We start from the raw sequence: 144,179 nt of genomic DNA, 5'->3' as shown, positions 1-144,179 counted from the left end.
GTGGAATGTACTGTGAACAGAGAACATACATTTTTCATATTTACTAAAATGTATTTTTCACAAATTCTTGAAGCGTAATCAGTTACATATAGCACATTCATTCAAACCCGGGCATCCCAAACACATTTTCAACACGATATTCTTTTGGATTTATACTAGCACTTCTCTGATGGCAGTGGTAATTCATGTTTGTAAATGTGAGTAAATCAACAGGATTTAATGAATCTCAAATGTGAGAGGCTCTTTTCTTGGCTGCAGAGCAATATTCCATTTCATATTTTTGCTCAAAATGACATCTGTGCCTGAAATGGTCCAGGGATAGCACTGAGGACCACATGATGGGATTACTTAAATTATATTGACATCACTGCCTCTACTTTATAAATAATAGGTAAATGCTGAAATTCTGTTCTTCTATTCTGAGCCAGCTCAGAAGTAGGACACCCAGAAGGGAAGACTTAGCAAAAAGATTCAGCATCCCCTTGTCATCTTCCCCCTCTTTTTGAGAAGCAGTGTGGGCTAGTGGCAAGAGCATGGGTTTGCGAGTCAGAGGATGTGGGTTCTAATCCCGGCTCTTCCACGTGTCTGCTGTGTGACCTTGGGCAAGTCACTTAACTTCTCTGTGCCTCAGTAACCTCATCTGTAAAGTGGGGATTAAGACTGTGAGCCCCACATGGGACAACCTGATTACCTTGTATCTACCCTAGAGCTCAGAACAGTGTTTGGCACATAGTAAGTGCTTAACAAATTCCATTATTATTATTATGGTATTTATTAAGTGCTTACTATTTGCCAGCCACTGTACTGAGTTCTAGGCTAGACCCAATCTAATCAAGTTGAACAGTAGTCCTTGTCCCACATGGGGCTTGGGGCTCACAGTCTTAATCCCAATTTTACAGAGGAGGTAAGAGATAACTGAGGCATAGAGAAGTGAAGTGACTTGCCCAAGGTCACACAGCTGACAAGTGGCATCCATACATTGTGCTAAGGTCTTTCTTTACATGTACCCAATTCACCGGAGATTTAACTGAATGGATCAGAAAATATATTTCTTCAAAAATTTAATCAGCCTACATTTAATTGATTTCTTTAGGGGGAATGACTTATTTCCATGAGCTAGCATTATGGAATTTTTCCCTAAGTAAACTCCTCTCAACTGAAACTCTCAACAGAATTGCAGAACCTTTCATACTACTTTTGATATTTATCCCTGTTAAGCCCTGTATAATAATTTTCACTGAACTGAAACAGGAATGGTAGAAATATTAGGAATTGAACACTTACTCAACTTCATGTGTTTGAAGTTTCAAACTAAATCTCCAGCTTTTTAGGGTTGAAGTTCATTTGCTTGTGGCAAAATCTGATTTACTGCTTTTAAATAAAAGGAAAGGGTTCAAAAAGACAAAAGGCACTCAAAAGGCTGAATATGAAATAAGCTAAGTGCCAGTGGATTTATTTCTGTATGAGAAATAAGTGAGTCAGAAACATGTGGAGTATATTTTTCTTTAAAGATGCACTGTTTTTGTAATAGTATTAATAATAGTATTTATTGAGCATCAGCTAGATGCAGTGTACTTTATTAAGTGCTTTAAGAAGTACAAAATAAGCATAAGGAGTATATAGTCTAATAGGGGAGACAGGCAAATGAATACTAGAATGGGCAATTAACTAAGCAAGATAATTAGGAAAGGGGCAATTAGATTTGTGGATAATGATATTTAGGGAAACCTTTGGGTATTTAACCAACGTTAAGGGACTCCATTTCATTTGGGCAGAACCATCATTGTTCTTCAGTATTTTCTGGGAACCCAGTAGGTACAGAATATGGTAAAATCCATGAATGCGGCAATCTAGTTTGGGTAATTAGTCCATTGATCCAATAATGAAGGGATTTTTTTTAATTGAATGTAATCTCAAAGTACATTATATTTAATTCCAGGTTCACGTAGTAAAGAAATGTGGAGAAGTGGGGAAGGGAAGACAGCAGGGAGGAGATTTACTTGTGGATGATGAATATCGTTTCTGCAGCCAGTCATTCAAGCTGCAGCACAAGGCGGAAACACAAGGCGCGGGGGAAGAGAGACAAGACAAGGCTACCAAGAAAAGCGAATATAAGATGATCATGCATTTTTTATGGGTTTTTTTAAAAGACCATTTGAAAATGGACAGGAGAAAAGGATAAGTGGCTCTTTGGGGAATGGGACCACAGGCACACAAAACAAACGAAAGTGTGTTCTTTGTTAAGCTGTTGTATTTTGTTGTGTTAAAAAGAACTCTTTCTTACACCAAGAGTAATATCTCTGTATGGACTCTTGAATGGTGGTCAGCAGATCGTAGATGGGCTCTCGATATTCTACATCACCTTGATTCTATTTATTTGCTATTGTTTTAATGAGATGTTCTTCCCCTCGACTCTATTTATTGCCATTGTTCTTGTCTGCCTCTCTCCCCCGATTAGACCGTGAGCCCGTCAAAGGGCAGGGACCGTCTCTATCTGTTACCGATTTGTACATTCCAAGCGCTTAGTACAGTGCTCTGCACATAGTAAGCGCTCAGTAAATACTATTGAATGAATGAATGATATGTGACTAAGAATCTCCTTCCTGTATGTACCATATATACTGTTCAGAGTGAAGAAAAGTTGTTGGGCGATGACCCTTGTTTGCAGGATTGCTGGTGCTGAGAGTGAGGCTCTCGCCTATCTGACCATGATGCTGGACTCTCGTGCCATCTGTATCTCACCCTGTGTTTGGGAAAGCATTGCCCATTGACATAGCACACCAGGCTGCCATGCCACCGTGCCATGCCCCGGGCTACTGTTTTTGTATCTATGTCTGGTGATCTCGGTGCAGTTTTCGTTCAGGAAGAACCGTCTTTTTCCCGATTGGCTCAGTCCAGGTTGGTCAGTCCGGTGTAGTTGTCTCTCATCCACCTCCTGGTTTAGCTCACCATTTGAGATGAGGCTCGCGGTGAATTTGAAGCAGATGTCCTGCCCTCCCTGCTTGCCAGTGTCCAATTTCTATTTCTGTTCCCCATGCAGCGGCCACTTGGATGTCCAGCCAACAGCTGCTTTTGCCCACTTGTCCTGCCTATAGGGCAGCTGGGTCGGGATGAGCAGGGTGTCAGTCCTGGGGAGGTGTTTGCATTCCAGCTCCTCACTTGCTCTTTGATGTTGTGTGGCTCACTGCTGATACTAATGAAAATGCCTTCCTCTGTGTTAGTCTCTTCCCAGGGGGCTCAGGGTGAGGATTGCAGAGAAAAACAATAGGGCTGGGGAAAAAAAAACAGAATGAGGAGGAAGAACAAAAGGCAGGAAAGAGAAATACAGGAGGGAGGAAAAAGAGAAACTAAAAGAGGAGAGACAGAAATAAAACAGGAACTGACTAAGAAGAAAACACAAGAAAAAGGAAGATACCAAGGCACAAGAGTGAAAAAGGGAGGGTAAGACCCAAATAAAAATGAAAAGAAACAAGGAGAAGCAGTTAAGAAACGGGAAGAGACAAAAAATGTGTTTGTATACCCAAGAAAAGATGATGAATTCAGATAGTGTAAATTTTTAAATGCACCAAAAAATGTGTTTGTATACCCAAGAAAAGACACTGAATTCACATAGTATGACTTTTTAAATACACCAAAAAGCCTCTCATTAGTTGGACGTTCTCTTTCCTTCAAGGAACTCAGTCAATCAGTATTATTCCTGCCATTGGTCTTAAGGCACTCATTTAGTTCTCTCCCTTCTATCCTTTCTCTGCTCTCCCTGCACCTCAATTTGCCAGCATCTTTCCTCTTATGGAGCTGTATTCTGGTTTAGCCTGCTGCCAAACCTTCTTGCTCACAGCCTCGCCCTATCTGGAACTCCCTCCCCCTTCACATCAGACCTATTGCTGCTCTCCCCATCTTCAAAGCCTTTCTGAAATCACATCTCTTCTAGTTTATTACACCACCCCCCAAACACTTTATTAAGCCCTTCAGAACTTTTACGTCACCCAAGCACTTGGCTGGAGGCTACTCCATGATACAGCCTAATACATCCTTCAAAAATGTGGATGTATTATATATGACTCTGGTAGAGTATGTTTTCGTTTGGCATATGTAATAGAAATTGGAATCCATTTTGGAGCATCTGGAAAAATAATACAGGTTTCCTTTACGTGTAATATCCTGTATCATTAAACTATTATTCCCCAGTAAGGAAAAATAAATCATAGCATCACTATATTAACTAAATAGGAAGCTGTAATGTGATTGTTTTAGAAAAGACTGCAGAAGTAGAAGCTTTTTCTTCTGGCTGTGGTAAGTTTGTTTTTTTCAAATTTGGGAAAAATCTGTCCAATTTAAACAACAGCCTTCTTATCCTCATAAAGCACCTTGTGATAGGCTAAGTCCCTCTGAACATTTCTGCACACCTTTGAATTTCCCCCTTCATCAGCGACTTCTTCAATCATTTTTAAATGTACAACTACATTTCTGAAAACTGCTGTGGGATTTTTTAATTCCCCAAATGTTAGCTAGTGGTGGAGGAAACATTCTAGCCTTAGCAGCAGCCATAACAACCCTCTCCTCCGAGTGGGGGTTTCTCCGTTTCACCCCAAAGCAGTACAGAATGGTGATGAGGTAGAAGGGCAGAGATTTTAGCTGGATTAAGTGAGACTGCTTTTGTAAAGTCACCATCAGTTGAAGCTCAGCAATCTGAGCCCACAGTATCAGTGAGCGGAGAGAATTAAATTAGAAAGAATCATGATATGAGGAGGAATCAGTATAATTCACGGATAACTCCTGTAGCTGGACATTGGCTTGTGAATGCTCGGTTCAAACTTTTTGTATGAAAATCTAAAAGGGTTTCTTGTTTATTGATAACACTGCAAAATTTATGGACTGTCACTGCTCAAATGAATTTTATTTCTTGAACAGTAAAACTCAAAAGCAAGCTTGGATATGCCCTCTAGAAAAAACAGATGCCTTACCGAGCCTGCCCAGTATATGGCTGAGGGACACCTATCTTGTCTTCTCACCCCTCACCCCTTGCCCCCATACTCCCTCCCCCTTCATATTCAACAGACCACCTCTCCCCCTACCTTCAAGACCTTATTAAAATCACATCTTCCTCAAGAGGCCTTTCCTGACTGAGCCCCCATTTCCCCTACTCCCTCTCCCTTCTGCATCACCTATGAATTTGGATCTGCACCTTTTAAGCACTTGAGAAGCACCCCACATGTCCACAGCGTGGCTCAGTGGAAAGAGCACGGGCTTGGGAGTCAGAGGTGATGGGTTCGAATCCCGGCTCTGCCACTTGTCAGCTGTGTGACTGTGGGCAAGTCACTTAACTTCTCTGTGCCTCACTTCTCTCATCTGTAAAATGGGGATTAACTGTGAGCCCCACGGGGGACAACCTGATTACCCTGTATCTACCCCCAGCGCTTAGAACAGTGCTCTGCACATATTAAGTGGTTAACAAATACCAACATCATTATTATTATTATTATTTTAATGTGTTTCTCACCTTCTAGACTACAAGCTCTTTATGGGCATGGAAGGATTCTGTCAGTTATGTTGTACTCTCTCCCAAAAGCTAAATACACTGCTCTGCCCACAGTATGCGCTCAATACATACCATTAACTAATTGATTATCTACAAGGGAATTCTTTCTTTGTGTCCCTGGGGCATCTCTGCCAGAGCAAACACTCTCCGGACTTGCTTTGTGAGGCATCGCCGAATCGCCAAAACCCTGAAACCCCATGTCTACCAACGCTTTCATATTCAGCTTCAGGGTAACTTAAATATACTTCTTTGACTCGTAGCTTTAAAACGTGCTTTTTGTTATCGCAGCGCGATAATAGCGTAAATATTCCCAAAGTGCTCATATTTGCTAACCAGCGGACCTCGGCGGCAGGATTTGCAGTTGAATTAATGGCATGGTGGGAATGATCCCAGCTGGATGGGCAGGACTGGGTGAGCTATGTTTGGATACTATTGGACTTCAAGCTCTTTCGGATATCTCAGAGCATGATCCCAAGGCAAGACTGTGTCTTGTAGCCACGTGGCTTTCTGCGGAAGGTTTGTGGAGGAGGAGCCTGAACCACCAGACATTTTGAACTCAAAGTGCTGTAGTTCATTTAGCGAGGAGGAGAAGGGGAAAGTTACACCGGAACCATGTGCTTATCTCCCACTGAGATGTACAGGTTTGTGTGCATATGCAAGCAGATTTGCACAGAGAGTTGGGAACGGGTGAACTCAGAAGAGAGTCAGCAAACAGGCACCAAGATAGTCCCAGGTCTGAACTTTTCTTGCTTTGTTGCTTGCTATTTGAATGTCATTCCCAAAAGTTTCCAGAAGGTTGCAGGATGTTCTGGAAATGGGAGGCCTCTGGAAGAGTTTTCCAGCAGCAGAGTTTCCACAGATATTTTCTCATCAATGTCTATTACCTCTGTTCTGTCTCCCATCTTTATGGTTTTAGTCAGGCGATTGATAGCGTTGCCAGTTGAGTAGCTGCATCAGCATGGTTTAGAGGGGGATATCTCTGTCATTCTGTCACAGATTGTGTTGAAATTTGTTTCAGTTTATGAAGTTTCTTCATTACCAAACATTCAGACTAGGACTAACTTAATAATGTTGGTATTTGTTAAGCGCTTACTATGTGCCGAGCACTGTTCTAAGCGCTGGGGTAATAATAATAATAATAATGTTGGTATTTGTTAAGCGCTTACTATGTGCAGAGCACTGTTCTAAGCGCTAGGGTAGACACAGGGGAATCGGGTTGTCCCACGTGGGGCTCACAGTCTTAATCCCCATTTCACAGATGAGGGAACTGAGGCACCGAGAAGTGAAGTGACTGAGGCACAGAGAAGTTAAGTGACTTGCCCACAGTCACACAGCCGACAAGTAGCAGAGCTGGGATTCGAACTCATGAGCCCTGACTCCAAAGCCCGTGCTCTTTCCACTGAGCCACGCTGCTTCTCTACTTCTTAGTACAGTTCTGTGCACACAATTAAATGCTCAATGAGTAGCCTTGATTGAGGACTCACTGCTGCCTTTTGCAAAAATGAGGCCCCCTCAGGCTGAATCTGAATTTTGATTCACTTCCTGGCCTTCTCCCACTGACTCCCTCGCATCCCTAAACCTCCCTCTCTGCCCCTCCATAAGGAAGATAAAGCGTTACAAATGAATGGGAATTTCCTGGCCACACGAATAAGAAAATATGTTTATGTTATTTAGTTCATGCTTCAAAAGAATTGCTGTGTATTTGGAAACAAATACCACAAACAAACATGCAAACCCCATGAATCATTGTTTTGAGGATAGTTCTCAGTAAATAAATGTCCAAAGCAGGAATTGAGAGTGATAGCCTCCATCTCATTTAGTAATAATAATTGTATTAAGGGTTTACTGTGTGCCAAGCACTCTGCTAAGTACTAGATAGAATGCAATCAGATCAAACCCAGACCTTGCCCCACTTGGGGCTCATGGTTTAAAATGAGGGAAGCACAAGGATTTTAATCTACGTTTTCCAGTTGAGAAGACTGAGGCACAGAGACATGAAAGCCAGAATAAGAACCCCATCTCCTGACTCCCAGCCCTGCCCTCTTTGCACCAAGCCGTGCTGCTGCTCACTTTTAATCAACTTCTGACCCAATGAAAATATCAGTAACAAATGTTAACTCTAATTTAGGAACATTACCCTCTAGGCTGTCAGCTCCCTGGGGGCAGGGAATGTATCTGTTTGTTGTTGTATTGTACTCTTCCAAGCACTTAGTACAGAGCTTTGCACACAGTAAGTGCTCAGTAAATACGATTGAATGAACAAATGAATGAATCACTCTCCAGCTGGAGAATGCTATTCACTAGAGTTCAGATCAGTCAAGATATTACCTAAAGCAAATTCTACATTCCTACTTGGCCTGAAAAAGCAGAGGTTAGCAGTGCGTTGTAGGGTAATCTTGGGCCAATTCTATCCTGTAAAATCCACTATTGGGGACCATGCTCCATTGTTTTGTTTTGCTGATCCAAATTGTCAGAAAATTCCCTGGGCCAGAGAGAGAAGAAGTTGTTCACTAAATGCTATAATTGTAGCATTTTATGTACAGATTCCTTAAATCGAGCTGTTTTTTCCAAAGTATGGCAAATTTATTGGAATAGCAGGGGAAAACTAATTGAAAGTTAATCAAGGCTGGAGGTGTAGTCAGTCTCAGAATTGATTTTTCAAGTTGGCCAGTTATCCAGGAAATGAAATGCAAAGTGAAATACAGTCACCAACCGACTATACGCAAGATGTGTGAAGACTGATGTCAATATTAAGTCTCGGACTTAGCATCTTAAAATATTTCCTTTTTAATATAGCTCTTCCAGGTATTACCTTGCATGGACCATATGAATAATTCATAAATTTTACTTTTTAAATATAGTTACATGTTGCTTAGGAATGTTGATCAAAACATAAAACATGTTTGGATCATTTAACTTCAAATTCCAATCTCTGTTTTCTTAATACTTAATACTTGATTTTTTTAAGTGGTCTTTTAACACCGTAACATGTTTATGAAAGCAAGCCATAAATAGTGTTTATTCAATAGTATTTATTGAGCGCTTACTATGTGCAGAGCACTGTACTAAGCGCTTGGGATGAACAAGTCGGCAACAGATAGAGACAGTCCCTGCCGTTTGACGGGCTTACAGTCTAATCGGGGGAGACGGACAGACAAGAACAATGGCACTAAACAGCGTCAAGGGGAAGAACATCTCGTAAAAACCGATGGCAACTAAATAGAATCAAGGCGATGTACAATTCATTAACAAAATAAATAGGGTAACGAAAATATATACAGTTGAGCGGACGAGTACAGTGCTGTGGGGATGGGAAGGGAGAGGTGGAGGAGCAGAGGGAAAAGGGGAAAATGAGGCTTTAGCTGCGGAGAGGTAAAGGGGGGATGGCAGAGGGAGTAGAGGGGGAAGAGGAGCTCAGTCTGGGAACGCCTCTTGGAGGAGGTGATTTTTAAGTAAGGTTTTGAAGAGGGAAAGAGAATCAGTTTGGCGGAGGTGAGGAGGGAGGGCGTTCCGGGACCACGGGAGGATGTGACCCAGGGGTCGACGGCGGGATAGGCGAGACCGAGGGACGGCGAGGAGGTGGGCGGCGGAGGAGCGGAGCGTGCGGGGTGGGCGGTAGAAAGAGAGAAGGGAGGAGAGGTAGGTAGGGGCAAGGTGATGGAGAGCCTTGAAGCCTAGAGTGAGGAGTTTTTGTTTGGAGCGGAGATCGATAGGCAACCACTGGAGTTGTTTAAGAAGGGGAGTGACATGCCCAGATCGTTTCTGCAGGAAGATGAGCCGGGCAGCGGAGTGAAGAATAGACCGGAGCGGGGCGAGAGAGGAGGAAGGGAGGTCAGAGAAAAGGCTGACATAGTAGTCTAGCCGGGATATAACGAGAGCCCGTAATAGTAAGGTAGCCGTTTGGGTGGAGAGGAAAGGGCGGATCTTGGCGATATTGTAGAGGTGAAACCGGCAGGTCTTGGTAACGGATAGGATGTGTGGGGTGAACGAGAGGGACGAGTCAAGGATGACACCGAGATTGCGGGCCCGCGGGACGGGAAGGATGGTCGTGCCATCCACGGTGACGGAGAAGTCTGGGAGCGGACCGGGCTTGGGAGGGAAGATGAGGAGCTCAGTCTTGCTCATGTTGAGTTTTAGGTGGCGGGCAGACATCCAGGTGGAGACGTCCCGGAGGCGGGAGGAGATGCGAGCCTGAAGGGAGGGGGAGAGGACAGGGGCGGAGATGTAGATCCGCGTGTCATCTGCGTAGAGATGGTAGTCAAAGCCGTGAGAGCGGATGAGTTCACCGAGGGAGTGAGTGTAAATGGAGAACAGAAGAGGGCCAAGAACTGACCCTTGAGGAACTCCAACAGTTAAAGGATGGGAGGGGGAGGAGGCTCCAGCATAGGAGACCGAGAATGATCGGCCAGAGAGGTAAGAGGAGAACCGGGAGAGGACAGAGTCCGTGAAGCCAAGGTGAGATAAGGTATGGAGGAGGAGGGGATGGTCGACAGTGTCAAAGGCAGCAGAGAGGTCAAGGAGGATCAGAATGGAGTAGGAGCCATTGGATTTGGCAAGAAGGAGGTCACGGGTGACCTTAGAGAGAGCAGTCTCGGTAGAGCAGAGGGGACGGAAGCCAGATTGGAGGGGGTCTAGGAGAGAATGGGAGTTAAGGAATTCTAGGCATCGATTGTAGACGACTCGTTCTAAGATTTTGGAAAGGAAGGGTAGTAGGGAGATAGGACGATAACTGCAGGGGGAAGTGGGGTCAAGAGCGGGTTTTTTTAGGATGGGGGAGACGTGGGCATGTTTGAAGGCAGAGGGGAAGGAGCCCTTGGAGATTGAGTGGTTAAAAATAGAAGTTAAGGAAGGGAGGAGGGCAGGGGCGATGGTTTAAGAAGGTGAGAGGGAATGGGGTCCGAGGCGCAGGTGGAGGGGGTGGCACTTGCGAGGAGGGAGGAGATCTCCTCTGAGGATACTGCAGGGAAGGATGGGAAAGTAGGGGAGGGGGTTGTTGGGGGGGAGGGGAGAGGCGGAGGAGTGACTTTGGGGAGCTCAGACCTGATCGTGTTGATTTTCGTGAGGAAATAGGTGGCCAGATCATTAGGGGTGAGAGATGGGGGAGGGGGAGGAACAGGGGGCCTAAGGAGAGAGTTAAAGGTCCGGAACAATCGGCGGGGGTGACGGGCATGGGTGTCGATGAGGGAGGAGAAGAAGCTTTGCCTGGCGGAGGAGAGGGCAGAGTTAAGGCAGGAAAGGATAAATTTGAAGTTTATTGTCCAGATGCCTGTAGTAAACACTTGGGATAGAGTTAGTCAACATGATCAATCATTCAGTGCTATTTATTGAGTACTTACCGTGTGCAGAGCCCTGTACTAAGCACTTGGGAGAGTGAAATGCAACAGAGTAGGTAGACATATTCCCGGCCTTCAAGGAGTTTACGATGCAGCAGTCCCATTGTTGTTAGTTTGAGAGTATGTACCCATCTTACAAATAAAACATCCATCCATACAGGACTGGAAATAAATTTGCCCATTTCTCAACATGCTTAAAAGCCTCAAATGACTGCCTGTTTGCCTCCCGAGTCAAACAGAAACTCCTTATCTTGACCAGCAGTCACCTTCTTACATTTCTGCTCTCTTTACTGGCTGCTTCCAGGCTCAAACTCTTTTGAAGTTCTTGCTTTCTGCCTTCTCTAAGGAACACCTTCTTTGTTCTCCCTCCCCCGCCTATGCACCATTTCTAGGGGTGTGTGTATCGTCTCTGATCTCCCCCACACCCTGAGACCCCTCTAGCCTGTTGCATTTAGTTCTTCCCCTCTGAGTCGGGGCCCTTGGCAGAGGCTGGACTCTTTATGTCTGGACAGATTGTGCTCAGGTGCTGAAATAGGAAGTTGGGGTTCCCCCAGCCTCCCGCCCAGACCCCTCCGTCCTCGTGGCCCCGACCTGGGCCACTGCAGCTCTCAGCCTCGAGGAGCTCCCACCCTTCTAGTCACCTTGAATGTTCAGGCTCCCGCCAGTCCCTTGTCACCCACCTCCGTGAGGGTGAGGCCATCCGCTGCCGTAGAAGTGTAGGGGTACTCGAGGCCACCGGGCTCCAGTGGAGGGGTGTACCGGGCAGTAGCGGACATGGGTTTGGTTCCCAGGTCCGGCCCTTAGCCCAGGTATGTTAATCAGACGTGGGAGGCATTGTGTTTTGTAATTATTAATTATGGTGCTTGTTAAGCGCTTACTATGTTCTAAGCGCTGGGGTAGATACACGTTAATCAGGTTAGTCACAGTCCCTGCCCCGCATGGGGCTCACACTCTTAATTCCCCCCCCCCCATTTTATAGATGAGGTAACTGAGGCTCAGAGAAATTAAGGGACTTGCCCAAGGTCACGCAGCAAACAAGTCCAACGGCAGGGACTGTCTCTATCTGTTGCCGACTTGTTCATTCCAAGCGCTTAGTACAGTGCTCTGCACATAGCGCTCAATAAATACTATTGAATGAATGAAAGTGGCAGAGCCGGGCCTTCTGAATCCCAGGCCCATGCTCTATCACCTAAGCCACGCTGCTTCAGTGTCATGGTGCCGGTTTGGCTGCTTCAGTGTCATGGTGCCGGTCTGCAAACCGGAGGACCTGGGTTTGAGTCTGACATATGCTACCACCCTGCTGTGTGACTGTGGGCAATTCACCTGGCTTCTCTGTATCACAGTTTCCTTATCATCTAGGCTGTAAGCTCTTTGAGGGTAGATATCATGTCCTGTCATCTCTATTGTACTATATTCTCCTGAGTCCGGTAGACTCTGCACACAGTGAGCGATTAGTGATTACGATTGGTTGATTGATATCCCGCATGGCCCTGCCACAGTGTCCATGGTGATGGTTTTGATCACTTTATAGAAACATTTCTAAAATGACCCCAGTGTCTTGCCCACTAGCAGCTTACGATCAAATACAGAGACACTTTTGACATGCATTTGAAATACCGTGGAGAGAAAAAGAATTTCTTTTCAATTTTATGTGTTTGACTTGTGTGTCTGTGTATTTTCTTTTAAATTTTCACTTTGCAGTGTTGTTGATTTCTGTGGGTGGGAGCCTGGTGGAAGAGAGGCAATGTACATCTAAGCATTAAGAAAAGAAGGTAAAGGAGTCATTTCTGATGGCTTCAGGAAAAAAAAGAATTTCATATTGAGAGCTGACTTCTGCGTGAACAAATGGCACAGCTGAATTCTCACCACTGAGCACAGTTAAATCAGCCCCCTCAATGTTCTGGCTGCGCAGTTCTCTGAGAACAAAGTATTGATTTGGAAGTGAGAACAGTTGCAGAAAGTTTTCCATTAGGACTAAATGAAAATATATGCCTGTAACATTTTATATGAGGGGTTGGAGGGATTCCTCTCTTCCTTAAATATAGGTGCAGTGGATCTACCTAGGAATAAAATGCTCATATATTCCTTAAAGCTCTCAAGGCAGGAGAGTGAATCCATCAGTCACTGATATTTATTGAGTGTTAGTGTACCGTATTAAGCTCTTGGGAGAATACATAGAGTAAGAAGGTATGATCCCTGTCCTCAAGAAGCTGGCATCCTAGCTGGGGACAGAAAAATGGACAGGTAGGGGAAGCAACCAAGTAGAAAGATATCTGCAGGGTGAGTATCTAAGTACCTTTCAGTCCCTCTAGACTGGAAGCTTGTTGTGGGCAGGGAAAGTGTCTATCACCTCTGTTATAGTCTACTCTCCCAAGCACCTGGTAGAGTGCTCCGCACAGAGTAAGTGGTCAATAAATGAGTATGGGGTAGAGATTAAAGGGCACAGGCAGCACAGTTGGGAGGGAAAATAAAATGGAGAGATGAGAGATTAGTTGTGCGAGGAATCAAGTGAAGTTAGGGAGCCTGTCTTCTCGAGTCATTCCATTCCTCTAGGCTCTGGTGTGGTGAGACACTGCCACGAGTCATCATAAACATCATCAGTGGCATTTATAGAGTAGCGACTGCGTGCAAAGCACCGTAAAAGCGTTAGGGAGGGTACAGAAGAAGCAGACTTGGCAAGATACCTGCCCTCTAGGGACTTAAATCTGAATGGAGAAGAAGCAGCTTAGTGGAAAGAGCACACAGCTGTAAATCAAGGTCATAGTCACGGCTATCCCATTTACCTGTTTGAAGACCAGCAACAGGCAAGTCACTTAACTCTTCTGCGCCTCAATTTCTTCATCTGTAAAATGGGGATTACATAACTGTTCTCTCCTTACCTTAGTCTGTAAACTCCACATGGGAGCGAGACTGTGTCTGGTCTGATTTTCTAATACCTCCCCTGGCATGTGGCACATGGCAAGAAATCAACACATGTTATACTTATTATTGTTGTTATTACTCTGCATATTTAAATCATTCATAAATAATGGTAGAAGGGGAAAATCAAGGATAAAACAGAGTAGCATGGATTTCAATTGGCGGTATTGACTGAGTGCTACTATATACAGAGCAGTGAACTAAGCGCTTAGGAAAGAACGATTCAAATGAGTTGGTAGAAACAGTCCCTGCCCACAAGGAGTTTAGAGTTTGAAATTCATCTGGATGAGATCACTGAATAAATAATTGATTATACAATTTAATGTACATATTCAGAAGAGCTGAGTATTGTTGTAATTAACAGCTAGGGGAGGCTGTTGGATTGGATGGAGTCGGAAGATCATGGTTTCTAATCCTGGCTCTGCCACTTTTATGCTGTATGGCCTTGGGCAAGTCATTTCACTTTTCTGTGCCTCAGTTTCCTCATTTGTGTCCAGCCCACTTTGCCTGTATCCACCCCAGTGCTTAGTTCAGTCACTGGCACAAGGTAAGAGCTTAACAAATACCACAACATTATTATTATGACATGGCTCGCGGTCTTGGAATTAAACTTGGAGAAGCAGCGTGGCTCAGTGGAAAGAGCACGGGCTTTGGAGTCAGGGCTCATGAGTTCGAATCCCAGCTCTGCCACCTGTCGGCTGTGTGACTGTGGGCAAGTCACTTAACTTCTCTGTGCCTCAGTTCCCTCATCTGTAAAATGGGGATTAAGACTGTGAGCCCCACGTGGGACAACCTGATTCCCCTATGTCTACCCCAGCGCTTAGAACAGTGCTCGGCACATAGTAAGCGCTTAACAAATACCAACATTATTATTATTATTATTAAACTCGACTTGTCCACTTTAAAAGCCACCTCATTTCGTCTTCTATATCGACCTCGCGGAAGGAAAAGAGAAACTACACAAAAAGGTCTTCTTTCTTGGTGATTGAGAGTATTCACAAGATGGGTGTATTTCTCTCTGTAATTTAGTTTAGTATCTGTTCCCCCTACTAGACTGTAAACCCCTTGGTGGCAGGGATCTTGTTTATTCAATTTATTGTACTCTCCCAAGAGCTTTGTTCAGCTGGTGTTCAAATACCATTGAACACCATGGCCGTTTTCAAGATCGAGGCCATTTCTGTTTTGGAAAAGAGGCCCTGCCCCCTCGCTGGTCAGTGGGTAAATATTCACGGAGATGGGTCCGGATATGATGGAGAGTGTCATCGGGTGATGGATCTACAGTTGCGGCTTCCTTCTTTGCCCAGCTAGCTTTGTAATGGTTCCAGGGAGAAGAAGTGTGGTCTGGTGGAAAGAACACAGACTTAGGAGTCAGGTGACCTGGGTTCTAATTCTGGCTCTGCCACTTGCCCGCTGTATGACTGCGGGCGAGTCACTCACCTTCTCTGTGCCTCGGCTTCCTCATCTGTAAAATGGGGATTCAGCACCTGCTTTCTCTCCCTCTTAGAGTGTGAGCTTCACTTGGTACAGGGACTGTGTCGGGCCTGATTTTCGTGTGTCTATACCAGGGGTTAGTACAGTATTTACGCTATGGTAAGCTCATATCAAATGCAGAAGTTATTGTTGTTATTTTTATTATTTACCATTATTATTATTCCAGTGGTTCCCTCAAATATGAAGCCTCTTTTACCCCTGCCCTAGGGTTAGCATACAAGGCTGCAGGGCCGGGACAAAATCTGCCTAAATATGTTTAATGTGTAACAATTTTTTTGCAGTTATTTTTACATTTGATTTATTTTCCTAATTTTCCAGCCTGGCTTGGTTTCTTTTTGCCAAGGTTTCAAGTTTGTCTTTATTTTATTTTTAGCTATGGAATGATCCTCCGGATTGTAAGCTCCTTGAGGTCAGAGTTTGTGTTTACGTTGTACTGTCTCAGGGGCTTGGTAGAGTGCTCTGCACACAGTAGGTACTCATTGAAGCCATTGATTTTATAATGATGCAGCTTAAATTGATCAGGGTTTCTGATTCACAAGCATTTACTTACATCTTGAATTTTATCTTTCTCCCTGGCATGCTGTTCTATTTTTGAGCATCAAGCAGTAGAAGTCATAGTCACTAATTGGCTGCTAATGATATTTTCTTAAAAGAGTGCACATATCTCTATTACTTATGAGAGGAGGATAATTACATCTCCTCCTGGTTTTATTAATTTCTCATTTAAAGAGCCCAGATTCTTGGCTTCTGAAGAAATTTTTTGTAATACATACGATGCTCTGTGTATCTCTCTTGCTGAGACTGAATATTTTCTTGCAACATATATATCACCATTTTTCTACTCTGACTAAAACCTACACGGTCCCCCAGAGAGTTTAGAATCTAGAAGGAGAAAAAGACACTAAAATAAATTACAGATAGGAGGAAGTAATGGAGTATATGTACTTAGGTGCTCAGGGTGGCACAAGAGGGCTGAGGTGGCAGGTGGGTGACATGATTTGGGGAGATTAGAAAAATAATGTGGGGTATTTATGTGTTTACTATGTGCCAAGTCCTTCTCCTCTAAGGGGCTCTTGGTCTTGTGGGAAAGGAGAACAGATATCGAATCCCCATTTTACAGATGAGGAAACTGAGACCCATAGAAGTTAAGTGACTTGCCCAAGGTCACACTGCAGGCAAGTGGCAGAGTCTGGGCTAGAACCTTGTTCTGTTGGCTTACGGGCCCTACCTTTTTATCCTAGGCCATGCTGCTTCTCCTGGGTAGGTAGCCAGGTTGTTCTTGGGCAACTGAATGTCTATTTTGATGGCAGTAGGAACAAGCCCTCACGACCCCAGAGTCATCCCAGGGGGGTTTGGGAAGTAGACCACTAGCACCAGTAGATCCTCTAAGGGAGGTTCCCCAAGATTGGGAAGGGGCAGCTCCCCCACCTGCACAGGGAGAGCAATGAGGGTCCTGAGCCAGGACTCTTCATAGTCAGCATGTAGTTCAGCAATTTGCACCCAGAGGGAGGCATTTAATAAATATTACTATTACTGCTACTTAATTCAACCTTGGGTGAACCCCACCCTAGGTATTATCATCCCCGGTAATAGGAGATGCAGCAGGGGAGGATAGTGGCCACTTTTATGATCCGCTCCCCCTGGCATTCACCAGACAGAAAGGGTGTCTCTACTTCCCGAAGGCCCAGTTACATCTTCTGTTGCTCCTCTCTGTGGGGACTCTCTTGTTGTTTTACCACTAATAGGCGCATTTCCCTTTTCCTGTTTGGGACGTTTTCTCATCGCACAATGACACAGCACAAAAGCATGTCTAATAATAAAAATATGAATGGAAAGAATCCTGAAAACCTCGGCTACCCAAGATAGTCCAAGGCCCATTTCAGTAACTAATCCTTTCGGTCACTCTTGCTCTTCTTCAATGGAAGTGTTTCTATGTCCCCAGAGCACCACATCACTCTTTTGTCCACTGACCACTGTCAGGAAAAATATACTCTGAATTGCATAATATAGTATATTTAATCCTGCCTTGCAAATAAATTAAAAACTGTCAGGCCTCTAAAGTCCTCACTGGCTCTGCTTAATCTTAGCAATATTCCCTCCGAATCCCATTATTCACCCCTGCCTAGTTCTATGTCCCTAAACATTTTTCTGAAGTCAACTCCACTCAGCGTTTTTTTTTCTCATTTTTCTTTTCCACAGTATTTGTTATGCGTTTATTATGTGCCAGGCACTACACGAAGCACTGGGTAGATACAAGTTAATTAGGTTAGACACAGTCCTTGTCCCACATGGGGCTCACAGTCTTAATTTCCATTTTACAGATGAGGTAACTGAAGCCCAGAAAGATTAAGTGACATGCCCAAAGTCATATAGCAGACAAGTGGCGGAACCAAGATTAGAACCAGGTCCTCTTACTCCCAGACTCGGGCTTTTTCCATTAGGCCACACTGCTTCTCAGAGTTCACTCCTCATTATAATTCCCATATACAAAAAGAAATTGGAGGCAGAGATTATATTAAGTTTTTTCAGCCATGTTGCTAGAGGTTTATTTTGATCCTGTCCCTATTAAGTCTCATTCATGTCAATGTAAAACTCAATTCTTTTCTATTCAACTCAGGGAGTAGTAATAGCATATATTAAGTGCTTGAGAAGCAGCGTGGCTCACTGGAAAGAGCACGGGCTTTGGAGTCAGAGGTCATGGGTTCGAACCCCGGCTCTGCCACTTGCCAGCTGTGTGACTTTGGGCAAGTCACTTAACTTCTTGGTGCCTCAGTTCCCTCATCTGTAAAATGGGGATGAAGACTGTGAGCCCCACGTGGGACAACCTGATTCCCCTGTGTCTACCCCAGCGCTTAGAACAGTGCTCGGCACATAGTAAGCGCTTAACAAATACCAACATTATTATTATTATTATTATTGTGAGCAGAGTACTCTACTAAGTGGTGGGAAAGGGTACACGGGTGGGAGTGAGCCACGGACTCTGTTCTTCTAGGAGCTCGCCATCTATGAATGCATCATACAGGCATAAAGCCGCTGATATTGTGCTTTAATATCAGTAAATATCACCTGGACACCTAAGGGATTTACTCTGTTTCTAGAGGCACACCCAAACTTGGATGCTGATTGAGATTTCAGGAAACTGGAAAGGTTTGATTGCCAGGCCAAAACTCTTTTGGGAAATGGCTAGATCTTCCAGGAGCACAGATGGAATTCCCACTGGGACCACTCATTTTTTCATTTTTCCAAGGGAAGACAATCGGTAAACCTTGGGACTACATCGGGGATCTTTAAATTGGATTAAATGTATCCAAGTAGTGCAGGGACTGGGGTCTGACCTGATGGTTTTGGAGCAATTCCACCACTTAGCCCAGTGCTTGTCGGAAAGCAGGTGCTTAATAATGCTACAGCTAAATTAATGCCACCATTCTGAAGTGTTTAGTGAAAAATCTGAAGTCACAGATCCAGGTGATCATCAGAGAGCAGAGTTCAGCTTCCTAGTGTAAGAGATGTTTGGGGAGAAAACACAAAATGAAACGCAAGCAACAATAAAACCCCAAAACACACACAGATCATAGGACTCCTCAAAACCAATCTTAAGACAACCAAACTTCCTTAACGAAGAAGCTGGAACAGAAATAGAAACTCAGACTTGCTTGGCTTCCTGGTCCAATTTTCACACCATGTGACTCCAGATTATTTCTTGCCCAAGAATTCCCTTATGTCTCCTGCTACATCTCAAGAAGTGGAGAGAGGTTATAAAAGATAAGGTAAAAGGAAGTGGGGTGGGGGAGAAGTGAAACAAGAAGTTTTATATAAAAATATATATAGCTATTTAATACACCAAGCATCACAAAATCCAATTACATGGTGATTTAATCAGATGTACTGTCCCCTAACTCCCAAGGCATTTAGCTCTTCCATGCTCCCATTGTGATTATTGTTGTTTCACAAGGGATATGATAAAGAATCATGTTGTTATTTGTAGCAGAAACTAAAAACACCCTGACACTTCTGACTCTAGAATGCTATTTTTAGAATTCTGAAAATCCTTTGGGGTAACAAAGATAGAGATTTCCATCAACATTTTGAACAGGAAGAGCTGGAGAGGGAAGTGTGTGAGGAGGAGACAGAGGCAGAGAGACCAGGAGAGTGTTGATGCGGAAGAGGAGGGCACAGCCTTTTATCTCCCCATAACCCTACTTTGAGGTCTTTACAATTATTGGGACTGAGCCAGTGATGTCTTTTTTTAAGATTTTGGGACTCCAGTGAAAGGCACGTTAATGATTAATGCATCATGTCTCCATAATGAAAACTATCCTGCTGTGATTAAAAAGGAAAGACCAATCTTTATTCAAGCTGACAACTCTTAATAGGCAGAAGAATGTAGCCATTCTTTGGAACTTATTTTCCTTGAACCTTAATACTTTTCTGTTTTTTTGTAAATTGAAACTATTTCAGCACTGCAGTAATGTAGAAATAACTTTACATATTTTCCCAAATTTTAGGCCTTAAAAACACCTAATCATATCTTTGGTCAAGTATTAAAATAAGAAATGTTATCTGGGCAACATGAAAAATAATATCTTTTCTTCCTTTCCCCTCTCTCTCTTCGTAATTCTGGGCATTAGTTGTATAAATTTCCTGTTCATAATGGATATTCTTCAGTTTTGTTTTTAATTCGGCTCTGTTGTGGGCAAAAATATTCCAGCAGTGAGACGAGAAGCAGATATTTGTTTTGTTTGTGGAAGAGGTTGGGGTTGAAAAATATCCATCTGTTGGATGTAAAATAAGCTTGTAGAAAAGGCTATGGGAAAGGCCTTTGACTAGTTGACTCCTCTCTGAGTTTTGTCGGTTCCATCTTTTTTTCCTGCTCTGTTGTCTGTGCAAAGTTCCTTCTTTTTGCCCTTCTGAGTCCCTCAGTTTCCTTTCTTCGCTGTGGCTCTTAGCCCCTTTCTCTGCCATCCACATTCCCTGTCTCCTCCTCTTCTTCAATCTTCTCCGGCCTTTTGAGCTCGACCCTAAGCCTTCCCAGCCCTCCCAGTTCCCTTTTTCAGCTGCTCTGTGTCCCTCTCTCTGCTCTGAATGCTGGCTTCAGGCCAGACAGCTCAGTTATTCTTCTTCCTCTCTTTACGGCTCTCCTCCTCCCCGCTTCTCTGTTGCCAGCAGATTGTGGCAGAGGGTCCCATATTTTACATAGCAGCCCAACCCAGTCCCTTGGATGTTGGGAAGTAGAGGGAGGGTGAACCAGAGGAAAGGAAGAAAAAGAGATGGGTATCCAAGTGTCCTAAATGTTTTATGGGAAGCTCTTGGTGAGTATGCAGGTTGGGAGAGAAAGTACTTAGTGTATTCCCAGCCTCTTCCAGCTTCTGGGAGGGCTATAGGTCTCTGTGGCTCCACGGAGCCTGTGTGTTTTCCTGGATACACAGGGCTGAAAAAAAATGGGTGTTGTGGCCAGGACTGGTGACCGTCCTGAAGCCAGGGAATCTTACTCTTCAGGAGAATCAGACAGGGCCCAGGGCCCCCCAGGCCAGACATGGATAGAATCAAAGTGGGGCACACTGACAACTCGATATTAGCAGGAATTATCTGGGGTCCCTGCTGAGGTTACTGCTGGCAGGGATATTGTTTGCAGCAGAGTGGTCTCCTGCTGGCTGGAAAGAATCTAGGTGAGCTCTTCTAGACTGAATTGGAGAATCAAGACGAATGGGGATGAAATACACCCCGGGGCTGCAGGGGTTTCTTCTGCAACATTCCCTCTAACCACACACTAAATTTTGTCTTCACAAAAAGAATTTTCATTTTCTTAAATCAGTCTTCTGTTTGTTCTTAAGGGGAAAAAAAACTTCTGCAGTTTTCTGCACAAATATACTCACAGAAAGTTGCCGCCGCTCTGCTCTCTGAATCAGGTCAAGTTTTCGACCAGTTCATGACGACAGTGGTGTTTGTGAAGCAGTATCTGTACGCCAAGTACTGGATTAAGCACTGGGGTCGATACAGTGCATTCCAATCGGACACAGTCTCACTCCATCATGAGGCCCACAGTTGGAGGGGAAGGGATAGCAGTTATTTAATCCCCATTTTACATATGAGGGAACTGTGGCCCAGGGAAGTTAAGTGACTTACCCGTGGTCACACAGCTGTCAAGTAGCAGAGCCACTCCACCTTGTCTCATAGGCACACAGCATGGGTTCAGAAATGTATCTCCATTTGGCCTGGGCCAGACAGAGAGAGATTTAATTCTTTAATTTCACTACTTTGTGCAGCTACTGGGTGTCACCCAGTGACTCCTCAACACATTCTGTCCCAGGGAACATTTTTAATGAGAAAGCGTGGTCTGCTCATTTGGACGTGTAGTTTATCTTTGGGATTATAAGGGGACTTCTCCCATGAAATGAAATGCCGGCCCGATTTTTGAAGCAATAAAGATCTATTTTCAGTCGCGGATAATGCTCTGAGATCCCATTTCTCCTTTTCCCATTTTAAATCAAGATATAAACAGATGTCCTTGTTGTTTGGTTTGTTGGTTGTAGCTTTTGCAACATTTGGAGTGGAGATAGGCCCAGGTCAATGTATTACCTGAAAGGATCCATGTCATATAATTCTCAACCTGTTATCCCTTTCAGTTCATCTCCATCACAGAGTCTGCTTGAGTGTTATGCTGAAAGACTCAAATGAAACACAGTTGTCATCCAAAATGCTGGTCTAATGAAAATCAATCAAGATGGAAAGCTAATTAACCTTTTGATAGTACCAGGGAAAAGAGGAGATAGAACTTTATTAATGAGTATTGTTAACGTTTGTGGCTAATTTATTTAAAACTGCACTTCTCCCACCAACAAAGGGCTTGATACATTTCTGTTCCCCTCCAGACCTATATGCAGTTCCTTTACACTGTTTGTTAGTGACCCTCATCTAATTTCATTCCCCAGCAGACAAGAACAGAGCAGCTGGTCTTGTTTCCAGCTTCCTGGCTCTCCTCGCAGCATCCTCTTCCTTCCTGCTCCTGCAGGACGCTGTCTTTCCTCTTAGACCAAATTTCCTGAACAATAAACTAGGTGGAGATCCCAGGAATATCACATACTGTACCACTACTAAAAGTTCAATTGTACTGAAAGAGCTGTTTTTATTTGGGGGCTGGGTGGGAGGGCCTACATCATGTAACTTTAGTCATGAAATCAGAGGTCAAAAATGCATTTTCAGAACTAAAGCCAATCTGTAACCTCACGTAATTTACTGTAAACAGCTTTCAGTTTAATCATAGCAAGAAGAGAAGCAGTGTGGCTCAGTGGAAAGAGCCCGGGCTTGGGAGTCGGCGGTCATGAGTTTGAATCCCGGCTCTGCCACTGGTCAGCTGTGTGACTTTGGGCAAGTCACTTAATTTCTCTGTGCCTCAGTTACCTGATCTGTAAAATGGGGGTTAACTGTGAGTCTCCCGTGGGACAACCCGATTACCCTGTATCTACCCCAGCGCTTAGAACAGTGCTCTGCACATAGTAAGCGCTTAACAAATACCAACATTATTAACGTTATTAAATGACTGCTGAAGTTGGTCTTACCTTTTCACTACAGGTATTTATATCCCATGCTGTAACATTTTAATTTTTATTCATATTGTTACAGAACTGTATTTTCTTATCCTATTAGACAGCAAGCTTTTTGTCTTAGTGGGAGTCAGAAACACACACTACAGGAAAAAACAAAGGGTCTGACCTGGGAAACAAAGTATTTGTTCTCTCTTGTTTGTTCTCTTATTTGTTCTCTTCTTCTTCTTCTTCTTCTTCTTCTTCTTCTTCTTCTTCTTCTTCTTCTTCTTCTTCTTCTTCTTCTTCTTCTTCTTCTTCTTCTTCTTCTTCTTCTTCTTCTTTCCTCTTCTTTCCTCTTCTCCCTGAGAAGAAAATATGCAAGTTGGACCAAGGGAACCAACTTTGTGGTGAGAGTCTTAGCTGTGGAGATAATGGCCACAGGCACCCCGTATTCCGGGCCATTCTTGGGTGGGGAGTGTGGGCGTGAAGGGGGGAGAATCTAGGCTGTCTTGAGCTGGGGTGTTTGCCGACTCAGAACACTCAACCACCTAAACGGGCAGGGATTGTCTCTATCTGTTGTGGAATTGTACATTCCAAGCGCTTAGTCCAGAGCTCTGCACATGGTAAGCGCTCAATAAATACTATTGAACGAATGAATAAATTGGATTGTGGAGTTCCACACTGCTACCCTCGCTCCACTCCCATACAGCTTAAAATTGTGCTTGCCAATCTGTGAGAGAAGCTGACTGCCGCTCTTGAAACCATACATCTCACTACTTTAAGAACCCTTCATTTCCCCCTTCACATCCTCCTTCGCATCTGCCAGACCACTGCTCTCCCCATCTTCAAGGCCCTGCTGAAACTACATTTCCTTCAGGAGGTTCATCTCTCATTTCCCCTTCTGACTCTCCCCCTCCCCACCCCCACTGGCACTTCAGCACTTCCACATCGCTTAAGCACTGGGTACTTACACCCCTTCCTGTAGCAGTAGCGGTGCATATCTTTATATTCCCTCTCCTTCCCCAGCTTGTAATTTATTTTGGTTTCTGTCTCCCCCATTAGTTCGTAAGGTCCCCGAGGGCAGGACCTTGTCTCCTAACTTTATTGACTCTCCCGAGAGTTTAGTGCAGTGTTTTACCCATAAGAAGCAATGTGGCTTAGTGGGAAGAGCACGAGCTTGGGAGTCAGAGAATGTGGGTTCTAATCCCGTCTCCGATCCTTGTCTGCTGTGTGAGCTTGGTCAAGCCTCTTAGCTTCTCTGGGCCTCAGTTACCTCATCTGTAAAATGGGTATTAAAACTGTGAGCCCCACGTTGGACGACCTGATTACCCTGTATCTACCCAAGCGCTTAGAACGGTGTTTGGCACCTAGTGAGTGCTTAAAAAATACCATAATTATAATTGTTAATTAGTGCTCAGTAAATGCTATTCATCGATCGATGGTTTCACATTTAGTGGATCCGGTGTTTCTTCTCCTTTAACCGAGTGAATAAACATTCAGAAATCAGTCAGTATTTCCCCTCAGAGTCTCTATAGACCAGTCAGCCACTATTTGAAAGCCTTATGCACTGTCCACAGTTCTTAACTTTTAATAGTGAAAATGCCAGTCATATTCCATATCTCAACAGGAGGATTTTCCTCAGTGACTGTATTACATGAATAGTACCTTGGCTCCAGAGTTGTTTATTTACAGCTAAGTGTCGGGACAATTCTTTCTTCTTCAAATGCCAAGTCACGTCCTCCCCATAGCGACTCCGTGGACACCCTCTGCAGAACGTCCCATCTTCTGTCATAAAGTCGTTCTGGTCCATGTATCCATAGTGTATTGTGAAAATTAGAGTAATAAAATAAATACATTGCTCCAGTCAATGTAAGGAATTCAAACCAGTTTTAAAATACATTTTCATATAATTTGGAATCATGTGCCTATTGAGGAAAGGCATACTTGAAATAATATGGGAAAGAATATGCCTGTAATCTTTATTCATTTGTGTGATATGGTTACACAGTAACATCAGGGTCACTGCACTCATGCACCCTCTAACTGTACATTTGCAGACGTTAAATCTCAAAGCACAGGGTGTAATTGCATGTGTGCGGTCATGGAAGTGCACAAACATTAAATTAATCATAGTAGCAAGGGGTCATTATTACCATTAACTTTTTTTAAAAGGAAAATACATTTTTGTGCACCACCTCCCAACTATTCATGGGAAGGGAACACCGGTTTTACCAACTAGTGTAATTGAGGAATCATTTCAGATTTCTAAATCATCATGAGCAGCAAACATTTCTTTTGTGCCCTGTAAGTACACACCACTGTAGGAGCGACTTGGATTCAGAGATTCATCAAAGAAAGGACACGTTTCCTGCTGGAGTTTGTAGTCTAAAGTGGACACACTGACTAGACTCACAAACGCAGCGGCAAAACAGACACAAATGGGACACATCCGACAGCACTTAAGGTGTTGCCTGTCTTTTAAAAATGAAATTTATTTTCCAGGATGAATTTATGTAGAGCGGGATTACTGGGAGGTCAGGATATGGCAGAATTGGGGGGATTGGAAACAAAAAAGAGGAAAGAGGGATCAGAGATTTGGACAGGAGACCCACTCGGACTTTGAAAAATTTGGAGGAAGTGTGTGTCCCTATAGATCGGATGCAAGGTGGCTGGCAGGGCGACAGCTGCCTGCTGACTCTGACCCAGGATGACTGCGGGCTTGTAAATGAAAGAGAAGATGGGTCGGGACCACGGAACACTCTCCTTTTCCTTTTCTCGTCATTCTACGACACTGGAAAGCCAGATGCTTCTGACCCAGGGGTTTTTCAACTGATTTAGTTGTCCTCTGCAGAATATGAGCTTTCGTTTTTAAATAAGGCATCGGCTTTTTCCTTTAGACAAAGAGCCAAATCCTGGGGAGGTAAACAGGTTCTCTGAACCTCAGTTAACCCCGCCGGAAAGAACCCACTCTCCATTCAAGCCGGAGAATGTTGAACGCAGCCTTCTGGGCAGCCTTCTGCCTGTCTCACCAGCTTGGGGCTGCCCACACAGCACCAGCCCCTCTGGTGGGAGTGAAAACTAGAGCAACCAATCACATTCAAAACTTAATTCCCATTTTTCCTTGCCAGCCCCTGATGTTGTCTGGAGCTGGTTTAATTTTGGTGAGCACTGTGGGATGTCTTCTTTCTTCCTAGGGAAAAGGTTGATCCCAGATGCATCTTAGACCATTTCAGTGCCGGATTATCAGGACTTCGTAGCAGGAAGAGCAGATCTCTAACTTCCGGAGAAAGCAGTGTCTGGCCTTAAAATGAATCCCGTGTTTCTTCCTTTTCCTTGACTTGAGTTGGGCTCTTTCATAGGAGCAGATCCCAGACTTTCTCTTTGGCCTAGAAGAATATTTGAGCTCTTTCAAATCCTTCTTCCTGCCCTCGTTTTCTTTATTTCTCCCTCACTAGCTTTGCTCATCCTATTTATCTGAGTTCTAATCCCGGCTCTGCCACTTGCCTGCTGTGTGACCTTAGTGAAATTACTTAACTTGTTGCTGCCTCAGTTTCCTCATCTGTAAAATGGGGAGTTGATACCTGTTCTACATTCTTCTTAGACTGGAATGCCCATGTGGGACGGTGACTGTGTCTGATCTGATTGTCGTGAATCTATCCCAGTACTAAGAAGAGTGGAGTTTTTGGTTTATTTTTTTCTGGTATTTGTTAAACTCTTACTACGTGCCGGGCACTGTACTAAGCACTGGGGTAGATACTAGCTTATGAGGTTGGACCCAGTCCCTATCTCACGTGGTGCTTACAGTCTTAATCCCCATCGAACAGATGAGGTAACTGAAGGTCAGAGAACTTTAAGTGACTTGTCCAAGGTCACACAGCAGACAAGTGGCAGAGCCAGGATTAGGACCCAGGTCCTTCTGAAATGATTCCTCAATTACACTAGTTGCTAAAACCAGTGCTCCCTTCCCATGAGTAGTTGGCAATTGGTGCACAAAAATGTGTTTCTCTTATTTCAGAACGATATGTTTTTGTTCATGCACAAGGTTTTGGGGGCAGTTCAGGCATCTCGAAGAGCCAGGTTAAGCATTGCTTTTCAGAACGGTGTTAATTTCCCCTGTATAATGTGGGTTTTTCCTCTCCCTGGCTTTTGGAAAAGGAGTATGGAAGGAGTGTGGGAGAGGGAGAAGAAAAGGAAAGAAAACAGCATGTCTGTACTACAGGGTTCAGTTGTTACATTCTATGCTTACTTTCCATTCCTGATCTTAAGCATTTGTTCAGGAAATCTCAGTATGGTGATTAAACAAAATCTTGCTCTAAGGAAAACAAAATTTTTTAAATGTCACTTGACTACTTTCCAGTGTTCCCATTTTTAAAAGATTCAGGTTTTGACATTTATTCTTTGCTCCTAGTATGGTTCATGTAACATTGCAGACTATAACTCAAAAATATGGGTGCAGGCCTTTGGCTATATTTGGGAAAAAAAACCCACTTTAAATTGAAGGTTTAGGTGACCATAGTACCATTATTTTCTTTAATGTCGTTGGCATAAGAATTGAAGATTGAATAGTTTTCTCTCCTGGTTTGTTTGGTGGTGTCATTCTCGAATTATTAGGCAAATATTCAATCAGTCAACCAAACAATAGTAATTATTGCCCCCTCTAGACTGTAAACTCCTTTGTGGGAAGGAACATGTCTACCAACTCTGCTAAATGATACTCTTCCAAGCAGTTAGTATGGTGCTTTGCATACAGTAAGCACTCAAAAAATATAGTTGATTGTTTGATTGAGCACTTACTGCGGGGAGAACATTGTACCGAGGTGCTCGGGAGAGTGCATTACAATAGAATTGGCAGGCATGATCCCTGCCCATAAGTATTTACAAACTAGAGAGATATTAATCTGATAGATTTATATTCTGATAATATAATTTAAGCTATTTAAAATTTAGTAATTCAAAGTAAGGACCACTTCACATTAAATAATGAACCATCACAGCATTTGCAATATATTGCAATTGGCCTTATGCTTTCACCAAACACTCTTCTGAAATCTATTTGCATAAGTGCTCTTGAAAAAATATTTAGGTGAAATGAAATATTGAGTGGGAGTTGGCGGACAAAGAAGTCCATTCTCACTGTGAAGGATGTGATGTCTTTAATATTTCGGGAAGAAGAAAATGTGTTTTCCCTGATTAAAGTGAGGAAGTCAGCTTTGTTTTTTATTATTCTACTTCTTATTTGTGGGAAACCTCTGCCAAAACTCACCACAAGCCCACCTATTAAAGTATTTAAATGAAATCAAATTTCTAGTGTACTATCAGGGATGGTGCTCTGATTAATCCAGAGGCTTTGAGATCTTTCTTTTTGTTAGAGGTTCTCTCCTTGCTCTAACTTTAGAACTTGGTTGGAATTTCCTGGCATTTTGAGTTTTGCTAAGAGGTAACTTCTGTTCAGCCATGCTTTTGCCTCTGACATTTAAGGCAAGAGCAGAGTTGATTTGATTATTTCCCTTATCATTTTGGGAAAAGCGACTCTCTATTTCTAGTTGGCTCAGTGGGAAATGGTGCACTAGTTCTGAGCCTCTGTCAGATGTAATCACACTCCAGGACTGCTGTGCTTTTGTGCCAGTTACAGATTTAATTCTCCAGAGCCCTGCCCGGTGTTTTTGCAGTCAGGTTATAGGTCACGGGCGTTATTTACAATTTCAGATTCTTTTTTTAGCTGAGGGATGGTTCCAAGGTTTTCCATAATTTTGCTCTATGGGGAAAGCCTGTTAATTTTTACTGAAAAAGCTACGAAAAAATTACTATAGCTTCACTGATCAATCTTGAGTCCCCTCAGCTTCTGGATCGAAGCCCTGTGGTTCCCTTGTCGCTGCTTCTTTCTTTCCATCTGTGTTGTTACTGTGGAATGGTGATGGGTAGAGCGCCCCATTTTGTATGGCTGAGCACAAGTTGAGGGGTGGGGTAGTTCTGTGGAGTAAAAGTAGGTTGGGGACAAAGCCCACAGGGTAGGATAGAGAACAGGGGAGAAGTGGGGAAAAGGAGGTGAAGAGAGAGGACTGAAAAGATGAGGAGGACCAAGAGGAAGAAAAGAGGAGATGTGAAGTGAGGGGAAATGAAGAAAGGAGGCAAGGGGGAGCAATACAGTCAGGGAGAGGAGGGAAATTTACCTGCTCTTCCCCCATAGCTGCTGGTGCCTCTGCTGCCGCCCTCAACTGCCCAGTCCTGAGCATTTGCAAAGCCCAGGGGCCTGTGCGACAACCGCCCAGGCTTGGTAGGAAGAAGTGACACTTGGCATATACGGCCAGGCAAAGAATGAGCATTTGTCATCCATCTCTACCTCGATAATCTTACACCTGAAAGCACTTGCTATAACCTCCTGTCAAATTGTACAATTATGCAAGGACCTGACTTCTAATAATAATAAATAATGATGGTATTTGTGTTGACTATGGGCTAAGCACTCTACTCAACACTGGGGTAGAAACAAAATAACCAGGTTGGACACAGTCCCCTCGTTGGGCTTCCAGTCCAAATAGGAGAGACAACAGGTTTTGAATTCCCAATTTACATGTGCAGAAACTGAGGCACAGCAAAGTGAAGTGACTTGCCCTAGGTCACACAGCAGGCAGATGGCAGAGCTGGGGTTAGAATTTAGGTCATCTGACTCCCAGGCCCATGCTCTTTCCACTAGACCAAACGGCTACCCTGCCGTATGCCCGCATGTGAATCTACATTTGCACCAGAAAGTCTACATTCAGTGGCGTGCATGCTTTTGAGAAACAGCGTGGTCTAGTGGATAGAGCCCGGGCTTGGGAGTTAGAAGGACTTGGGTTCTAATCCCTGCTCTGCCACTGTCAGACAAGTGCTGTGTGACCATGGGCAAGACACTTAACTTCTCTGTCCCTCAGTTACCTCATCTATAAAATGGGGATTAAAACCGTGAGTCCCATGTGGGACAGGGACTGTGTCCAACCTGATTAACTAGTATCTACTCCAGCGCTTAGAACTGTACTTGACACATAGTAAGTGCTTAACAAATACCATCATTCTTTTTGAGTTTTTCGGTGCTTCAAAGCCGTGGATAGGATTGACTAAGACTTTTTCTCAGGTGCATTGCTTTATCACATGGACCATCTCGCTCAACTCTGAAAACTCTACCCTCCCACAACTGTGCAGAGTAGGGAAAGGAGCCTCCTTTGAATTGAAGCATTCTCACTTTGTAGGCTAGAATTTCTAAATATTTTGCTCTGGGGCTCTTAGCCGGAGTGTCGCTAGGTGCTTTCCATTATTATAATTATTGTAATTTAGTACTTTAGGTGCTCATTTGGATTTCATTGACAATATAAACACAGCTCTTGGTGCCATTGTATTCTGTGTTGATCATTTGCTATCCTCAGTTGCCTTTGTATCGGATAGCATGGGCTTGTGTGCCTAACTAAAGGTTAGACCTGTGAAGGTAGCAGCTTTCAAATTCCAAACTAAAAGTGGATCTCTGTGCCTCAAAAATTAGGCAGTCATCCTCGGTGGAAGTAGGGAGGGGATAGGACTGCTTTCCTTCACTATTTCTAATCTCCCTGCGATCAGCTTTTAATTCTTTACTGTGTTTCCCCGGTGAATTAAAGTAACAGAAAACAGGATGAGGGGAGAGACTTTCGGAAAGTTTCGATATTTAGTTTATGAACAGCGTTTCTGGACTAACGATGGTATTGAACACTGCCCTAAATCCTGTCAAGAGTTATGCGGAGAGAACGTGACTCTGCCTTGCTTAGAGACTCTTCCAATCCACATGACCTCTGTGCGGCAGGAAAAGATCTCCATTTCCCGTTTCTCGTAATCCTAGAGAAGTGTTTTTAAATCTTTTTGAAACTTCAACAACATTAGGAAGTACTACGGGTCAGCCTGTGCCTCACTCTGTGTAAGCCTCTGGGGCAACAATCCCTGCCTAGGAGCAAAAATAAACTTTGACACTTACCCAGAACCTTTTCCATTTCTCTCTTCTTATTGTTCATACACCAGTATTTCACTCATTCCTCTGGCTTCCCCAATTTTTTTCTTTCTTCCTTCCTTTCTTTCTTCTTTCTTCCTTTCTTTCTTTTTCTTAATTTCTTTCATTTTTTCTTCTCTGTTTTGTTATTGCCAAGCACTTAAAGAAAGGTATTGCATCCAGTGGGGGCTCAATAAATACTATTCCTACTACTGTTAGGAATTGTGTCCATGTCTCTTGACAATCCCTACGAGCACCAAGTCAGGGCTCACTGACTCCCAGATCTCTGCTTCTGGAAGAGAGGGGATTCGATCTAACTGGCACGGATATGCCCTAGGTGAACCAGCTTCAGCCTCATTCAGTACTACAGTGCTTTCCAAATAATTCTGCAGAGGGAGGAAAAAACAAAGGGGTTTTGGGAATAATCTCCACAGGAACTGTTTTCACTTCCTCTGAATCACACAGGTATGATGAGTGCAGTGATTCCGTGACGATCAGCCAAATGAGATCCTTTCGTTCTGATTTTTAACTAGCCTGACCTGTTCTTGACTCTTACCACCGGACAGATAGTGAATGTTGCATTACCTGGTTGACTGAATGTGGTTTTTCTAACTTGAATAATCTTTGTTCCTTATCACTGAGTGGGAAAGGAGTTGGAGAAAAGGAATGTATTGGTTCTCTGTGGATATAGAGTCACCCAAGATAGCAGTTAAACCAATCTTGGCATTCTGCCAAGTGTTTGTCTGCCCCGACTTTTCTTCCTGTTTGAGAGACTGGTCTGGTTTGGGCTTGGGCCCAGTGGTCGGGAAAGGACTGGGGAAGGAAGGAGAACGGAGTCACCTGGAGTTCTACCTCTAGCTGGGAGCTTGTCGGAGCTTGTAGACTGTAAGTTCCATGTAGGCAGGGATCTCATACTCTGGAAGTAGCTGATGCACTGGGTAAAACCAGCTTAATCTAGCTTCAGCAGTTTTTTAGGGATCTCTTTGTTAGATTTTATGAGAGGAACACAAGGATGGTTGGGGTTGCAGCAAGCTGGGCAAAGTTGCCTTTTCCCTGTAGTCCCTCCTGTTGAAATTGTGAGCCCCTTGAGGGTCAGGGAATGTGTTAAACCTGATTATCTTTTGTCTACCCCCACACCTTTGTTCAGGGCTTAGCATATAGTAAGCACTTAACAAATACCACAACTATTATTATTATTGTTGACTAACGGAAATGCCTCACTCCAGTTTGTGTGGAGAAGTTGAACCTGCCTTTCCCAGTATGAGCTGCTGGAGACTCCCTTGTAGTATCACAAACAGGACAGAGACACCTGACTCTCTGCAGGATAAAACTAGCACTTCTGTGCAAAAGCAGGACTTATCGTCTACTCTTCAAGAGACCCACTAAGGTGGGACTATAACCCTGCCTGAAGCCTTGAGAGGAAAGGGACACTAATAGACCAGAATAGAAGAATTAAAACTTCCTCTACGGGGACAGGGCCGATCGGGAACAAACCGTTTTCCATTGTAGAGGCACAAAGAAACCGTTATTCAGCGGAGCCAAACTATGCTCCGCCTCCCTTATAAAGCAAACTCTCCATGCACGCATTCATTTAATTGTATTTATTGAGCGCTTACTGTGTGCACAGCACTGTTCTAAGTGCTTGGTACAGATGAGTGAAGGCATCTTCTAGAGATTCACACCAGGTAGTCACAGGTGTTCTGGGGCCTAGGCTATTGGGAGTTCAGGGCCAATCAGCTAGTTTATGTCTTAGATTATAATTACTAATACATTTTGATGAACTACTTGATTTGTAATAGATGACTTGGGCCCTATCTTACCTTCAAAAATACATCATACCCATGGGTAGTTCCAGAAGATCTGGTGGTTTATAGTTTTTATTATCACTATCATTTTTGCATTTGTTAAGCTACTGCTGTATGCTGAACACTTTACCGAGTGTTGGGTTAAATACAAGACGTCAGATGAAACACAGACCCTGCCCTATATGGGCTTCCACTATAAGTAGTATGGAGAGCAGGTATCGCACCCCCATTTTATAGAGGAGGAAAACGAGGCACAGAGAAGTTAAGTGACTTGCCCAAGGTCACAGAGCAGGGAGGTGGTGGAGCTGGAATTGGGACAAGTGAAAATGTAATTAGAAATCGGGGTGTGTGGGTGTTGAGTTTAGCCTTTCCTCTGACTCTCAGCTCAGGCTCTTTCCATAGGACAGGCTGCTTTCATGATGTTGGATGAGACTCTGCTGTTTTCTGTCTTGCCATCTTTACTCTCAGCTTCGTGAATAAACTCGACCTGTGCAGTTGCTATAGCAGTGTAGATCTAGCTATAGACTGTAGACTCTAGACTATAATAAAAATGATAATGGTATTTTTTGAGTGCTTACTATGTGCCAGGCACTGTACTGGTGAATCGTGTTGGACACAGTCCCTATCTCCCATGGGGCTCACAGTCTTACTACCTATTTTACAGATGAGGTAACTGAGGCAGAGAAAAGTGAAGTGACTTGCCCAAGGTCACACAGCAGGCAAGTGACGAAGGCGAGATTAAACTAGAGTGCTAACTCGTGAGTTGGGATCCTAGCTACCAACTCTACTGTATTATACTCTTCCAAGCACTTAGTATAGTGATCTGCATGTAATAAGGGCTCAGTAAATGCCCTTGATTGATGGAACTATAGATATACGAAGCTAGGGGTTGAGTGTGGGGTGAATAGGAAGTGCTTAAAGGACACAAATCTAAGTGCAAGGATAACACGGAAAGGAGAGGGAGTAGGGGAAATGGGGGTTTAGTGAGGGAAGGCCTCTTGAAGGAGATATGACCTTAATAAGGCTTTGAAGATTGATTGGTGGTCTGTCAGATATGAAGGTTCTTAAGGAGTGAGGGAACAGATTCTGAATTTTTTTTTAGAAAAATAATCTGGGCAGCTGAGTCAAGTATGGACTGAAGTGGGGAGAGAGAGGAGGTAGGGAGATCAGCAAGGAGGCTGATGCAGTAATCCAGGAGGAATATAAGAGATTGGATCGGTGTGAAAACCATGCTGTGATGGTAGAACTGACAGGATTCGGTGACAGAATAAATATGTGGGTTGAATGAGTGAGGTGACCCAATTATAATGCCAAAGTTATGGGCTTGTGAGACAGAGTGGTGCTGTCTACAGGGATGGGAAAGTGAGGGGGAGGACAGGATTTGGGTGAAAGATGAGGAGTTCTGTCTTGGACATGTTAAGAATGAGGTGACAGTGGGACATTGTAGCAGAGATGCCCTGAAGGCAGGAGGAAGCTTGGAACTACAGAGAAGGTGATGAACCAGGACTGGAGAGAGAGATTTGGATAATATCCATGTCGTCTTCTTCAAATGCAAAAATGTGTACATATATGTACAATATACACCTCTATTTCAAGAGAAAGAAAGAATGACTGCACAGTACATGCCGTTCTACAGGTTCTCAAATGACGCTCCTTCTAATGAGAATTTATCAGTGGGGAGCGTGTGTAGCTAAGAAGATGGATGCTTGACAAACGAATCCCTCGCCCACACCGAGTGCATTAGAGATTGCCCCGCTGCACTTTTGAATTGACTCCCCACTGTGTCTAGGGCTATTTTAGTTTCTCCCTCTTGGTGTTGAGATATTCTTGAAGCCTCCATCCTTAGAGAGTCACCCCATTTCTAATTGTGGTCCACCAAGTCATCTGCCTGCTGTTACCATTTCCATTCTGGTTTCCCTGCAGCCACATGAAGATAGGGAGGACTGGGCTTAACCACTGATATGTTAGTTTGGACATCAAGCGAGGGAAATGTGGGCTGTGGTTGACAAGGGGGGAAAGTTGGGTTCTTGTTCCTGGGAAGACCCAAATGAACTGCAGCCCCAGAACTGATGCTGTGCTGCCAGAGGATAAGAGCATCCGCTGGGCTGTTTCCTGGATAGAGAATCAACCAATTTTTACGGTGTCATTGGACAAAGGAATGTGAACATTTCACCCGTATGGAGCTGGCTGTCAGCACGCTGACCGAGGGAGCAATATGTGATGACTCAAGGGTCATAAGTTAGAAAATAAATTACTACTATGTAGTCACTGATAGGTGAACCTAGATTGGTTCTTTTGTAATAATGTCTGAATCGAAGCTTTGATTCTCATCCAAAGATTTCAGATTGCTTTCCTAACAAGGAAGTTAGTGCTGTATCTTACACACAGGGAGTTGAAATATTAGCATCTTAAATTATCTAAAGTAAAGAGAATATAAAAATATCGACCAATATTTTTTTAAACCATGATTGAAGGTTAATATATGATAAAGAGGTATAGTTTGTTTAGTTACAAGACAGTATAATTCCTTGGAAAAAGCCCTTGCCCTGGCCAAGTCCCACTCTGATACTTATTCATTCTGGGGCCTTAGTTCATATCACCACCCTGGGCCTCAGTTTCCCCAGATGTAAAATGAGTATGAGTCCTCCTTGCAAGACTATTCTGAGGAAGAGTGGAGAATTGAATTTGTACCAAGGAGCTATTCAGGGGTAAAAGTGACTCTAGAAAATAAAGACAGTAATATCGAAGGTAATCAGAATCAAAATGGAACAGAAACAACCCTGGATATCCCTCTCATTGGCATGGTACCCGAAGGTGGACCGTTTTTGTTTCCTTATTCAGTATTTTCTTGTCTATCTTTTTGAAGTAAGCCCTTGGATCATTCTGTTCTCATTAGGCCTATACTCAGTCAATCAATCAATGGTATTTATTCACCACTCCCTGTGTGCAGAGCATTGTACTAAGCAGTTGGGAGAGTACAATACGAGAGAGTTGGTAGACATGTTCCCTGCCCACAAAGAGCTTACTGTCCAGAGATTACTCCTCCTCTGAGGCAGGCTGTGCCAGAATACCCAGGCCCCTTCATAATGCAGATCACATTATCAGGGTCCAACCCCTGATTCCTAGAGGAACAGAGGGTGAAGAACCCCTTCTAGCACCAGATCTAGGCTAGTCAGGGGGTCCAGTTCTCTCAGGTTCCCACCACCATCATACAGCCCTCCACTGGAGCTCCATGCCCTATTACCAGAAGCAGGAGGTGGGCAAAAGAGGAGAGAAGCGGACTGGACAACATGTGGAGTTTTGGGAAGGCTCGCAGAGGATTAGGCCACAGACAACTCTGACTGGAGTCGGGAAGAGGCTGAGGACTATTTCCTCCCAGCAAGGATGCAATACTATACTTCTTGTTGCTGCGATTCCAAGTCACTTGTGTGTGTGTTGTAGATTGTGTGCTCCCACAGTGCATGAACACCTATTAAATGCACTTTCAACTGGATTTTCTAAACCCAGGAAACTTGTGGAGCGCCTCCTTTAAGTTCTAGTGGCAGCAAAATATTGTCATCGTGAGTTCTGTTTTTTGGCTATTATTTATAGTTGAGCTACTTGTGGTGAATGTTGGTCAAAGAATAGCAAAATGGGCAAAGGAAAGGAAATTCTTGTTCCCCAACACAAGGGGTCATCGTGTGCGAAGACTCTTTTCACCTCCTCCTTCTTCTCTTCTTTCCCCTAAAGCTACTGTAGCTAATTCCATTTCGGCCTCATTTATAAAACACTATATGATATTTTAGGGTCTCCAAATTCTTCCCAGTAAAACAAAATTCGAGATACATTTCCATGGTACTTCGCATAAATTTGCCTGATAGTTCGTTCCAGTGAACTGTGGATATTGGGGTCGCAGGTCCCTAACTCCAGGATTGCTGGATAAAATCTCATTCATGAGTGAGAGCATTTTAACACAGCAGGGCTTAGACTGTCAGAGCTGCTGAAGGGAGTGGAACCACTCAAGGCCAGAGGGCCAGGCCAGAATCCTGTGTTGGTCCAGGAATAAAGAGACTCTTGGGAGCCCAGGGCCACCAAGGTGTGTGTGGGAGGGGGGGCGAGGGGGCTTTACTCCCAAATCAGTCCAGTCTTCAGAACACCTGATAGCCCTTCAATAGAGTGGCTGCTATCCAAGAATGTAGATTGAAGGGTGTTTCATGTGCATTATTATAAAATGTGTCTACCCTGTTTAGTCATTTGAAATTCTACGCGGGCAGAAATGAGTTTATGGATTTGGATCTGAACCAAGTCCTTCTGCCATTTAGTACCCAGTTCTTGTTTCCCACAAGTGTCATGAAGTTCACTTGTTGTATTTCTTCTTTTCTTTAGTCTCCTTACATTTGCACTATGTAGGGTTTTTTTAAGAGGATGCAGTTAATTTGATAGAGACTTCTCTTCTCCTGCCCCTTCACTTCATATTTGAGAAAAAATCAGTCAATCCTGATCTGTTCCATTCCCATCCCCAGAGTTCCTAAACAGGCTGGTAGGATTATTACTAGGATAGCTAGTCACTTCAGGACTTCTGAGATTATTGTGATTTCTCTGGATTCCTTCATATGGATGATGATATCCCAAGTAACACCCAAAGGGGGGCATAAAGTGTGGATTGTTGATGAGAGGAAAATTTTCCAAAACCTGTCAATATTGTAAGGATGTGGATTGATAATGATAATGATACAAATAATAATACAAATAATAATGATAGTATTTGCTAATTACTACATGCCAGAGCACCATGCAAAGGACGGGAGTTAATACAAGACAATCAGATCAAACACTGTCCCTAGCTCAAATGGGGCTTACGGTCGAAAAGGTAGGATGAGCACATATTTTATCTCCCATTTCACCAGATGAGGGAACTGAGTCCCAGAAAGATTAATTGATATTCCCCAAATTTCCCAAAGCCAGTCATTTGTGGAACTGGGATTAGAACGAGAGTCTCCTGACTCCCAGTCTCATGCTCTCCCCACTAGAGCACACTGCTTCCTCCAAGCCCCACTTCCCGTTAGGAGTTCGATCAGTCAATGATATTTGTTGAGCACTTACTATGTGCCGATCACTGTTCCAAGTGCTTGAGAGAGAACAATATGACAATTGGTAGATATGTTCCCTGCCCCCAATGAGTTTACAGTCCAGAGTAGTGCCAGTCTCTGCCTCTTTGCTTCCCCACCGCACTCCCTGCCACCCTAGAATGCCTTTGCCAAAGAGCCAGACTTGGGCTCATTTAGAAGCAGCATGGCCTAGAAGAGCATGGGCCTGGGAGTCAGAGGACCTGAGTTCTAATTCCAGCTCTGCCAGTTGCCTGCTGTGTGTGTTCTCGATCAAGTCACGTAACATCTCTGTGTCTCAGTTTTCTTATCTGTAATATGGGGATTAAAACCTGTTCTCCCTCCCCTGTAAACTTTGAGCCCCCTGTGCCACAAGGACCTGATTAACTTGTATCTGCTCCGGTTGGTAGTAGAGTGCTTGAAACATAGTAAGTGTTTAACAAATATCACAGTTATTATTATGATTCCAGCTAACTTCCAGCCCAACCCTCACTAGTCTTCCCGTTTCGCCTACCCAGGTTTCCCTACAGGTTCTTCATACCATCTCCACCAGATTGCCACAGGCCTCCACAACTCGCCCTGCCCCTCTCATCTTCCCGGCCCCATGTCTGCCTCCCCTTCTGACTGCCCAGGGCTCCTTGACCCGTTGGCTCTATTCCCTAGCACCAATTGGACAGTCCTGGAAAAGTTCAGGTCTTCATACTTAGAGAAATTTGGAGCCAAGTACTTGTGCTAGCAAAATGATTTTGACCAGAATGACAGGGTTGAACTCAGCAGATATTCTTACAAGTTCATTTCCAAAACAGAAGCTTCATGGATTTTTTTTATGAGAATATAAATTAGAAGCAAATAAAAGGGAAGGGAAAATGAAAACATTTCCTCTTATATGGTCAATACCCTTTCTGAGTAGGGTGCTGAGTGACTGGGCTAATGGTTTTTGGAATTTTCCTTTTAATTATAATCTATTCACTTGGAAATTATTTTAGATAACTGCTCCCGGTACAGTGCTCTGCGTATAATTAAGTGCTCAATATCGAAAGTGTCACAAATCTTATCATGGTTGATATCTGCTTTTTCCAGATATTTAAGTGCTTGATCCTGATCCTTTTTTTGTTTAAAAAAAACAAACCCTTCACAGTGTCCCCCTCACCTAGCAAAATAACCACTCAAATGCATGCAGACTTGTACTGGAATGTTCCTTTTGTATGAAAATCCAAAGGATCTTTAGATCTTGAAAAGATAGGCTCTCACCTCAAAATTCTTTTAGCATTCTGAGTAAGTTTATGTCCTCTTTTAAACACTGATTTCTAGCCCATTTACTTTGTGAAAGGGGAAAATCCTTGACAAAGATGTACTCGTTGCTTCCTGATCCAGAGGAAGTAATGAATAGGCCCAGGCAGATTCCTGACAGAGTGAATTAAGTAATGAATCGTTCCGTAGACCCTGAAAACTCTTTACTTCTGTCTTTTCACTTTGGGGGTGGGTGTTGAGGACTATTAATCACTAGGAATTTTTTGCCATGAATAAACACTTCCTTCTTTCCACGACATTCAAGGTTGACACACGTCTGTCCCTTTATTTGAAGGCGAGCTCTTCTCCACCTTCAGGATTAGATTGTTAAAAAGAAAAATATCGAAAAGGAAAAGAACAAAAATTGGATGCTGGAAAGTGATCACTGGGGACAAGAATGTGGTCATCAGGGAAGGGGCCATGATTTTGTGGGATATAGGTTAGTCTGGGGTGAGAAATGAGGAAAGAAGCAGCTTGGCCTAGTTGACAGAGCATGGATCTGGGAGTCAGAAGGAGCTGGGTTCTAATTCTGGTTCCGCCACGTCTGCTGTGTGACCTTGGGCAAATCACTTAACTCCTCTGTGCCTAACTTACCTTATCTGTAAAATATGGGTTAAGATTGTGAGCCCTTTGTAGGACAGAGACTTTGTCCAACCTGATTAACTTGTATCTACTGTAGCACTTAATACACTGCCTGTTACATATTAAGCGCATAACAAATGCCATAAAAAAGAACATTAGTATCAACATAGGGATTTAGATGGCCCAATTAGAAAAGTATACAGTAAATAGACTGAGATTTCATAAAATGTCCACCAGATTGTAAACTCCTTGAGTACATAGACTTTTTTTTTATTTTTCTTTTTTTTGGTACTCTCCCAAGTGCTCTGCACATTGTGAAAATGGAGAAATGAATCATAGACAAGAAACTGTAGAAAACGGGAGCATTAAAGAGTAGAGTAGTCAAAAGCTAAGACCATAGATGGGTAGAGAATCAGTAAAGCATCCTTAGAGAGGGCAAACCTGGTGTTCCTCTGAGCTCCAAGCCACAGTCTTTGGTTCTGAATGACTTCAGCCTCCAACATTCCAGTATTATTAAAGGTGGGATCACACTCCTTTGTCTCACCTCTCTGGTCTCCAGCTCCTGTGGGAGGTGGGGTTTGTAGGCCTTGAAAGATAAATAACTGGATGGAGATTGTTCAGGGCCTGGTGAGTCCTTGTGGTAGGACTTTGCTTGGCATTTCCTCTCGTGTTGAATTGAATGTTGCCATTTAATGAGCACCTATTTTTTTTGTCACCTCAACCATTTAAAGTGTAACAAGAACTCCAATTTAGTGTTTTCCAATGGAAGGAAAAAATGAAACCTCCTTATCGTCAAACATGAAACCATGTTCTGATAGTTCTCCTGGGGATGGTCAATCCCAATTGAAACTGGAAAGTGCAGAAACAAAAGCAGTACCTATTAAAACTGGCATTTTCCAACCAGGAAAAAGAAACTGCGCATGTTCTCTGAGATTCAAAAGATGATGAAGTCATTCCTTCACTTGCCTATCCTTGTGAACCAGGACCTGATTTCAGGTGTTCCGGTTGCTTTCTCTCCCCCAACCCCCCTAACTCCCAACCTTCAGAATAGGAATTAAAGGAAAGTCTTGTAGGGCCAGAACTGAAAAGCGTTTTCTGGGAATTAGAAAGGTTATGATGTCACAGAGAAAATAGTTCGAGACTCCAGGCCTCAAAAACCTCGAGACTGCTTGGAGGTTCAAGGCCAGAAGTTTGAAAATAAATCCCAAATGGTAAGATAACATGATATGGGAACAGAGAAGCCATATTCTTGCCACCCACGCTTCTGACAGTATAGTGATCCAGAAGAGCTGGCAGACAGTGTGAGGAATAAGTTTCACATTCTTTCCTTACAAGATGAGTTTTACATAGATCTCTGAGACAGGCCATTGTCTAGAAGAAATGACATAAATTACGTGGTAAAATCCACCAACTGCATGTCTGTGGTTTTACTAAGCTGTTAAAAATCAGCTCCTCTTTGCTGCACAGAACTAAGCTAAAGTAAACATTAAAGATAGTGAAGGCAGCTATTTCAAACCTAGCTCTTTTCAAGATAATGAATAGTTGGCCTCTACTTCCTGCCTTTTTTAACATCATCCTCTTCCTCTCTCTGGTTTTTGCACCTTAAGTGTGGTTTTCCCCGTCAGTGATCCTAGAACTGAATTTTGATTATCTTTTTTTCAGGAATTTAAACTGCTTTCTTATTACTTCTTCATTATTGATCATTTAAAGATGCCACCTACTGCACAGGTATTGATTGGGTGGTGTCATGCTTCATTCCTTCAATTGTATTTATTGAGTGCTTACCGTGTGCAGAGCACTGTACTGAGTGCTCGTAAAATACAATTCGGTAACAGAGAGAAACAATCCCTACCCAACAGTGGGCTCACAATCTAGAAGGGGGAGACAGACAACAAAACGAAACAAATAGACAGGCATCAATATCATCAGAGTAGATAAATAGAATCATAGATATGTACACATCATTAACAAAATAGAGTAATAAATATGTACAGATATATAGAAGTGCTGTGGAGAGGGGAAGGGTGTAAAGCAGAGGGAGTAGGGACAATGAGGAGGGGAGTGGGATCAGAGGGAAAGGGAGGGCTCAAACTGGGAAGACCTCCTGGAGGACGTGAGCCCTCGGTAGGGCTTTGAAGAGGGGAAGAGAGTTAGTTTGGCAGATGTGAGGAGGGAGGGCATTCCAGGTCAGCGGTAGGATGTGGGCCAGGGGTCGATGGCCGGACAGGCGAGAACGAGGCACAGTGAGGAGATTAGCGGCTGAGGAGCGGAGTGTTCAGGCTGGCCTGTAGACGGAGAGAAGGGAGGTGAGGTAGGAGAGGGCCAGGTGATGGAGAGCTTTGAAGCCAATAGTGAGGAGTTTTTGCTTCAAGCGAAGGTTGATAGGCAACCACTGGAGATTTTTGAGGAGTGGAGTTGACATGCCCTGAGCCTTTCTGCAGAAAGATAATCCAGGCAGCCGAGTGAAGTATAGACTGAAGCGGGGAGAGACAGGAGGATGGGAGATCAAAAAGGAGGCCGATGCAATAATACAGACGGGATATTATGAGAGATTGTACCAGCAAGGTAGCAGTTTGGATGGAGAGGAAAAAGTGGATCTTGGCGATGTTGTAAAGGTGAGACTGGCAGGTTTTGGTGATGGATTGGTTGTGTGGGGTGAATGAGAGAGTGGAGTCAAGGGTTGACACCAAGGATGTGGGCCTATGAGACTGGAAGGATGCCAGTGCAGTCCACAGGGATGGGAAGGTCAGGGAGAGGACAGGGTTTAGGAGGGAAGATAAGGAGCTAAGTCTTGGACATGTTGAGATTTAGGTGGAGGGTGGACATCCAGGTGGAGATGTCCTGAAGGCAGGAAGAGATACGAACCTGGAGGAAGGGCGAGAGAACAGGGGAGGAGATAAAGATTTGGGTGTCATCTGCTAGACACGATAGTTGAAGCCGTGGGAGAATGCTTTAGTGCATTAGGTAATTTTATGATGTCTAAGCAAGTTTTCTGGTCACAAGATGTGTTACTTTGGGAATTTGTTCTCTCTCGGTTTGTTTTTTCCAAGGGTCTACTGCAATAAATCTAGGTTGTACTTTACTCAGTAGCATCATACTCCTTAGATATACCATGGCAATATACTAAATTTTGAAACAAATTGTGCATATTATGTGTGTCATAAGCGTGCATTTTCTGGAGAGACAAAGGTGCTCAGATGCTAGGACTGTGATCAAGCAAACACCTCTCTGAATTTCAGCAGTCAGTTAATTTACAAAATAAAGTCTGACCCTCTGGCAAACTGCAACGGGCAATACAAATATCGCCAAACACCTTTTGACATGCATTAAAGCACAACCCATGGGCAAGCAAAAACTGGATTAAAGTAGATTAAAAATGACTTCCTCACTTTCAGTTTCCTTTTATTAGTATTTTCTTACAGGGGTCGGTTTGGAGCATAAAAGCAGATTTGGCCCTCGCTGTCTTACTGCAGCATTAAGGAAAAAGAACATTATTTTCCAAGCGATGCATAAGTGGTGGGAGTTCTGCGAGCCTTGACCAGCTAAATGATTAACATATCAACAGGTAGTTTCCCGGAGTGAAAAGATAAGAGCTTGAATTGGCACAGCCGCGTTAGTTTATGATTCAAATGAAGTTTGTCAGAGACATTCAGCGTCTGCCTTGAGCTCTTTGAAGCCGTTGGAGACATGGAGTGAAGGTTACCATTTCAATGAGGTTTTTTGCAACCCGATTTAAAGGGTACAATTCTCCTGGAAATCAAATAGTGAGATCTCAAGCCAAATAACTGGAAATGGCTCAGTGTGGGGAAAAATGAAAGAATGAATAACCAGGTTACTCCAGTCATGTGTGGTCTGGTCCAGGATTGAATTTTGAAGGCTCTTGGGGGATCTCAGACAGAACTGCTGGGTTAAAGATAGAGATCTCCTGCAAATGGTCTGACATCAATCAGTTAATCAGTCGGTATTATTTATAGAGTGCTTACTATTTAAAGAGCACTGTACTAAGCACTGAGGAGAATCCAAAACAACAGAGTTGCTGGATGTGTTCCCTGCCCACAGCGAGCTTACATTCTAGAGTAGGAAACAGACATTAATGTAAATAAATGATTTATAATATATAATGTATATAAGTATATACGTACATAAATGCTATGGAGCTGAGGGTAGGGTGAATTTCCAAGTGTTTAAAGGGTTCAAATTCAAGGGCAAAGGAACACAAAAGGGAAAGGGAGTAGGGAAAATGAGGGTTTCATCAGGGAAGGCCTCTTGGAGGAGATGTGATTTTTAACAAGGCTCTGCAGGTGGGGAGTGATGTAACGTGTCTATGAAGAGGAGAGGAGTACCAGGCCAGAGGAAGGATGTGGCATCCAGATAGATGAGACTGAGGCATAGTGAGTTAATTGGCATTAAAGGAGTGAGTTTGGGGGAATGGATTAAAGGGCAAGGTGATTGAGCACTTAGTGTTTTAAAAACAATGGTAAGGATCTTGTTTGATGAGGAGGTGGATGGGCCACCACTGGAGGTTCTTGAGGAGTGGGGAAATATGGACTGAATGCATTTTTACAAAAATCATCTGAACAGATGAGTCGGGAGAGACAAGAAGCAGGGAGGTCAGCAAGGAGGCTGATGTAGGAATCAAGATGGGATAGGATAAATGCTAGGATCAGTGAAGTAGCAGTTTGGATGGAGAGGAAGTGTGGATTTTAGCAATGTTGTGAAGGTCTACACAGATCTATGCAATGTTGTGAAGGTCTACACAGACACACAGATCTACATCTCTGCCCCGTCCTCTCCCCCTCCCTTCAGGTTCGCATCTCCTCCTGCCTCCGGGACGTCTCCACCTGGATGTCGGCCCGGCCACTGAGCTCCTCATCTTCCCTCCCAAACCCGGTCCTCTCCCAGACTTCCCTATCACCGTGGATGGCACGACCATCCTTCCCGTCTCTCGGGCCCACGATCTCGGTGTCATCCTTGACTCGTCTCTCTCGTTCACCCCACACATCCTATCCGTTACCGAGACCTGCCGGTTTCACCTTTACAATATCGCCAAGATCCTCCCTTTCCCATCCACCCAGACGGCTACCTTACTGCTACGGGCTCTCGTTATATCCCGGCTAGACGGAGAAGCAGCGTGGCTCAGTGGAAAGAGCATGGGCTTTGGAGTCAGGGCTCATGAGTTCGAATCCCAGCTCTGCCACTTGTCGGCTGTGTGACTGTGGGCAAGTCACTTAACTTCTCTGTGCCTCAGTTCCCTCATCTGTAAAATGGGGATTAAGACTGTGAGCCCCACGTGGGACAACCTGATTCCCCTATGTCTACCCCAGTGCTTAGAACAGTGCTCGGCACATAGTAAGCGCTTAACAAATACCAACATTATTATTATTATTATTATTACTGTGTCAGCCTTCTCTCTGATCTCCCTTCCTCCTCTCTCGCCCCGCTCCGGTCTATTCTTCACTCCGCTGCCCGGCTCATCTTCCCGCAGAAACGATCTGGGCGTGTCACTCCCCTTCTTAAACAACTCCAGTGGTTGCTTATCGACCTCCGCTCCAAACAAAAACTCCTCACTCTAGGCTTCGAGGCTCTCCATCACCTTGCCCCTTCCTACCTCTCCTCCCTTCTCTCTCTCTACCGCTCACCCCGCACGCTCCGCTCCTCCGCCGCCCACCTCCTCGCCGTCCCTCGGTCTCGCCCGTCCCGCCGTCGACCCCCGGGCCACGTCCTCCCGCGGTCCCAGAACGCCCTCCCTCCTCACCTCCACCAAACTGATTCTCTTCCCCTCTTCAAAACCCTACTTAAAACTCACCTCCTCCAAGAGGCCTTCCCGGACTCAGCTCCCCTTCTCCCTCTACTCCCTCTACCGCCCCCCCTTCACCTCTCCGCAGCTTAACCCTCTTTTCCCCCCATTTCCCTCTGCTCCTCCCCCTCTACCTTCCCATCCCCTCAGCACTGTACTCATCTGCTCAACTGTATATATTTTCATTACCCTGTTCATTTTGTTAATGAGATGTACATCGCCTCGATTGTATTTAATTGCCATCGGTTTTCACGAGATGTTCTACCCCTCGACTCTATTTATCGCCATTGTTCTCGTCTGTCCGTCTCCCCCAATTAGACCGTGAGCCCGTCAAACGGCAGGGACTGTCTCTATCTGTTGCCGACTTGTTCATTCCAAGCGCTTAGTACAGTGCTCTGCACATAGTAAGCACTCAATAAATACTATTGAATGAACTATTGAATGAAAAGGTGGAACCCACTGAATTTAGTATGTGGGTTGAAGGAGACAGATAAGTCAAGGATAATGGCAATATTATGGGCTTTGCAAGACAGGGAATTGGTGGTGATGTCTACAATGATGGGAAAGTCGGTAGAGGGCTGGGTTTTGGTCGGAAGATGAGTTCTGTTTTGGACATGTTAAGTTTGAGGTTTTGGGTATGTATGTAAGATATGTATATAAATGCTTTATTTGGGGGTTGGGGGTGAGTACATAAATGTTTATAAAGCTGAAGCAGTAATGGGTAATAAGGTGGTAAGATGAGAGATTAGTCAGGGAAGGTTTCCTGGAGGAAATGTAATTTTAGTAGGCTTTGAAAAAGGGAGAGTTGTGGTTTTAGGATAGATTCTCCTAGGGTGGGAAATTGGGACTGTGCCAGCTAATCAGCATATTCCTATTTGAGTTGTTGAAGGCTTGTAGGATGCTCTGTTTTCCTATTGGTTCATTAAAGCACAACTCTGGCTTTGATCAGATGCACTATCTATTGCTCTTAATGCCTCACCTGAATTGTAACTCGATCTAGAGGATTTCCTTTGAAGAGGTAGACCAGAGGTAGTCATAACAGTATTTACCAAACATTCTGTACAGAGCATTGTATTAAGCTCTGGGAGAGAATACACAGTTGGGAAATAGATCCGGTCCCTCTTCCTCTAGGTGTCACAATCTAAGAGTTTAAGTGGGAAGAAGGGATTGGAGACAGACTCATCTGGAGTGAGGAAACTTTAAAATAAAGCACAAACAAATACACAAAATAGGCTCAAGTCTTGGGGAAGCGTGAGGAGTCAAAGAAGGCATAGTTGCAGCTTTTATGCCGGGAACAGGGACCCTTGGAGACTGGGTAAAGGAGCTTATTACCTTGGTGCTTTTCTCCGCAGCGATGGAGCATTCGAAAAGTGCACAGGCAGCTTTTAACCACTGATCAATCAGTCGATCGATGGTATTTGTTGATGCTTACTGCGTGCAGAGCACTGTACTTTGTGCTTGGGAGAGTACAGTCCAACAGAATTGGTAGACATGTTCCCTGCCCAGCGGGCGCTTACCTTCAAAGACATCTCCATGTCTTTTTGGTTCTTCTCATTTGCAAAGTGTGTCTCGGGATGCTACAGTACCAGGGATGTGTTGTCCCTCTCAGGGGGCACTCATGAAACTGGTCCTTTGGGGACCTTAGATCTGCAGAGCTCCTTGGGGCCACTGTTCATGCAGGAAAAGAAGGGCATATTGGCCAATGGGGAGAGCAGCTGGGCAGATCTGGAACATGTGGGAGTCCCTTAGCCAGTAAGAAACACCACTATTTGGGTCCAAAGGGCATGGAAAGAGTGACAACCAGGAAGGGACTCTCTGTTTCCTGCATTCAGGGAAGTTGTTTAGTACAAACCCTCTCTGTGTCTCTGGCAAGTTGTCAGCACTGTTGGTTCCACCCCCCTTGCAGGGGGGAGGGCAGGGAGGGGGTAGTTTTCCTGCTGAATTATTCTCTGGTCCTTGTAAATCCAAGAAGAAAAAAAAATCCCACCTGTCTCTTTGACGCGCTAGCTTCCTCCTGAACTTTATCTCTAGTGCCACATGGAGCGTATAGCGGTGCTGGGTGATGGGCAGATCACAGTATTGCTGCCTCCCCCATGGGAAGCTCCTGTGGAATCAATTCCAGTTTTGGAGTCGGAGACAAAAAGAATGGGGATTCATGGATGAATAGGTATCAGGGAATGGGACCAGGAAGATGAGTTAGGGAAAGAGGAAAGCAAAATCATGTCTTCTGATTGGAACCCAGTACTCCTTCCACCAGTCCTCATTACGTGGCCTTGTATGGACACATATGGAATAGATTTTGTGTGTTGAAAATAGACTGTCTATTCTCAGGGTGCCTAGTCTCAGAGTGACCACAAACTAATGCAATCCTAAAGAAATATGAAGTTTCCCTCCCCAACCTTGGACCCACAGTCAAGCCAGGCAATAGAATAGTTTGGGAAATGAGGTGTTATCTAGATTTGAATTTTGTTTGGAGAATTTCTAATGTTTGACTAACGTCTCCAGGCTAAGACTGGTTCTGTATTTAGAACCAAACAGGAATGCATCCTGGTAGCCACTTTGGCAGTTAATCTATCCTTCTTGAAATCAGTATTTCTTTCCATTTTCTGAGCACCTGGAACCTGAATGTCACAATGTGGATGTTTCAGTGCGAACCTTCCCCGCTACTACAGGGACTCAACCCAGGTCTTCTGATTCCCAGGCAGTGTTCTTTGCACTCGCCACACTGCTTCTTCCTTTAAATGTTTCCCTCAGCAATAGCGGTTCTTCATTAAGACACTGTTGCCCAAAGGCAGAGCTAATTCAGGGAGAGAAGCAGCGTGGCTCAGTGGAAAGAGCCCGGGCTTGGGAGTCAGAAGTCATGGGTTCAAATCCCGGCTCTGCCACTTGTCAGCCGTGTGACTTGGGGCAAGTCACTTAACTTCTCTGTGCCTCAGTTACCCCATCTGTAGAATGGAGATTAAGACTGTGAGCCCCACGTGGGACACCCTGTTCACCTTGTATCCTCCCTAGCCCTTAGAACAGTGCTTTGCACATAGTAAGTGCTTAACAAATACCAACATTATTATTATTCATCTGTTTAATTCTCTGCCAGAACATTGAATAATGATATAGCCCCAGAAACTTCAGCCTGCTCCTCTCCCAATCATCGTCAGCAAACATGTACCCATTGAATGCCCACAGCTGCCACCTTATAAAATTTCAGCAGCTCTCGCTTGTGTGTCAGTCAGTATCTCGGTCTGGTCTGTCTCACCGCCGACCCCTCACCCTCTTCCTGCCTGTGGCTTGGAATGCCCTCCATCTTCAAATCTGACAATTACTTTCCCCCTCTATAAAGCCTCACTGAAGGCACATCTCCAAGAGGCCTTCCCTGACTAAGCTCTCCTTTCCTATTCTTCCACCCCCTTCTGTGTCACCCTCACCTGCTTCCTTTATTCATCCCCCCCTCCCAGCCCCACAGCAGTTATGTACATATGTGTAATTTTTTATTCATATTAATGTCTGCTTCCCCCTCTAGACTCTAAGCTTGTTGTTGGTAGGGAATTTATCTGTTTATTGTTGTTTTGTACTCTCCCAAGTGCTTAGTACAGTGCTCTGCACCCAGTAAGTGCTCAATAAATAGGATTGAATGAATGGATGAATGGTGTGTGTGGTGGATACCAGCAAAAGTGACTGAGTTTGGCCCAAAACTCATGAACCAAACTAATAATGACAATAATAATTGTGGCATTTGTTAAGTGCTTACTATGTGTCAGGCACTGTACTAAACGCTGGGGTGGATACAAGCAAATCGGGTTCGTTACATTCCTTGTCCCATACGGGGCTCACGGTCTTCATCCCCATTTTACAGATGAGGTAACTGAGGCCCAAAGAAGCTAAGTGACTTGTGCACGGCCACCCAGCAGACAAGTGGCAGAGCTGGGATTAGAACCCATGACCTTCTGACTCTCAGAACCGGACTGTATCCACTATGCAATCCTGCTTCCCCAAGGCTGGGCAGTCATTTTGATCCCAACCAGTAAAACAAGTTGATGTTATCTGCGAATAACTCATCCCAGTGACTCCCGGGACACTAATCACAGGCCACAACTGTGGCGTCCCACCAGCATCGGTACTGCTACTCGGGGTGGCTGGGATCGAACCCCTTCTGCTTCTGCCCCTCACTCCATTGTGCTCTCTCCCTTCAATGTCAGCTCCCTCTCGGACCGAAGAGGACCCTGCTGACACTATGTATGTGATGAGGACCAGTAATAATGATATTTGTTAAGCGCTTAAAATGTGCCAAGCACTGAACAGCACTAGACACAAGATAATCAGGTTGGAAACAAGCCCCGTCCCACATGAGGCTCATAGTCTAAGTGGGGGAGAGAGTCGTGAATCCCCATTTTACAAGTGAGGAAACAGAGGCGCCGAGAAGTGAATTGATTTGCCCGAGGTTACACAGCGGGCAAGTGGCGGAACCGGGATTAAAGCCCAGATCACCTGATTGCCAGGCCCATTGCTATTTCCGTGGAGTCACTCTGCTTCCCGCACCCCTGCCTGGGCCTGCCTGCCGTCACTTCCCAGAGCCTTGGGGCTTTAACCATCTGCCAAGGTTGCCCTCAAATGGACTGCCCTCCTCTGAGGCTGTCTCAGATTTCTGGCTTCTTTATAATACTGTAGCTAGAGAGAGAAAAGAAAATTCCCTCGTGACTGGAAATGAAAACTGAAGATATCCCATTCTCTTGTTCATCTGGAGGGAATTCCCTGGATTATGCCAATGGTGCCAAATAGTTATCCTTGGAATTCTCTGGATGAATCTAATTCCCCTAAGGGCTCAGTCCTGCAAGAGTTTTCATATCTTCGCTCACAGAGGCCAATGCAAGTAGGCATAGAATATTCTTACTCTAATAGAATTGATTTCTGATCGCTCTCCGAGGGTACACTAGGAATGCGGAGCCACTGTTGCTCACCTCAGAGGCCCACCCTCGATCTCCTTGTGGATATTTCCATCCCGCCCCATCCTCCGTCTCTCTCCTCATCTCCTGCTGCCCTCCACAGACTGTGTCTTTACAGACTGCAGTGCTGCTCCTGATCGTCTGTCTTCTGCACTCAGAATAGCGAGCTGCAGTTGGATGCCTTGCTGATTTAAACCACGACATAATAGTGTGACCTGTCCAAGTGGTGGATGTTGAAGGTTTGATCGAGTGCTCGGCCGTGCACTCTGACCACTTCTTGGCAAATCACCGGTTCCAGTGCCCTTACCACCCCCACCCCCCCCAGCATCCCACTTGTTCCTCTCTCCTGACCGGTGTTTACTTGGCCCATTCCTTCCTCAGGAAGCGTTAGCAGCAGTAAAAAAAAATAAGAGGAAGGGGAAGTAGAGTGGGGGCTGGTTGATGGGAGGAATGATGGAAAGTCTTGTTTCTGAAAAAGCCCATTGGCTATCCACTCTTTCCTTTGCCTGTTAAATCAGTATTCTAGCAGAGGTCTTCAGTCACTATTTTCTAGGAATCTCAGCAGGCCCCAATCCAATAACCTAAGTGAGAAGAATGGAAAAGAAAGATTTCACAATAATAATAATGTTGGTATTTGTTAAGCACTTACTATGTGCCAAGCACTGTTTTAAGCGCTGGAGTAGATACAAGGTAATCATGTTGTCCCACGTAGGGCTCACAGTCTTCATCCCCATTTTACAGATGAGGTAACTGAGGCACAGAGAAGTGAAGTGACTTGCCCAAGGTCACACAGCCGACAAGCGGCATAGACGGGACTAGAACCCATGACCTCTAACTCTGAAGCCCGGGATCTTTCCACTCTTTCTCGAAGCTCTGCGCCGTCCAGGACAGGAGAGCCCTTTGGGTTTGTTTGAATTTGGTGCCACAGAGGATGTTCAGACACTCTAACCCCAGTCCCAGAAGCAAAGAGTAGATTTTCTTCCGATACGAACTTTGCCAAGGGGTGAGATCTTCAGTTCAAATAATAGATTTAATAAATCCTAGGATATGTTTAATCATTCTTCATCTCAGGAGCCATAGTAATAGAGCATTTTTGGAGCATCAGTTTGGGAAGTACAGCATAAAATGACTTGTTCCCTGCAAACAAGGAAGACAAACATACAAAATTTTCATGACGAAATTGGTCAGTGTAAGTAATTGAGCCCTCAGACATCAACAGTACTGTTTGTATTATTATAGTGCTTTTACAAGTCAGGCTACCTGGGTTCGAATCTCGGTGCTGCCACTACCCTGCCGTTTAACCATTGGACAAGCCACTTAACTACTCGGTGCCTCAGTTTCCTCTTCTGAAAAATGGAGATTAAAATTCTTCCCATCCAAGAGTGTGAGCTTCATGTGTGTCAAGAACTACATCTGATCTAAATGTATTGTATCTACCACAGTGCAGATACCATTGATGACAGTGAGCACTTTAAAAATACTAAAATAATATTATGAAGTACTTCCTAGGTGCCAAAACACTGTGCTAAGCACTGGGATAGATTTCTAAGAAACATCTGACCCCCTCATAAGCCTTTCAGTAATTAGTAGCATTGATGCTTTCTTCTTAAAAACAGGAAGCCACAGTTTGACGAGGATAACAGATTTAACCTTGCTTCCCCCACCCCTCCACATTCTGCTGTTGAATCTTGCATCCTCTTGCAATAATATTTTTAAGCAATTTCAAACTGGCCAAAGTTCCTCCCCTTTGGTTTTATTTTCTATTAGTTTTCCTTTATGGCCATCTGAAGAGGAACATGTTTCATGGAATAATCCCAGTTTAAGCACCCGGGAGAGAGAGAAGGAAAGATAAGCTTATAAGGGCATTTCTTAAACCAGGGAGCCAGATAGTCTCCAAGTAGTCTTTCAGCCTGAAACCTCCGGTTCATGCAGCTCCCACCGAATCCACAGAGATGGAACCAAGGCATTGGATCTACGGCCTTGTGGCTTGAGGTTTCATTTCCTTTTTAAGCAGGAAACGGACTCGACTCTTTGGCTGGCAAGGTATTGCCTAGTAATGGTAGAATCCACCACAGGGAACTGCTTCTTCTGCAGGAAAGGACCACTGGGAAGGAAGTGTGGATCCCTTTGGTAATAGATATTTTCCTGCAATTCTGCCTAACGAACATACATGTGCGTGTGTTTGTGTATATGTGTGTTGTGTTTTTACAAAAGCATATATATTCATATGTTGTCTTTAGATTCATTTTCTCCTCCCCTAGATCCTATCAACCTCTATGACTTATGCGGTAACACCTACTTGGAGCACTTCTGTACATATCTATTTACTATTTAAGCGCATTCTCACCTCATATCCGCTTTTCCTTTCTCTTTTTGGGTCTGCTCCCCTGGTAGACTGTAAGCTCCTGAGAGCAAAAGCTGTACTCTTCCGCGAGCTTAGTAGGTGCTCAGACCTGGAACTCCCTCCCTCTTCATATCTGACAAACACTCTCCCCCACTTCGTAGCCTCTTTGAAGGCACATCTCTTCCAAGAGGCCTTCCCTGACTAAGCCTTCCTTTCCTCTTTCCCCACCCGCTTCTGCGTCACCCTGATTTGCTCCCTTTATTCATCTCCCCTCCGAACCCCAGAGTACTTAGATATGTTTTTGTAATTTATTTATATTAGTATAAGTCCCCCTCTAGACTGCAAGCTTGTTGTGGACAGGGAATATGTCTGTTTATTGTTGTATTGTACTCTCCCAAGCGTTTAGTACAGTGCTCCACCCGAAGTAAGCACTCAGTAAATACAATTGAATGAATGATTGAAGTAGGAATTGTTGATTTACTTTAAGTTCAAAGGTAACGCTGCCAACAGTGAGGTTGAGTCTATGGGTGTGTCACCCAGAGAATGTCTTACACACTGAGCCCATAGAAGTACAGTAGTAAATCCTTTCTGGCCTCTCGCCAGTCAGGATCAGCGTTGCTTAGACACCACTGGCTAAGCTGGGAAAGACGTGGAAGTATAATGTTGCAGTAGTGGTGGGCGTTCGTGTGAGCCATCCACACGTGATGGAAACATTCAACATCTTTGAGTACTTTGGAAGAAGTGAGAGATGAAACCAAAAGGCCTAGTGGAAAGAGTATGTTCAGAGAACCATGATTCTAACCCGGCTCTGCCACTTGCCTAATATGTGAGCTTGGGCAAGTCAGTGAACTTCTCTTGCCAAAGTTCCCTCGTCTATAAAATGGGGATTCAATGCCTGTCCTCCCTCCTGCTTAGGCTAGGAGCTCCATGTGGGACAGAGACTGTGTCCACCCTGTTTATCGTGGATCTGTCCAGGGCTTAGTTTAGCGCTTTGGGCTTTGACACATATCAAGCACTTGTACACCTATATCATTTTTTATCATGATTGTGATATTATCATTATATCATGGTGAATAATAATGATAATAAGAACTCTGTCCTCTTTTTCCACTTCTCAGCTTTTGTACTTATGTGGTCAGGAGGGTGGGTTGGATCTTTTTCTCCCTAGTCTGAACCAATCAATCACTTGAACAATTACTCCAAGAGAGTCAGCTAGACTAAGGGAAGAGGGAATTAATGGGGTGGATTTATTGCCCCGTGCTCCGAGCACAGATGTAATCAGACACCTTCTATTCTTCTCCATTGTTTATTTTCTCATGAGGACATGTCTATTTCTATAGTGAATCATCCAATTTCAAGCTAATGGTGCAACACTGACACGTTAAATCGATGAACTGATTGACAGCTGAAGCACGGAGGGGATCCACTGTCCACAAGACGTGAGAGGCCCGAGCATATGTACCAGTCAGATCTGGTTGTTCTTTCCCTGAGTTTTGGAGTAATGACAAGATGAAGATCTGGGCAAATTCTGGGCTGCCCCAGGAGGCCGATCCAGATCCTTCTCTATTTGTGGAGAGCAGGAAGCAATGAAAGACAGGGTAGGATCTCCATACGATCAGGGTCTGATCAGGCAGAGAAATATCGCTGATATGGACTTTACCTCCTTCAGAGATCACCCTCCATCCAATGGGCACAAAAGGGCTTTGAGATGATTATGAGCCTTGTTTCAGAATGAGCTGCCAACAGACATTTTGTCTAAAGGAAGCCATGTTTGATGTACCAGCCTGCTCCTTTCAGGCATTATACCTCGTGGTCCCAAACAGGCATAGAGGTAGTAAACTTCCCCAAGAGGACCAGTATGTCCTTTGGAAGACTGATAAAGTGAGGTAATAATAGTGATGGTATTTGTTAAGTGCATACTAGGTGCAAAGCACTGTTCTAAGCACTGGGGTAGATACGAGGCAATCAGTTTGTCCCACGTAGGGCGCATAGTCTTAATCCCCGTTTTACAGATGAGGTAACTGAGGCACGGATTAAGTGATTTAATAGTGACGGTATTTGTTACGCGCTTACTATGTGCCAAATACTGTTCTAAGCACTGGCACTGTTCTAAGCGCCGGCACTGGTCTTGCCCAAATAAGATAAGTGGCGGAACCAGGAGCAGAACCCACTATCTCTGAAAATGATTCCAAAATTTAATCCAAACTGATAGCCTATTGAGCAATTTAGGGTCCAAGCATCTTTATGGATGTGAGATGTAGACTTCCCTTGTGCTCCACATTGGAATTCTAGAGTAGTTCTGACCGTTCCGACTTTTTAGGGGAGCGGCGTGCCTCAGTCGAAAGAGCCCGGGCTTGGGAGTCACAGGTCATGGGTTCTAACCCAGGCTCCGCCACTTGTCAGCTGTGTGACTTTGGGCAAGTCACTTAACTTCTCTGTGCCTCAGTTCCCTCATCTGTAAAATGGGGATTAAGACTGTGAGCCCCACATGGGACAACCTGATCACCCTATATCCCCCCCAACATTTAGAACAGTGCTATGCACATAGTAAGCGATTTAACAAATGCCATCATTAATTAACTTTTTGCCAAAGTTAATATCGGGTGGCAAGACAGAATCACAGGCAGTGGGTCCTGAAATGCAGCCAGTCTCCCAAGCATCAAACTGCAGACTTTTTCTGAGTGGGTCTGCTGAAGACAGTAGATGACAGCAGGATATCCAAAGAGCTGCTTTATGATAAGCTCAGGCATGGACTCATAAGCAAGGAGGACTGGAGAAATGTTTAAAAGATGCAGTGCAGCAAAACCACAGGGCAGGGGGTATTCAGCAACGGGAGACAGACCAGCCTCAAGTCGTAGCAACCGGGATTGGGCTGACTCTCTTAGAGCAGAGGCTTGGAGAAGACGGTGACAGCAAGAGGCAGAAATTGACTCATTCATTCATTGAATCGTATTTTTGAGTGCTTACTGTGGGCAGAGCACTGTGCTAAAAGCTTGGAAAGTACATTTCGACAACAGATAGAGACAATCCCTACCCGACGACGGGCTCACGGTCTAGAAGGGGGAGACAGACGACAAAATGAAACATAAGTACACAGGCATCAATGCCATCAAAATAAATAGAATCCTAGATATATAGACATCATTAATAAATATGTGCAAATATACAAGAGTACTGTGGGGAGGGGAAGGGGGTAGAGCAGAAGGAGGGAATAGGGGCAGTGGGGAGGGGAAATGGTGTCAGGCACTGAGGGTATTTAATAATAATTGTATATTTACATTTTCAGCCTTCCTGCCTCTGGTCTAAACAACTAGGAAGTAGCCTGTGTGTTCAGAGAACCAGGAGGGGAACTCAGAAACCCTCCCGACACCACACCCAGTAACTGCAAACTACCCCAAAGATCCTTTATGCATGTGTGTGTGTGTGAGTGTGTATGGCATTTTTGCATTCTCCTCTGTATCCAGTAGCTCTGCAGGCAAAACTGTGATGCTCTGAAGACCTGGAATGGCTAGTAAAACTCACAAGATATTTATATGAGCCCAAGACAACTCAGGTGAAGGTGTCAACATAAGACTTTGTTTTTTATAGTTCATGGATATTTTTCCTAGCTGTGAAGATATTGTGTCAGTTGTGGTTATTGTGAAACCGTCACACCCTATACAAGATTTGCGATAGCCTTATCTCATGCATCATGGGGTGGTTTATAATAGCCACACCTTCGTTATACTGTTTTCTTAATGAATATCCATTCAATCTCTAACCTTATCTCTTGAGAAGTTACCATTTTGTTTCGTGTTCCTCTTATGCACTCAGGCCTCAGTAGTGAGAAGCAGCATGGCGGAGTGGATAGAGCACGGGCCTGAGAGTCAGAAGGTCATGGGTTCTAATCCCGGCTCGACCGCTTGTCTGCCGTATGACCTTGGCCAAGTCACTTCACTTCTCTGTGCCTCAGTTACTTCATCTGTAAAATGGAGATTGAGACTGTGAACCCCACATGGGACAGGGACCGGATCCACCCCGATTTACTCGTATCCATCCTGGCGCCTAGTACAGCCCCTGGCACATAGAAAGCGCTTAACAAATACCAGAATTATTATTATGAGATGAATTGGTGATGGGTGTGGCTTCATTGCCTCTCAGACTACCCCAGTTAACACGCATTTATGAATGCCTCTATCCCAATGATAAAACTTACAATGATGTAAAAGACAGTAGAAGTTCACCCGAGTGTGTTTTAATTGTATAAATCAAACCCATCCCTGTTCCTTACGTTCATAGATGTTATTACTTCCCAAGGGAAGCTCAGGAATAGGTTTCAACGGGCTGTTCACAGTTCACTGGCCTGCAAAGCAATCAGAAACCCACATCATTTTCATTTGAAGATGCAGTTCCAAGGATTGATCCTACAAGAGAAAGGGCACGAAAAGAAAAACGTCTATAACCCCATTAATATTGTGAGTGATGGTATGAATCGAGAGCTCTTTCATTTACTGAGCTTCCAGGAAATAATTAACTAGATGATAGACCTTAGGTTTGAGTCAGTGATCGGTGATTTTTTGAGTGGCAGAAATGGAAGGGTTTCACTGAAGCCAAGTCTCCTCCAGAAAAATGAATCACTTTATATTCAAATAAAGCTGTCTAGTAAACTGTCCCCATTGAGAGATACAACCTCACAGTGCTGAAGGAAACATTTTAAGAGGACGAGAAGGGGGAATACATTAAAGTCTCCCAGAAAGCTTTGTGAAACTTGGGTTTAGAGCAAGAAGCAAGGCAGCTAGTGAGCTTGACCAGAGGACTGCCCGAGGCTTCATGGAAGTTCATGGGTGGGCCGGAAGGAACTAAAGGACACTGGCTAAGTACAAAGTATTAGTCTTTGTCTCCTATTTAGAGCCCTGCTTGAGTACTGTAGTAAAGTGGGAAAGGTCAGAGTTCCTTCAGATTTTTTTAATGGCGTTTAAGTGTTTACTATGTGTCAAGCACCGAGGTAGCTACAAGCTACTCAGGTCAGACACTGTCCTCCTGTCCCACAAGGGGCTCACGGTCTAAGTTGGAGGAAGAACAGATATTGAATTTCCCCATTTTGCAGTTGAGGAAACTGAGGCTCAAGAAGTTGTGACTTGCCCAAGGTCACACAGCAGGCAAATGGAAGAGCCAGGATTAAACCCCAGGTCCTCTGGTTCCCAGGCCTGTGCATTATCCACTAGGCCACACTGCTTCAATTCTGCCTCGACCAGCCCCAGCATTTCACCAAAGCTTCAGGATCTGGGTGAATTTCTTGGGTTAACCACATTTTTTTAGCGGATGCCAGAACCCAAGTCTCCTGGTAGTTTTGAATGCCTTTGTGAGGTCAGTAAATCCAGGATGTGGACACCGAGGTGGTTCTTGCAATAATGCACTGCCCTGGGCTCATCACTCCAAGATTCAGAGTGCATAGTTAGCGATTTAGGTCAGCATCCTTTTTAGAAGGATTTTGGTTAGCATCTTGCCAGAAGTGGAAAGCAGTGAGATCACTCCAGCCTGGGCTTACCGTCAGTGGTCACACATTTTCCGGATTGATCTGCTGCTTGTTTCCCCGATTGATCTACTTGTTTCCTGAATTGATCTGCTTGTCGTGTCTTGCTTTAGGATGGCGTGAGGCACCGTGAGGTTTTAACGATACGGTTTTATGTTTTGCCACAATTAGGTATTTTTAAGGCTGAGTCCTTTTTAATGAGACCTTATTGGGATTGCTCTGGTGAAACACAGTTTTGACCGTTAGCCCATAGCCAGCGTCTCAGAGAATTGCTCATGGGTGTTTTTTGTTGATTCTTGTAGCTGAGACTTCTCACAAAATATATTCACTGAGCAGTGTGGCTTAGTGGAAAGAGCGCAGGCCTGGGAGTCCAAAGACCTTGGTTCTAATCTGCTCTCTGACACTGGGCAAGTCGCTTAACTTCTCTTTGCCTCCGTTACCTCATCTGTAAAATGGGGCTTAAGACTGTAAGCCCCACATGGGACATGGACTGTGTCCAACCTGATTAGCTTGTGTCTATCCCAATGCTTAGTGCAGGGCCTGGCACATAGTAAGTGCTTAATAGCTACCGTTAAAAAAAAAGAGGCTGAAATGTTGTTGTGGGGACGGCTGAGGTTGGGCTAATTTGAGGTGGGAGGGATTCTCCATGCTGCCTGTGGGCAGGGATTGTGTCTACCAACAAATACCGGATTAATTATTAGAATTATTACCACCACCTATTGGAATCTCCCTAAGATCTTAGTATAGAATTCTGCACACAGTAAGCTCTCAATAAATACCACTGATTGGGGCCAGTGGGAGCTGGCAGTTAGAGGTGAGAAAGGTGAGAACCTGGGTTTGGTTGGCTTGGGTGTACATGACTGATCCAAGGTCATTTAGCAGGCCAGTGCTTGAGCTTCCCAATTCCCGGTCCCTGGCTTTTCCTGCTATGCCACTTAGCTTCTCAAAATCGCTCAATAAATACTGTTATTATCATTATTATTAATAACAGTAATAATTCAGAATTCAAAACTATTCAGTGTTCAAAATTTTAATTTAGCAACAGACTAAAGTTTAACAATGTAGAAATAGTAATAGTGGTGGTAATAACATTGTGTCTTTTGTATGTGAGACACTGTACTAAACGCTGGGGCAGAATACCCAGGGGAGAATTAGACGTGTTCCCTGGCTCTCAAGGGGCTCACAATCTAAGAATATAATATGTTGGGGGCAGGAGGCTGCTACTAGGTACTTAAGGAAATATCGGGACAAAGTATTTATGAATGTATGAGTATTTAGAAGATGGCAGGAAGGAAAGGAGAGTGTTTTTCCTCTAGCTTGTTAACAATTTGAGGAAGGCACATGCATCGTGGTGGCAGGGAGTGATTTGAGGCACAAAAGCTGCGTCTCCAAACTTGGTCCAGCACTTCCCCACTGCAGGATACAGTCAGCAAACCTAACTCGGAGCGCTGATTATTAGGTGCCTTGTCCGACTTCACTCTTTCTAGAACTACTGGAGGATGGAAAGAGTTCATTGGCTGGTTGAATCTGGCTTCAACTGTGTTTTGCCCACCCCCAAATTAGACACTTCTAAACTAATCTCCCAGCTGCACCTTGCCCTCAACTCCTTCCTCTGTCCCCTTGCTCACGCTTCTCCTCTGACAGAGTGCGGGTTTCCCCACACTAAAAATTCTGTTAAAATCTCATCTCGTACAGGACACCTCCCCGAATTAATTCCCATCACTCCAAGTTGTTTAGTACAACGCACTGAAGCAAGCAGGCCCTCAGCAAATGCTACAACTATTCCTTAAGTCCTTAATTTGGTTTTGGTTTGCTTACCTTTGCAATTCTTCACCCTTCGTGCCCTGTGCTTTTAAACATCTTGTGCTTTAATTGGTTTCCTATTCCTCAACTTCAATTTTAATAAGGATCAGGATTTGGTAACGTTTGTTCTAATGCAGTTCTACTGATTATAAGTAAGTTGTTTTGGAAAGCCTAATTGATTGAAGGCACAAGCGACACAATAATGCATTTCTCAAAAGGAGGGACACTAACTCAATTCCTTTCAGAGGCTAACCAGATATGGCTAAGAGATATACCAGGCATAGGTTAATTTACATCAACAAGGCAGTGAGCCAACTGCCTCGAGCGAGAGACTTCTTTTTAGATGGAACTTCCAGAGGGCAGGGAGGAAATATAGTGCACAAATAGAGAGAGTCATAGGGAGAGAGATGAGGCAACAGAGGATCAGTCAGACAAGTGGAGAAGCAGAGTGGAAGCCTAATGGGAAGAACACGGAGCTAGACGTCAAGAGGACCTGGGTCCTGACTCTGCCACTTGCCTGCTGTGTGACCTAGGGCAAGTCACTTAACTTCTCTGTGTCTGTTTCCTCCATAAAATGGGAATTTAATGCCTTTTCATTCCGTTCATTCAGTCACATATATCCAGTGCTTAGTGTATGCAAAGCACTGTACTAAGTGCTTGGGAGAGTACAATATAACAATGAACAGACACATTCCCCTGCACTTGACTTCATTATCCTATATCTACCCCACTGCTTAGCACATAGTAAGCACTTAAACTTCAACCAAGGTAGATAGTTTCTTACTTGGGTTATTAGATGAAATAAAGGTTGGGGGCGGCTCTGGCAGAGGGAGCATAATAAAGGTATCTTTTTTTGAGTTAAGGCCATGGGATGGGTGGAGTTTTAAAAAAATTTACTCAGGGCCCCCAAATTTCTCGGGGCAACTTTCAATCCATCAGAATTTGTAAATATGTTCCCTGCCCACAAGGAGCTTCTGATCTAAAGGGGGAGGAAGAAATGAAGTAAATTATGGGTATGTCTGCCGTGTGACCTACGGCAAATCACTTCACTTCTCTGTGCCTCAGTTACCTCATCTGTAAAATGGGGATTAAGCCTATGATCCCAATGTGGGGCAGGGACCGTGTCCAACCTGTTTATCTTCTATGTACCCTATTGCTTAGAACAGTGCTTGGCGCATAGTAAGCGCTTAACAAATATCATAATTATTATTGCTATATCTACATAATTGCTGTGGGCCTAAGAACACTGGATGAATGCCATGTGGTTAAAGGGTGCAAATCCACGTTTGTAAATGATGCGGAAGGGGAAGGGAGTGGTGGGAAACTTTGCTCCCTACCCCTGAAATAAGCTGCTGTATCATTTCTTTCCTCTGAGGGCTGTTTTTGGCACTGGAAGAAGTAAGGAAAGCAAGCTCACTTGGGGCTTTTTAGCCTATACTGAGCACCTCCGGAGTGCGGTGCACTGGATTTAAGGGCTTGGAAAGTACAACAGAAGCTCCAGTCCCATTCTCTGCCCACAAGGACCTTATGCTGTACTGGGGAAGACTGCAGCAAAGTGATGATCTGCATAGGCATTCACCTGACCTAGAGCATTCACCATAGCGATGCCAAAAGGCACTCTTTCCAATCTCCCCCCCATCATCGGGCAGTTGCACCCTCAAACCGAATGAAAAGAGAAATCTTCTGGAGGAAGGCAAAGGTGTCTTCTACGTAGGACCAAGCTACAGTGCGGCAGCCTCGCGAGAGTCACTCAGGCAACATCGGGTCCATCGTATTCCCTCAGGTCTTTACCGCTGTCACTTCAAGGAGCTGGTAGTTTAGTGGGAACGGTTGTGTCTCAGAGGCATTTCTATTCTGTAGAACCAGAGCTCAAAATGCTCTTTTAGCTCAGCTACCTCCTTCTAGACGGCTCCCAAAGCAGCCAATGGCAGTTTCAGGATCCCGTTGTATGACGATTCGGAAATCTGCTACACTTTTTCCTTGGGGGAGCAGAGTGGAGAGAGGCATGAAGAGATGAAGTATGCCAAGTTTAGGCCAAAATCCCAACTCCTGTAGCTTGATTTGGTCAGACCGAGGATTTTGATTGGGCCACGGTAGCCAGAAAAGTTATTTACTCTTATGTTATATGCTGTTTTACAAATAAATGAGTAAGAAACCTTGGAAGAAGGGAAATGACTGTAAATCTTGAATCAGTATGGCATCTCGGATCACAGGTATATATGTTTCTTCAAATATCTTTATGTTGACCTGTAAAGTCTGTCATGGTCCGACAAAGCATTTGCATAATGAGAGTGATGGATGTATATTTCGGGAAGTGATCGAGAACTTTGCAGGCAGAAGCTGAGGTAGAAATTCTATTGTTAAGTTTTACTGATTGGGAAGTAGCAGGGCCTAGTGAAGAGAACACAGGCTTGAGAGGTAGGGGAACCTGGGTTCTAATCCCAGTTCTACCACTTGCTCCCTGATCTTGGGCAAGTCACTGAACTTTTCTGTGCCTCAGTTTCCTCACCTCTGAAGTACCTGTTCTTCCTCCGGTTAGAACTGTGAGTCCCACATGGGATAGGGTCTCCGTCCGATCTGGTTGTGCCGTATCTAATTCCAGCACTTAATACGGTGTTTGGAGCATAGTGCTGAGTAAACATCGTAGTTATAAGAGACCACATATTCTCACCTGTGTACTTTTCCCCAATGCTTATTACAGTGCGCTGGACACAGTTGGTGCTTTAAAACTTTGTCCCACCCCATAATGCCAAGCTGCCTTGGGGTGTTGACGATCACAGCATGTGACTTTGGCATTGTTCAAACAAACATCTCATCAGCAAAGTTGCTTTTTAATAGATACATCTTGTTAGTAACCCGCTAGCAAATTGGGGAATTCAAAAGTAGCATTTCCACGTTGAAATTTACTTCTGGACTAAGGGTGGTGCCGCATTGATTGGAGTTACTCTAAGACTAAGATCACTGGGAAGGCTCAGTGAAGTCATGAGAAATTTCACAGACTTAACTTTGACCTTCTTAGTAGAAAGAAGCTTACTAAAACAAAGCCATTTTAATTAGAACTGTGTCAGGGATTCCACTTTCTAATCAGTAAAACCAATAGAGCCCTGACACTGAAGGCAGCAGTCCTTGTCAGATGCCCTCTGGCAAAATTGGTGAGGAATAACCTTGTCTGCCTGAACCACTGAAGTGTGTTGTGGGTCGGGTCTCCCAGATAATGGCTCTGAGCAGTTCTAAAAGGAAACTTGGCATTGTGGTAGTTTAGAAACTGTTGACATGGCTGGATGGTCACGCTGAATTGAGGGTTATAGACATTACAGAATATACATCAGTGAGCTTCCTTTCAGAGCCTTACGTCATATGACCTAATGTATTCATTACATGTTCCTCTTTCTGTTGCCTGTTTTTCAATTCATTAACATTTTTAATGGAAGAATGGATGGAGGCGTTCAGTGAGAAAGAGGCAGGGTGATGCCTTTGTAGAGTTGAGCTTTATTTGACCTCCATCACTTGCAGCTGAGAAGATGTGACGCAGTCGTGTGATGACAGTTTGCTGACTTGTTTAAAACGAGACTGCGTGTGGCTGCATTTCTGCCAGGTTTCCTTGAGTCCATTATATTGTTTTTTGTCTGTCCGGCCACTGTTCCTGGACTGGGCTGCCCGGAGGGAAGAATTCAGCTCTGGGTTTCAGATGAAAATAGTTGGCTCTGAGTTGTGTTTCCCAGATTGAATTGTTTTCCTCGGGTCCATTCCAGTACTATGATCCTATGCTAGCTTCAACCTTATTTAGGTTGGTGCAAAATCTTGATTTTCTTCAAGCAATAAGCCTGCAGAAAATTGCCCTATCCATTGCCCTGGATATTGTCTGGAAATTCAGACTTCGTAAAGCAGTTCATAATCATTCACATGTCTTTCTTTGTTCTCTGATGGTGTTTGTTAAGTGGTTACTGTGTGCCAGGCACGGTTCTAAGTGCTGGGTAGATAGAAGATAATCAGGTTGGACACAATCCATGTCCCACAGTCTTAATCCCCATTTTACAGATGGGGTAACTGAGGCACAGAGGAGTGAAATTACCTGCCCAAGGTCACACAGCAGACAAGTGGTGGAGCCAGGACTAGAACCCAGGTCCTTCTGACTCCCGGGCCTGTGTTATATCCACTATTTTCTTCCAGGAGACTGCGATTCATCCAGTAGTTCACACCTGCCTGTTTGTCCTCTCTGCCACATGACCTGAACTGGCTGTTTCATTCACTGGCTTGCAATCTGAAGCCGGCCCTGGGCCAGGGAAGAAAAATTCCTCCAACTTTGCCTGGCTTCCTTGTAAACCACATCTTCATTTCACTCACTCTCAATTGTTTATTGAGCGCTTACTGAGGGCAGAGCGTGGTGCTTGGGAGAGAACATTATAACAGAGTTGGTAGATATGTTCCCTGCCCACAAGGAGTTTACAGTCCAGAGGAGGACACAGGCATTAATATAAATAAATAATGGATATATACATAAGTGCTCTGGGGCTGAGGGAGGAGTGACTAAAGGGCGCGAATCCTCGTCGAATAGGAATATTTCATTTCAAGATCTCGGTTCTATAAAGGCACCTCATGCTGTTCTCCTCAATAGTTCAGTCCAGAAAGCTTGTTGAATGAAATGAGAATTAAGAAAAGAGCTATCTGAAAAATCTTTCAAAAGAACAGCTGGATTCACACAACTGCTCAGTGCAAGTTGACAGGATAGTTGATCTAATGTACAAAACAAGGTAACTCTTAGGAGAAGCGATTACAAACCACCTGAATCATGGAGCTTCTCCAAGATGCAGTGTTCCTTCCTTTCAGGGAAGTTGGATTGAAAGTAGGAGAACTTTTTGAAGTGCACTGTCATCGATTAGGAGCTGAGCAGTGAAGACATAGCAAAAAGATCAGTCTTTCTCTGTGCATTAAAAGCTTCTTGTCAGCAAAATGGAACATGCAGGTGAGGAATTAAGTGGAAGCAGAAGGGCCTCTACTAATCCTCTCCAGTGAAGTGCTCATCGGGGAGTACAGACAAACTGAATTTTCAGTCTACGAAGTGCACATACCTAGAACCAATTGATCTTCTCTTTCTCCTCCGTGGGTTGTTTTTCAGCTGCAGGAGATTCAGGCTGGAAATGGATATGGAATATGGACACGGTTTATTCACCTGGATAGCTGACCCAGGGGCTATGTTGGTTGTAGATTATTTAGACTGAAAGCTACTTGAGAGCAGGGATCAGACTGCCTTCTAACTTTATTGTACTCTCCCGAGGACTTGATATAGTGCTCTTCCGCGCAAAGTAAAGGCTCAGTAAATCCTTATTTACTGACTGGCAGCACCTGACATGGGAATATTTGAGCTTTAATGCCTGCCAAACATCTCTATCTGGCTAATGAGGCCTACTGACAGAGGTCACGTGTGTGGAAAATAGACCCTGTGGTTATACCGGCCCTGGACCCAGGACCCTTGGAATTTTCTTGACCCAGTGTTTTAGTGCCATTGTTCTTGTCTGTCCGTCTCCCCCGATTAGACTGTAAGCCCGTCAAACGGCAGGGACTGTCTCTATCTGTTGCCGACTTGTTCATCCCAAGCGCTTAGTACAGTGCTCTGCACATAGTAAGCGCTCAATAAATACTATTGAATGAATATGGAAGGGAAACAAACCCGAAACACCCAAACTGGAGATTAACATCACTCATTAATCCATCAGTGGTATTTATTAAGCATTGATGAGAGGGAGTGTGCCTTAATGACACAAAACTGGAAGCCGGGAGATCCAGCTTCTAGTCCCAGCTCTGCCACTTGTCTTCTGTGTGCCTTTGAGCAAGTCACTAACCTCTCTGGGCCTCAGCTTCCCATCTCGAAAATAAGGATGATTACCTGGGCGAGCTCTCCTTTTTAGATTATGAATCCCTTGTGGGGTAGAAATTGCATCTGATTTTATGATCTACTATCCACCCTAGGGATTAGCACATAGTAAGCATTTAATCAGTATCATTATTAATGTTATTATTAAAACAGCATGCTTTTCCTAGAATTTTTACCAGGTCATATCCATCACATTATTGGAAGATTTGTGTTTACAAGCCCAGCTGCATTATTGAGGAAAATATTTAGATTTCCAGGCCGAGCAGTCATAAATCATTATTCATAATGCACTGCTGCTGAAATTTTTTGTCAACATCTTTCATTTCCAGTTTGCATCAATCTAGAGTCCGAACGCTTACCGATGTGCGTATTGACACTTTGAAAAATGAGCTGTGCTCTTAAACAGCTCTTGTGCTTTGGAGACCAGGCCCTTCTTAAAGGCGAATGTCTTCTTAAAGTCTCACTAGGTCTTGGGTGATCTTTTTGGAGAAGGAGGATGTAACTTTCGGAGAGGTATGTTTGAGCACACGGTGGTGTTTTGCCACATATGGCTATCATAAATAATACAGTTAAGGGGTCCCTAGTGTATTGTAGGATCAAAGCTCCCTGAAATGAGAGAGATACTCTGGAAGACCTTTTATATTCCGTAGGTAGAGGTGTCTTTACTGTCTAGGGTTCATTAAAGGAAGACTCACTTCTAAATGGCAGTGGCAAGATAGAACCATCTGTCAGAGGACACCCAGCAAGTATTCTTGATATGCAACATTTTTGATTTACAGATGGGAAGGCCAGATAAACTTCCCCAAAGCTGCCTGAGCCTGGAAAGGAACCTCCTCTTGGAAAAGCCAGTCAGGATCAGAGTGAACAAAGATAGAATCATGAGCTTTGTCCTGATATCACTCAGTTACGCAATGGTATTGAGCCCTATCTGTGTGCAGAGCACTGTACTAAGCACTTAATAATAATAATTACGGTTTTTGTTAAGTGATTAATATGTGCTAAGCGCCGTATTAAATGCTGGGGTAGATACGAGCAAATCGAGATGGACACAGTCCCCGTCCCACTTGGGGCTCACAGTCTCAATCCCCATTTTGCAGATGAGGTAACTGAGGCACCGAGGAGCAAAGTGACTTCTGTAAGATCACCCAGCGGACGAGTGGCAGAGCCAGGATTAGAACCCATGACCTTCTGACTCCGAGGCCCGTGCTCTATCCGCTTCACCATGCTGCTTCTCAGAGTACAGCATAGTTGGTAGACACAATCCCTGTCCTCAAGGAGCTTACTATCTAGCTGGGGAGGCAGGCACAGAAATAAATACAGGAAGGCAAATCAACAGTGTTAGGATATATACTTCTGTGGGGGTTGGATGAGTATCATACGCATTAGGAATTCAGATTCAAGTGCAGAGGTCGTGCAAAGGGGAAAGAAATGGTCTGGAGATGAGAGTTTAATCAGGGAGGGCTTCCTGGAGGAGATCTGGTTTTAGTAGGGCTATAAAGTTGGGGAGACTGGTGGTCTGTCGAAAATGAAAGGAAAGAGAATTCCTGGCAGGGGGAGGATGTGAGGAAATCAGATTAAATTATTGTAATAATGTAATGCGTAGTACAGAGCTCTGCACACAGCAAGCGCTCAAATACCTTTGCTTGATTGTAATATATTTTGTTTGTAACTCTGAGCTGAAAAGCAGCGCGGGGATTATCCATTCTTGCCTCTAGGTATGTTTGGCCTGCAATAAATGCTTCTGACCTGTCAGACAGATCCACCCCTGAGTCATATCTGGAACATGTGGAGGATGTTGGATCAGTTACTGAAGCCAACACAGTGCTGGGGTAAGGCGGAGGCAGGAGTGAGAAGGGCAGGAGGAAACGATGCCTCTCGTACTCTGAGCCATCTACAGTCGACTCACCAACCGGATCCTCGGCCCTGCCCTGGCGGCAAGCTTTTTCTAAAGCTCCTGATTATGCTTTATTTTGTTCATTTAATTATCACTGCAAATCAAAGTAGCCAGCTATTTTCTTGCTCTGTTATGGATGCTGAATTTATAGCAAGTTGAACTGCCCTTTCCCCAACTTTTAGCCCTCAGGGCTGAACAGGACTACGTAGTACATCTTTCTCAGTCACGGAAAAAGTGACCATTGAGAAATATAGCTAGGACGTTTGCCTTTTCTCCCTAGAACAAACCAATAAAAGTTGATATGCAAATATAGCATTTGCCTACTGAAAAAGGAACTAACTAGGAAATCAGGAACTGTTGTGCTAAGTTTGTCTACCTCAGGTTGACAAACCACTAAACGGCCATCTAAACTGTGGACTGCTGATGGTGTTTGCCAATTCAAACCCAGTTTGGTCCCACGGGACTTGTGAATTATCAGCGGGCCAGAAAGTTTTGACACAAACAGTTTCCTCTCCTGTTGTTATTTTCTGGGCTGCCATTAATTGTGGCCTCCCAATTGTCACAGTACGATACAAGCTCCGGGTCAAGCTCCCTCAAAATAGAGGCCCAAAACCTTTTGGAAAATGGTCTCTGTTTCCAGAGTTAATGGGTCGACCTGGAATTGATATGAATGACCTTGATGAGATGGAGAGGCAGCCTGAGCTCTGGAGGAGATGGGGTCCTTCATCATGATTGGGTCTTTGCTTCAAGGGACCTTAAGTGGTGGCTTTAACCTTCGCTTTCCCCATCTGCTTAATGGACAGGCAGTAGCTCATCACCGGTGCCAGGAAATGTTTAATACTGGACTGCCAAAGCTACAGCATTTGCCTCTGGGCATCACTTCAGCCCTTAGACTGGGAGCCCCAAGTGGGACAGCGACTGTGTCTGCCCTGATTTGTGTCTACCCCAGTGCTTGGTATTGTACCTGGCTTGTAGTAAACTCTTAAGAAATACCACATTGTCATTATTATTATTAGTGCCAGATGTCTCACCAACCTGGCACTTCTGTCTCTGACATACTGACATCATCCAGTGGTTACAGTGTTTTTGGGGCTAGGGATCGGCTCTGGGAATTCACTTAACCTTTGTATTGGAGAACTTTCAGGAACCAAACTAGGCAAACTTGCATCATGATGCTTAGTTGCTTTTTTATGAGCCTCTTTCACCAAATTCCCAGCCTCCCAAAGTGCTTCCTCTGCTTTCATTATTGTGGCACTTTGGGGCCCCAAAGTGGAGATTACATAGTACTAGAAATGAAAGGGAGAAAAATACCCTATACTGATACAAAAATAGCTGTTGTCCCACCTCCTTAGTTTTTTGAGCCCTTTGTAGGACAGGGACTATGGCAATCTGCATTTACCACAGTACTTAGCACAGTGCTCGGCATATAATAAGCTCTAAATAAACAACAGTACTGTCACCATTCTCCTTATGCTGGAATGAGATATCTTAGGAAATCTCTGAAAGAGCAAGCGGCTGTCAAAGGGAGGCTGATGTGTATCTCCTATGCTTTGAAATGACTTATTGGTTAATTTACTTCAAAATAGATTCCTTGCAGCCTTTATCCTATCACAGCCTTCTCTGCTTCTTTGCATCCTTACTCCCCCGCTTGAATTTAAATTCAAACATATGCATGAGGTTTTTTTTTCCCCTTGGGCCTCTTACTCTTTCATTCTCCCTCTACCTTTTTATTTTTATGTTGTTCTGGTCCTGTTTCTTAGAGAATCCATCCTTCACCAAGCTAGTCATGGCCATGGACTCCTATTCATTTCAAAAGAGACCAGGACATGATACAGGACAGCTCCCCTTTGGCTCCATCCTTTGAGCGGAAAACTTTTCTGGAATTGAACCACTGGTGATGACAATGCAACATAAAATGGCTCGAAGTTCAGCACCTTCTGTTCTGCGCGGTCATTGGTGGCATGAATGCCTGAGGAACGGCCCAAGAGGTGCTTGGCATATTTATAAATACTTCTCAAGTCTTCAGCAAGTGCACATGCAAACATTTCTCAAGTGAAGCTAGTGGAAATGTCAGGAGGTTTATGTTTTAACGGGTGGAGACCCCCTGCTTTGAACTCAGCCCCTGACCATCCTCAGAGTCAAAACTGCCCAGTGGAAGCTGGATTTTCCCAACAGAGTCCTGTAATGGGAAAAAACTCAACTTCCACTGGACAGTTTTCAGTTTGAATGGAATTTAACATGCTTTTTGAGTGCTAACACAATATTTTAAAGATATTTTCATCACTAAAAGTAGGTACTAGCTTCAGAGGTTGTCCCAAGACAACTATGCATTGTTTTTATTTTTTGACGTCATAAATTAGGGAGGTAGTGTGGCCTGACGGAGAGGGAACACAAGATGGGAGTCAGGAAAGCCTGCTGTTCTAACCTCAAGCCCACTTCTTGCCTGCTGTGTGACCTTGGGCAAGTCACTTAATTTCTCTGGGCCTCACTTTCTTCATCTAGATGTAGATAAAATGTCAACTCTTCCTCCTTTTGTGACCACCTCCCCCTCCCTCCAATGTGGAGCAAGTAAGTGTTCAATAAATACTCCTGGTTGAGTGACACAATAGAAATAAAAGGTGCGTTCCCTACCCGCGAGGAGTTTACAGTCTAATGAGCAGCAGTGTGGGATTCCTCTAGCCACCGACTCCATAGATCTCTCCAGACCAATGGCCCAGGATATCTTCTGGGCAAGAGTCCTGCCGTGGACTTGGGAAGAAGAGGAAACCCCATGTCACCCTCAAGAGGTCTGTAGTCTGGGACTGAGTTTCTGAGTTCCTCTCCCCCCAAGAGGAACCGTTGCCTAGCAGGAAAGGGATGGTATGAACAGCAATGTTGCTCTGGAGCTGGGGCCAACTCTGACCTGCCCCGTCTCCTCATTCTGGAACCCTGCTTTGCCCTGGCTTGTCAGCCTGGGAACTGAGAGACACTAAACTATTTTTTTATTAATGGCATTTGTTAAGCACTTACTATGTGCCAGGCACTCTCCTAAGCGCTGGAGTAGATACAAGTGGATCAGGTTGGACACAGTCCCTGTCCCACATAGGGCTCACAGTCTTAATCTCCATTTTACAGATAAAGGAACTGAGACACAGAGAAGTTAAGTGACTTGCCCAAGGTCACGCAGCAGACAAGTGGAGAAGTCTGGATTAGAATCCAGCTCCTTCTGGCTCCCAGGCCCGTGCTCTGTCCACTAAGTCATGCTGCTTCTCTAAACTCTGAGGACTTTGGGTTCTCAGCCGTGCCTGGGTTTGGGTGTGAATGGATCATGGGAAGGTGAGTTGGTGTTGGAGGGAGGAAGTTGGTTTTAAATGAAAATAAAGTCTGGCTGAAGTTCATGAACTGCTAGAATTCCCCCCCGCCATTTCTTTGATAAGGCTCCTCCACCAGCTGTGTGGGGATTGGTGCTGTAGACAGATGACCCTGAAGGAGGAGATGGGGATGACCCCCCTCATTTTCAGTTCCAGGTTAATCAGTTTTTGACCTTGAGCCTCCACCCTGCCTCCCCACCCCCCAGCCTCCTCATGGCCAAGGCACTATTCCTCCAGATCCTAAAAATCTCTCCTGGTGCTTCTCCACACATCCACACCCAATTACGGCTGCAATTCAACATTGTTGATTGTCATTTGTGTCTGTCTCCTTGAAGCACGCCATATAATTACATAATCACATTACAGATAATCTTGTTTATTGGATATCCTCTCCACAGTACCGGTTTGCTAATAGCTCCCCTCGAGGATTTGTTTCCTTGGATACCTCATAGACTCAACTCCTAGCAATGTACTGTACAAATATTATGGCGGCCGGAGTTCCAGCCCCGCTGTCCTTTTTTTAAAGATTGTTTTAGAGAGGGAGGGCTGGAGTGCCACTGTGCGCTGGAAGAGTTCTTGAAGCCTCGATTGCTTTTCCTTCGTGGAAGTGCCTGAACATCAGCCAAGCGGCCATTTCAAGAAATAGTTGCAATGGCACACAGATTCATGAAGCAGCCTATAATTTTCTGACACAACACGGCTTTTCCCATCTTGGAAACCTTCTCCCAGGAGGCTTTCTCCCGTTAATGCCTCACCTCCCCCACATATGTATTCCCCATCTGCCATGTCAGCACTTTGGCATCATCTAAGCACTTAAGCGCTCACAACCTCCATATCATTTATGTACATCTTTTATATACTCTCTTTCCAACTGTAATCTACTTCAGTGTCTGCCTCTCCCTGTAAACTCTTTGAGGGCAAGGATCAAGTCTACTATTGCTTTTGTCTCTCCCAAGCACACCTACACCCAGTCGGTGCTCAAAAAATACAATTGATCGAGCAGATCGAATAGTCAGTCCAACCCTGTAATCACCCCTGGCGGTTACGATTATTTCCTGACCATAAGCAACAGTTACAGTGCGTATTGCCTATAGAACAGGGAAAATTCTGGGGACTAATCTTTTATGAGTTAGAGAGGAGAGGAGAACTGTGTTAAATATATCCCATCTGTAATTTCTTTATTTTTCCTTGAGCACATCATGACTCATCTGTTCTGCAATCAAAACATCTGAGAAGAGACTTACTGGGCTATTTCAAAAGCATTCCATTATTTTTCTGAAACCCATCTCTTGAGGCAAAATTCTTTTCTCGGTTAATCGCATGGCATTCCACCCGACTTAATGGGAAATGCCCAGGTGAAATTGAGGGCATAAGAATTGTCTTGCTCCTGGAAGGGGAGCATGTGGGTGTTGACTGTTCTTTGTGGCTTGCAGTTTCCTAATATGTATCTTATCAGTCAAGGGATGGTATGAACTATTTTTACTCTGTCAATTCTTTTCTGCTTTGTTTTGACCTATGGGCTTTGAAATTCTTTGAAATCACTTTGTTTTTATTTGTCTCTAACCATATTGGGAGATGGTGGATTCTGCCTTGTTCCTTTAAGACATCGGCTCCAATTTAACAGCAAGAGAAACTGGCCTGACTGATGTTACCTTTGGGTCCCTGGAACAGATTTTGCAGTTTGCAAATTATGCGTGTTCTTTGCTTTGCACCTTCTCCTTTTTTGCTCCCTGCCTTTTAGCTTTTCTTTAGGCCTTCCCAACACAGGTTGTCAGGACAAAAGAGGGGAGGTGAAACTCACAGGAGTGATTAAAGCAGCATGGGGTAGTAGAAGGAGCATGGGCCTAGGAGTCAGAGGACCTGGGTTCTAATCCCAGCTCTGTCACTTGTCTGCTGTGTGACCTTGGGTAAGTTGCTTGTTGGTGCCTCAGTTTCCTCATCTGTAAAGTAGGGATTAAGACTGTGAGCCTTATGTGGAACAGGGAATTTGTTCAACCTGATTATCTTGTAACTATCCCAGTGCTTAGTACAGTACCTGGCTCATAGAAAATGCTAAACAAATACCACGATTATTATTATTTGGACACTTGTTTGTAGTTCTGGTAAAGGTGTTGGTGGGAGAGGAGGTTGGCGGGAGAAGCTAATGACTGGTATAAGAATTTTGATTCCCTTTGGATTTTATTTACCTGTTTTTCAATTATCCAAGGTAATAATAATAATAATTATGGTGTTTGTTAAGTGCTACGTGCCAGGCACCGGACTGAGCGCTAGGGTGGATACAAGTAAATCAGGTTGGGCGCAGTCCCTCTCCTATGTGGGCCTCACGGTCTCAATCCCCATTTTACAGATGAGATCACTGAGGCACAGAGAAGTAAAGTGACTTGCCCAAGGTCACACAGCAGACTATTCGTGGAGCTGGGATTAGAACCCATGACCTTCTGACTTCCAAGCCCGTGGTCTATCCAATACATCATCCTGCTTCTCTGACCCAAGATATTGGGTAAGAAGGGAAAATGGATATATTTCCCAGAGTTTCCAAGCTTTCTATAGAGTCTCCGTCTCAATATTCAATTGAAAAGATTTGCAGGTGACTCTTGACCCACAAAATAGGTCGGTTTGTGGGGAGAGGTAAAGGCTGTTGACCCATGAAATAGGTCAGTTTGTGGGAAGAGGTGTAGAGCGAACTGGAGCCCTGCTCAAAGTGTCTGGAACGTTGACATCAACATTACCAAGGTGGTAGGTAGTTCCCTCATCCCGCTGACCATTTCTCCAAGTTCACCTGACCGGCTCGTGCCTTCTACTACTTGGCCCATGTTAACCCCCTTTTCTTCCTCTCCCCACTCCCCACAATCGAATCTCTTACCTGAGCTCCCCACCAAGACTGTCCGCTGCTCACCCCTTTGGCCTAAACCTCACCCCTCCCTTCCTTCACAACGTTACCTATAGCCCACCTCCTACATGAAGTCCTCCATGACTGTCATGTGCCCAGATCCATTCCCTAAATCTTCTCCTCCACTTTTCTACTTAAGCCTCAGAACATCTTCAATATAAAATTCATTCATGCATTCAATAGTATTTATTGAGTGCTTACTATGTGCAGAGCACTGTACTAAGTGCGTGGGATATACACTTCGGCAACAGATAGAGACAATCCCTGTCTAATAACGGGCTCACAGTCTAAAGGGGGGAGACAGTCAATATATTGTATAGAATGAGAAAATGAGAATACTTTAATCTTTTACCTACTTAGATGTCCATTTTTCTCCTCCATCCCTGCCTCTTCTGTAAGCTCCTGGAAGGCAGGGACCTGGCCTTATACTTATCAATCAATTGGTATTTATCGAACACTTCCTGTGTGCAGAAATTTGTACTAAGAACTGGGAAGAATTCATTATTGTTGGTAGATGTGATCCTTGCCCTCAAGGAGCTTTCACGTCTCTTTTAATTCTTTCCTCAGTACTAAGAGGGTATTCAATAAATAGTATTGTTATTGATGATGAGGATGGATTTGAAAAGGTATCAGATGTTGGGTTTAATAATTCATTATGATATGGGTTTATATTGGAAAGAATCCAGTTGGTTGGTAAAATCTTTCAGGTTTGGGGCTTCAGTAAATTCTTTCCACCACCAACTCTACTTCAGAACCTGTCCGTATTTATGGTTCAGTGAAAGAATATAACAGAACTGTATATGCCTTTTGGTGTGTACATCCATGGCACCTGAAGATTTTTTCTAAGCAACCAACAGCCCATATACAGTAGCATGAATCTGTTAAATGTCTTTTTAACTCAGATGTGGTACTATCAACGGTGCCCTGTTACACAAAGCATCCTGATGGCAGTCCCATATGTGGCACTAGCCATTAAAAGACACATTGCTTTTGAAACCAATCGGTGAGTCCTTGGTGGTTTATAAAAATGCCAAAACTTGCTTGCTGTAAGTATTTGTAAAATCTATTGTAGCAAAAAGGTCTAAGCTGTTTCTGAATTCTTTCATTTCCATCCACCAGTTATATAACAGGTAGAGATCAGCTTCTATCAGGGTGGGGAGTATACACCTACAAGTGTCTGGCATATTTTCCTGGGTGCTGTTACCGGCAGTACTGTGCAAGACTCATGGCTAATCCAGTGCCCTAGGCTCATCTCGCACTCCTTGGCTCAGGGTTTAAGACGGGTGACTAGGCTCCTGAAAGTGAACCAACATACCCTCCAGGGTTTGGAAGGGAGAAAGGCAACCTCTTGGAAACTTAGCTCTTAAAATTAATATTGACATATTTTTTCAAATCTTTTAACTTTATTAGTTTAGCGTAGAAATCAGTTTTGCTTTCATCTAGCTCATCTACTTCTGATGGGTTTTTTTCCTTTCCCTTTATTTTTGATTGGGATCATTATTTGGTTAGAAATATTGGAGCAATCTACCACCTTTGCGGAATCACAGTACTGCCTTAAGGTTTTATCATTTTTGGATTGATTGACCAGTGAATCAATATTTATTGAAAAGGTTTGACCCTCTACTTGATATCAGTCAACCTACAGTATTTATTGAGTGCAGAGCACTGTTCTAAGCACTTGGGAACTCTCCACCCAGTAAACACTCCATAAATACCATTGATAGACTGATTGATTGAAAAGCATAATAGACATGATCACTGCCCCCAGGGAACTTGTACTGGGGGAGACAAACACAAAATAAATTCAGGGAGGAGGAAGCAACAGAGTACAAACATTTAGTACACTGCTGTGCACACAGTAATTGTTCAGTAAGTACCATGGATTGCTAAGGATATGTTTGTAAGTGTTGTGCATTCTTCTATAGAGGAGTTGGAATTTCTCATTGCCTCCATTTTACAAAATGGAGGAAAGCAGCAGTGGTATCCATTGCAATTTTTTCTGCCCAGCCAGCACCAAGGGGGCCTGGGATGATTGATTGGTCTCTTGTTTCTTCCCTTTCCCTCCTCCCACCCCCCACCTTCATTCTCCAAATCCTTCTGCCTGTCTCAGTACTTTCTAATCCAGGCAGTGCTGTCTGCTGTGGTCACTGGGTTGTAAAAACAAACCTCCTGACATTTACACTCAGATCTAGGGTTTTTATTCATGGTTGGTTTGGGTGTAGGCCCAAAATGTTTTCTTTTTAACGTCGGTTTCAAGAGATCGGGTTATAGTAGTTGGCTTTCCTAGAACTCATTTGTGTATTTATTTCTCAAACCGGGCATTCTTGCCATTCCAGTAATCATTTCCTCTGTGGCTTTGGGTAGCAGAGTTTCAAACTGTTTGGAGGCCGGGTGGATAGTTGGGTGTATTCTCTGAGAAGGGTGTGTGAGACAGATCCAGACAGACAGACAGGTGGAAAGAAATGGAGGACAGTTTTCGACTTCTAAATTAACTGTAATGCAATACATGCGATTGAGAAATATTTGCATCCTCGTAACCTGCAAGGTATCCTATAAAGGTATAGAAATATAAATCACTGACATCAGAAGTGATCTCCTTGGAATGTGTGTGCTTATCTTCTGCCCGTTGGAGGCTTTGTTTTACCTCTGGGAGTGCTAGGAATGAGGACTTCATGGATTTTTGCAGGAATTGTCTCCTGAAAATGCTAAATTTTAGCCCCCCCCCCCCCCCCCCCCCCCCCCGCCACAACTCTGTTCAACGGATAGGCTGGAGAGAAAAGATTAGAGTTTGTTTAATGCTCACCATCGAATAGCATTATGTGGGTTTCTTCTATGGGCCATCTACGTGCACAACCCCTTGAACTTAATCTTAAAAAAAGGGGATTCTGACCATTTTCACTAGTATAACGTATCGATAAGATAAGTGACAGTACAAAAATACACTTAATCATATACCAAACAATCCCAGCTACCAGCCTGGTATCAAAGCTCCCAATGATTTGTGTAATAGAAGTTCTTGTCTCCTTCAATAGAATTTAGTATTTATTAATATTATGGTATTTAAGGTATTTCTTTTGGAACTTACTATATGGGTCAAGCACTGCTGTAAGCCCTGGGGTAGATACCAGTTAATCAGGTTGGGCACAGTCCCTGTCCCACATGGGGCTCACAGTCCAAGTAGGAGGGAGTACAGATATTGAATCTCCGTTTTACAATTGAGGAAACTGAGGCACAGAGCAGTTAAGTGACTTGCCCAACGTAACATAACGTGCGAGAGTTAGTACCCAGGTCCTCTGATTCCCTGGCCTGGGCTTTTCCCACTAGGCCATGCTTTTCCTATATGGAAAAGTCTCAGCTGGGAGCTGAGATCTTAATTCTAAGACTCTAGACTGTCAGCTCCTTGTGGGCAGGGAATGTGTCTACCAACTCTATTGTTCCTTAGTCTGCCCAGAGCTTGCAGAAGCAACGTGGCTTAGTAAAAAGAGCACGGGCTTGGGAGTCAGAGGCTGTGGGTTCTAATCCCGGCTCCACCACTTATCCGCTGTGGGACTTTGAGCAGTCACTTCACTTCTCTGTGCTTCAGTTCCCTCATCTGTAAAATGGGGATTAAGCTTGTGAGCCTCATGTGGGACAACCCGATGACCTTGTATCTACCTCAGCGCTTAGAACAGTGCAGGAACAGTGCTTGGCACGCAGTAAGTGCTTAAGAAGAACCGTCAACATCAAAGTGAGCACTCAATAAATCTGATTGATTAATTGATTCGTTTTTAAAAGTATTTAACACATAATGAGCAATTAATGAATACCATTAAGCAAAATTGGGTCTCCAACACCATCACACTTAAAATGGGAATAAAAAAAATCTCGAGCCCTGTTTTCCCCCCCAGAGGGATTGTTTTGAACATAAAGAAGATATATGTAATAGGCTTCCTTATTTAAAGTGCCTGTATATCACGTGTGAGTCAATTAATTGAATTTATTGAGTGGTTACTGTGTATAGAACACTGCACTAGGTCCTTGGGAGAGTACAGTACAACGGAGTTGGTAGGCACATTCCCTGTCCACATCGAGTTTGCCTTCCAGCACGGTGGACAAACATTAATATAAATAAATTGTGGATATTTATATACGTTTTGTAGGGCTGGGGGAGGGAGGAGTAAAGGGTGCAAGGCCAATCACCGGGGCGGCAGAGAAGGCAGTGGGAGAGAAGGAAATAAGGGTCAGGTTGGGGAAGGCCTAATGAAGGAGAAGTGCCTTCAATAAGGCTTCGAAGGAGGGGAGGGAGAGACTTCTTTCCCAGAGTGTGGTTTAGTGTTCTGCTCACAATGGGCTCTTAATAAAAATCGTTATTACTGCCACTACTGATTCTTCTCACAGGCTTAATCCCCATTTTACAGATGAGGGATCTGAGGTACAGAGAAGTGAAGTGACTTGCCCAAAGTCACACAGCGGATAAGTGGAGGAGCCGGAATTAAAATACATTAGTACTTCCACTACTAATTCTGTTGGCCTGTACTAAGTAAGAGGAAATTACTTGTTTCCAAAGTTTTGGCCCGAGATTATTATCGTTTTTAAATTATACTGGATTTTAATCTGCCAGTGCTTGATTCACTTCCTAGCCTTAGCCCTTTAAAAAGTCCATTTAAAAAGGGATCATATCTCCCCAAAAAGATCCTTTTCTCAGCAGACTCTACCCAAGGTGCCTTTCTACCGACAGAGAAAATACTGGATGAACTAGTGAATGTGCTGTGGAAATTTACTTTCGATTCCAGTGCCTCTGATTTTTTTTTTTTAATTTGAACCTTGTTTTGTTGTCACATACTTTCCTCCTTTGGCTCCGTTTTACAGCTGCTATCTCATGGGGGTTTGTGTTTGTTTATTTTTTGGCCGGGGAGCATAACTTCACAGTCCCTGAGCTCTAGAATCAGCTTTGCTTGGTGAGCGGGCGGGGGAAGGGAGGGAGAGAGAGAGGGTGGTCACTAGAGATGGTGGGCCTTAGTAATTTATGCCAGTATTCTTCTCCCCGGAGACTGATCTTGTCACATAAATGGCATTCACATGCAGGAGTTTCTTGCTATCTAGCAGTACCTCCTGGCTCCCTGCTCCCCTGGGAGTTTGGGAAAACTGCAGCCCAAATCTCCCTGGCTAGTTTGCAAATGTGGGGGTTGATAAATCCCATGAGCTTGCACACCTAACGTTTGTGAAAGCAAGATTGTCACTCCACAAATCAAGTCATTGTTTATTGAACTTAAGTTGATTGTTTGGAAAAGAAAGGGGAAGGCCCAATGAATAACAATCAAGACAAGACATATTAGAATGTGACTAGTCACACAAAAACAATGCTCTCTAAGACAGAAGCGTTGTCTGTAGAAGAGTATCTGGCAGCAGCAAGATGCTCAGAGAAAACTTAGGGGGTTAAAAAAAAGGAACAGCCAAAGGATGTTATTTGAAGAGTTTAGAGGGTAGGGGCCTGAGATTCAGAGGAACTGGGGTCTGATCTAGCCACTGCCACTTGCCTGTTAAGTGACTTGAGCAAGTCAATTAACTTTTCTGTGCCTCAGTTTCCCTATCTGTAAAATGGGGGTTAAGCATTTGTTCTCTCTCTCCCTTATACTGGGGGCCCCATGTTCGAAAGGGACTGTGTCCAAGATGCTTGTGTTGTATCTGCCCCATTGCTTAATACAGTGTTTAGCATATAGTATACGCTTAACAAATTCCACAGTTAATTTCAGGATAATAGATTTTGCTTAATATTTTCAAGAAGGAACGTGTGAACCCTTTAGTAGGATCTGGTAGTTTTTTCGCTCCTGGGAACTGTCTCCTCTATTTGGAAGGAAGGAGAAAAAATGATGGGGTTGAGTGAGTGGGTCTTGAATGAAGAGAAAAAGAAATCTGTGCTCCCGAAATCCAGTGAAATCCTACAAGTGGGGTCGCAGCCTACTGACGTCCCACCCTACAGTGTTTTTAGAATAGGCCCATGCAAATCACAGAATTGCCTCAAGCAATGAATGCAAATTCTGCAGAACAGGAGAAATGCCTGACAACTGCAGGAAAATAAAAGGGGATTTAAGTTTTGTAAAGAAGAAATGAGGGGAATGAGTGAGTCCTAAACAGCCAAATATTGAATTCCATAAGGAAATTGATATGGAAATTACCTTTTGCCAGGAGAAGGAATCTGAGAAGTAATAAGTAATTGAATGCCTAAAATAAATGTTGTAGCAGACAAACCCAGGAAATTTTCGATTCATTATCTTGGCACTGTAGCGTGAGTGAATAACATTACGTCTGCTTGAGAGGTTTTAAAAATAATAACCAAGTCTACAGTTCCTAGCTGTCTATTTTGAGAATACGGGTCCCAGCCTGAGGTCTAACTAATTTGCGCTTTGCTCCAGCACAGAAGCTGGACTTGTGTTACTCACAATCAGGACAATTTTGCTTCTCTGCCGTAAAGGTCTTTCCAGGAAAAGGGAACATGTTAGTGATTCTGGTACAATCCCAGGTTTATTGGATGTCGGACAGCTTGAAATAATATTGGAACAACAATTTCAAAGCTACTATCACTTTCTAGAGGTAATTTTTATCCTGACGTGAGAAGTAACTGACAACTTGCATGAATTCACTCCTCCAGGGTGTCCAGAGATGGAAAGATTATTCTGTTTATGTAGAAACAGAAGGGAATCATGGTAATTGCAGGTTTGGAAAGAATGAAGTTTGCCTGAGATACTGAAAACAAACCTCACCATCAAAGTATTTTCTAAATGCAGTTGTTCCAAACATTCCATTTCCTGCTTTTGTTTTTCTAAAATTTTCATCTAAATCATGGAATGGTCATGCACAAATATCTCCCACAAAGCAGCTCTCTTTAAAAGGGGTTTAGTCTAAGGACTAATATAAGTAATTCATTTTTCAAAAGGTTGTGTTTGTGTGTGTATGTGTGACAGAACATTATTCCTGTATGTGACACAGAATGGGGGTCTCATTATAGAGGAAGTTTATAAATTGTGTAACTTTAAATTTGATCCACTTCAGCTGTTTCTACTAGAATATTTCTCTGCATGATACTCTCCCAAAGGTTCAGTACAGCGCTCTGCACACTGTGCACACTCCATAAATGCAATTGATTGATCGATAGACACAAACTCTAAGTGGCATAAAAATGTATGTATGATTTATTAAGTTTCATACAGCACAGTTCTCATTTCCAGATAGCAGCCTACTCTTTAGCCTTCTATGGTAGTTTGTTCAACATGATTTTCCAGCTCACTGAAAACAAGCAGTGTGATTTTGACCAGTTTAAAAATAGTTTTAACCTCCTATTTCAATCATCTGAGCCTTCAAAGTTACGAATGTTGCACAGGGGATTTGCCTGCACCCTGCAGCTCTGTCAAGGGCTCATTCTGTGTGTAGAATAGCAGGTGCAAAGTGTTTCCATGATCATCTCCCAGAACAGCGCTTGTCACATAGTAAGCGCTTAACAAATGACATCATTATAATTCCTTCTCCTTCCCACGACTCGTTCCTTTTTGTCTTCACAGTTTCTTTGCTCCTGAAACCCAGGCCCTGCTGTGTCCCTGGGATGTCATTTCAATTCGTCAGTCAGTCAGTTGAATGTACTGAGTGCTTATACTCTGTGCAGAGCACTGTAAGCGCATAAAAGAGTGCAGTATATCAGAGTTGAGCGACACGTTCCCTGCCCACAATGAGCTTACAGACTAGAATTCATTTGAAATATGAATTCGTTAAGCACTTTTCTATTAATTCATTCATTTATTCAGTCGGATTTATTGAGCGCTTACTGTGTGCAGAACAGTGTACTAAGCACTTGGGAAAGTACCATACAGCAATAAAGAGAGACAATCTCTGCCCACAGTGAGCTCACAGTCCAGATCGGGTGAGAGGAGACAGGTATCAATACAATATATTGTGTATATATCTATAATTCTATATATATTGACACTATTGATATCTGTCCACTTGTTTTGTTTTGTTGTCTGCTCCCCCTTTCTAGACTGTGAGCCCATTGCTGGGTAGGGATTGTCTCTATTTGTTGCCTAATTGTACTTTCCAAGCGCATAATCCAGTGCTCTGCACGCAGTAATCGCTCAATAAATCTGATCGAATGAATGAATACAAATAAACAAACATAAATATAAATAAATAAAATTACAGATATATACATAAGTATTCTGGGGTGGTGAGAGTATGTGACAGGCGCTGTAATAATAATAATAATAATGAGGGTCAATACAAGATAATCAGGTTGGAAACTGTCGCTACTGAAACAAACAAAAATGTGAGTCCCATGTGAGGCTCACAGACCCCGTTTTATCGATGAGGTAACTGAGGCACGGAGAAGTAAAGTGACTTGCCCAAGGTCACACAGCAGACAAGTGGTGGAGTCGGGATTAGATTCTGCCCCTTCTAAGTCCCAGGCCACTGGGCTGTGCTGCTCAGTTCATCACCAAATTCACATCTGAAATTCAATGGCGAGGTGGAAAACTGGTGAGAATTTTATGTACCGTATGGATAGAGAGGCCATGTTGCCTAATGGGTAGAACATAAGACTGAGAGTCAGGAGATCTGCCTTCTAATGCTACTTTCCTGCTGGGAGACCTTGGGTAACTCTTTAGTGCCTCAATTTCTATATCTGTTAAATGGGGTTAAATACCTCTTTTCCCTTGCACTTAAACTGTGACCCCCATATGGGGCCAGGATTGTGTCTGATCTGATTATCCTCTTTCAACCGCAGCATTTATCTCAGTGCTCAGTGCATAGAAAGCACATAGAAAAACAAATGCCACAATTGTTATTCTAAGAGGCCTTCCGTTTTTCAAATGGGTGGGTGGCATCCTCCAAAAGGTCCTTCTGCCCCATCCATAAATCTGTTAACCCTTCTTGTTTACAATCAGTCTTCAAATAACACATTTGAGAACAATTAGACCCTGCAGCTCTTAGCTACTATACTAACAGAGCAGCAGTATTCACTGCTTAGCAGAATCTCCTGGATTTTCTAACGAAAAACATCTGATCTGATTCCCCAGAGGAGTGGCAGAGGGGCCGAGGAGAGACCTATGCTCCGTGGAGTTTCTCCTGCTTTCCCATCATTAGGTCACTCCCTGGAGACTTAGGAGAGGTCAGCAGAGCCAGGAGCATCACTACAGCTGGTTCTCTCACTGGCTCTTCGGCTTTTCCTCTCCCGTAATTCCCACAGCTCTCCATTCACCTCCCCCACCGCCCTTAACGTGGCTGTTATCCCCTGCACTTCCCCTCCTCAGTCACCTCTGCCATCGGTGGATGTGGCCCTAAGATTATTTACCAGGAAAATGTCTCTGATGTCAAAAATGCAAGCTCCCTGTGGGCAGAGATTGTGACTATCTACTCTATTGTGTTGTACTCTTCCAACTTAGTACGGTGCTCTGCACACAGAAAACGCTCAGTAAACGCCTTCGAGTGACTAGCTTTCAAAACTAAGTAGCTCCATTACTGATCATGTCTAAAATATCTGTGGAAATTTGGTTTATGACTTAATAGATTTCCAAACACCTTTTATTTCTTCTTCACATTGGCACTGCTTTGAGTACAGGGACTCTGTATGCAGCCTTAACGAAAGCATTCTAATTTTGCCATCGCAAATGCTCTGCACTTGGAGAGTTCTATCGGTATACGGGTGATGTATCATAGGGTGAAAAGAATAAGTGTCACAATGAAGTTGAGAATCTGGTAATCTGACATCCTTCTATCTCCTTTCCTGTACTTCCCTGCAAATTAAGGTGTCAGTCAGTCTTATTTATTGAGCATTTACTGTGTTCAGGACACTCTAGTGGTGGTTGGGAGAGTACAGTATAACAGACACATTCCCTGCCCACAGTGAGCTAGTCTAGGGGTGGAGACAGACATTACTATAAAGAAATAAATTACAGATATGTACATAAATGCCATGGGGCTGGAAGGGGTGATGGATAGAAGGAGCAAGTCAGGGCGATGCAGAAGGGAGTGAAAGAAAAGGAAAAGGGGGCTTAGAGACGGCCTCTTGGAGAAGATGAGCTTTCCAAAGGGGTTTGAAGTTGGGGAGAGTGTTTGTCAGATATGAAGAAAGAGGGTGTTGCAGGCCAGAGGAGATGTCTTGAGGTTAGGAGGAAATGCAAAATGAGAGAGAGAGAGAGATGAGAGCTGGAGATGTAGATTTGGGGTTCTTCCGCATAGCGGTTGTAGTTGAAGCTGTGTGAGTGACTGAGTTCTCCAAGGGAGTGGGTATAGATGGAGAATAGATGGGGACCCAGAAATGAACCCGGAGGGACACCCACAGTTAGAGGGGACGGGAGGCAGAGGAGGAGCTTGTGAAAGAAACTGAGAATGAGCAACCAGAGAGAAAGGAGGAGAACCAGGTCCTTCGCCGATAGGGTCAGCGAAGCCGAGGTTGGTTAATGTTTCCAGGAGAAGGAGAAGGGGATGGTCGACATTGTCGAAGGCAGCTGAGAGGTCAAGGAGGATTTAGGATTAGCTGGTCTTGATGAAATTTCAGGATCAGCTAGCGGGTCTGGGTTTTTGTTTTTTTGTTCATTTGCTTTTGTTTTAACCTATAATGCAGATGGAACGATAGTAACTTACTGAAAGATTGCATGGAAGAGAATTTAAAAATTTGCACCATTTCTTGAGACTTAGGTAGGGCTTTGCAATTCTTTATCCCACTGGCTTCTCGGGGTGGTGGCAGCTGTCTTCATTATTCTTTTTCTATGAAGAGCTCATTGGCCTTTGGGTTTGCAGTAAAATTTACTAGCTTATTTTTAGGTGGAGTTCTAGATGACTGTGTGAGCTTTTTGTGGGCTTCTTGGGCTGCAGCTACAGCTTCCAAGGACATAGTTCATTACACTCATGCACATCATTACTTCTCCTACTCGGGGTGTTAGACTGTGGGTTTGAGGGAGAATCCCTGCCTGACTGCAACGCATCCTTTCCTGTTCAGTTACCAAAATTCAAAATGTAATTCATTGAAGTGCAATCCCAGGTTGAATTGAAACTAGTGGACAGGTTTGCCGAGACCCTTGAGAAAGAGAACTTTAAAGAGTCACACATACAATAATGAGTGTGGTGTATTGCATCAACTCTCAACTATCTCATCTTGCACATTTGCTATGCAATCTCCAGGGGTTTATCAATCAATTTATTAACGATAATTTATTGTTATTTATAATTTATTTAACAATAAGCAGATCCATTCCCCGCCTGCTATGAGTTTATGAGCTTACAAGCCTATGTGGAGGAAGAGCTAAGTCTTTTATAAAAATTCAAACTTTAGAAAGATAATAGAGCCACTATTAAAAGCCAATCTGAGAATGTCATAAAGGGGCATCACCCTTTAAAGAAAGTTACAAAATAAAAATCCCACAACTGTCTGTTTTTTCTTTGTGGATAAACACTAAGACTTCGAAACCAGTCACAGACACAGAGAGATAAGAGTGTCTTTAAAACCGAAACTCTTTTTTAATCTTAACTTACCCTGGTGCATTTTTTAAAGACCAGAAGAATGAGGCGTTTTTTTATGCCAAATATGGCCAGACCATGATCAGAACCTTGAATTTGATTGGTTCTGACATTATGCTAAAAGAAGAACGTTGTGGTTTAAGCTTCCTCACGGGAAGTCTTCAGATTAGCAAAATGGCTTTTAGAACTTTCTCTCACCCACTCAGGCAGAGGCCTGGATCTACTCTATTTGATCCCAGCATCAAGGGCAGTGGTGGGGCTATGCATTCTTTTGAGCTTCTCCGGCTGACTGCATTATGCCGTGCAGAGTGGATGACATTTGAGATTACGGAGGTATTCAGTACTGATTTTGTGTCCTATTTCAGTCTTATCCGCCCCAGTGCACCCCGGGGCAGTTATGAACACACGAATGCATGTGCCCCAAAATTTGTGCTAGACTTTAAATGGCTGGGAACACTTTAAAAGGAAAAACTGTGCGTCTGGGCCAGTGACTATTCACGAGGTGGCTTTAGTTGACCTACGGATGAGAGGAAGGTAATTAACAAAAAAAAACCCAACCTAACTTGACTGATTTGAGTTTCTTTGAAATATTGGCAGTATTTTATTTGGCCCATCCTTGTGTAATCTTTCCCTATTGCTGGTCTGTACTTTCACTCTCTAGCCTTCATCAGGTCACAAGTGTCTTACTCAGCAGGGAAATGAGCTCTAAAGATAATGAGCGTAAGCCTGTTTTGTTAGCCTGTAGAACTCTGCTCAGGTGAAGAGATCTCATTCAATACCACATCCATTTGAACCTCGCGTTCAAATGGGCGTTTTATACGTATGAATTTGGCCTCACAATTCCTTGTGGAATTCACCAGCATTAATATCCCTCAAGGGAAATTTGGGGAAGAACAAGGCCGTGCCCCGGGTCAGCGACCAGTAAGAGAAACCTCAGTATTCAATCGTATTCATTGAGCGTTTACTATGTGCAGAGCACTGTACTATACGTTTTATCGGTAGACTCTGATAAAGGCCACTGGGAGGTGATAATGGACAGATCAGAAAATCAGTTTGAAATGTGCCTTCCTTTGCAGCCAATATTTTCACCCACATCACCCTGCAGCCTTCCTGTTTCTTGGGTCTGTCTCATGACACAGATCTTTTTCTATTTAGAGAAGTAGTGGTTGGGGGTCATCTGGAATTTTTTTTGATGAAGTAGTTTCTCTTCACAGGGATCTATATCTGTGTTGATTTCTTTTAGCAAAGTTCCCCAAAAGTCACTGGAATCTCCATTTCCTTCTTCAGTGGCCCTGGAAAGTACCTTTTTCCTTCACCCTCCTCCCCAGTGCTCCCCCTCCATTCTCCTGACCCTTCAGACCTCATTTTGGTTCCCCGACTAAATGAAACAAGAAAACAAAAAACAGGACCTCTAACTCTCTGATCTAATGTTCCCAATTCATCCCCTGAAGAAATTTCAAGAGTGAAATTAGAATTTTCATCAAGCACCTTAAATGTAACTCGTTTCCTGGGCTTGCACAGCCACATGAGCCTAAGGAAGAGGCAGTATTGTCTCATTAAATGAAACAAACAGAAATGAAAATTTCAGCCTCAGATTTGACATCTGCCCCCTCCGTCTCCATCTGCTAAAGGAGCAGAAGGAAGAAACTCGATATCAAGCCCTGAAGTTGAGGGCTCATCGATTCCCCCAAGTGTCCTCCAGCCGGCCACGCGGATTACTTCCTCACCCCTTGTCTCACTTCTCCCTTTTGTGGAGCCCCGTCAGGCAGCAGGGAGTGTACACGTGAATTTCCAGGCCGCCCGAGGAAATGGCTGCCTGCTGGACTCCACCTAAAATGGATGCAGCGGGGCTCACCTGACCCCACTTCTTCAACTTTTCTATCTTTGAGCTGAAGTGGCTCATGTAAGTCATCTAATCTCTGTCTCACTCAGTGAATGGCCCGGGGCAGATCCCTTTTCAGGCAGCAGCTCACCCCCTTGCCTGTCTGCTGGGGGTCTGCCGCTTTCCATCAGAGCCTTGCAGGGGGGGAGCCAGCAGAGGTGGCCGCTCAGGGTTTGGGTTTGGTGGCTGAGACTAGAGAAAGCTCAGTGCCTGGAACCCGAAGAGTTACTGGGGCCAAGGAGGGGCAACAGCCACCATCCTTAGTTCATGACCGAGCTGTCGGTGGCCCGTTTTCCTTCCATCCAATCAGGGGCTATAGAGAAGCCAGGAAAACCCCTGGTGTCAGATTGGGGCCGTTTCAGGACTGCATCAAGTAGAGTGACCCTAATTTGACTGAACGATTTACTTCAACCCCTACTCACAACACATCTCCTGCTTGTTTTCCTGACTTGCCTCTGCTTCCCCCACAAGATTGTCTACTGTTGGAATGCAGGAACATATTTTATCAGTCCTGTCCTCCCAAACCCCTACAACAGTTAGCATGCTCTGCCCTCGGGAGGCATTCAGACGTTTACCTGATGGTGGTGATGAGAGGAACCTCAGCAAAAAAAAAAAGAAGAAGAAAAAAGACAACTTGGGTTTCTCCTTAGGCTTCACCAGCAGCAAATCCTCTGTGTTCTTAAATGGCTTCACTTCAAATGCTAGTGCATTATTAGTACTGCATCAGGGTATGGAAACCTCATTTCTAAACCCCCAGGACAAAACTGTTTCTAAGTCTGTCAAAGTGGAGTGTGTACCCTCTTTACCTCCAGCTGCCTGCAAGGAGCTCGGCGGTGTAGAAAAGAACCTGTGCAATCTCTCTCTCAAACTATTTGAAACAGGAAACCTTTGTGGGTTTCTGCAATGGGGTGACATTCAGTGTTGTTATGGAACAAGAGTCAGGGAGGTTGTGTAGCGGGAACTCCCCTGCAAGACACCGCTCGATGATGAGTGTGGTGCAGAGGGCTGGGCTCTGGAAGCAACTCAGTTCTTGTCGCTCTTAATCCTGCGTTTGTTTCCCAGTCTTCTCCCTCCAAGCCCCACCTCACGTACATATCCGTAATTTATTTATATATACTAATGTCTGTCCCCCCTACAGACTGTAAGCTCATTGTGGGCAGGGAATGTGCCTGTCTGTTCTTGTACTGTACTCTCCCAAGCTCTTAATACAGTGCTCTGCACACGGTAAGCACTCAATAAATACGATCGACTGACTGACAGTTCTCTTGCTTGCCATTTGGGTGGTATTATTCAAAGAGATGAGCCAGTCGATCACTGGAATTGATTAAGCATTAACTGTGTGCAGAGCACTGTACTGACTACTTGAGAGACTCCAACGGGAACATGTCTACCAACTCTGTGGTATCGTTCTCTCCCAAACGCTTAGTACATTGCTCTGCACACAAAGCTCACTAAATACTGTTGATTGATCCCACAGAATTGTTAGATGTGTTCCGTGTCCTCAAGGACCTTACAATCCATTGGGGGAGAGAGATATTAAAATAAATTAGAGCTAAGGGAAATAGCAGAGTATAAGGATATTACAGAAGTGTAGTGGCAGAGATGAGTATCAGAGTGAGGGGGAATGGTACAAGTAGTAGAAGTAATAGGGTCGATTAAGCACTTACTGTGTGCAAAGGAGTGTACTAAGCCCTGGGAGAGAACACATAGGTGGGAATTAGACACGGTTTCCATCTCTTGTGGGGGAATCACGTTCTAAGAATATAGTTGGGGAGAAGGGACTCAAGGTAGACACATCAGGAATGATGAAGCATCAGTTCACAACAGAGACAAATGGACAAAATGAAAATAGTACATGGGCGATGCAGAAGGGAGGGAAAACAGAGTGGGCAGATGAGAGGTTGGGCAGGGAAAGCTTCTTAGAGATATGATTTTAGTGGGAATTTGGAGGTTGGAAGAGTGATGGACCGTCAGATAAGGAAGGGGAGAGAGTTCCAGGCAGCAGAGAATGCGTGAGCATGGAGTGGATGAAAAGCGAGGTGAGATTAAGGCAGAGTAAGGAGATCTGTGTTGCAGGAGCTAACTGTATGTGTCGAGTTGCAGTGGGAGAGGAGCAAGGAGAGACAGGAGGGAGAGCTGATGGAGTGCCTTAAAGGTGACAGCCAGGGTTTTGATGTGGAGGTGGCTGGGCAACCATCGGGGGTTTTTGAGGAGTTGGTAAATGTGCTCCCAATAACTCGGGGTTCACAACAGAACACCGAAATCTGAGCTCTGTGGTTGGGAAGACAAAAGCAGAGGAGAAGATCTCTCTCTACCCCTGGTTCTGGAGACTTTCTTCTGTTTCTGGACTACCTCCTAGAATAAGCAGTTCATTTTAATAATGAACCCAAAGGCTTTCACTTAAGGAGAGGTTGAAACCATCTCTTCTCTCTTGCAGTGAAACAAATCTTCCTCACAAAGTGAGGTTTTCAACTATTCTCTCTATTGCTACTCCAGACTCGATGCAAGCCAATGTCATTTATCATAACCCCACCTGGCCTAAAATGAAACACTAATGGATGATTCTTGCAGGACCTTAATACCATAACTGGTATGCTTATTATTTTTATAACTACTGGTGAAAAACCTAAGGAGTCTGGCTCGGACTTAGATTTTCTAAAGGAGAGAGGCTCTGCATTAGGGGCATGTGCACGTGAGCATTTTGATCATGCACTGTTTTTATCAGATGTTTGAAAACCCCTTTATATCCCACATCATTTCTTGAGTGCGTATAGAGAAAGCTGAGCGTGTCCTCGCGGAAAGAGCACGTGCCTAGGAGTCAGAGGATCTGGCTATAGTTCCGGCTCTGTCATTTGCCTGCTGTGTGATGTGTCCAAGGTCGCTTAACTTCTCTGTGCCTCAGTTCTCTCATCTGTAAAATGGGTATTAAATCCTACTCCCTATTACTTAGACTGTGAGTCCCATGTGAGACAAGAACTGTGTCCAACCTGACTATCTGGTATCTACCCAGTGATTGGCACATAGTAAGCACTTAAATGCCACAGTAATTATTATTATTATTATTATAATTAGTTTACACGAAGTTGGTGCAGATGCTGGGAAACATTTGCGCAAGATTTGAACATCTGAATTGATAATAGTCTTAGAGTTTATTATATTGATCAGAAGATCAAACTAAAAGACTAAAAAATGGAACTTTGCCTTCCTGCTTGCTCAGCAGGCCCATTAAAGATTTCATGGGAGATTCTGAAAGAGCAAAGATTTGCCATAGGGTATTAAATGCATTTTTAAAATTGGTTTCATTTCTACTCTATTGTCTATTTTTATAAGATCTAATGATTACCTTCCACAGCAGCTCTAAAATCCTCCCTTTCCTTTCCATCCAAACTGCTACTACATTAATCCAAGCACTTACCCTAGCCTGCCTTGATTACTCTGTCAGCCACTTTGCTGACCTCCCTGCCTCTTGTCTCTTCCCATTTCAATCCATACTTTACTCTGCTGCTTGGTTCATTTTTCTACAGAAACATTCAGGCCATGTTTCCCCACTCCTCAAGAACCTCCTGTGGTTGCCCATCCACCTCTGCATCAAACAGGAAGAAACTTCTCACCATCGGCTCTAAAGTACTCAGTCACCTTCCGCCCTCCTACCTCACCTCGCAACTCTCCTACAACTCAGCCCACGCACTTGGCTCCTCTAATGCTAACCTTTTCCCTATAACACGGTCTCATCTATCTCACCGCCAACCTCTCACCCACACCCTGCCTCTGGCCTGGAACGCCTTTCCTCTTCATGTTCTACAGAGTAATTACAGTTACTCTCTCCAACTTCAAAGCCGTACTGAAGGCACATCACCTCCAAGAGGCCTTCCCCGATTAAGCCCTCTTTCCCTCTTCTTCCCCTCCCTTCTCTGTGACCCTGATTTGCTCCTTTTTATTCATCCCCCCTCCTAGCCTCACAGCTGGTGAGGGTCAGGGAATGTGTCTGTTATCTTGTACTTTCCAAAACACTTAGTACAGTGGTCTACGCACAGTAAATGCTCAATAAATGTGACTGACTGTGATCATTTGAATGGAATGAAATCCCCAGTTCCAGGATGCCTCTGTCATTGTAACATACAGGTCAACTAGGAAGTGCTGTAAAATATTTATATATATATATATATATTCACAGAATTTTGCACATTCTGTTAGACTGTAAGATCTTGTTAGCCTGAATCATGTCTATACACTGTATTGTATTCTTCCAACCACTTAATACAGTGCTCTGCAGAAGTAAACACTAAATTCATAGTTGTTTCATAGTTGTAATTTTGATTGAGACTCCAAGGGTACAATGCTTTGTACTAAGCACTCACACCTTTTACATGGCATATAATAATGATGATGATGATGATAATTGAGGTATTTGTTAAGCGCTTGTAATTTGCCTTGGTACTAAGTGCTGGGGTAGGTACAAACTGATAGACTTGGACACAATCTCTTTCCTTCATGGACCTCACAGCCAAAGAGGAAGAGAGAACAGGTATTGAACCCCCATTTTACATTTTAACATGTTTTGCTTTTTTCCTAAGAAGCACTAAGTAGTTTGTGAGTTAGAGCCTGCAGCCTTTTCAAAAACTTGACTGTGTTTATGACCTAGTCAGAAGGGGCCGTAAGAATTTAGTTAAACCTGATGAGGGGGACAACCCACGCAGGCACAGAGGAGTCTTTTTGATAGTTGATCTCCTAGGCAAGTTCCAGCGTAAATAACAGTAAACGACTCGGTGTGGAGAGCTATTCTTAGTAGAATCTGTGTCGGCTCATGCTTCATAGTACGCCTTACATTTAATGCTGGCTAAAATGAAACTTTATATTAGGTGAATTTTAGATGCTGTTGATGAATCGTTTTGTAAAAATTTGTTGGAATACTAATACATGAAATGTACTGTCAAAATGTTTGCTACCAGTATGATTTCTTTAGTAACTTAATATCAGGTAGTATGCCTGACCCAGGAAGTGGGCGTGTGGTTTTAACATCCAGCATCAGCCCTTCGACAAACTGACCACGGGTAGTACACTAATTTTTCTACTGGTGCCTCAGAAATATTGTCATTTACTCCAGTGAAGCGTGCAGAACAGTCTGTGGAGCCAGAAGCACTGGTATTGACTAATGCTCACTTGAATATTTCAGGTGAAAAAAAAATCCCACTTCCGTATTCACAAAGCTTCAGCTTCCGCCCACAGCTTCTATGAACGATGTTACCACAGTACCAGTGAAATAGAATGGAAGGTGCTTCGTGCTACATTTCCCTCCATCAAATGATGATCGTTCAGTGCATGGAGATGTACACTTGTTGAGCTCTCTTGGGGGGTCAAGGGTGTCCATGCCTTCTTCCAGAAACCGGTTTTGAATATCTCTGCCTGATTAATTGGCCAGCGGTAGTGCTCTGTGAAGAGAACATGATTGGCCTCTTAACTGATATAACAAAGGAAAATTCCAAGAACTTATGTGAGCAGTCAATGGGCCGTTCTCTAGCCATGGAATTATACCAAGTTAATAAAGTTTCCCTACATTCATTTTGTTCTCCCGGTGAGCACAGTGCTATTTTCTAATCAGAGAGTTACTTATGCAATATGTGTGCAAGATCGTGCAGCTTCACTTTCTGAAAGACTTCCTGTTCATGCAAAAAGTATTTCAGACAGAGTGTCTTAATTCTTGTTTCCTTTGTTCCCTTTTTTGGAAAGGGATGGAGGGAGTGAGATGAGGGAGTCGTTCTCCTCTTTTTGACAAACCCGGTCCGATTTTATTAAGTCCATTGATGTTAGTAGTCTGCTTTGTGTTGCTCCTCCTCCCATTATTTCCACAGATATTTGTGTATATGCCACTTTTAGCCTTCGGGACCCTCCCGAGAGTGAGATTGTCCAGCAGTACACTTGATCAATTTTACGTACAGACTGACCATTGAAAGTCGTACCTTATATTTCTGTTCCCCTTTGTTGTCTGAATTTATAAGGAGCTTTTCTGGTTGAAGACAATAGACAGAAATATTTTGGGATCATTTTGGGTTGTTGCTAATGAGGGAACTATCTACCTTATAGGAAAACTGGTATTATTACTACTATTGTTATTGTGGTATGTATTATTTGTAGATTGCAAGCTCCTTGAGGTCAGCATTTGTTTCTACTGTTTTGTATTCTTCCAGGCATTTAGTACATTGCTCTTTACCAAATAAATATTCAATCAATACCATTGATTGATAATGACAAAGTAAAGGAGGGAGGAAAATAGAATTTCTCTCCAAGGCTGACAAGTTGAAACTTGTTCATTAAGGAGGGGAAAATATCCTTAAAGTGATGGCTCCTAAGTGTACTTCGTTCTCACCTCTTTGGTCTCTGACCCCTTGCATCCTTCCCCCAGCACGAAACTTTCTCCATTCTCAAAATGGTCAAACCATCTCCTTCCCCTTCTTCAAATCTGCCTGAAGCCATCTCCTCCCTCCAGGAGGCCTGTCCTGACTAATCTCCAGCTCTCTGGCCTTGCCATCAGCCAACCTTAACATTCATTTGTTCATTCATTCAATTGTATTTATTGAGCACTTACTTTGTGCAGAGCACTGTACTAAACCCTTGAGAGAGTACAATAATAAACAGAAGCTTTCCCTGCCCACAATGAGCATATGGCACTCATGCCATTTATTCCATATATTTTTTGCCTGCCTTTTTTTTTTTTACCAGTTGTTGCTATGCTCTATCTTCTTCCACTATATGCTTATTATTTCCCCACAGGTTTGTGAGCTCCTCGAGGGCGAAGACTATGTTTTCTATATTCGTTCATTCCTTCATTCAGTTGTATTTATTGAGCGCTTACTGTGTGTCCGAGCTCATTCTAACATTCATGCTCACAAGCATCCAGTGCCTTGCTCGATATCCAGTAGGTGCTTAATAAGCACTGATGATGATGGTTAAAAGTGCTCCAAATTGCCTTTCTCCCCCATGCCCTTTCCTCTTCCCCTCTCTTTCTCTGCTTGTCTTTTTTTTCTTGTTTTCTCTCCCTTCTTCCCCTCTCTTTTTCTCTATTGCCACCTCTCTCTCTCTTTTGGAGCTCATCTGTCAGCATTTGTTTCAGAACATGTCTGCAGGCTGCCAGAATGTTTTGGTTTTAGCTTGGCCATACCACTGTGCCGGTTTTTGGGGGTGCCCCCAAGTTTAAACCCCCAACGTACACTGTGAGAGCAACACAGAAAAGGCCAGAACCTCTCGAGTCACGGGCACAATGGTTTGGCCAAGCAACAAAAATCTCCAGCCTTTGCCAAGTGGCTCTCAGGAGTTCTTCCTTCTGATTGACTGAGGAGTCTGTACTCCACAAGTGCCTGCTCATTGAGTAAATGCAGTAGATTCGCACCCATTCGGGTTGGGGGGGATGAGCACGCTCGAGCCGCGAAACCTCCATCCGCCTCTGAATGGATCGCAGCACTGAGCAGACTTGCACGCCTTCGCAAGCCGAGGCCCAGCAGCTGAAAAATCTCTGGGTGACGTTGGCCATCACCACCCCACAGGCAGGTCATCGAGAGTTACTGTGGTTAAAACCACACTTCTCATCAGGTCTCCCCTTGGCCCCTTAAATGTTCACTCTCTATTCTAATATTTCAGATTGAAACAAAGTCATTGAACATTGTTGGAGATAGGCGTGGCTGAGAAATCAAGTTTCTCCCATCCACTCCTTTTCTTCTAGGGGGCTACCAAGCTGAACTGGAAAAGATGCCGTTGGAGGGTTTGTGCTCCCAACTAATTAATGGTGTCCTGACCCAGGGCATTTCAGCTTAGGACTAAGTGTTTTGGGTTAGCTGCTACCTTATCCAGATAATAATAATACCAAGAATAATTGTTGTGTTTGCTTAGTGCTTGCTTTAGTGGTTAGAAAATAATGGAATAAATAACATTTTATAACTGTACAGTCAGAGCCAAGTAGTGAGGTTTTAATTCATAATGGAAATATCCCACTAGATTCTAAGATGCTTATGGTCAGGGATCAGATCTACCAACTCTGTTTTAGCCTCCCAAATGTTTAGTACAGGGCTCTGAACAGAGTAAATGCCCAATAAATACCATTTATCCTTACAGTGAAAATGAATGGTTATCCAGTTTATTTTTTATGCCATCTGATCACTCAATCAGTGGTATTTATTGAGCACTTAGTACGTACAGAGCACGGTGCTAAGAGCCTGGGATAGTACAACGTAACGGAATTAGCAAAACTTCCTTTTCCAGAAAACTAGCAAATTCATATTTCCTCTGCAGATTGCTTCTAGGAAAGAGAAATAATGTGGTAATGAAGTTTCAGTATATATTTCTAAATCCAATCAAGGTAAACTGGGAAGTAATAATTAACTAAGAGATGAATATGTTACGGCTAAATGCGAACTGCCCTCCACACGCTTTTACATTAACCTAAAATATCGTAGAAGGCTATTGTGGTTTTTGGTGTGCCCTTATTACATTTTCCGAGTTGCTGCACACTGGGATAGTTTGGACATAGTCCATAGCTCACAAGGGGCTCACAGTCTTAATTCTCATTTTTCAGATGAGGTAATGAATGAGGCACAGGGAGAAGTGAAGTGACTTGCCCGAGGTCCCACAGTAGATGAATGTCAGAGCCAGGATTATCCAAAAGCAGAGATAGCAGGATACCCCGAAACACATGCAATGCTGACCTTCCAGATCCAGTTGCAACAGGACTTTTCTGAATCTCACATGCTTTATCCAGTTGTCTTTCTACGTCAGAGAATTTCAGATAAGCAAAACGTCCAAAGAAGTTAATCTTAACGTGGGAATGCACAAGTCCATGTTTATTGGGCTCCGACTTTAAATATCATAAACACAGAATCATCCTTGTACTGCAGGATCAAACAGGAGAAGTAGATCTGGAAGACAGAAGACTTATAAGTCTATCTTGTCTCTCTCCAAGTGCTGTCAAGGCAGTCAAGATGAGCCAGAGCTCTCCACCACCGCTTCCCTCATGAGTCTTTGGATCAGCCTGGGCAGGTGGGTCTTTGGGTCTCTTCTCCTGTTCCATCAGAGCTCTAAGGAGGTGGAAGCCAGGGCACGTTACGGGACCTGTACTTCGCTTGACATTTTCCGGGTATCTTTGGAGTTTACCTGCTAAATGATGTAATTAAATTCTACCAAGTCTATAAGCTCCTTATGGGCCGGGAACGTGTTTTCCAACTCTGTTGTACTGTACTCTCCCCAGCACTTAGTAAAGGGCATTGCACCCAGTAAATGGTCAATAAACATCATTGATTGAGGGATTGCTCCCAGAATAATACTGTGCACCACGTGAGGTCGCAGTCAATACTGATGATTTATTGTATAATTGTATTTCAAGTAACAATAATAATAAGCATAACAATAATTATGGTATTTGTTAAGGGCTTACTGTGTGCCGAGTAATGTATTAAGCCATGGGGTAGATATGGGGTATTCAGGTTGGGCTCAGTTCTGTCCCACATGGAGCTCACAGTCTAAATTAGTTACATCCAAATCAGGATTCTGAGTCTCCTCCCTGCTTTGACAAATGGCTAGGGAGGGAGGTATAGATAAAGCTCAAACTTTAGGAGCAGGAGCAGGTAAACCAGAGGAGACGGGGGAGACTGTGATAGCTGGAGAAAAGGAATTCCTGAGGGTAGGGAGCGGGGAGGCAAACATAATGGTGTGGAATTGGGGGACGGGGCCCACCGTGACATCCATCCCCAGATTGGGTCATGTGAATGGGAGTGCCCGAGCCCCCGCCACTCAAAGGGACATCCTGGTAAGGCAAAATAATACAGTGAACGTGTCTAAATGAGAAGTAGTGTTGCCTAGTGGGTAGAGCCCGGGCCTGAGATTAAGAAGGATTTGAGTTCTAATTCCGGATCGGCCATTCGTCTACTGTGTGACCTTGGGCAAGTCACTTTACTTCGCTGTGCCTCATTACTTCATCTGCAAAATGGGGATTAAGACTGTGAGCCCCCTGTGGGATATGGACTACGTCCAAACTGAGTAATTCGTATCTATCCCAGCGCTTAGTGCCTGGTACATAATAAGCACTTAACAAATGCCATTTAAAAATAAATAAATAAAAAATGTATTAGCCACCCTGCAAGTTAGGAAGAGCTGTACTCAGCTCCGAGGCTTGTTTGGTCGCCCCGTTCCAGAATCCTACCCTGTCTCTAGATGACCCACTCACAACCGTGAGCCTCATGTGGGACAGCCTGATGACCCTGTATCTACCCCAGCACTTAGAACAGTGCTTTGCACATAGTAAGCGCTTAACAAATACCAACATTACTATTATAAGCAAAACCGGGAAAGCACGAGGAGACTTGAAATCTTTCATATTATGCTGATCCATTCATTCAATAGTATTTATTGAGCGCTTACTTTGTGCAAAGCACTGTACTATGCACTTGCATATTCCAAAGTGGGAAAGGGATTGTTTTTCAGGCTTCTGAGCAAAAATGTATATTCATAAATTAGAGGAATTTTGAAGGAAGAGAAGAGAAAGTGTAGCTACTCAGAATTATGTGGTGGTTCCTATGCATAGCTTCTTTTCACAAGGCCAAAAACTACTTTAAACTTGCTCCATTCCCATGTGAAGATCTGGAAGATGGAGTGTGGAGCTGTTGTGAAAGTATTATAAATCACATTCAGTGCTTCCATTTGCATGGCGCCTGTAAGGAAATTAAAAAGCCATTGGAATGTATAATCAATAAAACTGGACACCAAAATTGAGTTTTCATGAAGCCCAGTGATTTGGTATTCCAAATTTCTCTTGAGCTCCATAATGGAAAACACTCATTTTTAAGTGGGTTTTTGTTGTCACCGGCGACACCAAACTCTCAGTGAACCAAAAGCCAAATAGAGCGTAAACAGGGTTGTGGCTGCAAGTAGAGCCTCTAAATCAATAAGAATACATTTCAGATGCTCTCGTTGGGAAATTCCTCTCTGACTTCCTGTGCTGTTGCCTCTGTTTTGGAATGAGCATCATTATGGGCCAGTGCCCCCGCCCTTCCAATGGAGAGAAGAGGCCTCTTGCCCAGCGCCATCAGCGTTTATTTTCCTTCCCAGGTCTCAGCTGCGTCAGCACAGCTCAAGTTAGGGCTCAGGAGATTCCCAGGTTAAAACAACCTGGGGGGCTGGGAAGACCAGGTTATGTGGAAAATGCAAGCAGTCTTATCATGAACAAGTCGCTTTTGGGTTGAATTTGCCTCATCTGAAGGGTACATTTTAAACAAAATATAAACACAGGAGTAACTGGAAAAACTTTCAGGACAGTGAGAAATTTGGTTTTGGAAGATATTTCAGCCCCAATCCCGACTATTCCAATCAGCTTCTCTTTACAGTGTCTTACCCCATTGTTCTGTGGGGCAGCAAATGAGATACAGTATCTGATGGACTGTGTGACATTTTCTGGGGTTCTGTCCAGTGTGTGCCACAGCAGCACAGTGTACCGGGCTCAAGGAGTTACGCATTATCCTAAAATTGGATTGGATTTATTGTGTCTGGAGAGGAGATTCATATATTCTAGGAGCATTTCAGACAGGCCTTTCTGGCCCAGGGAGGGAGGGAAAGACTGGCAAGATAATGCTTTTAAGTTGCATTTCAGTGACCCCCAGGGATTGTCATTTGGAGCAGCAGAATTAGCAGTCTCTGCCTGTCTGGCCCACCTCCTATATCAGACCTAGGAGCCCAGTACCCTGCCTTTGCACTTGCATAATTTATTCCTATCCTTGGCACTCCTGTACATGTGCATATTTTTATTTAGTAGTAGTTGTAATATCAGTAAGTGCTTACTTTCTGCAAAACACCGACCTGAGTACTGTGAAAGAATACATGGGGGGAGAGTGCTTGGCACATAGTAAGCACTTAATACCACAAAGACCACTTGTTCAGCTGTTCCGCCTGTCATTTTTGTGCTTTTTTTATGGTATTTATAAAGTGCTTAAATGTGTCAAGCACTGTTCTAAGCACTGGGTAGATACAAGCTAAACAGGTTGGACACAGTCCATGTCCCCCATGGGGCTTACAGTCCTAATCCCCATTTTAAAGATGAGGTGACTGAGACACGGAGAAGTGACGTGACTTGCCCAAGGTCACACAGCAAACATGTGGTGGGGCCGGGATGAGAACCTAGGTCCTTCCAACTCTCAAGCCTGTGCTCTACTATGTCACACTGCTTCTTGCCTAGGTAAGTTCTTCATTCTTCTTCTACTCCCTGTAATTAATTTTTGCCTCTCCCATTAGAAGGTAAGCTTCTTGAGGGCCAGGAATCTAATAATACTAATAATGGTATTTGTTAAGCACTTACTATGGGCCAAGCACTGTTCTAAGCGCTGGGGTAGATACAAGGTAATTAGGTTATCCCACGTGGGGCTCACAGTCTTCATCCCCATTTGACAGATGAGGTAACTGAGGCATAGAGAAGTTAGGTATCTTGCCCAAAGTCACACAGCAGAGAAGTGGTGGAGCCGGGACCTCTGACTCCCAAGCCCGTACTCTTTCCACTTAAGCCACGCTGCTTCTTTATAGATGTGTCCAGCTACTGGTGCATTCTCCCAAATGCTTAATAAAGTGTCTGCCATTCTGTAGGTACTCAGTAAATACTCTTAGTTGATTGCTTGGATGAGTGAATGACCCTCTCACTCGTTCAGTCAGTGGTATTTATTGAATCTTTACTCTGTGCAGAGCGTTGTACTGAGTGCTTAGGGGAGTACAATACAACAGGGTTGGTGATAATAATAACTGTGGTATTTGTTAAGCACTTACTATGTGTCAGGCACTGTAGTAAGCGCTGGGGTGGATACAAGCAAATCGGGTTGAACGCTGTCCCTGTCCCACGTGGGGTTCACAGTCTCCATCCCCATTTTACAGATGAGGTAACTGAGAAGGGAAGGGACTTGCCCAAGGTCACATAGCAGACAAGTGTTGAAGCCGGTATTAGAACCCATGGCCTTCTGACTCCCAGGCCTGTGCTCTTTCCAGCTGGGAGGCATGTTGCCTGCTGGCAAGGAGCTTACAGGTTATTGGGAGAGACAGATGTTAAATAATGGATATGTATGTAACTGCTGTGGGGGTGAGGGTATATTGAATATCACGTGCTTCCAAGTGGATAGGCAACTCAGAAGGGAGGAGTAAGCACCCTCTGGATTCCCCAGCACTTAGAACACTGCTTGGCACATAATGAGCACTTTAATGCCATTATTATTATTATTATTATTATTATTATTGTAAACTTATTGTGGGCCAGGAATGTGTCTGTTCTGTTGTGTTTTATTCTCCCAAGCACTTAATGCAGTGCCCTCCACAAAGTAAGAGCTCAATAAATATGATTGATTGATTGATTGATTGATTGAGTAGGGGAAATGAGGGCTTAGTTGGGGTGACCTCTGCCCCTCCCCCAGAGTCATTAGTGGTGATTTAAAGGCTTCCCCTCACTGCTGAGGAGAATTGTCCAGCCAAAATAAATATTTTCTCCAATTTTTGCAACTCTAATTCTCCTCTGGGCAATAATCAATAGGCAAATGATCAATTAAATGTCAGGCTGTCCTCATTCCAGCCACTGTAAGATGAATTATTAGCTTCCTAAAAGAGTGAGAGGATTTTAAAAGAATCTTAAAGTAGTGTAAAGAGACCAAAATAGAAATACTTCATCCAAGAGGAAATCACTTGAAAAATTCCATTGTCATTCAATATAGCCATTCCCTGAATAAGTCTACAAACTGATAAGATATGTCATCATAGCACAAACTAGATGTCCTGTAGTGAAACACATTACAAAGTCCAAATGGTCAATAATATACCCGTCTCTCTGTATTTGGACTTGCGTGAAGTCACTCTCTTTATCACCGTAGCGTATGATAAAATTGGCTAAGTATGTTTTTATCTTGAGGTCGAATCAAAAGTCTCCAAGATCATGCAGAGGGAGAAATGAAAGCCTGTCAATTAATAGAGTTTCCGTAGCACGCTACGTCTAGTGGAAGGAGAACGGCTCCCGATTATGTGCAGACCTGGGTTCTAGTCCTAGCTGTACAAGGCGGGGCTACCGGCTGGGGTAGGGCCATCAGTATTGAAGGTTCCTGATTGAAGAACTACTCAGGGAGCCCAGTAAGGTGCCAGGCCCGTCAGGAAACACAAACTGCCTACTAGACTAAGGTGTTAGGACACAGTAAAGCTCTGCCCGGGCTTCACATTTTACTTGTGTAAATGTAAACTAGGGACAGGATTGCATATGGTCCCTTTTGGATGCTGTTAGGACAGTTCCTCAGCCCCACGCAGAAAGTACCCCAGGCACCTAATGCTAAGTACTATTATTAGTATTATCATTATTATTACTACTACCATTACAAGACTCGCTCAGCCCCAGGCACAAGAAACAGCAGGCATCTAACAACCACTTTCTTGTGGCAGCCCCTCCCACTGAGCTTCCTGGAGAAGAACCATGCTTAGCCAGGATCTTTTAGCCCTACAAATATGCAGAAATCTGCAGTAAAGCTCCTGCCTTGTGAGTTTGAAGGTAGATCACCCCCCATGCCCCTGCTCTTCACTGACTCAAACACTCTCTGGCTTTTGAGCAGCTAAAATTGTTTTGATGAAGGCAATTATAGGTGATTAGGATTCATTATCTTCATATGGCAGAATAGGATAATCTCAGCTGCTGCAAAGACAACCCACTGTCCTGCCGGACCTTTAATTAAAAGCAACAGGCCTGAGCTAAAAGCATTTCCCTTTTTTCCTCAGTGCGCCCGCCTCTGATAGCTTTCTAGTGGATAGGAGGGGGTGTTTCTTAGAGAACAGGGCAGAGGAGAAATCACTGTTATTTACAGTCCTGAATCAAGAATCACTTCTGAGTGGGAGAACCTAGTGGTACTAAAAACCGCCCAGGTTTAAGAGGAGAGAAACGGAAAAGATGCACTTTTTCTCCCCAAATCACCAGAGCATGTCTAATTTATCTACGATGGGAGCTTCCTGAAATGACTGAACTGAAAGGTTATTGTGCTTGTATCCCCCAGTCTTTCTGCAACTGTTGACAGGGGACCTGAATGTTTTTCAAAGGTTGAGGAAAGTCTTCATCTTGGTTCCTGGCTGTCAGTATAATAGCAGAGAAAGGGAGGAGTTACAGAGAAATCCACAGTCTGGTTGAAGAATCTTGGTCTGGAGCTGGACATCGATAACTGGGCATGTTTAATGATAATAGTGGCCTTTTATTAAGTACTTACGTGCTAAGCGTTAGGGTAGATAGAAGGTAATGAGATGGGGCTCACATGGAGCTCACAATCTATCTAATCCCCATTTTACGGATGAGGAAACTGTGGCCCGGAGAAGAGAAGTGACTTGCCCAAGTTCACACAGTAGGTGAGTGTTGGAGTTGGCACTCAAACTTAGGTCTCCTGACTTCTAGTTTGGTATTCTTTCCATTAGACCGTGCTGGCAAAATGATTTTCTACAGGGAGGATATTCCTAGTTGTTTGCGATTGCCTCCTAGAGATGGTGCCACGGGACTCTCTCCTGTCTACCAACTCAACTGTATTGAGTTTACCAGGCCGTAGCGCTCCCATCTGAACTGGTCTCCGGTTTCGGAAGCCTAGACTGGAAAGCTCAGCTCATCAGAGAGGACTTTAGAAGAAAGAAGTACAAGGAAAGATGTGTCCTGCAGTGGTCCCTAGGTGAAAGGACATATGATTTTCAAATTGGGAATGTGGGGCCAGTTCTAGGAAAACATAGCCTAGAAAATGTGGTCTTCTAGTACTGCAGAAATGCATATGGTTTTTCTAAGGAGCTTTTATCTCATATGTGATTTGCAGTGGTGTGGATGCATAGAGTCTGGGCCGCGCATTCGTGGCTTTGAATAATGGAAGGAATATAGACTCTAATCTAGTTGTCTCACGTTGCTTGGTGTGTTTGGTTATTTTGTTCATATAAGCAATGCAACATTAAATAAAACTCCAACCAACACTGCAAGTAATGTTCCTTAACTATTCTGATTCTCTTGGTGCTTAACCACCAATGCTAGGGAGCGGTACACAGAGCTGAATCTTAAGATGAAGGGCTTCGAGGAGGTAGGTAATTTGATCAAAACGAGGATTTTGTTCCATCAGCTAAGGATTCCAGACCAGCATTCACAACTGAGCCATTCTACAGAGATCATCTATGTGGGTGGCAAGGGAGAAAATACAGTGTTGGAATTTCTAGCCCTCTCCTAGCTGTGGAAAGATGCTGCTGCTTCACTTCCAACTCTACTATTTGTTGTGCCCTTACAAACTTGATATGGTAGGGTCTGATTGAGTTTTCGTGGATATGTCATTTAATGGAGAGAACATTGACGATTGTGCTTATGTCAATTGCCAATGAAAGTAGAGTTTTCCAGTGGGTTCCCTAATATAATATAAAATGATAATCATAAAACCACCTAATGAATCCCCTTTGGTTGTACAGCCAATTGACTCTGAAAATCCCTGTTCATTTATATCTCAAGTTTAATGAGACACTCCCTTTTGCCCCCCCTCCCCATCCTGCTCTCAAATCCTACATTAAAAAGCTGTGCATTTCTTTGCCTAATAGATGTCCTCAGCATGATTGATAAATGTGCCGTGCAAACTTTCTTCAATGGGAGTCTGTATTTTTCAGAGCAGACAGAGCAAAGAGAACATTTGCATGAGTATAAGGAACAGGCAAAGAAAACCTGTCAACAATAGAGAAGGCCTTTGAAAACATCTTTTATTTAACATTTCAACCCTGGAGTAATCTCCTCATTCATTGCTGCACCTGTGCTGCAAGGGTGTGATTTTTGAAAATCACCACAAGGGCTTTGATAATAATCAGAATAATAATAACTGTATTGTATTCTCCCAAATGCTCAGTGGAGTGCTCGGCACCAAGTAAATATTCAAATACCATTGATTGATTAAATAAATAGGAGCGCTAAAGTCTTAAATTTAACAGGAGAAGTATCTGGGAAGTTCAGCTCCCAAGACGGGACTTCTGGGAGAAGGTACGGGAAAGCCATGTTGAGTCGACAGTAGGGATGTGAAGAGAACAGTAGGACATTGTCTCTTGAAGCAGAGTGGCGTAGTGAAAAGAGCATGGGCCAAGAAGTCCGAGGACCTGGCGTCTTATTCCAGCTCTGCCCCTTGCCTGCTATGTGACCTTGATCAAGTTACTTCTCTGTGCCTCAGTTTCTTCCTCCGTAAAATGGGGATTCAATACTGGTTCTCCCTCCTTCTTAGACTGTGAGCCAGTCTAGGAACGGGGACTGGGTCCTACCTGCTTATCTTGTATCTCCCTCAGTACTTAGCACAGTGCTTGACACCCAGTAGTTAACGAGTATTAGAATATCAAAACTCAGGGCCATGAGGAAAACATGGTTCCATGAGTTTAAAAACATGCCTCTTTCCGGTGAAGAATGTCCTGCATTGTGGTTTGGCTTTGCATCTCTCTTGAAACATGAAAGGTAATACCAGGGGTTGCTGATGCCCCAGGGACATCTCAAGTCTATCTCAGTTCAAAGGGAGATTAGAGCCCTGCTGCCTTGAGCATTTTGGTTTCTCTCCTTCTCACTCCCGTGTGTCACAGCACTCTCTTATTTACAAAGTGTAAAATTAGAGCTGAGCTGGAATTCAGAATTCCCATTAGCTGGCAGATGATCTTAAGCCTAATGTAAATCTTTGTCAGTAAATAAAAACACAATTCCAGCTGCTCTGAGATTCATTTTATTTAAGCTTCTTTTGGCAAATAAAGACACATTCCGGGTACTAGCCATCAATGGGCAACCCTTTCATTTGCTCTTTCAGGCATTCACCATTAATTAATTGGGAATAAGGATTAGTTCAGATTCGGGAGACTTCCACTACGTGATCCAGTTTCCCCTTAGCAGGGGGCACAATTACAAAAGTTCAAGTCTTCCCCACTATAAACCACCGGCACTGAATTCAGTGCCAGTGACTTCTTGAGCACCGCCGGCTCATGAGGGATATTTGCAGGAGAGTTTCTCAGGAAATTTAAGAAGCCATCACGTTTACAACCTACAGGCTCCATAGCAATCCATAGAGTCAGTGTGCGCCAAAGTTCTCTTTAGACCTAACTGCTTTATAGTCTTGGGACTAGGAAAAAGGCATTTGCGAAACCCTGCAGAACCACCACGGCTAACCTTCCCAAGCAAAGTGTGCCTCTCTGACACCGTCAGGAGTCGTCGTCATCATCATCCTTGTATTCTTGGCCTAAAAATATTTCATTGATGACATTTTAAAAACAAGTTGCTTAAGTGTTACCCCTCTTCCGAGGACTCCAGAAACTTAACTTGAAAAACCAAAATGCTTGATTGTCCCTTTTGTTCCCAGCATCTATGTGAAGAAATTTTTCGCCTTGCTTTCTGTGAATACACTCAGTGCATTGTGAGAAAAAATGGTCAGCTTTAAGGATCAAGAGTTCTGACCACATTTATTAATTTCCCCTCTCCTCTGGGGAAGTGGGGCTTGGGTTCCTCCAATTCAGAACAAAATATTACCCCTTCTGACAGGTGAGACAGAAATCACATACCTGGTTTTAAGACTTAAGGTGTTTGTTAAGGCCCAGGAGAGCGGGAAATTGGCATGATGATGTTGATGATGATGATTATTATTATGTATTTGTTAAGCTCTTACTATGAGTCAAGCACTGTTCTGTAGATTCAAGTTAATGAGGTTGGACACAGTCCCTGTCCCTCATAAGGCTCACAATTTAAGAAGGAGAGAGAGCAGGTATTTAATCCCTTTTTTACAGTTGAGGAAACCTAGACACAGAGAAGTCAAGTGACAAGCCCAAGATCACATAGCAAGCAATTGGCAGTGCCAAAATTAAAACCCAGGTCTTCTGACTCCCAGATTATGCTTTATCTACCAGGCCACGCTGCCTCTGCCAAACACCAGGAGATATTGGAGGTTGACCATGATTAGGAAAGCTCTAGAAAGTAGGCGGCAGGGTTCCAGTCCCTAAAAAGCCTTTGGATGGTCCTGAGGAGTAGCAAAGTGTAAAACGGGCAAATAAAGATGAGGAAATTGAGGCCCAGAGTAGGCAAGTGCCATGCCCAAAGTCATTTGACATGTAAGTGGTGGATTCAGGATTAGAACCTAGGTCCTCTGACTTCCAGACCCATCTTCTTTCTACTAAGCGATGTGGCTTCCATTGTCCTCATTGTTGCACTCAGAAAGCTGGTGGAAAGTCTTTCATTGATGACGCCTGGCCTGACTGAAACTCAGCCACCAAGCCAGCTGAGCAGGGCATAGCTGCACTGTATCAAATATCATCGTATCAAGTGTCCTCAATGGGAATAACAGGGTATATGCTGGCTTGTGGTGGTCATGAACTCCAGCTTTTGATTTATCTGAAGTACTGCGAGAATACTCAAGTGGAACTGGATAATCTGATCCACCTGAACCAGTAGGAGAGAGCAGGACTGATCTCCTATCCATTTGCAAGTGTCCAGAGGTCTGAGTCGAATGCTCAGTTCAGCAGCTCAAACCTGTGTCTTTGGACAGAACCTCGTAAGCGTGAAAGCAGTATTTCCTGAAGGTGTGAATAAAGCACCTAGACTTTAGCTGCTCCTGAGCTAAGTGATCAATACAGACCTGTAGTCTGGGATAATCCAGGCCCCAAACTGGCTTCTTTGGTTTGAATTATTCAGTTTGCCTGTCCACATTAATCAGATGAATCTGATAAGTGCCAAAAGTCCTCTTTACTCTGTCTTATGTGTGAACAGGCAGTGAGACAGAACTGTGTTGCAGGATGTGTTTTGAGAACTACAGAATCAAAACACATTCCATACCAGTATGATTCTTTTTGCATGCCAAAAATTAAGATTCACTTTGCATTTTCTGTGAAAGCTTGCATTTGTGATTCTGTGTAATGATAGTTAGTACATAGTAATTTCAATCAATATGCAACATAAGCTTCATCAATTATATATTCTTAAACCACATTTATGTGAATATTTTTGTCACCCCCATCATTCACTCCCATTTTCCTGAAAGGGCTAATACTAACTCCCCCAATCAAAGTTCTATTTAGATGTGGAAGCAGGCCTTAAAGGGGATGCAGGATGGAAGATGATGATAGGAGGCAAAATGATGCTGAGTTCTGTTTGTATGTGCCTGAACACTAACTGCTATTCTATTCAAAAGAAATGCTGGGCCACAAATCCACAATAGAAGAAGCTAGGTTCTGTTGAGGAAAATATATATATATATATATTTTCCTCAATAATATATATATTATACAGATAGATAGATAGATAGATGGATAGATACACATGCACACACACTTGTACTTGAGGAGAACTAGCACTCTTATAGAATATCTTTCCTGGAGGCAAAATTGATATTGCTCAAACTTCTCAGTATGTACTGTCTCCAGAAAAATTGACACCGAAGGATTCCAGTTTTGCAATACATATATATATATATATGTAGCCTGAAACCTCCTCATTTTGTAATGCTTCACAGAGGTATAGATGACCCAAGTAGAGATCTAGGAACTTAATTCTGAAAGGACTCAGAGTTAAACTGTCATTTCTCTAGACTATAAGCTTGTTGTAGACAGGGAACATGTCTACCTACTCTGTTGTTTTATACTCTCCCAAGCCCTCTCAGTACAATGATCCACACACAGTAGCCACTCAGTAAATGCCATTGATTGATTTACTGTTCGTAATCAGACTATGGAATCAGATATTTGATTCAGTTCCCTGGTAGTTGGAAATGCAAAGCAATTCTGACTGTGAAAGGCAAATGCCCAGTCTCTTATTGGCTGAAATTATTCTGCCCTTGGTTATGGAGAGAGTCCACATATAAAAGGGGGAAGGAATGTTTAGGCCCAATCCAACCTATGAAGAATTTAGAGAATATCAATCAAAGCTCCACAATGAATCAGCAGGGAGTTAGGCTCTGAGAAGCTGTGTACTATGGGCTGAAACTAAGGTGTTCTCTAAACCGAAAGGTGGAGAAGAATCATGTGACTGCTTCATTCATGACCAAGATCCTTGGGACTCATCTTTTGCCCCCAACACTACATTCTGATGAGATGCAAACTATTCTAGACTAGTGTTAAAGTGACGGCATACTTTGTAGTTTTAGAAGGAAAGGTTGCATAGCAGTAACCGTTTGTGCATCAGCCTATGAATCAGTGGTTTTTATTGAGCGAGGTTTACTGTGTTTGGAGCACTGCGCTGAACTCTTGGTAGAGTACAATACAATAGAGTTGGTGGACATGTTCCCTGTCCACAAGAGGTTTACAGTCTAGAGAGGGAGACGGACATTAAAATAAAATATAGACATTAGTATAAGTGCTGTGGGGCTGAGGGTGGGGTGAATATCAAGTGCTTAAAGGGTACAAATCTCAGTGCAAGGGCAACACGGAAGGGAGAAGGAGTAGGGAAAATTAGGGTTTTATCTGAGGAGACCTCTTGGAGGAGCTGCTCAGTGGAAAATGCCTGGGCTTGGGAGTCAGAGGTCATGGGTTCCAATCCCGGCTCTGCCGCTTGTCAGCTGTGTGACTGTGGGCAAGTTACTTAACTTCTCTGAGCCTCAGTTACCTCATCTGTAAAATGGGGATTAACTGTCAGCCTCATGTGGAACAACCTGTTTACCCTGTACCTACCCCAGTGCTTAGAACAGTGCTCTGCACATAGTAAGTGCTTAACAAATACCAACATTATTATTATTATTATTATTAATAAGGCTTTGAAAGTGGGGATGGTGGTATGTCAGATATGAAGGAGGAGGGGTTCCAGACCAGAGTAAGGACATGGAGGTCAGCACACTTGTACTTGAGGAGAACCAGTACTCTTTTAGAATATCTTTCCTGGAGGCAAAATTGATATTGCTCAAACCTCTCAGTATGGCAGTCTTCAGAAAAATTGACACCGAAGGATTCCAGTTTTGCAATGGCTTAACTCATTTCTCTATGATTAGTTGCTTGAAATAACAAAGAGCAAATTAGGAAGTATGAATTTAATATTCAGCTTTAATCTTTAGAGCATAGCAAGGCAAGAGAGGGAAAAACAATGGAGAAAGAGTCATGACCCCTCAGACGTAAACGATCAAGCCAGTGAAAGAAGAGTGCTTTCCTAATACTGGCGTTTATCCATTTTTGTCTTTGAAGCACTTGAAATCATTGTTGAAATACATCTTCCAAAACAGGAAACTTTTAATTGTGATTTTCTAACAACCTCGCCCTTTCTTGAGAACGACCAATATGACTGAATATGACTGCTTTGATTCAGATTTGACTGTTACGGGCTGAACTCTAAGATCTCTTCATCTTCCCTTTAAACCCTGAGTGCTTAGACAACAGTTCTCCGAAGCCATCTAACTTCTTTCTAATTCAAGTGGTGTTCCACATATATTGTTGAAATTTGGTCCCCACAACCTCAGCGTGACCGGCTTCGATCTTTGGTTCGAGAAGGGAAGAGGCATGGGAAGAGCTTTGATTTTCTTTGCGTGAGATGGTCCAAATGGAATTTTGAGCTGTGAGCAATAATGAATGACTTTCTAAATCATTAATACTTCCCAAGTCCACTTCATAAAACAGTTTAAAATATCATAATGGATGAGGAAGACTCATGGTGTTTTAATATCTCAGTATTCCCGAAGGGCCATGGAAATAGCATAGCGACATCTGCACGTTTGAAGAACTAAAGCAAATAAAGTTGTTTCCCAAAAGTCCTTGACTGCCCAACAGTATGGAAATGAGCCATTGAAACTTTCAAAAGGTTGGGACTTAATGAAGGTGGAAATATATAATGAAACTTAGCCCCTTCATTCACTGGTATTTATTGATCACCTGATCTGTGTAGAGCACATTACTAGGAGTTTGGGAGCATATTAAAAAGGAGACAGAGTCTCCTCCTGAGGCTCTTAAATCTAATTGGAAGTGTCCAAAGAAAGTTTCACTCTTCCAGGTAGGCCGCAGGGAATCTCCAGAATCTGCAGCCTCTCTGACAACCATCATTCCAAGTCAATACCCAAGCAGGAGCTTTGATTTATGGGGAGGGTAATAGGGGTTTGTGCTGGAGCCTATGATTACCTCCCTGGTTGCTAAAACCCTTGGCCTGATCTTGAGGGAGACGATTCCCTTCTTTTTGTCCTGGTATTGCTTTGTGGACACCCATTCCTACCCCCACCACAAGGAGAAGAGTCTGGTGAAAATTCCCTCTCACCTCTGCACTGGGAAGTCACATTACATTTTCTCATTCTACATTTAAAAAAGGGCAGAAACTTTTGCCAAAAGTCAGTGAGGGGCAGGAAAAACAGGCCAAGACTTTTGAACGTGAGAACATGCCTTTTGACTTCCCTGAAATTGCAGGCCAAAGCCAAACATTACAGAACTCTGCTTAGACAGGCCAGACCAAAATATCTGCATCACCCACAGATGCTTCAGAGAAAGCAGGTCCTAGATGCCATCAGTTTCTCTTGGGCTTGGCTTGTGGCGGTTGCCGTAATAGTAAGAAACGAGCTTCCAATGAAAAGTCTGGCCCAGTGAGCAGGCTTTCTAGCAGTTTTGTGAGTGGACTAGAGATCAGATTCTTTAGCAAAATCATTTGCATGAGGAAGGAAAGTGAAACCCGAGGCTGACAGGACCTTGCAGTTGCTTTGTTTAGCAGAGAGTTGGTGAGAAGTCTCATCTAGGAAGTAGGAGGTCTGATTAGGTATAAGATGTGATCTAACCCTGATCTCAGCAGCAACAAAAGACCCTCTGTGATCCACAACAAAGTCAAGTCAATATTTTTGAAGGGCTCTTTTTTCCCCCTGAGATTGAAGGCATCCAAGTCCACTTCGGAACAATACGGGAAAGAAAGAATTTAGAAAGAACTCTAAATCTGTAAGAAAATGGCATTTCTGTGGACAGGGAATGTGTCTGTTTATTGTTGTATTGTACAGTGCTCTGCACTCTGCAGTCGCTCAACAAATATGATTGACTATTGGCTTTATAAGCAGTAGTTAGCTGTTAGAGCTATTTAGGTATTGTTGCAGTCTAAGACTCCATTCATTCAGTTGTATTTATTGAGCACATACTGTGTGCAGACACTGTATTAAGTGCTTGGGAGAGTACAAAGCAACAATAAACAGGCACATTCCCTGCCCCCACACAATGAGCTTACAGTCTAAAGCAGGAAATGGCCCACAACCATTTTCTGGTGCTGTAACTAGTCCTATTCTAAATAATAATAATAATAATGTTGGTATTTGTTAAGCACTTACTATGTGCAGAGCACTGTTCTAAGCGCTGGGGTAGATACAGGGTAATCAGGTTGTCCCACCTGAAGCTCACCGTTAATCCCCATTTTACAAATGAGGTAACTGAGGCACAGAGAAGTGAAGTGACTTGCCCACAGTCACACAGCTGACAAGTGGCAGAGCCAGGAGTCGAACCCATGACCTCTGACAAATATGGGGATCTCCCAAACATATTTATCAAGGATCATTTTGAATGGTTTTGTATCTAGCTACCAATGAATCAGTCAGTATTTAGTAACTACTGGGTGTAGAGCACTGTGGGAGGTGAGCATAATAGAAGTAGCAGACACATCCCTGCCCTTAGGGAGTTGATAGTGTAGCTGAGGAGACTAATCTTAAATTAAAGATTGGAGGAGGAAGGAAAAGGGGGTATGAATATAAGTGATAGGTTAGGGGTTTTTGAGCAATAGGGTATGTAAGATGGGTGCAGAAGACGTGCCATGAGAGGTTGTGAGAATACCAACATATAGGGAGTGTTGAAGTGGCATTTGGGAAAGATCTGATTTTGGGAGATTAGAAATTAATTGGAGAGGGCCTTCTGGAAAGTTAACCTTTCTGTAGCACATTTCTAATATGATCAGTTCACCCCGGTTAACAGTTGTTCATATCTCTTGTTTCTTACTGTAGAGTTGATACTGTTTTTACATAGCAAACATACCTAGTTCGGTCAATTGCCTGCTGTGTGACTTTAGGTAAATCACTAAACTTCTCGGTTCTTCTGTTTTCTTATCTCTAAAATGGGAAATCCTGTTCTCTCTCTCCCCATTAGACCGTGAGCCCCATGGGGGACAGGGACTGTGTTTGATCTCCTCATTCAGCATTTAATGTATACCACAAATATTATTATAGAATGCAATGGGCTGGATGAGAGAGGAAGAATTCCATTGAATATCCAGTTTGTCTGCATTCTCTCGGAGTCCTAACTTTACCTTTACTGCAGGTTTTCCCAATTCCAACCCAGCCTTTGTAATTGAACTTTTGATACAAACGTAGCTTGAAAGAACAATTGCAAATGTCTTCCTAATTGAACCTCAGGGGACCCTATTTTTTTTTGTTAAATCAAAAATGTATGAAACTCAAATCAATTCAGCTTTACCTAGGAGCCTATACTCATAAAACCCTTTTTAAAAATGAATAGTTTTCTTACTGTGGTATTTGTTAAAATAACTATTTTTAAAATTGACAGCTTTTTGGAGGAAAACAATTGAGTTAGTAATGTTTCTTGAGCACTCAATCTGTCCAAATTGCCATACTAATGATAGCTATGTTTTTTTAAGTATATGTTATGTGCCAAGCACTGTATTAGGCACTGTGATAGATACATGATAAACAGGTCAGACACATTTCCTGTCCCACATTGAGTTCACAGCCTATGTGGGAGAAAGAATGGGTATTTCATCCCCACTTTACAGATGAAGAAACTGAGGTGCAGAGAAGTAAAGGACTTACCCAAGGACACACTGCAGGCCAGGGACAAAACTGGGATTAGAAACCAGAACCTCTGACTCCCAGGCCTGCGGTCTTTCTCCTTGGGACAGCACAAGGGAGGTAGTTGACGCAGCCTAAGATTCAGAAAAGAGACCAAGATAGTGTATAAGTAATAGGAATTGCGATGTGGCTATTTTGGTCAACCATTTTAGGTCTACAAACCCAGTACCCATCATCCTTGAAAACCTCTTTGTTATAGGAAGCACAATTAACTCCACATTGTAGAAAGTGATAGTGTGATTGAAAATGACAATGACATTTAATAATTGTTCATTAAATGCTAAGCACTGGAATGGGTACAAAATAATTGGATTTAGTCCCCGTCCCATGGAGTTAGGAGGGAGGGCAGATATTTCATCTCCATTTTATAGCTAAGGAAGCTGCAGTCACTTAAATGACTTGCTCTAGGTCACCCAACAGGCAAGTGCTTGGTTTATTTCTTCTAGGCTGTAAAGTCCATGTGGGCGGAGAACTCCTCTACCAAATCCGTTATAGTGTATTCTCCCAAGCGTTTAGTAGAATGCTCTGCATACAATGAGCGCTCAATAAATACCATTAATTGAATGATTGCTCAAAACTAAGGGCCTTGGACTAGTCCTGAGAGGCTTCCCGACATCTAGCTTGGTCTAACTCGCCCTTAGACCTCAGCATTACACTTCCTTCTCACTTGGCAGTTTTCCTGGAAGCAGGAACTTTTGAGAACTTAGATTTGTGAGATCCACAAATGGCAATTAAAAAAATCTACTACTTTTGGACTGCCTGACTAATATCTGCAGGTTTTAGCCATATTGTCATTTTTCTAATGTGTAATCTACATATGGGGAGGCCTTGTCTACTGAACCTCCAGTTAGCATGGTTATCGGACTTCGTCAGAGAAGGGAAGTTGCTTTAAAGCTTTACTTAAGCTGTTCAGAACACAGGAAATGTTTATCTTGATAGGAAAAAAGAGGGAGGTACAGAGTTTAAGTGTTGTGTGCTCACATTGAATGCTCTGGTCAGTTTACCAAAAGTAGGTGAGAAATGCATTTTCAAGTCCTTTATTTCCCAAACCCTGTGGTTGCTTGAGAAGAAAAGAGACTTCCTTTCTCTAATGATGCCTTAAAGATATGTTTATTCAAGTATTCCTTTCAGCTAGGCTTCTCACATCCACGAGGCAGTGGAAAGAGATGAATCCTATTCAGATGGATTTAGAATACACAAAATGCAGGCCCTTTTCTTCAATTTTGTAGGGGGAGGGGGTTACGCTTCATTGGCTCAAAGGAAAGAACTGTGCTTGTGTTTAATGTTTGAGAGATTTTGTTTGTTTCATTACAGGTAATTTGGTAAACCGAGTCTCCACGCAATACTCATTTGTCTTTATGTGACATCTCATTGTGGTTTGTGACTCAGAATTGTCCATTATTCTTCTTAAGGAACAATGAGGAGGCTTTGAACACTTTGCTTGATAATTCAAAGCTGTGTGTGTGTCAGAAAGAGAGAGAGAGAGAAAGAAAGAGAGATTAGAGCGTGGCATGCTTCTTGCCTCTGACACAGTGATATTTAGGCATTCTAGTCTTGAGATCCTTGTAGTAACTCTGCACATAGTAAGGAAGTGTACACCAAGGAGATTATGGGAAAGGAGGCAGCTCATGTTCCTCTTTGCCAAGTCTGGTGAATCTCCTAAGGGTAAAAGAAATTACAGAAAAGGAGAGTGGGCCGCTGAATATTTGAAGAGAAGGAACGCAGTTCAATCATCCATGTATCTGAGGGGCTGAGAACATTTAAAGTGTTCCTAGAGGATGGTACGAGGGATGCAAGAAGTGGAGGAAACAAAAAGGAATAAAGAAAAAACTGAGGATTTAAAGTAGGAAGGAAATAATGTTACATGTTGCTTGTGAGATGTTCCAAGCTTTTAATTCTGCGATACCACACGAATCATAGAATCTTTAGGTTGGAAAATATAGTGTGTCTAAATCAGCCTACCCACATCCCCTCTCATTCACTTCTGTCCACACTGTCCCCTGCCGTCATCCACAGTCCCCTCTAGACTGTGAGCTCTTTGCGGGCAGCGAATGTGTCTACCAATCTGATTGTATCGTACTCTCCTAAGCACTTAGTACAGTACTCTGCATGCAATAAACGCTCATTAAATACAGTTGATTGATTGATGAGGAGACCGAGACACAGTTCTCTGTTAAGTGACTTGCCCAAAGTCACACAGCCGGCAAGTGGAGGAGCCTGGATTAGATCCCAGGTCTTCTGACTCCAAATCCTGTCCTCTTTCCACTAGGCTAGACTGTCATGTAATATTTGTTCTTGTTTTGCTTTTGGCTGTAGGGCCTGGTAGAAGCAGTCATTGAGGTTTTCTTTCTGTAACAAAGTATATTCAAACCCACTTGACCCGAGTGTATTGTTTGAGGTTCTGGGGAAGAATCCTATGAGGTAGAGTGGAAATCTCCTTGTTGAATCTTTTAGAAAGCTTGAAGAAAGAGAGCCATTGCTTTAAACACCCTATTAAAATCAGATTTGACTTTGGTACTCCAGAGTGGAAAAGCTTTTCAAGTCTCCGCCTTCTACTCTCTCAGTTTAATCTTCTTTGGTAACTTCAAATGTATTAGCAGTTGAGGGATCCCACTTCCTCTCCACTTTATTTATATTTTAAGTGCTTGTTTGCTAAAGAAGGTAACAAAGGGTCACCTTCCATTGCTTCACTCTATTGTTTCAGGAGTTCATGCAAATTATAAACAAACCCAAGAGGCTTAAAACAAACTATAGGTCACTTGAAAGAATGCTTGGCCTCAGAGGGAGGTTTAGGCTTGGATTTATAGGTGTCAAACTCTGGAACTTTGCTGCCCTGTCTTCCCTGGCGCTCTCTGGGCCTACCTTTTCCATGAGGCAATCAATGGATCCATCACTAGGGAACTGAAGCCCAGAGAAGTGACTTTCCCAAGGTCATAGAACAGACAAGTTAGCGAAGCTGGGAGTAGAATCCATGACCTCCCAACTCCCAGGCCCGTGCTCTGTCAACTACACCGTATTCTCTCCGAGCACTGTCCTAAGTGTTCTGTACACAGTAAGCACTTAACAAATACTATTTCTACTTCTTGGGAGAGTACAGTATGGTGGACTAAGTAGACACAATTGCTGCCTTAAAGGAGTTCACAGTGTAGTGGAAGCCTGTACAGTAGCCCAAGTGGCCACTGGTGGCCCTCTTTGGTCCTGAAGTGTTGTAGCCTGGCTGTCTTGGACCGCCGAATACCATCTCCATGAAGTTCTTTCCAAACTTGACTTGGCTGAACGGAATTTCTTCCTCCCAGCATTCAAACTCTGAGCCTTCTGTTGAGGAATTACAGAAGTCAGTAAATTAAAATGGAAAGACAGGGGTCATTAAGAATTCCAACATCTTCATTTATCCCCCAAACTTCACAGAATAACCTCTCCAACCGTTTTCCAGCATTCCAAAAGCCAGGAGGTTTAGTCTGGAGGAACTGAGGCTCACTGTGCGAATTCAGCAGCAGAGTCCCATAGAGTTGACTGAGAAGGGTTTTTTTGCTTTATGAAAAAGTTCAGCCCTTCAGCTAGATGTTAGGCATCCTAATAGTTTCTCTTTAAATTCAAGATTATGAATCTGTTGTGAACCAGCTCTCTTTCATTTCTCTGTATTTTAGCAAGCTATGCCAGAACAATTTCTAAGCATGGCAGAGTAAACAGTTCCCACACCCTCCTCCTGGGTGACCTTCACACCCAGCTACAGCTACCCCTTCCCCCATCATCCCCTCTGCAAAGACAGGGAGAGTAGCGGCAAATGATTTTTTTTTTCTCCGACGCTTTCGAGCTTGGAAGGCAGCCAAAGTGTTCTCTAAAGGCAGGCAGTGAGGATTCAGTTTAAAATGTAGGTCATCATTTAGTTATGGAAATGTACCCCTTACACTCTAGTAAGTGTACTGTAAGCTTAATGAGAGCAACTTGCAAGAGGAAAAATTTAAGAGCACATTTCTTAGCTGCATTTGTAGCTGGGCCTGAGCAAAAAGCACTTGGAGAGTTTATGCTGACTCTCCAGTTTGAGAGGTACCTCTCCCTCCCTCCCCACAACCAGACAAAGGAATGTTTAGAACCACCAGACGCATAACATTCCTGGGAACATGGTTTACATCTGGACTAAAATAGGACCTTTTCCAACCTAATGGGCCTCGCTGCTTCATTGGATGATGGATTTCTGCAGCTGGCAATCTTGCAAAACAGTTCAGCTCCTCACTGTTCATAGGATGATCAAATCTTAGATCTGCAAGAGATCCAAAGGGTGTCGTGCAACCCCCGCCTACAGGTAGGATCACACGGCGTGCCCAAGAAGAATCCCTCCCATTTTGAACAATTTCCAGGGAGTTGATTTCAGCCTCCCTCAGCCACTCATCCAGCCTTCCCTGTCAGCACACAGCTGTCTAAAAAGGCTGTGGTTGGGGGATTCTTTTCTACTGGTCTGTGTGTCGGAGGAAATGGAGATCAGTAGGGCCCTGTTTTCTGGGAAAGAGCCTTTTCCTACCCGTCAGGACTCTTCCACTAAAGGTATCTCCCACTGGGAATTTTCTATCATTGAATGTCAGTTGAGTGTCTGACCGCATCGGCCACTCCTGGGGTATCCTGGGTAGGATCGTTTGAATTGCTCTGTCCTTTCTTCCTCACTGTCTAATTTTGTCAACCTCTGCTTGGACCTCTCTTCGTCATTCTGCTAAGCTCCATGTAGCGTCAGAGCCCAGGGCTGAACGCTGGAGTCTAATCGGTATCTGGCAGCAGCAGCAGCAGTATTTATTTTAGTCTTCTTCTTTGAGGACAGTATAAATCTAGGCAGGGTGAGGGATGATAGAGAAAGACATGTACCACCCCCCTTGAGAAATTTACAGTTGCCTGGAGAAGCTGAGTAAATGTTTTGGGTTGGGTTTTTTTTTTTTTTTTTGCCAATGCCGGCTAGTTTATTATTACCCTTGACTCCTAGATTGTCTTCTGCCAAACTGGACCAGAGCCGGCCAGCTTCCAGTTTATGTTCCTGCATCGTGCTTTATCTCTCCAGGTGTGCTCCCCCGCATTTGTTTCCATTGAGCTTCACTCTGTTTGCTTCAGAACCTTCTCCCGTTTACCAAGGACACTTTAAATTCTGATCTTATCTTCCAGGAGGCTGGTCATCCTCCAGCCTGGATCCTTTGCAAGCTCTCTACCCTATTAGCCAAGTCTTTGGAGAAAATGCTAAAGAACCCAGGGCCTAAGACTGACCCCTGAACTCAGCAGAGATCAACACACATAAAAAATAGCAGGCCTCAGTCAGTGGGTGGAAATCTTCCCGTTTTACAGTGTACTGATTTTTCCTTGATGATTATGCTGTATATAGCTGAGTGCAAGTGTCTGGGCTACCATTCCAGATTTAGTAAAAGCTTGGTTTGGTGTTTTCTGCACCCTGAAGACTCACCGAGAGGACCAGGACTTATTGTCCTTCAGACCCCATGAGGAGCTTTGAGACTACCAGGTTCCATTGCCTCTCCCCTACCCACACACCCGAGTATCCTAGAAATGAAGCAATAATAATAATAATAATATGGCATCTGTTAAGTGCTTACTATGAGGAAGACACAGTCCCTGTCCCTCACAGGACTCACAGTGTAAATCCTCATTTTACAGATGAGGTAAGTGAAGGCCAGAGAAGTGAAGTGACTTGCCCAGAGTCACACAGCGGACAGATGGCAGAGCCGGGATAAGAACCCATGACCTTCTGACTCCCAGGCCCGGACTCTATCCACTACGCCATGCTGCTTCTGTGGTGATCACCCCACCGCATCAACCCTGCTGCCTTCATTTGCTGGGGCCGTTGCCCTGCTCCCGTAGCCCTTAGTGTCTGAGCTTCATAATGATAATCACAAGAAGGAAAACTGTGGTATTTGCTAGGTGCTTACTAAGTGCCAAAGACTGTGCTAAACCCTGCAATAGAGACGAGATAATTAGGTCGGGCACAGTAAAGTCAATCAATGGAAGGCATTTACTGAGCACATGCTGTGTGCAGAGCATTGTACTAAGCACTTGGGAGATTACAATACATTGGTAGACATTTTATGAGTGAGGAAGCTGAGGTACAAAGAAGTGAAGCGAATTGCCCAAGGTCACACAGCAGGCAAGTGACAGAGCCTGGACTAGAATCCAGGTGCTCTGACACTCGGGCCTGTGCCTCTTCCACTATTCATTCATTCGGTCGTATTTATTGGGTGCTTACTGTGTGCAGAGCACTGTACTAAGCCCTTGAGCGAGCACAATACCACAGTAAACAGACACAGTCACATTCCCTGCCCACAACAAGCTTCCACTAGGCCATGTTGTTTCAGCTAAAGGCTGTGCCATTCTTGCTTACAGTTTGGGACCAACCATCCCCTCACTCTGAGCTGTGGAGATCTGTTTGGATCAGCATTCAACTGGACCAGTCAGGGTTGACTAAACTGCTACCTGTGTGACCTAGGAATCGTTGCAGAGGGAAGGCCAAGACCACTGATCTCATTTGCAACTCCTCATGACTGCTGTCTGTAGGCCCAGCGTGAGCTAGAGGATCCTCCTGATCCCAGCTCCGATTGAAGCGGGTGGTCACTGGGAAAGTGCCCAGTAGGATTAAGACCACATCAAGCCTGCGGATGACTCTCCTGGGATTTGGATCCCTGAAAACCTCGAGAGAGAGTGGCCAAACTTCAACTCTCAAGCCCAAGCTGTTTCCCCATTCCATGAAGACCCCCAACCCTGCGAACACCGGTTAGCCAGCAAGGGTTAAATTGGACCCATGCAGATTCAGGTCAAAATTGATTTTTCCAACCTGGAAATCCATCGCAAGAAAACGTGCCGACTCGGCTGACGTCTGATCCTCGAAACGAGTATGTGCCTTGACGCAACTCTCCACTGGAAATGGCAGCCACCTCCTGGAGTGCGGGTGGAAAACTCGTTAGTTGCCCATTGATCTTAGCGGAAAATGGACATCTTCGACAGCTGCTCGGGCAGTGAGTTCCCATTCCTTTCCAGAGGTCAGCACCACCCGGCCTTGTAAACAGGGCCACGGATGAGAAGGGCATGGAAAGAAAGACAAGTGGAATGAGGTGAAAAGGGAGCAGGATGGGGAAATGAAAGGCAGAGGCTAACCATGCCTTCGCATCGTCACAGTGATAACCACTTCTGGGATGGGATCAACTGTGAAACAGGAAGACTGGCGGTTTTGAGCGTGGTTTGTGTGATCCTTGTGCACAGGACACAATTTATAATTTCCTTTGTCTAACAGCCGTGTCCCATTCAGTGATTCATGCCGGCATCCAGGCCCGGTAATTCACTTCCTAGGGCACTTTTCCTTCTTATATGTTCACACCTTTCAGTCACAAATGTGCTTATTCATCATCATAGGAATAAGAAGTTCCTGTTTAAGGAAAAGTGACCAGAGGTACCGAGTCTCTTCCTTCCCTATGTTGTCTAATTACGTTTTGTGGCTTGTCCAGTGGGAGAGCATGAAAACAGCATCAACAAGAACTGCCAGATGGGAATGAAGGGGAGGGAGGGGGATCTGATTATAGACAAGACTAGTGGTTTGAGCAACGTCATTCGCACTCTTAGCCTGGCCAACCGTGTCCTCGCCGGGACACCGATTGCAACAGTTTGAGGGGAAGCAGATATAGTCCTTTCCCCTCAAGGGCCGCACAATCTAAGGGGAAGGGAGACGAGATAGAACAGTAATAATAATAGTTAAGTATCAAACACTGTGCTGAGTGCTGGGATGAATAAAATATCATCCGATCAGACCCAATCTCTGTGCCACGAAGGGCTCACAGTCTAAGGGGGAGCGTGGACAGGCATCTATTACCCATTTTTACAGATGAGGAAATGGAAGTACAGAGATGTCAAGTGACTTGCCCAAAGTCACACAGCAGGGAAGTGATAGAACCACACTAGAACTAGGGTCTCCTGGTCTCCTGACTGTCCGGACTGCATTCATTAGTATCTATGTAGTGCCTAATATCTGCAGAACACTGTTTGGGGGAGAGTACACTAGAATTAATAGATGAGGCCCCTACTTCAAGGAGTTCACAATCTACTGGTGGCAGGGAGAGCGGGGACAAATACTGAAATAATTTACAGAGCAGAGAAAAGAGAAAAATGTGCGTACATCTGTGTGTGTGTGTGTGTGTGTGTGTGTGTGTAGAAAATAAGTTTCTGCTTAAATATTAGGCTAAGTGGATATATACAGAAGTGCTTTGAGTAGTTGTATTTTGAGGAAGTGGAACTAATATGCATTTAGTTACAATGACTTCATTTGCAACATCCATATCAAGTGTTCCCTTTAGGATGGGGCTGGGGATGGATTTAAATAACCACTGCCTCATTTTTATGTACTGATTTTTCCCAATTCCTTGGCTGAAATTCCAGGCAAGACTTTTCCCATGCCAGTCTTCATTACAATGAAGTAATGAGTGCGTGTTGAGAAAGCAGTCCACTCTTTAAAAAATGTATCTGACACCCGCAGATCTTTTCATCCCTGCGCCTGGAGGAAAAGGTCTATAATGCCAATCCTGGGATGCTCTGAGTTCTGTAATGCTTGTGGGAGAGAGATGGGGCAACTGCTGCCCAGCTCCTGCTACCGGGAGGGTCTAGGAGCATCACAGATCCACTTGGTGAGGGCACAGAGAGAGCAGGTCGGCATATGTGACTGATGATGTCCGATTCAAAGAGCCAAAGTGGCATCAGTCATATCAATTTATGGTATTTATTGAGTGTTTACCGTGTACAGAGCACCGTAGTCAGTACTTGGGAGAGTACAGTACGATAGCGTTGGTAGGTACGATCCCTGCCCACAAGGAGATTACAAAATAAATTTACTTTTTTACAGATAATTACAGATAGGGGAAATGGCAGAGTATAAGGATATGTACAAATGTGTGGTGGGGCTAGGAGTGGGGTGAGTATCCAAGTTGAAGCAGCACGGCCTAGTTGAAAGATCACAGGCCTGGGAGTTAAAGGGTCTGCATTCTATTCCCGGTGCTGCCATTTCCCTCCATTGTGACCTTGGCTAAATCACTTAACTTGTCTGTGTCTCAGTTTCCTCTCAACTGTTAAATGGAAATTTAATACCCGTTCTCCCTCTACTTCGATTGTGAGCCCCATGTGGGACAGGGATGGCGTCTGACCTCATCACCTTGCATCTATCCCACTGCTCAGAACAGTGCTTGGCCGTTTAAAAAAAAGCGCTTAAGGAGTTTGTACCCAAGAGCAGAAGCGATGCAGAATGGAGGGGATATTGGGTGGGGAAATAGGGTGAGAGGTTAATCAGGGAAGGCTTCTTGGTAGAGGTATGATTTTCGTGGGGCTTTGAGGAGCAGGAGAGCAGCAGTCTGCCGGATATGAAACGCTCTGCCAAGTTAACTCTACGGGAATTCAGTGGTTCTCTTCCAAGGGGATGCCGAGCCCATGTGACTGCTGGAAGCCGCACGCCGATTCTCTCCCTGAGCTGAGAAAGGGGAGGCTCTAAGAGGAAGCCGAGCATGAGCCTTTCAGGGTCGTGAGTTCGCACCTCACTTTGAGTGCAAATAATTTCCCTTTCTGTGAACCCCATGAGGGACTGTGTCCAACCTTGTATCTTGTATCTACCCCAGTGCTAAGTACAGTGCTTGGCAACATGGTAAGTGCTTAAAAAACCCCAGTTTTTCTTATTATTAGAAAACAGCTCTTCCCCACCTTCCCTCCCAATCTCATGAGACACATTACTGAGCTCTTTCTGGAGCTGAAGGGACAGTTAAATGCTGATGTCTTGCAGTTAGTCAGGTTGAAGTGTGCCCATTCTTTGCCGGAATTTATCTCCTGCCTTCGGTTTGTTCATTATCCAAGGTTATTCCTCCCCAAAGGTAGACAATAGCCATGTAAGTAAAAGTGCTTAGCCTTATTGTTCAAGAGCTTGTTTTTGCTACCCTCTGCCTCTTTCAGTGGGTACGGGCTTTGTCAAAAAGGCCATTAATCCATGAAGGTAACGTGGAGGAACGAAGAATCCTTGTTCTCAGTAATGAGGAACAGGATTCTTCAGTCCCTAAGCTGTTATGAAACATTGTTGAGAGGTCTCAGCAGGAAGTACAATCAAGGGCTAGTAAATAAAGCCTTTCCTTCCTATTCTACCGCTCTCAGAACTTCCTTATCCTCCAGTTCCAAATCCCCTTCCAGCTGCTGCTGCTATTTATTTACCTTAGGTTTTTGTTAGGGTTTCTTTGCTTTGGGAAGGGGGGATACAGACGTTGTTAATGGGGCAGCTCTCACCTCCCCCTCCACTTGGCATCATGGCTCAGTGGAAAGAGCCTGGGCTTCGGAGTCAGAGGTCATGAGTTCGACTCCCGGCTCTGCCACTTGTCAGCTGTGTGACTGTGGGCAAGTCACTTAACTTCTCTGTGCCTCAGTTACCTCATCTGTAAAATGGGGATTAACTGTGAGCCTCACATGGGACAACCTGATTACCCTGTCTCTACCCCAGTGCTTAGAACGGTGCTCGGCACATAATAAGCGCTTAACAAATACCAACATTATTATTATTATTATTATTAACATGGAGTTTCACGCCATCAGGAAGTAGCACTTTTTTTTCGGTTTTCTGGAAAAGCCACGAAAGTGCCGAGTCAAGGATCAAGTAGATAGTTTTCTTTTGGAACTTCATCATTGGAACCCCTCTATTAGTTAAATCATGTCAAGTCAAATACTTCGTAAAACAAAAAAGAGAGTAGTATTTCTTCAGATTACACTTAATTGCAGAAAATAAAATTGTGTGTTCAGTTACTGATAGTCTTCCAACAACCTGGGATATATCTCCTCCACAGCTTGCTAGGGAAAGTAATAATTTGCTCCTCTTGGTTACTGCAGTTGGATCTCCCATTTTCACTTCTTGCTGTGAGTAATTTGTTTTGGGGTTTTTTTAATGGTATTAAGTGCTTGCAAAGTGCCAGCTATTGTACTAATCGCTAGGGTAGATACGAGATAATCAGATTGGGCTCAGTCCCTGTCCCACATAAGGGATCAAGTCTTAATCTCCATTTTACAGATGAGGTAGCTGAGGCACAGAGAAATTGAGTGATTTTCCCAAAATCACACAACAGACAGGTGTCCTTGCCAGGATTAGAACCCAGGTCCTCTGACTCCCAGGGCCATACTTTTTCCACTACGCCATGCTATTTCTCCCAGCAGAAGTGGGTGGACTTCTATAGAAGTGCTGAGGAAATATTTGTGACATCACAGATCCAGTATTTTTAAGGCTGGTTGCTGGCCACCTTAGTTTTGGCGTATTGACTAAGGAAATATGTAAAGGGCGAAGCTGTTTTCCAGATAATGGAGTTCACATGTTCCCATCCTAAATCCTGTAGGTTACATACTGACTGACCTCGCAGCAAGGGAAATCTTGTACTCTTTGTTAATGATATAATTCTGAGAGGCCGGAGCTTGCTTTTTTCCCATATTGGAATGGCCACGGGATTGTAAACTCCTTGAGGAGGAGGTCCTCTCTTTGTTCTCGGTGCCGATCCCGGGACTCCACACGCAGTAGGTAGTCAAAGATGCTGTTGATGTGAAGAACTGATAGTTGAGGCAGGCAGGCTGTATGACTTTAGCAAAGAGTATGGCAACAGAGCCATCCCTGGTCAAAAAGCCCAGAGAATATAACCCCGCCTTTTCTCCAGAATAAAACAAGCGTTCAGATAGGAGGCACGTTTATTTTTTAATGAGTTGGAGCGTGTCTTGAAATTTTATTGCACTCCTCCAAAGGATTAGGCGTCGTTCGTGTTATTGTCCTGCTCTGCCACTTTCCCACCATATAACCTGGAGCAGGTCCTGTAACTTCTCTGTTCCTCAGTTTCTTCATTTGTGAAATGGGAATTTTAATACCTGTTCTCCCTCCCTCTTATATTGAGTCTTAGGTGGAATAGGGACTGCATTTGAGCTGATAATCTTGTATCTACCCCAGTGATTATCCCACTGTTTGTCACATAGTCAGCACTTAATAAATACCATCCTCATTTTTATTAATTTATGAGCCTGTTGCATCACTATATTATTTACTTTTCCATTTTCTCACCTCCCCTCCCCTCCATCCCTCCATCTGTCAGTACTACCTGTGGAGAAGAATGAAAGAAAGGTGAACAGAAGGACTTTGGAAAAAAATTAATTACAAGGAGGTTGAATGAGGATATCTCTGTAATCCTGGCAGACGGGTGGGGATCGGTGGCAACGTTACAGAAGTGAATCCTGGTTCAATCACTGGGTCTTAAAGCATTAAGAATCAGCTTCAGCGCAATTAACAAAACAAAGCTCTACCCTGTCAGTCCCGAATGGGGAGGCCCTGGACCCCCAACTCACTGCCTCATGGTGCAGCTCTCAGTCCTAAAGCCTCAATACTTAGGAGTCTTTCTGTTTCCCGTATCTTGACTGGATTTAGCACCTGGAAAGGGCCAGACTGTTCTCCACAGAGTAAGGAATTTAAACCAGGAAGGAGATTGTGAACTCTGCCCTATAGGAGTTTGCATTCCACTGAAGCAGGTGGAAAGGGGGTAGATATGAACGTGCCCCCACTGATTGGCAGAGCTGGGCAGATAGCACAGGGGGAACTGGGCATATAGATTTTGTCAGAGTTGGGTCTCTCTTTCTGCTCCTGCCTTCTAGCCTGAAGAATTCTGGGAGGTGCTTTATTGTGCATGAACCCACACTAAATATATTTCTATTTTATGTATACATCTGCATAGATACATATATATATATATGTGTGTGTGTATGTATACATATATCTCTAACATGTATATGAAGAAAAGACAGCAGCCATTTGAGTATTTTTATTAGGATTCTTAGAAGACATAAATAATTAATGTTGCATCCAAAACAGCTGGTAATTTCCAGTCAGTAATCACCCTGTCTCTCCTTGACTCCCTCAGCTCACCTCTCAGCTTGGTTTTGTTTCAGGAAACTGAAGTTGCTGTGTTGTGAGCCTAAAACACCGCGAATTAACAGGCCACTGATTAGCGCGGCAACAAACACAGGAAGCTGCTGTATTCGGTGAAGAGCAAATAGGGTCAGCTCTCGGACCAAGCTGCTTAGGGGCTGGGACACCCTTATTTATTAGACTGGAGCTGACCTGGGAGAGAACCACTCATTGTGTCTCTCAGGTGGCCCCTCTGGGTCCAGTAAAAGGCTTTCAGACACATGGAGAGGGAGTGCTACTCTCCCATCTAACTCACTCCCCCTTCCCACATATCAATCAATCAGTAAGAAGCAGTTTGCCCTAATGAGCAGTTAGCCCGGCCCAGGGAGTCAGGGGACCTGGGTTCTGACAGCGACTCTATCTCTTGTTTGTTGTATGATGGGCAAGTCAGTTAACTTCTCTATCCCTCCATTTCCTCATTTATAAAACAGGGATTAATACCTATTCTCTTCCCGCCTTAGACTGTGTGATCCATGCGGTACAGAGACTGTGTCTGACCTGATTAACCTGTGTCCGATGGCACTTAGTGAGCATTTAACAAGAACCACAGTAATTATTATTAACATTATAACATTTATCGACTGTATGCCGAGCACCATGCTAAGCATTTGGAAAACTATAATATAGTAGAGTTGGTAGAACGGCCCCTGCCCATGGTGAATTTACAGCCAGGTGGGGGAAGTAAATATTAAAATAGAGATAAGGGGAGAGGCAGAATGTGTTATACATATGCATGCTGTGGAGCTTGGGTTGGAACGAGCATCAAAAGGCATAGGCGATGAAGCTAGGGAGACTAGGTTAAAAAAAATGTGAGATTAATCAGGGAGGGCTTCCTGGAGGAGATACGATTTTAGTAGGGCTTTGAAGATGGGAAGAGCTATGGTTCCCGAAGTGTGCAGTCTGGGCATTTTGCACCTGTCCGTTTTCCTGTTTCTCGTATCTCTGCCTTTCGCTAATAATACAGGGACAAAATCCACAGGACTGGATGGGTGTTGGCCTCTGGCAGAGAGTAAGATGACGTAGCTTTTAGGCTGCTCGTTTCGAGAGCTCGTTGTGGGAAGGGAATGTTGTCTGTTTATTGTTGTACTCTCCCAAGTGCTTAGTCCTGTGCTCTGCATGCAGTAAGTGCTCAGTAAATTCGATTGACTGACTGAGCGGTTTTTGAAGGGAGCTGGAATTGGTTTCCAAGGAAAAGGGCCCTTGGAGTGAACATTCTGCATGGCATGAGAACCCTGAAAAGTGGTAAGTTTAACCTGGTAAACACACAGGAATTCTGAATCATTCATTCAGTCACATTTATTAAGCGCTTACTGTGTGCAGAGCACTGTTCCCCTTCTGTGCCACTCAATACAGCCCAGGTGCCACCCAATCCACAATGTGATATGCAATCTTAAGCACCTCTGAACCGGTTTTGCTCGCGCCGAAGAATTTCTCTGAGAGCTGTTGAAGCCTTTGCCTGATAAAATGCACAGTTGGTGTCCAGGCTTATTCACCCGTTCAGTCACTCGTATTTATTGAGCTCTCACTGTGTGCAGAGCACCGTAATAAGCGCGGGAGAGAGTACAATATAGCAATAAACAGACATTCCCTGCCCATGATGAGCTTACAGTCTAGAATCACCGTATTTACTTCTGCCCTTCAAGTGGTACTGAAGGAGCAAGTACTCATTGAGCTTTTTCTCCGGGGACCCAAGATCTTAAATCAGGTGCTTAGGGGAAGGTGATTGTTGACTCTTTCAGGCCCTGGGATGACCAAATTGTCAGTGAGGCTGTGCTTTTTGGGGAGATTTTTCATGTGAGACATGTCTTCCACTCATCTTGATGGGGCCCCCATGAATTTCTGCTTGTCCCACCATTTGATAGTCAACTCTTGGAAGGCAGGGAATGTGCCTTCTGTGCTCTAGCACTCTCTGGTGCACTTGCCTAAGTCCTTAATACAGTGCTTGGCTCTCAGAATGGTGCTCCAACCTTATCATGATTGATTGATAACAATCAACTCTGCAGTGGACCCCTGACAGCGTGAAAACTGGATGTAGTTCATCGGGGACCTCCTGCTACCAGGGATGGATGGGGTAGAAGAGGGAATCTGGCCATGCGCGGCTGGGAGTTCTCAGCCTGAAGGCCAGGGTCACTGAGGAGTGATGGTGTGTTCCAGCCAAACAGCGTTCAGACCCCGTGCAAGAAGAAACGGAGCCCCTCACATGCGGGGAATCTGCAGGAAGTTGAGGCCTCTCGAATCTGTAAGATTTGATGGGACTCTGAGCTCTTCCCTGCATGATCCCCAGGGCCTAGTCCAGTGCTCTGCGTATCGAAGATGCTCAATAAATGCTGCTTCTGGGAGGGTGTCCATTACTGGCAACCGTGCAGGCCATTTTCCCTAGAAGGACTGTTGACTCTGCACTCTTTTAGAATCTCCTTTACAAATGGGACTGGACCAGAGTTCCGCCATGAGTGTTGTCTCACCCCATTTTGGATTGGGTGTTTCTTGAGGGCAGGAGCAGGTCTTGCTCATTTTTTTTGGTTGTTTTTCCAGCAGTGATTGGCACATCAGAGAGCACTTAATAATGGAGTTAATGATGATGGTGATGATTATGGTAATGCTAATGACGGTTCATTAGCATTTAAATTCGTTCAACAGGGATTCATCAGAGAATGAGTGTATTTCATTATCTCCCGAAGTGACTGTGAGTGTATATTAGTTCTCAAATGCAAGGGCGGAGCAGAAGGCTCTCTGTACCTATGCACAAGGTAGAGAGGACTTTGACCTCAGGTTGTCATCCAAAAGGGGAACTATCTTATTGTCAAAAAGGTCATCATCTCCCTACAGGGTCATAGGCCAGAGTCTAGACTGTAAACTTGTGGACAGGGAACATTATCTACCAACTCTGTTATACACTTTGCACAGTGCTGTGTACACAGTAAGCACACCTTAAACACAATGGATTGATTGACACATTTGACTTCTAGAGCAGTCCCAACAAAGCTACCTAATAATAATATTGGTATTTGTTAAGCGCTTACTATGTGCAGAGCACTGTTCGAAGCGCTGGGGGAGATACAGGGTAATCAGGTCGTCCCACGTGAGGCTCACGGTTAATCGCCATTTTACAGATGAGGTAACTGAGGCACAGAGAAGTTAAGTGACTCGCCCACAGTCACACAGCTGACAAGTGGCAGGGCCGGGAGTCGAACCCATGACGACTCACTCCGAAGCCCAGGCTCTTTCCACTGAGCCATGCTGCTTCTACGCACTGACTGAAAGCCAAATGCCTGGATAAGACGAGAGAAGCAGCGTGGCCTAGTGGAAAGACCATAAGCCTGGAAGTCAGAGGACCTGGCTTCTAATCACAGCTCCACCACTTGCCTGTTGTGTGACCCTGGGCAAGTCCCATATCTATGCCAAAGTTTCCTCATCTGTAAAGTAGGGATTTAATATCTATTCTCCCTCCTACTTAGATGGTAAGCTCCATGTAGGATAGGGACTGTCTCTAACGTGACTGCCTTGTTTCTACCTTAGCACATAACCCAGTGCTTGTCACATAGTAAGGGCTTAAAAAATACCACACTGATTATTATTATTATTACAGTGTGGCCATCAGCATAGAAATAGCAATATTTATGGTATTTGTTAAGCATTTACTACGTGTCAGGGACTCTGCTAATGGTGGGGTAGGTACAAGCTAATCAGGATGGACACAGTCCATGTCCCACATGGGGTTCACAGTTGCTATCTTGAGATATATTCAAAGCATTTTCTCTAACCCTTGAGGCAGGATGGGCTCTCTTCAAACAGACAAGCAGATAAGAATTGTTTTTTCATTTTATAAACCAGAGATTAAGTGTTTTGATGCTAGGGAGTGAGTCATTGGAGGATCCAAGATTGGAATTCAGGAATTTTGACCCCCATCTGATAGAACCCTTCCTCCCTCAGACCAACGGAATCAGAGTTTCGGAAGGGCACTGTTTAGCAAGTAGTCCATGCTCACCTGACAGGATTGTCGTCCTGCAGTAATGGACGTGCTCTTTCCTCTACCCGTTTTCAGGACATGTGGCACAAAACCCATCCCAGATCTAAGAACTTTGTAATCCAGTCCTAAAATCAGGGTGAGTCGGCCTAAAGCTTCTGTTTTGGCACAGATAATTACATGTTTAAAATTTGGTATTCAAGTTGTAATGTTTTATTAATTGTGTAATTCATTAAAGTGCTTACTGTGTGCCTAGTCCTATAGTAGATACAATACAAACACAGTCTCTATCCCACATAGGACAGTCTAAGAGGGAGGGAGAATGGTTATTTCACCCCCACTTTTCAGATGAGAAAACTGAACACAGAGAAGTGAAATGACATGCTACAGGCAAGTGGCAGAGTCAGGATTAGAATGCAGAGTCTTCTGGCTGCCAGTCTAGTGCTTTGTGTTAAAGCCGTGTTAAAAAAATATGGGTTTTTTTGGAGAGTAAATGAAGAAAATGCAGCAACTGAAGCATTTCACCTTTATTACATTATATCAGCTCACCTGTATTGCTTGGGGGCATATTTAGGAGAGCACAGATGGACACCCTAGGGGTTGATTTCATTGACATCTCATTCTGCTATTCTCACTAGGGATTTAAATGGACAAGGCACATTGGCTATGTCCGCCCGGGGCTAGCAGGGAACATGTCTGCTAATTCTCTTATACTGTAATAATAATAATAATAATAATGTTGGTATTTGTTAAGCGCTTACTATGTGCAGAGCACTGTTCTAAGCGCTGGGGCAGATACAAGGTAATCAGGTTGTCCCACGTGAGGCTCACAGTTAATCCCCATTTTACAGATGAGGTAACTGAGGCACAGAGAAGTTAAGTGACTTGCCTACAGTCACACAGCTGACAAGTGGCAGAGCCGGGAGTCGAACCCATGACCTCTGACTCCGAGGCCCAGGCTCTTTCTACTGAGCCATGACGAGCGGCCTTATGATTTTGGTATTTGTTAAGCGCTTATAATGTGCGGAGCACTGTTCTAAGCACTGGGGGAGATACAGGGTAATCAGGCTGTCCCACATGAGGCTCACAGTTAATCCCCATTTTATAGATGAGGTAACTGAGGCACAGAGAAGTGAAGTGACTTGCCCACAGTCACACAGCTGACAAGTGGCAGAGCCGGGCTTCGAACCCATCACCTCTGACTCCCAAGCCCAGGCTCTTTCCACTGAGCCACACTGCTTCTCATACTGTACTCTTCCAAATCCTTAGTACAGTGCTCTGCACATAGTAAGCACACCCAATAAATACCACTGATTGACTGAGGAAGTTTTCACTTGAAATATCCATGTCTGACTCGAATGTGTACTTAGTTCTAACTTTTCCTGACAAGCTAAGAAGCTAATCCTGCCTCTAAACCTGCCTCAGGAAATCTACCATCAGAGTTTTTTAACACAGGACATTTTTGCTTTTTCCAAGTTCATGGCCATCCCGAGTTCATGAAGGCCAGCTGCAAGGTGGGGGAGGCAGTCTAATGGACAGTCAGGTGGACTTGCAAGGACAACTGGATGACATAAGGGAGGACAGAGTCCCCGACCCAAGATTCCACCTGGCCTCAGCAGAAGCAGAAAGATTTCAGTCAACCCAGCAGTGTTCTAGTTTTCTCAAGGCAGAATGGCTTTTTGTTGGTCAAGAGCCACATTTCAGTCAAAATTCCATGTTAGCTCACGGCCAGGGTTCGAAGAGCCCAAACCCTCTATAAAAGTCTTCACCAATACAAAATAACACAGGATGAAAGGCCCGAAGAGGGTTTTATTTCATAAGTAGTCATTTTATATCAAAACATGAGGAAATCAAAAGGGTAACTCCAAATCAGTGGCTGGAAATATGCTCAAGCTGTAAGTACTAAACTATTTGATCTTTGTGAGCTTTTTGTAGGCAGGAAACATGCCTTGTGCTTCTGTTTTTTTGTGGGTTTTTTTTTTCCCAAGGGCTTAGTATATAGTGAATTGAACTCAGTAGGTGCTCAGTAAGTGTCATTACTTGTAAGATATTTTCCTATTCTTGTACCCTCTCCTCCCTTGCCAGCCCCCTCTCTCCTTTCCCAATTCATAAACAAATAAGTTTTCAATTCTCTACAGAGATCTCTTTGGCTACCTCCCCTAACATGGCTTTGGATAGCTCTTGCCTAAGTAGCCCTTAGTTGGTTTGGTGATCAACTCTTTGAGAATAATGATTCAGTGATTATATGCCATGGTGAGCCTCTGCCAGCTAACTGTAAGGTACGGAATGATCTCGGTGTTACCCCCTCGGATTGATTAATTTTCATTTTCAAAAAAGAATCGTAGGGGGCTGTTTATGCCACAAAATGGCCAGAAAGTGACCCAATCTGACTTGACTGTAGCAGACTCTGGAAATTCAAAACTCTCTCCAATTTCCGGCTGCAGTTTTGTTGTTGTTGTTGTTGTTGTTGTGGTTTTGTTCTTTAACCAGCATTGTCTCGTCTCTCTGAGCAATTCAGCTGCTTTAACCAGTTGATGAGTACTAAGCATCACTGGTCACTCCCACCTTCGAGGCTGCTGCAGTCATGTACTTGTTCCAGAAGCTGGAAAGCAGCTCATTTGATTTCACCGCTCGGTAAAAAACAAATTTCCATCATTCTCCTGCGTGAGCCTGGCAGTGTTCAAGGAAAGCAGGTTGTCAAGGCACCTGCATGAATATGCATTTGCCATTCTACCTCCATTTGCTCAAAATCACTTGTCACACTCTTGAGTGGGGGGTTTCTTCCTGGCAGTTGATCTTTAGAGCAGAAATGTGTTCTGAAGGGAAGGAAAAGTCAGAAAACGTTGCTGCATTATTCATCCTAAGGATATGTTTTTCCAACGATCGTTTTGCTAGATAACCGTTTGATGTCAGGATGAGTTTAAATTCAGAGCTTCCAAAGCAGGAGGTGGAAACTGTGTGCAAGGTTAGTTTCCCATTTTTCCACTGCTGTTCCTTAAGGACTGGTCAGCTTTGTTTTGAGCAATCCTTAGAAAGATACCATTGAAAATGGACATAGATCATCTAGCCCAGTCCCCTGCCTCCAAGAAGGTGAATGATGAAATCACTGAGGACCTAAAGATGTCGCCTATTTTTAGGGCGACTTCCAGATATGGACTCTTCAGTTCAGCTGCCCAGTGTTTAAGCAGTCTGCCAGTCAGTCGTATTTACTGAGTGCTTACTAAGAGCTTGGGAGAGTACGATACAGCCGAATCAGCGGTCACTTTCCCTGCCCATAGTAAGCTTCGGTTATTATTCCGTTCAACTGGACTCTTTTCCTCTGTTATAATGTAGTTGGTCAGCATCTTCTTGCATGAAAATCCCATCCTCTGTTTGAAGACAGGGGTTCGATTATCGCCACTCCTTAGCTAATCCAAATAAACATCCCCAAGTCCTTTCATCTTTCCCCCCAGCAGCTATTTTAGATTTCTCTAGTCATTTTGGTATCTTAGTCTTGGGCTTCAAAGTGTTTTGCCACATCTGTTTAAAAATGTCAGGGTCAAAACTAGTTCTCTAATTCTCTGTTAAGAGTCAAGTAGAATCAAAGGGTTACTTCCAGTGTCCTGCATATTGTATTCCTGTTAATTCCCGGTACTCCTCAGTGTTAGCACCTAATTTTCACTGTAGCATTCTGGAAAGTTTATCATTCCGATCACTGAATAGCTCTGGGTTTATCATCTAGGCCTCTTGTTGGTCTTCTTATATACTTCCTATGATCAATAGCCACATACCTTGGGCTCCTGTGACCTGTAGATTTTCTGTTCTTTAGGTCCTTCCTAACTCCATTCAACGCTGCCTTTGTAACATTTATTTTCTTAATTTTACAGGCTTATTTCCTTAAAGAAAACGGACCTTTTATTTCTTAATTAAATCCAACCAGTCAATCTGACAGACCAGCACTCTCCCCATCTTCAAAGCCCTTTTAAAAGCATATCTCCTTCAAGAAACCTTCTCCTTTCCCACCCTATTCTTCCCTTCCGCATCACTTAAACACTTGGGTCTTATAGCCCTAAGCACTTTTTTTTGTAGTATTTGTTAAGCACTTACTATGTATCACACACTGTTCTAAGCGCTGTAGGTACAAGTTAATTAGGTTGGACACAGTCCTTGCCTGGCATGGTGCTCACAGCCTAAGTAGGAGGGAGAGCAGTTATCCCCATTTTACAGTTGAGGAAACTGAGGCACGGAGAAGTGACTTACCCAAGGTCACACAACAAGCAATTGGCAGTGCTTCTGACTCCCAGGCACATGGTGTCTCCACTAGGCCCCTTAGATACTCTTGTCACCTCTAGCCCCACAGCACTTAGGTACACATACCCCATATGAGAATGAATTCAAGAATATCACCTTCTTTTGATGTTTCCTCCATTCCTCAGAGAATACATTTTTCCCACTACTTTATAAACACCTGTTTGCCAAATTGAGAACTGCTGAATTAATTTTACGGTAGATATTTTGATGATTAAAGATCCTCATCCCCATCTAGAGCCACTCAGATCATGTGACCCAACAACCCATTTTGTCCTAGTTTGATTGAGCACCCACCTTTCCACTGTGACTTCGACTCTACTGTTTTCCCCTTTTATTTTAACCTAGATATTGTATCTTTGTATTCTCTTTCTGTTTTCTGGGCTTTCGAGTATATTTAGACATCTTGGATGGATAAGAAAATAAGAATTGTCATTACTTAATCAGATGAACAGTATTCTTTCTTCAGTAGAAATTTCAGTCTGGTTCCTTCTAAGCCTTCATCTTTCCAGGCTGAGTTGAACTAATCTTTTCTGTTACTCCTCCTAGAGAATTTGCTCCAACCTGGCCATCATTTTGGTTGCTATTCTTTGAATTTTCCTAAGACTTAGCGATCCAAACACTACAGAGTATTCCAGGTGCAGGAACAGTATGATTTTATTTCACACCTAAACTCTACCATTTGTTTAGCTTTCCCTGTCCTTTCTCATGATACCCAGTACTTAGTCTTTTTGGCAGCTTACCACGTTTGGGTCGATAATTTGTGTCTGCGATTGACAGAGATTCCAAGATTTCTTTTTTGAATTGTGACTGAAAGCTCCGATCTTATCATCAGGTACTTGGAGTCTGGATTTTTGGTTCCCCCGGCCTGCGTGCCTGAACAATCCATGCCTGAAGGAAAGCATTTAAGAGTGCGGCACTGGCAATCTTGTTCAGCCAGTGCCGCACTCTTAAATGCTATCCTTCCCAGGGTGTCAGTTATCTTGAATCCATCCTAAGATCACCTGTTACTATTCTAATCTTTATTTCCCCTGCCCATTGCCTTGGGCCATATATATATATTCTGGGCAAATATTTCCCCTTTGCTCTGCTTCTTGTTCTCTAGTCATCCACACTAGATTTCCTCATATATATCCTAGTCTATCAGGTTGTGTTTAATCCCCAACAATGCAGAAGTTCCACCTTTTTCCAACTAATATCAAGAGCAATGGGAGGGCAGAGTCAGGAAGTCCCTGGGACACGCAGGTGGTTTCCAAAGGGCATGAGCTGGAATTTCCAGTTGAAAAAAGAAAGTGACAAGCAAGGCCAGTAAAGGGTGATAATTGTCGTTGCACTTCAGGTCGGGTGACAAAGGTGAACGTAGACAGATTCCTTTGGAACCGATTCAAATCTGGACTGTTAACGCTCCATCCTAAACTAAGGCAGACGGTCAACTCCTGTATTCTGGGGGCTGAAGCCAATATGCTTAAGTTTATTTTTTATTTTTATGATATTGGTTTAGTTCTCATTTCCTTCTGTGCTGACTAAGTTTCAATTCCTTGTGGGCAGAGATCTTGTCTACCAACTCTATTATCATCTACCAAGCACTTAGTACAGTGTTTTGCACAGAGTGAAAGCTCATAAATACCACTGATTGATTCATCCGTCCAAAGCAGTAGGTCTGCTTCATTCTACCTTATCCGTTTCTTCCTAAATTCTGAGGGTGGGAGGGATTATCCCCAGAGTTTGTAGGCATTCAGCATCTTGAGAGAAGTAGTGTGGCTTAGTGGATAGAGCCCCAGACATGACATATGGATAGAGCATGGGCCTGGGAGGTTATAGGTCTAGGTTCTAATCTTGGCTCTGCCACTAGCCTGCTTTGTGACTTTAGGCAAGTCATTTCACTTCTCTGGGCCTCAGTTACCTCATCTGTAAAATGGGGATCGAGGCTGTGAGACTCTGTGGGACAGGGACTGTTTCCAACCCAATTTGCTAGTATCTACCCCAGTGTTTACTATAGTGTCTGGCACATAATAAAGACTTGGGTTCTAATGCTAGTTCTTACACTTGTCTGCTGGGTGTCTTCAGGTGAGTCACTTAACTTCTCTGCGCCCCAGTTACCTCAGCTGTAAAATGGGGATTTTAGACTGTGAGCCCCTTGTGGGACATGGATTGTGTCCAACTTGATTAGCTGGTATCTTCCCCAGCACTTAGTACAATCCCTGGTACATAATAGACGCTTAACAAATTACATAAAAACAAACAACAAAAAAAAGCCCCAAGCATCATCGCCTGTGTGCAACCCCCCACTCCTCCTGAATCAGGGAACAGGGTGTTTGTCTTGCAGTTTAAATGCACAAAATGATGGAGAAGATGTCATCATGTTGTGTGTTTGCTGCAGCTGCTCCCAGTCTAAGGTCCTCCAACTCTCTTGTGCTCTCCCAAGGCTTAGCCCAGTGCTCTGCACATGGTACGTGCTTAGTCAGTACTAACGATCGATTGAATTGGTCCCACTATTTCCCTGTCGGTAGATCCATAGGCTGCCGCTTAGGAAAATACCTCGACTTGCTGCCTTGGGGTATAAGTGTTTGGCTGGAACCCTGAAGCTTTTGAATCCCATAAAAATTTGGTTTCACTCACAGCCTGGTAATCCTGCACCATTTTTCAACCGATCCTGTAAAGAATCAGAGGATTAGACAGTCAATGAACCAATGGATTTTATTAAGCACCTACTGAGGGCAGAGCTCTATATTAAGGCCTTGGGCGAGGATAATACAACAGAGTTATAATAATAATGATGATGGTATTTTTTAAGCGCTTAGTACATGTTAAGCACTTTTCTAAACACTGGGGTAGATATAGGATCATCAGGTTGGACACAACCCCTGTCCCACATGGGATTCACAGTCTTAATTCCCATTTTATAGATGAGGTAAGTGAAGCCCAGAGAAATTAAGTGACTTGCCCAAGGTTACACAGCAGACAAATGACAGAGTTAGGATTAGAAACCACATCCTTCTGACTCCCAGGCCCATGCTCTATCCATTAGGCCATGTTTGGCAGACGTGTTCCTTGCTCCTATGAAGCTTACAGTCTAGAGAGGAGGTTGCAGACTAGACAGACCATGAATAATGCCTCGAAGTGATTTTTCTAGCTTAATTAGCGTTCTCTTTGGGATTAGTCAGATCTGCCAGAAAGATCCACTTCTGGAGTGCTGGGCTATAAACTCCTCGTTAAATGAGCACCCTGCAGACAGGGATTTTTGTCTATCAAGGGTACTGTACTCTCCCAAACCTTTTAGAGGTCAATCAGTCTATTGTATTTATTGAGCGCTTGCTGTGTGCAGAGCACTTGTAGTAAACACGAGGGAGAGTACACTAGGACAATATAACAGACATAATCCCTGCTCACAGTGAGTTTACAGTCTAGAGGGGGAGACATTTGTTAAAATTAATAAATAAAATGGCAGTACTCTGCGCAAAGTAAGTCCTCAATAAATACCATTAATTATTTTTTTTCCAGCAATTTTCTGAGCAATTGTCCCAAGGCCAACCCTAAAATCCCCTTGAAAGAAAACTGTATTTTATCACTGTTTTATCCGTTCATCTCCTTACCACCTACTACTACAATGATATACACTCTCTATCTTAAATATATGACTTAATCGGAGTATACTTATTCAGAGGATTGTATGCATACTCAGTTTGATTTAAGGCCCACAAGAAAAGGTTGAGATGAAGAAATGGGAGCTGAGAGGAGGGTGAGGTTAAAGAGAGTAAGAGTAGTAAGAGGGTAAAGCCCAGAGAAATCATGGATCAATATCAGTCCCTTCCATTGACATTCACAGAGGGCTTTTGAGGAAAGAGAAAGGGAGCCTCCTCTTCGGAAATATCCGCAACCGTGGCTTAGCTTTCACTTAGCTCATCCCCAAAAGTCTTGCTGTTTCCTTCGCCTCTCACTCATCAGCTCTTGAGGCCTGGTCCTAGTATTTAAATCTCTCCCCTCTGACTGTGTGTCCTTTCTATTGTTGTGTAACAACCGAAGAAAACATTCTAAAGTCTGGCAGCAGAGTTGCTGGGTGTGGAGCTGCTCCTTGGCTCTAGGGGCATTTTCGAAAATCACTGAGCGATCTCCTGAATGGCAGGCAGCGTGCCACCTTTCTAGGCTGCCAAGAAAGCCACAGAGAAAGACTCTGCTCCACGTGGAATGATGTTCTGCTATCTAGAATCGCTGTCATTATCCCCTTTATGAATAATTATAGACCTCCTACTCCCTCTGCTTCACCACACCAGTTCAGTAGCTAACTCTACCTAAAATGCCCATAAATTTAAAAACTACAGTCTGGCATTTATGGGGGCGAGGTGTATTTTGTCCGTTGGGATTTATTTCAGAAATGGACAAGGAGTTTTGCCCAGTGTGGATCATAACGGGGCCTACCGCCCCTGGTCTGCTGTGTGACCTTGGAGGACTCACTTAACTTCTCTGTGCCTCAGTTACCTCATCTGCGAAATGGGGATTAAGACTGTAAGCCTCATGTGGGACAGGGACTGTGTCCAACCTGATTAGCCTGTATGTACCCCAACGCTTAGAATAGGGCTGGACACATAGTAAGCACTTAACAAATAATAATAACGTTGGTATTTGTTAAGCGCTTACTACGTGCAGAGCACTGTTCTAAGCGCTGGGGTAGATACAGGGGAATGAGGTTGTCCCAGGTGAGGCTCACAGTCCTCATCCCCATTTTACAGATGAGGGAACTGAGGCACAGAGAAGTGAAGCGACTTGCTCACAGTCACACAGCTGACAAGGGGCAGAGTCGGGATGCCATCATTATTATTGGTGGTAGTACTACTGCTAATTATGATATTTATTAAGTGCTTATCTTCAAACAATTAATGACATTCATTCAGTACTTAGTTCAGTACTCTGCACAGAGTGCTTGGAATAGTACGAAACAACAATAGACATGTTCCCTGCCCATAAGGAGCTTAGAGTCTAGACGGGGAGATAGAGATTCATTAATTCAATTGATTCAATTCAATTTATTGAGCGCTTACTGTGTGCAGAGCACTGTACTAAGCCCTTGGAAAGTACAGTTCAGCAATAGAGACAATTGTAATAAATTATGGATTTGGGCATAAGTGGAATGGGACTGAGTGTGGAGTGAATATCCAGTGATTAAAGGGTACCGATCCAAGTGCATAGGCACGCAGAAGGGAGAGGGAGTCGGGAAAAAGAGAATTTCATCAGGGAAGGCCTCTCGGAGATATGACCTTAAGGCTTTGAAGGTGGGCAGAGTGGTGGTCTGACCCAGATGAGTGGGGGGGGGGGGGGAGTTCCAGGCCAGAGAGAGGACAAGGGCCACAAGGTCAAGGCACTGTGAGCAAGCTGGAGCTAGAGGAGCGAAGAGTAAGGGATGTGGGCTGTAGTAGGAAGTCAGTGAGGGTGAAGTAGGAGGGGCAAGGTGATTGAGTGCTTTAAAGCTGATGTAAAGAGTTCCCGTTTGATGCGGAGGTGGGTGGACAACCCCTGGAGGTTCTTGAGGAATGGGGAGACGTGGACTGCCCCTTTTTTAAGACAGTGATCTGGACCGCAGAGTGAAGTATGGGCCCAGTGGGGAAAGACAGGAAGCAGGGAGGTCAGCAAGGAGGCTGCTGCATTAGTCGAGGTGGGATATGATTAGTGTTTGGTTCAGTTTAGTAGCAGTTTGGATAGAGAGGAAAAGGCAGCTTCAAGTGATGTCGTGAAGGTAGGAGCAACGGGATTTGGTGACAGATTGAATATGGGGTTGTACGAGAGATGAATCGAGGAAAATGCCAGGGTAACAGGCTTGTGAGATTGGGAAGATAATGGTATTGTCTAAAGCGATGGGAAAGACAAGGTGGTGGCAGGGTTTGGGTGGGAAGAATTGGCGTTATGTTTTGGACATTAGTTTGAGGTGTCGGCCGGTCATCCGGGGAGAGGTGTTCTGATGTCAGGAGGAAACGTGAAACTGTAGAGAAAGAAAGAGGTCAGGGAGGCCGAGGTAAATTTAGGAATCATCCGTATAAAGATGCCAGTTGAAGCCGTGGGAGTGAACGAGTTCTCAGGGGAAGAATGATGAAGAATAGAAGAGAGGATCCAGAACTGAGCCTTGAGGGAACCCCACTGCCAGAGTGTTTTTTTGCCAAAACACTGTGCTAATCAGAACGGACACAGTCCCTGTCCCACACAGGACTCACTATCTCAGAACTGGGAAGAGCAGTATAGATAATTTGTAAACCTTCCATTGAAAATGGCACATTCACTTTTCCTTTGTCCGTTAAAGTATATTTAGTTTGGGAAAGCAGCAGCACATCTACCAGTCAATCAGTGGTATTTATTGAGTGCGTAAATCTTTCAGGGCAGTGTATTAGGTGCTTGGGAGAATACACTACAGTTGGTTAGACATGATCCCTCCCCTCAAGGAATTAGAGTCTACCTAGAGAGGCAGACATTAACATAAATTACAGGTAAGGGAAGCAACCCAGCAACCCGTTATTACTGTGGTATGTGTTAAGCTCTTAATATCCACCATGTACTGGGGTGAATACTAGCAAATTGGGTTGGACGCGGTCCTTGTCCCACGTGGGCTTCGCAGCCTTAATCCCCATTTTACAGATGAGGTAACTGAGGCCCAGAAACATTAAGTAACTTGACCAAGGTCACACAGCAGACAGACAAGTGGTGGAGCTTGGGATAAGAGCCCAAGTCCTTCTGACTTTCGGCCTGTGCAATATCCACTAGGCCATCCTCTTCTCACGCTCCCTATGTGCTATATAAGGGTGGGGAGGAGTGAGTAGCTAAATGCTTCTATTTAGTATTTGTAGATTTTCTACGTTTGGACACTTATTTAAGGTATTTAAGTTAATGAGAACTCAGGTTTTGTTCTCTCCTGATGTGCGTCTTCTCTGTGAACCCAATCAGTTACTGGACTGTGAGGTCCATGACAGGCGGGAACATGTGAGTTTGGCTTCTGTTGTGTTTTTCCACATGCTTAGTTCAATGTAATGCACTCACTAAATGCCATTACAGCACTTCCACATTTATATAAACCAGAAGCGTATTTATTTGAAGTTTCCAATTATTTACAAATTCTCCTCTGTAGCTTCTGCCTCATGTTCTGCTCCGAGTTGAGATACTTCCTGTGTGCTCTAAAACATTTTTCTCTTAAAGATATATGGTCCCCATGCTGCCTAAAAAATGGATGTAAAAAGGGGTTTGGGGGAGCTATTCTGTCACCCCTCTTGACTCTCCTCCCATGCCTGAATCTCCTTGGGTTGCATAGCAACCTGAGAAGCCTTAAGCAGAATCCTGGGGAACTTCAGATAAGTCCCCGTTTGGCAGGAGACTCTATGTGGTACATCTTCATACCAAATCAGGAAGCCCAATTTGTTATACCTTTCATGGAAATATCTGACTGATTCTTTTGATTAATGAATTTCATGTTTCTCCCCCCACTCCCCCACCTTAGTCATTGCAAAGCTGAAACGAAAAATTACAGAGAATTACAGTTTAACTTAAAAAAAAGAGATGCTAGAAAAATGCTAGGAACACTCACACACCCTGGGGTTCCCAAAGATTATTTTTCTGTACTCCAAACATGTGCATCTGACTTGCTTCCCCACTGCCATTTGAAAAGAGCAACTTTACTGTACTGAAATCTGATCTTTTCACGTTTGAGGTAGTCATAGGAGTTGAAATATGTGATGAGCATGTGGAAAAGACATTGTGGCACTAGTTTTAGGTCAGAAAAGAGGGAAATGCATTTTTGGCTTAGGAAACATGAAGATTCCTTTCAAGAGTGTTCAATTTCATCAATATCTTATACAATTGAACTGCCCACTATTTGTCTCTTGACCCGTAAACAGCTGGTAGCCCGGTAGTCTCTGATTGATTTAGGTTTGACGTAGGATTAAGGAGATTGATAGAAGTTGCACAAGATGGATCTAACCTAGTAGGTATCTTCAAGCAATGTAATGGCACCTTCTGTTATGTTGTAACGTTAGGGAAAAACCCATTTTCAGGAAAAATGGTATGACTAGAGAAATACCGTATGCAAGCACGCAAATTATTTTTTGATTTCTTTAGCATTAGAAAAGGTTTTTTAAAAGTAAAGGTGTGACATTAGGAAATGACACCAGGGAAGATCTTCTGAGTAATGTATGCTGTCGTTTTTTTCATACATTTGAATAAAACGCAAAATTTGTTTGGTCTGGTCGGTCGTATTATCGCGCTCTACTGTGTGCAGAATACTGTATTAAGCACTTGGTAGAGTACCATAGAATTAGACGGCATATTCTCTGTCTTTAAGGAGTTTACAATCTAGAGGGATTGAATGTTCGTTAGATAGCTAAATATATTGGTAAGCCTTCTTAAAATGAATAAATTAGCACTATCGTATTGATATTCTCATATGATTTTGCACATCTTGTGTACTGACTGTATCTGGCCATACTTGACAGTTACTGAATACTGTACTATTATTATATTACTTTTATTAATAATTATAATCATGGTGCTTGTTAAGCACTAACTATGTGCCAAGAACTCTTCTAAGGACTGGGTTAGATACAAGTTAATCAGGTTGGACATAGTCCCTGTCCTGCTTTCTTTAACTGGAGATCCAGTCTTCACCATACTAAATTCCGTGTCTTATGGCGTTTTTTTCTTCAAAATGCCATAAAAGATTAAGAGTTAAATAAAATCGATATACTTGTAGGGCAGGTTTTTTAAAAAAACATTTTATTAGCTAGCTTGTAAAATAGTGTGTGTGCAAGGTTTTCTGTTTGGCTTGGGAAAAATAATAATGAACAGTACAGAATGTTTCACTTCCTTTTCTCCCTTAGTTAAGACAAGCAATTTGAAAGTTTTGTCTCTGGGGAGCTGAGAGTCACTTCCTGACCACTTTTGGCAGGAGACGCTAAGCCATGTGATACATCTTCATACCAAATCAGGAAGCACAATTTGTTATACCTTTCATGGAAATATTTGACCGATTCTTTTGTTTAATTTTATGTTCTTCCCGCCCCCTCTTCTTTAAGTCATTGCAAAGCTGAAAAGCAAAATTACAGTGAACTCCAGTTTAAACTAAAAAAAAGAGATGTAAATTGTAAAATCAGGCAGTCTAAAATACTGAGGTTGGAAGCAACATTTCTCATCATGGTTTTAATAACAACTTAATATACAGCTTGACTGACTACTCTTTCAAGCACATTTTTCTTAGTGGACATGAAAATCTGATTTACACTGCAACTGGATCAGATATATTCTCAGATAAGATGTCATAAATGTTAGAGGCCATTGTTTAACCAAAATAGGTAAAAAAAAATAAATCAGAAAAGCAGAAATAAGTTTGGTACAGACAATATTACGCCTACTGGAGTGTTTCTAGGTCTGGTCACCCTAAGAAGTGACCTATCTCCCTTCCTAGATTGTAAGATTCTGGAGGACAGTGATCCTGTCTGTTAATTTTATTGTATTTTCCCAAGCAGTTAGTACAGTGCTCTGTGCATGGGCATTTAATATATACTATTGTTTGATTGAACTTAAGTGGAAAATTGAAGCAATTATACATACAGTTTAATTCAGGTAGTCTACTTGGCCTAAATGATCAGTCTGAATAATTGCCACAATTTTTCCCTGTGCCAGGTCACTTGCTTAGTGTTACTTTTGCCTCACCACCCACGTGATTTGCACTCAATCATTAAACTGTGAAATGGGCACTCTTCACCACTGTGTTTCTTATAGTGTGAGGGACTTTTACTGTGTCCAGGAAGAATTCTGTGTGAAGCAGAAAAACCTGAAATTGAGTAAAAGTAAGGCAAGGTACAGAGCGATCTATTAGTTTGGTGAATTTGGAAGG

The sequence above is a fragment of the Ornithorhynchus anatinus genome, chromosome 15, assembly GCF_004115215.2.
Source record: "Ornithorhynchus anatinus isolate Pmale09 chromosome 15, mOrnAna1.pri.v4, whole genome shotgun sequence".
In the NCBI taxonomy this organism is placed as follows: Eukaryota; Metazoa; Chordata; class Mammalia; order Monotremata; family Ornithorhynchidae; genus Ornithorhynchus; species Ornithorhynchus anatinus.
This window is presented reverse-complemented; position numbering follows the sequence as displayed.